Source organism: Equus quagga, chromosome 14, assembly GCF_021613505.1.
Source record: "Equus quagga isolate Etosha38 chromosome 14, UCLA_HA_Equagga_1.0, whole genome shotgun sequence".
Lineage (NCBI taxonomy): Eukaryota > Metazoa > Chordata > Mammalia > Perissodactyla > Equidae > Equus > Equus quagga.
The window spans coordinates 19,349,252-19,493,430 of NC_060280.1; the positions used below are offsets into that span (position 1 = coordinate 19,349,252).

General features: G+C 44.6%; 2 protein-coding genes and 2 long non-coding RNA genes across 12 annotated transcripts in view; 2 read left to right on the forward strand and 2 right to left on the reverse strand.

The window, feature by feature from the left end:
- The window catches only part of SBF2 (SET binding factor 2), a 463,187-nt gene extending 437,039 nt beyond the window's left edge, over window positions 1–26,148 (forward strand). For all 5 annotated transcript variants that reach the window (XM_046684984.1, XM_046684986.1, XM_046684988.1 and 2 more), the window contains 8 exons: window positions 12,452–12,578; window positions 14,927–15,054; window positions 16,213–16,446; window positions 17,511–17,615; window positions 19,255–19,448; window positions 20,122–20,209; window positions 23,276–23,407; window positions 24,422–26,148. In XM_046684984.1, coding sequence (XP_046540940.1) covers window positions 12,452–12,578; window positions 14,927–15,054; window positions 16,213–16,446; window positions 17,511–17,615; window positions 19,255–19,448; window positions 20,122–20,209; window positions 23,276–23,407; window positions 24,422–24,520 — 1,107 coding nt within the window. In that variant the 3' untranslated portion in view covers window positions 24,521–26,148. The remainder of the gene's footprint in view (window positions 1–12,451; window positions 12,579–14,926; window positions 15,055–16,212; window positions 16,447–17,510; window positions 17,616–19,254; window positions 19,449–20,121; window positions 20,210–23,275; window positions 23,408–24,421) is intronic.
- A 2,019-nt stretch (window positions 26,149–28,167) lies between these two features.
- LOC124251851 (uncharacterized) lies at window positions 28,168–39,992 on the reverse strand. Of its 5 annotated transcripts, XR_006891865.1 has the most exons (5): window positions 39,513–39,992; window positions 35,702–35,748; window positions 33,775–34,339; window positions 31,713–31,832; window positions 28,168–29,397 (listed from the first exon to the last, which is right to left on the reverse strand). It is a non-coding gene; the product is annotated as an uncharacterized LOC124251851 (long non-coding RNA). The 5 variants fall into 5 exon arrangements; XR_006891864.1 differs by having other exon boundaries at window positions 28,168–33,915; window positions 34,287–34,339; XR_006891863.1 differs by having other exon boundaries at window positions 28,168–29,387; window positions 31,713–34,339.
- A 6,729-nt stretch (window positions 39,993–46,721) lies between these two features.
- SWAP70 (switching B cell complex subunit SWAP70) lies at window positions 46,722–115,100 on the reverse strand. The gene is made up of 12 exons (XM_046686025.1): window positions 114,928–115,100; window positions 92,812–92,952; window positions 80,706–80,879; window positions 71,093–71,320; window positions 68,942–69,088; window positions 66,945–67,053; window positions 65,046–65,227; window positions 58,770–58,877; window positions 56,944–57,110; window positions 51,345–51,543; window positions 50,263–50,359; window positions 46,722–49,940 (listed from the first exon to the last, which is right to left on the reverse strand). Exons 1-12 carry the CDS (start codon window positions 115,024–115,026, stop codon window positions 49,834–49,836), a joined length of 1,758 nt encoding a protein of 585 aa, XP_046541981.1. The 5' UTR covers window positions 115,027–115,100; the 3' UTR covers window positions 46,722–49,833.
- Window positions 115,101–142,959: 27,859 nt separating this feature from the next.
- LOC124251801 (uncharacterized) overlaps window positions 142,960–144,179 on the forward strand; it is a 2,816-nt gene continuing 1,596 nt past the window's right edge. Inside the window, exons 1-2 of the long non-coding RNA XR_006891856.1 lie at window positions 142,960–143,267; window positions 144,140–144,179. The exon at window positions 144,140–144,179 is cut by the window's right edge and continues 119 nt beyond it. This is a non-coding gene — a long non-coding RNA (uncharacterized LOC124251801). The remainder of the gene's footprint in view (window positions 143,268–144,139) is intronic.

Consider the following 144,179-nt stretch of genomic DNA (forward strand, 5'->3'; position numbering starts at 1 on the left):
GTTAAGACAATTACATTATAAATGGGGGAGCATAAAGGGACGTGAGGGGAAACAAGATTTCCACACTTCATTGACACTGGTAAAATGTCAACACCAGTGGACTGTGATAAGATATATAACGTAATACCTAGAACACCCACAAAAAGCACTATATTACAGGAGACACTCAAAAACACTACAGATAAATCAAAAGGGAATTCTAAAAAAAGTTCAGGTAATCCACAGAAGGCAGGAAAAAGAAAAAGAGAAAAATAGAACAAACTGAAGACAAAAATTAAAATGACAGACTTATTGGGGCTGGCCCAGTGGTGTAGTGGTTAAGTTCATGTGCTCCGCTTCAGTGGCCCAGGGTTCATGGGTTCAGATCCCCAGCACACACCGCTCATCAAGCCATGCTGTAGCAGTGTCCCACATAGAAAATAGAGGAAGACTGGCACAGATGTCAGCTCGGGGACAATCTTCCTCAAGCAAAAGTAAATAAATAAATAAAATGACAGACTTAAGCCCCAACATATCAATAATTACACAAATAGAAATGGTCTAAATATATTATGACCTAACTGTATGCTGTTTATAAGAAGCTCACTTCAAATACAAAAGTATTGTTTATAGAACTTTCATATATAATAGCCAAAAACTAGAGGAGGGGAGGGGACAAAATGTCCTGCAATAGTGAATAGCTAAACAAACTGTGGTACATTTGCACGATGGAATAGTACTCAGCAATAAAAAGGAGCAATCTGTTGATACATGCAACAACTTGAATGGATCTCAAGAGCATTATGTTGAGTGAAAAAAAGGCAATCTCAAATGGTCACATACTATATGATTCCATTTATATAACATTCTCAAAATGACAAAATTAGAATAATTATTGCTTAGAGATAGTGGGGGGAAGGGAATGAGTGTGACTACAGAGTGGTAGCATGAAAAGCAAAGCACATGTCCATCAACTGGTGGACAGATGGACGAATTATGGTGTATCCATACAATGGAGTACTACTCAGCAAGCAAAACAAATGAAATATTAATATACACAACAACATGAACAAATCTTAAAATCATGATCAGTGAAAAAAGCTAGGTAAATCTCATCACAAGGAGAAATTGTTTTTTCTTTTTATTGTGTCTATATGAGATGATAGATGTAACAAAACCTATTGTAGTAATCATTTCATAGTATATAAATCAAACCATCATGCTGTACACCTTAAACTTATACAGTGATATATGTCAATTATTTCTCAATAAAACTGGGGGGGAAAGCCATATAAAAAAGTTACACACTATATGATTTTATTTATAGGAAATTCTACAAAAGGTGAAATCATAGTGACCCAAAACAACTCAGCGGTTACCTGGGACCAGTAGTCAGGAGGGGATCGACTGTGAAGGGGCGTGAGCGAACTTTTTAGGATGAGGGAACTGTTCTGAATCCTGATGGTGGTGATTACACAAATGTAAACAATGACCAAAACTACTCAACCCGTATGCCTAAAATAGGGACATTTTATTATATGTAAGTTGTATTTCAGTGAACCTGAAAAAAAAATTAATTAGTAAGTCCAACATCTCAGTAAACTCGAGTTCCAGAAAAAGAAAGCAGCAGCTGCCTAGTTTCTCCAGAGAAAACTTTGTCTCTCTGGTGCCCAGAGAGCACTCAGAAGCCTGGCTGCCTGCTTTCTGAAAGCAGGGCAGGAAACGGTCCAGGGAGATCCCAGTGAAGTTACAGATTTTTACTTTGTCCGTCTATTTTCAGTTTCAAGCCTCATCACTAACCCAGTTGTGCCTGGTGTTCCCAAGTCCAGAGCTTATCAAGTTTTGCTTTTTTCAGAAAATAAATCTCTAACCTCTTGTTTGCAAGAAGGTAATCACATGACTACCTGGGGTAGGAAAGGACCCTGGTGGTCTCATCTCTGCCTCCATAGGCTAACAACTGGTCCTCGTTTTTAGCCTCCTTTTCTCCCCAGTGTATGTTACTCAGCACTCGGGCCTCTGAGTCCTGAGGCTCTGCGGGTTTACCGGGCAGACTGTTACCTTCTCAAATCATTTTCATCCTGCGGGCATCCCAGTGTAGCTTCTCATCTTCTACCATTTACTGCTATTCTGCTTTCTAGTTTCTATCTTTCAAAAATTTACTGAATTTTCTTGGCCTGCTACTGTCTCCCCTCCCATTCTTCCTACCTCCTTTCGAGTTTTTCACCTTTTAAAAATTCCTTTCCTTTAATTGAGGTAGAATTGCAGCAGGCTGAGTTAGTATGGCTGAACTTGTCTTAAGTTAAATGCAGTATTAAATTTGTTAAATATCCATGTTCAACTTGCAAAATTCTGCATACCTAAACATTAGAGTCAGCAAAAGAGTCCACTCGTAATCAGTAAGAAATGGGAGGTTCTCATATAAGACTTACTGTCCTAGCAGGTGGGAACACCATTGTGTCCCAAGGATAATAATAATTACTTGGAATGTAATGCTTCTATCTTACTGTTGGAGGTGGGGTGCGGTGAGTGGGAGTCTGAGTAGTCTAGAATGTTGGAAAGGAGCCTGTATTCTGTGAGTACCTCGTAAGTGGTGTAAACAAAGAAATTTAACATAAAATAAAATGAAGTATAAATTACATTCTTGTTATCTTTAGAGTACATTACAACAGATGCTAAACTATGTAATGTTAGTTATATAAAGCAGCTTGGAGTGTATGTCTAATTTCTGGTAGCTGTTTTTATTTTAAATAAGGAGCTTAAAATTCAAATATTCTATATAAACCAATTAGTTCTGAAATTGAAAACAGAAGTTGACTCTTAATGAAAACTCAATTATTTGTAGGTGAATGCTTCACAAACTATAGAAAATAATGTTGTTTGGGGTCTAAAGACCCCTTTAGTATGATTTCAAATCTAGCTGTACCATATTAAAAATTTTTTAATTAAAATACAAATTTTTTAAAATTTGCCTGAACGCTCCTTTTTCTTACTACCCTCATGTATAATAACCTGAGTGCAGACAAGTCATGGCAAAGCGAGCATATGACCTTAATTGCAGTATTTAAAGGATGCTTGGCTATGATAGGTATCAGCTTTGGTGAAGCAAATTATTTTGTGCTGAAACGGGAATGTTTATTCATTCAAAAACAGAAGACTATAGTTAACAAATAGTGCTTCTGACTCTTGCTGGCTTAATTATAAGGTAGAGTTTCATCATCTCTTACATGCTGGTTTTAGGCATTAGAAAATGCCTTCTTTGAATACCTTTCAAGTGAACACGACTGCTGTACATGACTCTGACTCTTGCCAGACAGTTGGGATTAGTGCTGTCCTCAGTCTCTCGGGGCACGAAACAGAGCCAGGCCCAACAATATGAAAAAAGTAAGTGCAAAATTATGTGGCAGCAATCGAAACTTTCCCCAGGTGGGATGTGTTTGCTGCTTGTTAACCATTTCTAACATGCTGAATGCCAAGGGCAGTCCGTGGAAATATGCCTAGACTAGCCCGTTAGTGCTAATAGAGTTACAAAGAAAACAGATGAAGCACTGATCCTAAATTAGAACTGCCTCATCATATAAAAAGCCATTGTTTATGCCAGTATATCCAGGTGTCAGATGAATTATAAATGCTAGATCACTCTTTCATAATAGCAACATCTGGCAGATTTTTTGTTGCTTCTAAAAGAAATTGGCTTAGTTCAAATGATATCATTACAGGATGCTTCCTTTTCTTGAAATAGTTGAACCAAATTCAAAAGGAAAATACATCCAAAATACAACAATGAAGTTTACCTAAAATTTCTTTTTAAAATATAATGCTAAGGGGGAAAATACATATGATGTGAACGAAAACATAAAATACGAGAAAGCATCTCCTTTATTTCAGCAATAGAGTAAATCTGAGTGCATCTTAGAACTTTTTCATTATTTCCTAGTTTGAGAAAAACAAATAACAGTTATAACTTTGCTTTTGAAGTTTATTCAGATTGTAAATTGACTCACTCTGGTCTGGCTCCGTGATGCAATTCTCCTCTCAGTTACTGTCCGCCAGCACCGTGCTAGGTCCTATTCCAAAGTGAAAAGCTATTTGCCTTCTGAATATGTGAGCTCTCCCTGTGAGCACGTGTGCGAGGAGCTAAGCTGCCCTCACACAGGTTGGTCACTCTAAAATATATCCATTAATATTGGCAAAATAACAGCAGTCAATGGATTCATGGTATTTTGAAGAGTTTCTGCTATCTGCCTGCTTCCCATTCAACCGAAAACTGCCAAAATTGACATAATCCAAGCTGTTTTAAAATCTGAGTTTGCGTATCATTTACTAATTTTTTGATGTTTAACAAATTACTTAACCTCTGTGTGCTTCAGTCTCTTTATATCTTGGAAGGATCAAAAATTTCATATAGAATGATTGACACAGTAGAAGGTACACAATTAACATTTGTTAAATCTTAACCTGTGAAATAACAAAAACTAGTAGTATTAGCTACCTATTTTTCTAAGGATGTATCTATCCATACTCACAGTATTTCAAATGTTGATAACATTCTATGTAGGGTCTTTTGTAGCTTAATATTTGTAATTCTTGAGAGCAAAATCCAATTTTAACTTACTGTATTTTATTCCCAAAATGTTGATCTTTCCTGGGATTTGAGTCATAGCTTATTTTTATGGGCCCTTAAATTTTACAAAGTACTTAATGGAATGGGCAAAGCATAAGACCCTATAAATTCATGTTTCTCCAAATTCCGTTTCAAATTCTCTTCTTATAAATAAGTGAAATTGGCAGATTTCACTCCTTAATGGAAAACAAAACTAAAATGTCTCACACAACTTAGTCTTTTAAATCTGTATATTTGTAATCTTCATCAAAATAAATACAAAATTATTTTGAACAACAGAATCCTAAAACTGTATTCACCAGCATATTTGGGGAAATGCTCATTTAGAATTAATTTATAGGCTGAGATGCCTGTCATTTCCAATTCTACATAACGTAGCAAGGCTAAATTTATTTGAAGCAGATTTGTCTTTAGGCCAAAAATCTTGTGGCCAGAAATAAAGAAAACTAAAGAAATCAAAAGCTGTTCTTTGAAAAGATCAATAAAACTGATCAACCTCTAGCCAGACTGATCAAAGAAAGAAGACAGAAATGACTAAAACTAGAAATGGAAAAGATGACATCACTACAGATTCTACAGATGTTGAAAGGACCATAGGGAATATTATGAACAGTTTTGCACTAATAAAATCAATAATGTCGATGAAATGGACAAGCTCTTTGAAAGACACAGCCTACCCACTCACTCAAGGAGAAATACATAACTTGCATAGGCTTATGTCTATTAAGGAAATTGAAATTGTGGTTAAAATCTTTCCATGCTGAAAACTTCAGACCCAGGTGGCTTCACTGGCAAATTCTACCAAGTATTTAAGGAAGAAATAACAGCAATTCTACAAAAACTCTTCCAGGAAATTGAAGTAAAGGGAATACTTCCCAGCTCAGTCTCTGAGGCCAGCCTCACCCTGGTCTGAGGAAGACAGTAAAATAAAACTATAGACCAGAATCCCTGATGATCATAGATTCAAATTTTCTAAACAAAATTTTGTGAATCAAATCCAATAATATATTTAAAAGATAATATACCATGGTCAAGTGGGGTTTATCCAAGAATGCACAGTGTCACATTCAAAATCAAAGTAATTCACCATATGAAGAAACCAGAAAAGGAAAACCATATGGTCATCTCAATAGATGCAGAAAAAGCATTTGACAAAATATAATATCCATTCCTTGTAAAAATTCTCAGCAAACCAAGAATAGAAGGGAACTTCCTCAAACTATAGATAGTATCTATTTTTTTGAAAACCTACAGTGGGGCCAGCCTGGTGGTATAGTGGTTAAGTTCGCAGGCTCTGCTTCAGTGGCCTGGGGTTCTTGGGTTCTGATCCCAGGTGTAAACCTACACTCTGCTCATCAAGCCATGCTGTGGCGGTGTCCCACATACAAAATAGAGGGAGGTTAGCACAGACGTTCACTCAGAGCCAGTCTTCCTCAAGCAAAAAGAGGAAGATTGGCAATAGATGTTAGCTCAGGGCCAATCTTCCTCACAAAAAAAAAAACAAAAACCTACAGCTAACCTCATACTTAATAGTGAAAGACTGAATGCTTTCCCCGTAAGATCAGGAACAGACATGGATGTCTGCTTCCCCACTTCTATTCAATATTGTACTAAAGGTCCTAGCCATGCAATAAGGCAAGAAAATAGTAATAATAATAAAGACATCTACCTTAGAAAGGAGGAAGTAAAACTATCTTTATTCACAAACAACATGATTATCTATGGAATCTACAAAAAGAAAAGCTACTAGAATAAGTGAGTTTAGCAAGGCTGCAGAATACATGATCAAGATGCAAAAATCAATTGTATTTCCACGTACTAGCAATGAACCATTGGAAAACTGAAATTTAAAAATGATTACCATTTATAATAGCATCAAAAAACATGAAAGAAATCTAAGAAAATGTGTTAAAGACCTAGACACTGAAAACTACAAAAGATTACTGAGAGAAATTAAAGATAAATAAATCAAGTGATACCTCTCGTTCAGAGGTCAGGAGACTCAATATTTTTGAAATGTCAATCTCCCCAAATTGATCAAAAGATTCAGTGCAGTCACAATCAAACTACAGGAGGCTATTTTGTTTAAATTGGCAAGCTCATGCTAAAATCCACATGGAAATGCAAAGGATCTAGAATAATGAAAACAACTTTGAAAAAGAACAAAATTGGAGGAGTAGCACTATCTGATTTTATTATAAAGCTATAGTAGTCAAAACAGTGTGATAATTGTTGTAAAGATAAACAAATAGGTCAATGGAACAAAATAGAGAGTCCAGAAATAGTCCCACATATATATGACATATGGACAACTGATTTTCGACGAAGGTGCAAAAGCAATCCATAGAGAAAGGACAGTCTTTTCAACCAGTGGTATCAGACAAATGGATTTTCAGATGCAAATAAAGTTAACTTTGATCCATACCTAGCACTAATATAAAAATTAATTCAAAAGAGATCATAGGGGCCAGCCCGGTGGCGTAGTGGTTAAGTTTGTGCATTCCACTTCAGTGGCCCAGGGTTCATACGTTTGGATCCCAGGTTCAGACCTAGACCACTCATCAAGCCATGCTGTGGTGGTGACCTACATACTAAATAGAAGAAGATTGCCACAGCTGTTAGCTCAGTGCCAGTCTTCCTCAAGGGAAAAGAGGGGGATTGACAGCAGCTGTTAGCTCAGGGCCAATCTTTCCACCAAAAAAAAAAAAAAAAGAACAGGATCATAGACCTAAATCTATAAAACTTACAGAAGAAAACGTAGAAAGAAATCTTTATGACCTTGGGTTAGGCAAGGATATCTTAGATTCAAAACCAAAAGCATGATCCATAAAAGAACAAATTGATAAATTAGACTTTGTCAAAATTAGAAACTTCTGTTCTTCAAAAATCACTGTTAAGAAAATGAAAAGACAAATCTCAGTGGGAGAAAATATTTGCAAATCTTATATCTGCTAAAGGACTAACATCCAGAGTATATAAAGGATTCTCAAAACTCAATAATAAGAAAACAACCAACCCATTTTTCTATGGGCAAAACATTTGTGCTAACTTCACCAAAGATATACAGGTGGCAAATAAGCACATGAAAAGATACTTAACATCATTCACCATTAGGAAATGCAAATTAAAATCACAGTGAAATACCACTACATACTTACTTTAGTGGCTAAAATTTTTTAAACTGACTACCCCAAGTGTTGACAAGGATGTGGAAGAGCTGGAGCTCTCTAACACTGCTGGTGGGAATATAAAATTGTACCACTATTTGGGAAAACAGTTTGGCCATTTCTTAAAAAGTTAAACATACCTACCTACCATTTGATTCAGCATGCCATTCCTAGGCAGTTAACCAAGAGAAATGAAAGCTTATTCCCATACAAAGACTTTTACATAACTGTTCATAGCAGCTTTATGTATAATAACCAAAAATCCAGAAGCAAGCCAACATCTGTCTGCAGGTGAATGAATAAACAAATTGTAGTATATCCATACAATGGAATACTACTTAGCCATAAAAAGGAATTAACTACTCATAACCTGACAACATGGATGCTTCTCAAATAATTATGCCTAGTGAAAGAAAGCAGACAAAAAAGAGTACATATTTATGATTCCATTTACTATGTAAAGTTCATAAATACAAATTAATCTCAAATGACAAAAAGCAAATCAGTGGTGGAGGGGAGTGTGCAGGAAAAGGCAAAAGGGGCACAAGGAAACTTTGGGGAGTTTGGATGATATGTTCATTATCTTGGTTGTGGTGGTAGTTTCACGGGTGTATGGATATGTCAAAGCTTATCAAATTGTACGCTTTAAATATATGCAGTTTATTGTATGTTAATACCTCATTAAGTCCGTTAAAACAAAAAAATCAGTGACTAACAAACCTCTAAACTCTCACTCATTCCCCATATCGTAAGTCCTTAGAGGAAATCTCCATGGCCTGATTCCATTTCTTCTATTAAAACAACACTTAACAGACAAAGGAGGAAGCTTGTGGATTGTGCTTTTGGAGACCACTGTGTGGTACAGCACAAGGGTCTAGGTGTCCCAGTGACAGGGAGGAAAAGAAGCCAATTAATTGGACAAACTGAGTCCCTGGAGTATAGGACTAAATAAGGAAAGTATAATTTTTCATTTTTACTGGAAATCTAAGCACCAGTGAATACAATCAGACCTTCGTTTCTCATTGTGGTACAAAGACATTTCAGAAAATTCCTTGTGTTTCTTAATGCAGATTCCAAATGTGGTTATCTAGATATTAATCAGCCCAGCGTTCAGGTCAATCTGATTTTTTTTTTCCATTGAAGAAATTCTCACATGCTTGTTGCTTAATCTGTTGCTTAAGAGTAAAAAAAAAGAAAAAAAAACAAATTGCTCAGCATCTTCTCTTCTAATTCCAATAGACCTGATTAATTAACTCCAGTTTGAGGGGAGAATTTTTTTCAACCTCAAGCAGTTAGCAACTGCGTGCGCCACTGTGGCACACAGACCCACACATACACACCCTGGTGCCCGCAAGTGCTCGCACCTTGATGCTCTCTAAGCGCTGGTCCCAGTTCCAGCCGGGTGAGTGCCAGCAGACTTGGAGAAGTGTCTAACCTTTCTAACGTAATTGTAGAGTGCAGGGCTTGTGGTGAGGCCGTCTCTCAGGACAGTGGGCTGTGAAAGCGTTTTTCCACTTGTAGAGGAGCTTTGCTTCTAGTCCTAGCATATGATCTGCCTGAAATGCCTGTAAGTTCAACTTAAGGTCATGTTCATTATCATTTCCATTCCACTTTACTTCAGAAGTGGGTCTTCAAAATTATAATCCTAAACATATTAAATATCAGGATAATCAAGGAAAGATACCGATACGTATGAGGCAAGTGGTTCCTGTGGAGAACAGTCATTGAGAGAAATGTTTGTTATTCTGGGGCTTTGTTTAATAAAAGTTCTTAAAAGAATTTTTGGAACCTGTTGAGGACTGATTCAGTGGTAACGGGCCTGAACTCTCTTCCCCTGGAAACAGTGAGCCAGGGGCTGGCCTGGGGCTACCGAGGTTTAATCCGAGAGCTGCCGTTCCCGGAGCTCACCCTGCCTGAGCACAGTGCAGATTTCTCCTCCCTGAGACTCTCAGGCGGTAGGGAACCAGCTTCCATCTTCCTGGGCCTGTCTCCTTCTGGCCTACCACCCACAGTCTACGTCAGCCCCTCTCCGCCATGTGCACACTGGCCCCTTGGGGTGGCGCTAGTGATTCTGGACCAGGAACTCGGACTAGAGAGCTCACAGTTCTAAAAACCTGGAATATGCCACACTACCTAGCTAGCTCTTCAGAGCCATGTCACAGTTGTCCTATGGAAAACTCTCCTGTCCTGTGGAGACCTGATGCAAGCAGGAAGGGCAGTGGCTCAGGTCAGGGAAGCAGCACCACACTGTGCAAGCCCATTGCATAAGAGTCAAACCCTCTTAATACATCTTCCTAAAATCCATTTTATTTTGAATTACTTATGAGCTAAAATTTTAGTTCAGTTAAAAAGCCAGTAAGAAAATGTTGTATGGGGGAAAAAAAACCTTTAATCAGCACAGAAAACTAGGTTTCTAATTAGATGATAAACTTTGTTAAAATCAGTGATATTCAGATCATGACTTTAAATTCCCATTCATCTGTTGGGCAATCAACATATTACACACATGCCTGCTCACTTTGGCTGACCAACTGTGGGTCTGCATTGCCAAATTAAACATGGAGAGGAAAGCTGTCTGTTAGCCTGCCTGCAGTGTTGGTTTGAAACAGCTTTTAAGCAAGTACAATTATGATTGGAACTTATCTCAACCAAACAAAATTCTCTAACTGGTCATGAGAGATTGAGCAGTATAGAGGTGAGATTGCTAGGTGGATTGGAGGGTGTCACAAGGTCATCAGCCTGACTTCTGCCAACACAGATGGCTCCGAAGAGTCTGCATGCAGCTTCCTAAAGTATGCTGTGGCTCAGTGACCAGTCCAAGCTCTGCCTTGCTCCCTCCCTCCCGTATCACTCCCTCATCCTTATTTCTGTGTCCAGTGGCCTCACTGCCTAATTTACTGATGAAAAATTGAGGTTCAAAGGCATAAGCTCCTCCCCCTCCGCTTGGCAATTGAACGTATCTTTCTTTTTATCTACTCTTCTAGCCCTCCTCATTTCCAGCTGTTCCCTATTTCTGGGCCCTTAACCTTGTTCATTCTTGCTTTCCTAGGGCCTTATTCTCTTAGTTATCAGCTCTGTCTCCACAATTCGTTCTCTCCCTATTGGCTCCTTCTGCACATTGCTTTCAGACAGGCACACATTTCTTTTGTCCAGAAAACTCTTGCTGTCCTCTTAAACCACCACTTTCTTTTCTCATTCCTTTCACTGCCAAACTTCTCTAAGTACAGCTTTTCTTGTTGTATTACACACTATTACACCAAAAGTACCTGAAAAGCAAGAACTATAACGTATGTTGATTTATATCTGTCAAGTGCCCAGCACAGTATGAGATTGTGAATGAGGCACAGACCTTGGAGCCTAACAAGCCAGAGTTCAAATTTGGGCTCACTAGTGACTGCTGGATGACCTTGGGTAAATGGCTCAATCTTGCTCATCCTCAGCTTCCTCATTTGTAAAGTGAGGATAATAATGCCTATCTTCAGAGGATCTGAGTAGATATTTTTCCAAAGAAGACATACAAATGGCCAGTACGTACGTGAAAAGGTGCTCGATATCTTTGATCGTCAGGGAAATGCAAATCAACCACAATGAGATGTCACTTCATACCTGTTAGAATGGCTGTTACCAAAGTGACGAGAACCAACGAGTGTCGCCAAGGATGTGGAGAAAAGGGAATCTTTGGGCACTGTTGGTGGGAGTATAAATTGGCGGAGCCACTATGGAGGAGGTTCCTCAAAAAGTTAAAAATAGAACAGCCATATAATCTAGCAGTCCCATTTCTCAGTTTATATCAGAGAGAATGAAATGACTATCTCTAAAGAAATAGCTGTACTCTCATGTTCCTTGTAGCATTATTCACAATAGCCAAGATATGGAAACAATCTCAGTGTCCAGCGATGGATGCATGGATAAAGAAAATGTTATATGTATAAACAATAGAATATTATTCAGCCATGAGAAAAAAGGGAAATCCTGGCATTTGTGACAATATGGATAGACCTCAAGGGCATTATGTTAAGTGAAATGTCAGAGAAAGATATATACTATATGATCTTACTTATTTGTGGAATCTAAAGAAGCCAAACTCATAGAAACAGAGAGTAGAATGGTGGTTGCCGGGGGTTGGGGAGTGAGGGGAAGGAGGAGATGTTGATCAGGGATACAAACTTCCAGTTATAAGAAGACTAAGTTCTGGGCATCCAGTGTACAGGGTGGTGACTACAGTTAATAAAACTGTATTATATACTTGAAAGTTGCTAAGAGAGTAGATCTGAAATATGCTACCACAAAAAAATTATGTGACGTAATGGAGGTGTAACTAACCCTATGGTCATAATCATTTCACGATAGATACATGTATCAAATCATTATGTTTGTACACCTTAAACTTACACAATATTATGTCAGTTATAGCTCAATAAAGCTGGGAAAAAATAATACCTATCTTGCAATGTTGCCATGGAGATTAAATGAGATGATGTTTGTAAAAACCCCTAGCATGGTATCTGGTGCCTAGTGGGTGCTCAGGAAGGCTCATTCCCTTCCCACCTCCACCCATGGTAAGAATTCAATTGATTGAGTGACCAGATGGTCTCCTGCATATTTCAGGTCACCATTCGGTGGCATGGCATCCACTTTTTGTTCGGTTTGATTCTTACTCTTTTCTTTGCCTTGTGTGTTGCAGGTTCATAACCAGTATCCAACTGAGTTTGAATTCAATCTCTATTACTTGAAGTTCTTGGCTTTCCACTATGTATCTAATCGTTTTAAAACATTTCTTCTGGATTCAGACTATGAAAGATTAGAGCACGGTACGTGTTTGCATGCCCTTGTCCCATCTTTTTTGTTAATTTTGTGTGATTTTAATTAAAAGTTCTAATAATGTAATTACCCCCAAGTATGGCAAGGCCATTTTAGGGTTTTACCCTGAACTATGAAAGTAGAGTGGGTATGAACGAGCCCCAGATTCTGAGATTATGTGCTATGTTAACTTTGGCACTGCAAGTGGTCATCCTTGCAGCACTTCTGCTCACTATTTTAGTATCTTGTATCACTGTTCTAGGAGAACGGCTTTTCCATCCTGATACGCTCTGGTGGGAAAGGTTCCTGCCTTTGGAGGCAGTTTGAACAGCAGTTAAGGCCATAGGCTCTGGAGCAAACAGACGAGGGTTAAACCCCAGCGCTGCCAGTTCCCAGCTGAGCACTGTGGACGAGTGAGGCGCCTCTCGGAGCGTCCTCAGTCTCTTCATCTTTAAAACGAGGACAGCAATAGCACCCGCCCCTTTGGGCGTGCTGCTCACATTAGGAAGTATTTGGAAATTTCACAGCATGGTTGCTAGCACATAGTAAGCATTCAGTGAATTTTAGACATCACTATCATTATTGTAACTTTTAATAACAGTAATAGTTGTAAAGAGTAGATTCCAAAAGTCAGTCAGCCCCTGTGAAAACATTCCCTAAGAGAGTTTTATATTCTTCTTTTGTTGTTGTTTAGGGAGAGAGAAGGGAGGATACACATGACTATTCTTGTTAAGAAGTTAAGCTGATTTTTAAAAATCAGCTCTTTTCAGATTATTATATGGACCTGAATATTAGTGGCTGAAAATATCTACTGGTGTTCTCAGTTTAAAATATGAAATCGGAAAATACTGCTTTCTGGTGCATGCTATTAAAATTGTCTAGTATGATATTTCATACTTTCGGTAAGGGAGACAGCACTGGTGAGACTTCTTCCCATCCTGTTTATACTTCCAGATCTTTGTTGACTCATAAAATTGTCATTCCACACATCATAATCAGAAACCTTCATTTCTTAAGCCCCGTGTGTAGGGAAGGCATTAAGTAGAGCTGGTCACGTTGGGCACAGGCGTCACTTGGAGGACTTTTAAAATGACTAATATCTGGGGCCCATCCTCAGAGATTGATTTAATTGGTCTGAAGTAACACCTAGGCTTTGGGATGTTTGAAAGCCCTTGGTTTTCCTAATGTGTAGCCGAGGTTGAGAACTGGTACGCTGGACCTCTGCAGTTAAAACGTAGAGAAGAAAACATTATTTAGTCTTGGAGGGGCCCTCGTATTATAGGATTTTGTGAAGCCTTGGGCTTGAGACAGTTTTTTCTGATAAACTTGTAAAAGTCTTGTTGACTTTTGGCCGTGTCACTTCATTCAAAGCAAGACAGCACTGTTAAGAGAGGCACCCTTCCTGGCCTTTTAAAGAAGTGCCTCCTGCCTCACCTAAGCACATCCTCCTCTCTGTGAGTGGAAGTAGGCTCATGTGAGTAACAGACTGACTGTTTGAAAGGTGCAAAGATAGCGTGCGGAAATCCCTGAAGTGCCCCCACATTCCTCTCTTGTTTTAAGTCACCCAAGGATACAGACCGCACCCTTCTGCCATCCAGAGTCTCCATGACTGTCATTTGTGGTATATATAAACTACTAAACAAGAAAACACTTTAAATGGCTTCATAATAAACAGCCAGTGACTTAAAAAAGAAACATAAAATTATGTTTTTAGCTGAGTTTCATCAGATCAACACTAAGTCCTAACATTTTCTCTTGGAAAATGTGTAGAGTGTCTCCTGGCCTGGACCTCTGTGAATCTAGATACAGATGTTGGCTGGGGATTGGAAGAGTCGTGACGGACTAGCATGCTTGGGAAAAACGTATCAGATCTTTTCCTTCCATTTGGATTTGTTTCCATATAGCTCTGACATTCATTCCTATCTTTAGCTCTGCCTTTATTTTCTAAGGTTTCTGTACATACGTTCCTGTTTCTGAAGCCATAAGAAATATTCCACTTTTTGGGGGGCCGGCCCCGTGGCCAAGTGGTTAAGTTTGCATGCTCCTCTTCAGTGGCCCAGGGTTTCGCCAGTTCAGATCCTGGGTGCCAACATGGCACCACTCATCGGGCCACACTGAGATGGTGTACCACTTGCCACAACTAGAAGGACCCACAGTTAGAATGTATAACTATGTACTGGGGCGGGGGGGAAGGGGTTGGGGAGAAAAAAGAAAAAAAAAAAAGATTGGCAACAGTTGTTAGCTCAGGTGCCAGTCTTTAAAAAGAAAGAAATATTCCACTTTTCATCTGCTGTATGCATCATACTTTTAGGCAAACTGTTGATTTATTTGACTTTTGTTGAATTTTTTGGATTTACAGGAACTTTATTTGATGATAAAGGAGACAAGCATGCCAAAAAAGGGATTTGCATTTGGGAGTGTATTGATAGAATGCACAAGAGGAGTCCCATTTTCTTTAATTATTTGTATTCACCAGTGGAAATAGAGGTACAGTAATGAAGCATTTATATTTCATTCTCTGAATATTTTGTGGTAAAATTGTCCTTACTTTGGGTATGTATAAGCTATTTAAGCTTTTTATAAATATTTGACTAGGTTTCATACTAGAAGCTATTTAAAAGTTTGATACCCTATGGGTTTGGGTTATGATGGGTTAAGACTGTTCACCAAATTCTTGACCACAAAAGTTAGGACCTGGTCCCCAAAACCTAGAAAGGATAACTTCAAGAAAATCAAAGCAGGCCAACTTTCCCTAGGAGGAAAGAACAAACAAAACCTGAAACCTCAGCAGGTCATCTAAGCTGAAAAATCTAAAATACTTTAGGAAAGATTTCCCTAAGTCCATTTGTACGAAAGCCTTGGAAGAGCTCCATGGGAAGCGAGGATGTTTGGAGCCCAGCCCAAGAAGGGTAGCATCTCAGGGGCAGCCATGCTCTGCCACGTCTACATGGAATAGGCTGGGATGGAACAGACTGGTTTGATGAGCAGTTCCACCTGACTTAGGGGCGAGAAGGCCTCTGGCCTTTCTCCAGCTGCACCCTCCTCGTGAGGTGAGGAGTCCAGGAAACAAAGCTGACATGTTTGGCTGCCCTTCCTGCTTCTAACCCTTGCCCTGCTACCTCAGAGTTCCTTGCCAGGTTCAAGTTACTCACCAGACTTCTTCAAGTCTGTTTCCCAAGCCAGCGCCTGTATCCCTAGGTCCAAAGGGCGGCTAAGAGGTAACTGTTTGGAAAGAAGTGGACAGAGTTTAGCTGCGTGGACTGTGGTGTATACGCACAGTCCATAAAAGACCCTCCGAATGCAGGACAGAGCCAGGTGGGAGGAGCAGTGAGTTAGGCCAAGGGCTGGGAGCTGGCACTAGCTTGCCCAGTCCTGCTACTTTCTGGTGTAGAATCCAGGGGGTCCAAGAAATTCTCAGTTTGAGCCTGGCCTTCCAGGTCATTAGGAAGGTATATTTGCCCAGGTAGTAAGATAGAACGTGTTTAATAGTTCACCTTGATATATAGTGTTTAAACATTTAGCCATATGGTATTTGAACCTTCATTCATACTCTTGCCCCTGCAAATGTTAGGGGCTGGCTTGCCCATAAGCTTGGGGCACTCTGGGGTCAAGATGAAGCAACATTTCAGAATTTTCTTTAAACAGGCTCTGAAGCCCAGTGTAAATGTCTCCAGCCTCAAGAAGTGGGATTACTACATAGAGGAGACCCTTTCCACAGGGCCTTCATATGACTGGATGATGCTGAGCCCCAAGCACTTCTCCTCTGAGGACTCTGAACTGGCCGGAGGAGCTGGGCCCCGGAGCCAGAGGAAAACAGTGTGGCCGTGCTATGATGATGTCCGCTGTGCTCAGCCCGATGCTCTCACCAGCCTCTTCAGTGTAAGTGAGCCGTGTGCAGACACGCCCCGGGGGCACCGTGGCCCTGGAGGCACGTGAGGCCTCAGGAACCAGGCTAAGTTAACCAGTCACAAACTTCTGGACGTGGCTCTTCTTCCTCTGGGCTGGCATTATAGCTAGCACTCCAGGAGTATGAGGAAACCACATTTGCTCCCCAGCATCAGTGGGGAAGAGTCACAATAAAAATGAGTTTTCCAGCATTACAAGGAAGTAATCGAGCAAATGGAGCAATTTGCAGCTTCCCCGCTGTGCAGCTGCCCAGGCAGCCTGAGTCAGGCCTGGGTATGGCTTTCGTGGGTGCTTTACTTCCTCTGGTCAGAAGTGTGGGTAGCTGAGGCCCTGATGGGAGTACTGCCAACCATCTCCCATCAAGGAATATTCTGGAATGCAGCCATCCTGGCAGGAGCCACCCTGATGAGAGCAGCAGCCCTGCAGAAAGGGTTTGAGCCCTGATATGGGCCAAACAGTTCCTGAAGAGTCCTCCGTCTGGTTTTCTGACCAGGAGGAGTATGCTTCAGTGAGAACACTGTGCAGGGGCAGCCGCTCTCATCTCAGCTTCCCTGTCCGAAGGAATTGGGGCATTCCTTAGGCATTTCTTCGTTCATTCTTTCCACATCTGGTTTGAATCACAAGGTGAGGGGTTCCTCTGTCAAGGACGGACTTCTCCTCTAGCTCGGCTGTTAGGGTTTCGGCACCAGCCCAGTGCTCGACCTTTTGCTGTGGCCATCAGATTTCCTATGGGCCGGCCAAGGGTGAAGGTGTTTGGGATACATATTTCATCTTTCTGTGTAAGCCATTCTGTACAAAAAGCCCTGGTTACAGATCCCCATAAATCATCTTTGCCACAGTGCATCACACCAGCTGGCGCTCCCCCACTATTCCTGGCTTGGGAGACCGCCGAGGCCCCCTGGTTACCACTGTCTTCAGCTGTCCTGTGGCCATGCTTGTTCATCTGGGCCCCGTACAGAGGAGATGTGGCTCTGGGGCACATCCTGACTTCTATGAACTACTTGTCCGTCAGAAAACTCCTTTTAATTACTTTGCAGGAAATTGAAAGATTGGAGCATAAATTGAACCAAACCCCTGAGAAGTGGCAGCAGCTGTGGGAAAGGGTAACCGTGGACCTTAAAGAAGAGCCCAGAGCAGACCGTGTGAGTTGGCAAAGCCCTTTGAGGGCTCCTCTGAGCTTTTTGAGGGTGCTAGGTCTGCTGGGGCCCACTGCTCTAGGTAACCAGGGCGGTTTTATGGCCAAAGGAAAGGGTGGGAAGGGAGGGGTCATGCCCTGGGGGTCCAGGGCAGAAAGTTCCACAGAGCTAAATACTTCCTGAGTGTCTCACTTTACCACAGTGACATAATACTTATGTTTTAGGGCCCCGTATCCAGGGGAAATTACTAGGTTCTTTTCTGTCCCAATGCCTCTGTGGTTTCAGCTGATTTTCTACCACATGAGGGAGGAGGGGAATGCCAAGACCATGTTTGCTCCAGAAAAATAATCAGAGAAGATAAAATATTTTAAAATGACAAAATGTGCTGCTTTCTGTTGTTCACACTCCCTTTGCTGTTTCTGAATTAAGAAACATTTATAAAAATATTTTAAAACCAAATGCTGTTTTCTGCTTCTCACACCCCCTTTCTGTTTCTGACTTAAGAAACTTTTATCAAGCATGTAACATGTGCAAGAGATTGTGCTGAGCACCAAACGCATATTAGCATCCTATTTAACCCACAGTGAGGGAGTGGTGCCCCATCTCACACGTGTTCACACAGTACTTGGTACAGCTGTCAGTCAAACCCCCATCAGACTGGCTCCAAATGCAACAGAAGGGGAGTTAGAACAGGTGAGTGTTCTGAAGAGCACTTCAGAAAGAAGGAGAGGTCGGCAGGGTGAGATGTCACGGAGGGGTGAGGGACAATGGAGTGCAGAGGAAAGCCTCTGAATGGTCAGAAGGGATCCTCTGGGTGCTGTCTCTTGCCTTCAGATGGCAATTCAGGAGCTGTCGTCAGATAGACCACAGGTAGATAATGTCTTACTGCTTTCTTTCCTAGAAAAATAGAATAATTTCTTGATTTTTTTTCTGATTATGAAAGTGAGATATATTTATTCTTTTAAATAAGACAACACACAGAAAGTTATAAATACAAGAAAAAAATCAGCCAAAATTTATAACCTAGAAATAAACCACTATACTGTCAAACTTGTTTTATCATTCTTTTTTTTTCATTTTCCCCAAAAGCCCCCAGAACATAGTTGTATATTCTAGTTGTAGGTCTTTCTGGTTCTGCTATGTGTGACACTGTCTCAGCATGGCCTGATGAGTGGTGCCACATCCGTGCCTAGGATCCAAACCAGCAAACCAGTGGGCCACTGATGCAGAGCGCACAAACTTAACCACTCGGCCACAGGGCCGGCCCCGTTTTATCAGTCTAAACACATATATAAAAGGGGTTTACTACACATACTATTTTAAAACCTGATCTTTTATACTTACTATGTGGCATACATGTCCTTCCATTTGTCACTTTATATAAATCGGCAGCATCATTTTCAATGGCTATCTAGAAATCCATTGTACGGAAAGACCTTTTTTTAACCAGTCTCCTGATGAGAGACATTTTGGTTGTTTCCAGTTTTTTACTATTATAAACAATTCCAGGATAAACATCTTTGTATATATATTTTGCTGCTTGGTCTGGTTGTTTCCTTGAGCTCAATTTTCAGAAATGAAATTATCAGATAAGTTGCTTAAAGTCTTCGTAAAGATTTCCTAGCTCCTGTTCTGTCCTTTTCAGCCCCAGAGACACCCTTCGGGTTCCCCAGGAATCGTGTCTACCAACCTACCTTCCTATCAGAAGAGGTCTCTGCTGCACCTCCCAGACAGCAGCATGGGGGATGAGCAGAATGCCAGCGTCTCCCCATCCAATGGAGTGGACCGAAGAGCAGCCACGCTGTACAGCCAGTACACATCCAAGAATGACGAAAACAGGTTGACGTGCTGAGCCCTGTGGGGTGTGCTGAAAAGACTCTCCCCACCCTGCCTACGCGACACCAAAGGCCCTTTAATAAGCGAGGCTGTGCAGTGCAGCATTCTGTTAACTTAAAATGGATTTGCTTTAATTCTTTGTTTCTGTCTTAAATGCGTTAGACGGCTCTTTGGAGAGGAAAAAAAGAGGTTGTAGTTATTTGTGGTTGAGTCCTGATTGTTATTATCTCATGTCTGCCAGATCTTTTGAGGGAATAAGTGTTAGTCAGCACTTTTTCAGTGGCAGACATCAGAAATCCAGCTCATGCTAGCTCCTGCAAAAAGGAATTTACTCCCATGAACTGGGAAGGCCAGGGATGGGCCGGTTCCTCACACAGCGTCTTCAGGCTTCAGTCTGTGTGCCAGCTCTGCTTTCTCCTGTGGTTGCTTCTATCCCAGCATGGCACAAAAGATGGTGACTGAGAGCGCCAAACCTCACAAGTTTGGTAACTCCAGCAGAAAGAGGCAATCTTTCCCCGAGGGTCTGGGAGAAAAGTTCTGACGAGAACTCTGATTGGCTTTTTTTGGATCGTCTGGGGGAAATAGAGAGTTGACAAACAAAAACAACAGACATTCCCTTTACAGCACTTTTTAAATGAAAAATCAAAATTAAGTGTCTTGTCATCATTTCTTCTAGGTCCTTTGAGGGAACGCTTTACAAAAGAGGGGCTTTGCTGAAAGGATGGAAGCCCCGTTGGTTTGTTTTGGATGTAACAAAACATCAGGTAATACTGTCAAAGCCCAGAGAGATCACGTCTTTCTCGGCACGGCTCGGTCCCAGGCTGCTGCGTGACTCAGCAGGTCCATCCCCCTGGACAGACTGCTTTCCCAAGGCCCCTCATATGCTGCCGGGACGGGGCTCCTCCATGTCCCTGAGCAAGGGCAGTAGCTTTCTGAGGAAGTTCCAAGGTCGCTCTGCCTGTGTACAGCCAGAGGCAGTGACAGCTGAGCCCAGAGCATTAAGAATAATTTTGTTGTTAGTGCCATCGGGTCAATCCTGACTCCTAGCGACCTTGTGTAGAGCAGAGCGGAACCCTGCCTGGTCTTTTTGCGCCATCCTCTCACCTTCCAGCACTGTATCAGACAATGCTCTGCAGCTATTCACAGTGTTTTCATGGCCAATTTTTTCAGAAATGGGTGGCCAGGTCCTTCTTCCTAGTCCATCTAGCCTGGAAGCTCCACTGAAACCTGTCCACCATGGGTGGCCCTGCTGGTATTTGAAATACCAGTGGCATAGCTTTTGGCATCACGGCAACACAGTGTGCCGCAGTATGACAAGTGATAAACGGGTGTGTTGTTCCCTGGCCGGAAACAAACCCGGGCTGCAGCAGTGAGTGCTGAATCTTAACCACTAGGCCGCCAGGGCTGCTATTAAGAGCAACAGGACTCCGCTTTTTAATGCTCAACTCTCTCCTGCTGCCTGCTCGTAAAACTCAGGCCAGGGGAACACTTGAGGTTTGCAGCGTGCTGCATGCCACATGCACGTATAGAGCCTGTGCCTGTGAGCACCCCCCGGAATACAGGTTACCTTCATCCTTGCAGCATATAGCATCCATTCAAAACTGAGGGTGTTAATTTATTTGACAAACACTTATTGCACACCTTCTCTGTGCCCATCACTGTACTGGTTACTAAAGAAGGCCTCACTGTCCCTCAAAGACGGCAGCATCAGAGGAGGGAGAAGGCCTCGAAATAGGCAGAAGGGGCTGTGCCCTCCCAAACCTGGAATTGACAGTGGGCAAGGACTAGACTGGAGCTTGCTGAGCACGGCAGGGAACCTTTTGCCCATTGTTAGGTTCTTAGCTATTGCTGAAGCAGCTCCTGCAGTCCTCATTGCCATGGTCTTTGCCCCAGTGACCTCAGGGAGAGGGCTCCCTACCCAAACCCCAGCCCCTCTGCACCCTTCACTGATGAGAGGCCCATGGCCTCCCCTGTCCCGACTGCAGGCCTCTCTCTGTCTTGGAAGTGACAAGTCAGCCTTGAGGCAGAGGGTGCACATTTTGATTCTCAATGCATTCATCTCTAAAATGGAGTCTTGAGACAGGTGTGAACAGTTCCCTCTGTACAAGGCTCTGGTTGGGACTTGCATCTGGAAGACTCCTTCCAGGTGAAGACTTTCCCTCTGCTCAAGGGGTTTCATAAAGGTTTTGCAGAGTCTTTGTGGAAGAATATAGAGAACTTATTTTCCATCATGTAGTGGAATCCTTTTTCAGGGAGCTGTACTTTAAATAACAGTGTCTCTGAAATCGTGGAGCCAACACCCTGTAGAGAAGCTCCATTCACCACTAAATATAACGTAGGAGAATGTCATAATTGTTTTGTAATTTACAGCTACATCAACTTATACTTGCATTCTTGCCTATCTTTTGGATTTCTTTAACGCGAAAGGTATACAGTTGTTGCATTTAGCCCTACGTATACCATGTGTGAAGGGAGAGACAGAGAAAAGTCTGAGGCCACAATCGAAGTGACGGGGGCACCAGACACATTTCTGCTGCATAAATTGGAGAGTGAGACCCAGACCATGGATCAATAAGTCTTTTTCACCAGCAATCTTTGATTTTTTTAAAATATTTTTCTCATTCCGAAAGTAATACATGGTTGTTACACCAAATTCAAACATCTCATAAAGATAGAAAAGCCCCCTGTGCCCCAACTCCCAAAGACAGCTACTGTTAACAACATGCTATCTATTTCCTTAAGTAATTTTCATATATATAGATGGATAATGTGCATGTCTGTGTAGTTTGGGTTGCTGGGAGGGTTAAATGGATTATGTACAAAACAATCAGAACAGTCCTGGCACACAGGAACCACTCAATCAAATATTAAGCTATTTATTATGTTTTTTAAAAATCATTTTATATCTACATGCTATTTGGAAACTTACTTTTTTGAATAATATATCTTGAACATATTTTCCTACCACTTCATATAGGTCTTCCTTATCATTTTTGAAAAGCTGTATGTGTGGTAGTATTCTGCATTATTGATGTACTGTCATTTAATTAACCGCTACCCCATCAAAAGACAGATATGTCTTTTCAGTTTTTATCTGATGAAAACAGTGCTGAAACAAACATCTTTATCCGTGTACCTTTGCATGCTTGTGGGAGTGTTTCTGTAGGATAAATTTCCAGAGGTGGGAGGGTGTCTGAATAGGCATAAACATTCTAAATTTTAGTTGATATTGCCAAGTTGTTCTCCAGAAATGTGTAGCAAATTATATTCCCACTAACAGCGTTCAAGACTACCTAGTGCCTTACATTCAACCTGGATATTATCAGCCATTTTTAATATTCCTTAATCTAAGTGAAAAGTGAAATCTCATTGAGTTCATTTACTTTTCTTTGATCAATGAGGTCACTCATCTTTTCAGATGTTTTCAGTCATTTGCGTTTCTTCTGTGACTTACCTGTTGAGATCCTTTGACCATTTTTCTCCTAGGTTGTTTACCTTTTTCTTATCAATTTCTAGAAATTCTGTATATGTTCTAAACATCAACCTCTTTTCTGTGTTGCATGTATTTTTTACAGTTAGTTGACATTTAATTTTATTTTTTAACATGTAATACATTTCTTCATATTTCAAAAAATACATATCTTTTTCTTCCTTTCTCCTAGCCACCTCGTTCTCCTATCTAGAGACAACCAGTGTTTTTAATTCTTGCCCATTCTTCTAGGCATAGTTTAGCAAGATACAGAGGAAACTATTCAAACACAGTTTGAAAACCTGTGCCGTTTTCCCTTTCTGTGTCTCTTATGTCCCATCTGTATCCCTTTTGGTTCCAGCTGCGATACTATGACTCGGGCGAAGACACAAGCTGTAAAGGCCACATTGATCTGGCTGAAGTAGAAATGGTCATCCCTGCTGGCCCCAGCATGGGAGCCCCAAAGCACACAAGTGACAAGGCTTTCTTTGATGTAAGTTGATCTTGCATGTCTTTTCCTAGCTCTGTCTGCCCATGAATTCTTATAATCCATCCACCTCCAAGAAGTATAGGGCCTCAGAGCAATTGGTGGTGACTGCAGATGGGTCACAGATCCCCTGGCTCTGGAAATTGCTACAGAACTTGAACTCAGCACTCTTGATCCCCAATCCTGACCTCTCCCAGCTGTTCATATGTCTCAGAAAGGCTACACATTGCTTTACACAAAGGATTCCTTCAAAAGGTATCCAATCACTTATGGAAGCAGATGAACTCCTTGTTAAATATTGTTAGTTATTCACTCACCACCTACTGCCGAGAACAGATGCTGCCTCCTTTGCATCTAGTGGTGTGCATGCTTGACCATCCTCAGTCACACAGGATGACTGTCGGCCCTGACATCTTCAGCAGCCCTTAGGTGGGCTGTGGCGCATTTTATGGGCCACAGGATAGAGGGTTTATCTAGTCCCTGGAGCCAAGCAGGGCTTCATAAAGTGCAGAGGTCATACTCCAGGGTCCTGCTCAGGCCATGAGGCCCTTCCCCTGACTCTGGGTTTACAGCGTGGCCCCAACTGAAGACTAGAGAAAGGGATGGAGGGGAACACGAAAGCCAACTTCATCCTGGTGCAGATGAGTCTCAGGCTTCCCCAGGGAGCACAGGAAGCTTTCTCGGCACCTTTGCTGTGTTGGTACAGTACATGGGAGAGGCCAGAGGCTCCAGCCATTCCTGACCCTTCTTCGTAGTCAAGGAAGACCCTAGGAAGATGCAAAGTAAGGCTCTGCTCATGTGTCTCCTTTTTCTGCCAGTACCCTTCTGGCAGATGTTAATCTGCCATGGGGATGTTAATCATCCCCTGTGACTTTGGGGACCGGAAAAATAGTGTGACTCAAAAGGAGAAGTTCTGGGCAGTACTGAGAGGGAAGGTCCGCAGGATTGATTCGCACACTTGCCCAAACCCGTAAAACAGCCCAGCCCTTCATCTCTGGTTCTCTTCATTTGGTTTTGTAGCTCAAGACCAGCAAACGTGTATATAACTTCTGTGCCCAGGATGGACAGAGCGCCCAGCAGTGGATGGACAGGATCCAGAGCTGTATCTCTGATGCCTGATGCCCATGGTCAACCCAAGCAGAAGAGGGAGGAAGGACTCATGCTGCCAGATAGAAAAAGAGTGCATGAATCCTTGAGGCGCTGACAGCTTCCTGTTCAGTTCTGATGAGTCATCCTAGGGCCTGAGGTTCTCCGGGCCAGTTTCACCCAGTCCCCTCTTTCAGCAGTTGCTATGTCTGCTTAGCCTGAGTGGATGTCTCACACAGGTCTGGTCAAGAGCCCCAAGCATTCCCTGTATCTTGCACTAGATTGTTCTAACAGGGTCTTAATGGTTAGGGATCAGAAGAATGCTTCCTGAGCGAACCGTCCTCCATCCCAAGGCAAAATGGCTAGCACCTACGTGGGTCCTTCATGAAACCTAGATCCTTTTTGTTCTCCAAGGTCATAATTTCCTTGGAGAGCTTTCTGACAAGCAAAAATCAAAACCCTCCGAGATCATCTTACATTCTGCATAGAATAGGTTTCTCATCAGCAGCTCCTACTCTTGCTGCCTGACCTTGGAAATGCTTAGTTCTCCGGTGCTGCCAAAAGGTGCTTCCATAATCCCTGCTCAGCCTCTGGGCTTGACAGCAAGAACACTGGTGCTCAGTGGCAGGCAAAGGGGGAGCACACGGGGTTATCCTGGGAGAAGAAGACTGTCCAGGGAATGACACAGCAGTGACCAGGCCAACGCAGGAAAACACTGCTTCCAAAACACTGAATTCTCTAGGCCGAAAGTACCTGAGGATCCAGGATCTTGTGTTCCTATGTATTCTTCTGCTCCCTGACAGCTTCTCACATGAAATAACATGCAAAAAGCTGAATGCACTAACCCATGAAACAAACTCGCACTGAACTCCGAATGAAGTGAAGACGTTGGAAGACAGAAGCCAGCTGTTTGTGACCACACACCACCTGTGACTAGCGCTGTGCAGACCACGGTCACACTGTGGCGTGATCGGACGCCCAGACGACGTCTCTGCACATGAACAGTGAGAACTGTTTGTAGATTTTCTTTACTCTTAACCTTGTGTTTGCTCGGCTGAGGTCTGAGGAGTGCTGTCTGTTCACAGGCAGCGGGAGCAGCAGCTCTGGCTGGAGTCAGAGGTTCTGAAATGTTAATATGTTACATACCAAACTAATGTTTCAAAATATGTATATATGATTTCTAGATCCTTGTTTTTCAGATAGTCTGCTTATAATTTAATATAAAATTAACTAAACTGATTCAGTCATAAGATTTCAGTAATAAAATGGTTTCCTTTTTAAAAAATAAAAAGCCATTTTGTCTTTGTAGATTTAAAAGAAATCCGATTTTCAAATTTAAAATTACACACTAGGAAATAGAACTGTGTTAATATATAAGAAATTGGAGGAAATAAGAATGAAGGATTTTTCTATCATTTCCATTTTATAAATTGCCACCTGTGAAAATTGTTTTTGCACATTATTTGTATTTTTCTTTGTATATGAAATAATTTTTTGTACTTTGTAAAATACGGAGCCCATTGTACCTTCCTCTTTGAGACTGTACACAGTGCTGCTTTTGTAACTGGATTCTTTAACTTTCATAAAGGCGCTACATGCCTTACATTCACTAACCACCTTGGATTAAATTTACTTCTTAAGAAAAAGTGTCCCTCACTCACTGTGGAGTAAAGGTCCTTCTGGCTGCCTGGCGCTCGGGAGGCAGCATTCAGGATTCACACATGGGAGTAAAGGTTCAAGGGCAAAACGCAGTGTGCCCCGTTTGCCTTGGTTCTGTTAACGTCCTCACTGCCGTGTGCTCAGGAGACGCTGGACATGTTGGCCTGAGCTTCCAGGTCCTGGACACACTGCCGCGGGGCTGAGGCGAGAGACCTAAGGCCGCCCTGTGCCTCTCACGAGCTGTGTGAAACTGGTGAAGTCCTTTACCAATTCTGGATCACAGTCTTACCACCAATGATATGTGGCCATTTGTGAGAATTTTAGGCGGGAGAAATCAAACTCTGGTTGAGTAGTGGGTTTTTCTGCTTCAGGAAAGTGTTAAACAGCACAAATGAAGGATCAGTGATTTCAGCTCTGGACAACGCTTCCTCTGGTGGGAGCCCCTGGAGTTTACTTTGGAGACCTTGGCCGCATCTCGACTTGTTGCCAACAGTCTCATCTCAGGGCTGACCCTCTAAGCCTGCTGATATCCAGGAGCCCTCTCTGAGCAGGCACGAAGGGCCCCCAGGAACCACAGAGCCTCACGGTGAGGCGGTGACGTCTCCCTCCTTGAGCCTTCAGATTTCCTCTGTCTGGAGGGCTCGTGTGATCCAGGGAAGGGCCCTTGGGCCTTCATTGGTCCCAGGCCTCTCTTCTTAATGACTGGCCCTGGCACCTGCCATTCTGCCCCTGCTGTGTCTCTGAGAGTCAGTCAGGAGAGAAATAACTCGGCTTGGGGGCTGAGCACAGCTGCATTCAGTGTCAGAATCCGGATGCCCTTCCTCAGGTCTTAGCTGTGAGGGAGAGAAGGGCACTAGGTTCCAAGGAGGAAAGACTAGGGCCTGGCGCCCTGCAAGAGCCCTACCAGGGCCCCCCCTCCACTGTGGCTCCTGTGACAGAGCCTTTCTACATCTGGGCTCTTAGAAGACGCAGACCCAGGGGAGCACCTCAGTGCAGGCCCGCCTCCCCAAGCCCTTAGGCCAAGTGCTTTCTTCCCAACCCTAACCCTCCACCTGCCACCTCCATTCCAGAGCTAGAGCTGAACTGTTCATCGCATGGTGGGTTTGCTTCTCAGTGGAAATCGACATTTCTAGATATTTTGTCAGGAGTTCTTTTAATAGTTAAGTAATCCCATTCACTGCATAAAGCATTTTTGTAAGATCTCAAGCTGGTAACCAGGAAGTGCTCTCAGCAGTGGCAACCAGAGCTCTGAGTTAAGCAGAGAATAAAGCAGTGTTGATGAAGAGACGGGGCTTCGAGCAGCCTCGTCAGGTAGATAGAGAATGTGAGCCGCTTAGGAATCTTTTTTAAAAAGTAAAAATAGAGAAAGTTCTTTTTTTTTTTTTTTTTTTGGAAGATGAGCCTTGAGGTAACATCTCTGCCCATCTTCCTCTATTTTATATGTAGGATGCTACCACAGCATGGCTTGATGAGTGGTGTGTGGGTCCTCGCCCGGGATCCGAACCAGTGAACCCTGGCCGCCAAAGCGGAGTGCATGAAGTTAACCGCTATGCTGCCGGCTGGCCCCTGAAGTTCATTTTAATTACATATTTCATCTTATTTTTAATAATATATTTTATATAACCCAATACATCAAAATTATTATTTCAACATGAAATCAATACAAAAAATTATTAATGAAATATTTTATAATCTTTGTTCATACCGAGTTCTCAAAATCCAGGGTGTGTTTTACACTTACAGCACATCTCTGTTTGGACTAGTGTGTCATCTTTTTCCTGACACCACTTCTCATAGCAAATGCATGTCATTTTTCCACACCAATTCTCCAGCACCAACTGCGCATCCAACAATTTCATTCAATTCTGACGCGAACTCCCCAGAGTTAGTGCTGGCTCCACAGTTTAGGACTCCATCCCACAAGACTGCCCCCACTTTAGATGCCAGGTGCAAGTCCCAGGGGTCACCTATACTTACGACTGACCAGCTATAAATTGGGAGGTTCCCATAACCCCCTCCTCAGGTTCAATGATTAGAAGAGCTCACAGAACTCAAGAGAACACTTTACTTATGTTTATCAGTTTATTTTGAAGGTACAACTCCACAACAGCCACGTGGAAAAGAAGCGTAGGGCAGGCTATGGGAGAAGGGGTAGTGCAGACCTTCCATGCCCTCTCGGGGCCTCCACCCTCCCAGCGTCTCAATGTGGTCACCAAACGGGAGCTCTTTGAATCTTGTTCAAGAGTTTTTATAACTCATTCTGCAGCCCCCACCACCTCCCCTGAAGCTGCAAGTTCCCACCCTCTATGCACATGTTTGGTCTTTCCAATGACCAGCGCCCATCCTGAAGCTATCTAGGGCCCCACCGTGAGTCACTTCGTTCGCATAAACACAGGAGTGGTCAGAGGCACTCCTTGTGAATAACGAGAGACATGCCATCACCCAGGAAATTCTAAGGGTTTGAGGGACTCCAGGCCAGGAACCCAGGACAAAGACCAAGTGTTTTTCTATTACACCACAACTAGCCACATTTCCGGTGCTACCACACTAGACAATGCACATTTAGAGCAAGCAGCCTGCTCACAGAAGAGCCTACAGTGGGAAGAGCTGGCGGGTAAGACCCCTGGGTGCTGGCTCTATTCTAGTTCGCCATTTGACTTTGAACTAGTGCCTTAACTTTGCTGGGCTTTGACCTACAAAATGAAGGACCCAGATGGTTTTGTGATTCCAACTGTTTACCTTTGCAAAGACTCAGGTTCCAAACTGAGATTTAAAGGATTTAAAGACAAAATCATCTAAATCAGTGCTTCTCAAATTGTAATGGAAGGGAAGCAGGGGAGCCTGGGAGAGCCAGGAGACCATGGTGCGGGTGTGACCTTGTGAAAGAGAGAAGGAAGGAGAGGTGGGCGGAGGAGACTTAGACCGCAGTGCGGGGCTAACGAGGCTCGGCAAGGCAGGTGAGAAGTCCTCAAGCCATCGGCAATCTCCTGAGGACGGCCTGCCAGGATCCCCGCCACGCTCAGTCACTGGCAGGCAGCAGCTCGTGGGAAGTGCATTCTTAGTGCAAACTCAGTAATAGATTTCAGGATACAGCAGCTGGCGCGGGCGGCCACTTCCAATCCCTGCAGCCAGAGAACCGAGAGAAGTCTTCATGGTTGTCACAGTCCACCCTTGTGCCACACGGTGCTGCTTCTCCACCAGATACAGAGGGTAGCTCTTGCCTGTTTCCCTTGGGCTGTTCCTAAGGGAGACTCAGAAGAGAGAAAGGGAGATGGTAGAACTAACTACAACCCCCGTCGGTGTATTTAGTCTCATCCTCTCCCTCCCCTACCCTCCATCCTGAATCCTCCTCACGCTCAGCAACCTTGGCAGAGGTTGATGGCTCACCTGGTGGTGTGACCCCAGCCTTCATTCCGGGGAAGGGGGAAAGGGGACCTCAAGGCTTGGTAATCAAACCCTTCTCAGGTCAGGGTTGCTGCGCATGTCCTTTCATGATGACAGTGGGGATCATCTGGGAGTGCTCAGTGGATCACCTGGGCGCACACATTCCTTCCTGTCCCCATTATGGAGTAGCAGCCCTGAATCCTGCTGATCAGGGTCAAGTCCCCCGGCTGGTCCCTGGACATAAGGAATCCAAAGTGCCCTGGTGGCAGCCATAGTCTAGTCCAGTGGGACCCTCCAGTGTCCCTGGTCAAATGCTGTACTGGGTGGAATTCCATGCCTTCGGATCAGGCGTTCTGTAAGTCCCTGGACAGCGGTGCTGACTGAGGCTCTGTGGTCAGGAAAGGCAAACCCATAATAGATCTCTTTCCCAAAGAGGGTGAACCGCTGACGCTTCGGGATGGAAGGAGCCTGATGCAGTTGACTTGCCTTCAAGCGGTGAGTTGGGCTCCTTGAGACACAGTGCCACTGCAGGGGCTCAGCACTGGTCTCTTTTGCTGACAGGTTGGACATTCAGAGGCAGCAGTTCCTAGAGTGGCCTTGATACGTGGGAGTCCGTGCTGCTGGGCCCATGTTAGCCCCTCTGTGGCTTCTGCCTCTGCCACTGTGGCCATTCCACTCATATGCCCATCATGCCAGTTCCAGAGTAGCCAATGACAAGGACTGGCTTGTGTCAACTGTCCAAGACATTTTCTTTCCTTGCTTATTCACTGCTGCTTCTGTTTCGAGTGCTTTCTAATGGGCATTAGTGTGTGGTACTGCAACCCTCACGCTTCATGCTTTATCTCCTGCATCCATCCACATGCCTCTACCTCACACCTCCTTGTCCCCAATCTGCCAGTCCTTTTCCTTCCAGGCCCCTGAACAAATGGCCAGACCATTGGCCACTGCCCAAGAGGGTGTATATATTCTCACCACCTTGGGCCACTTTTTCTTGTGCAACAAGGTGGGTGAGCAAGCGCCCTGCTCACAGCTCTATCCAGGAAGAATATTTTCCTTTCCCTTACACCTGCCATGCAGCCACTGTCCATCTTCAGCTTGTACCCATGTGCCACGTTGACCCGTCCATAAACCAAGCTCAGGCTTTTTCCTCCTCTTTCAGTTGGTTGTACAGAACCCTCCATGTGGCCATAAGTACAAGCCAGGGAATGGGCTCTGGCTATGTCCTCATGCAGTTTACTCATGCCCTCTGCCTCAGTCTGGCTCAGTCCCAGAGGCAGCATTTCTGTCTTATGACGGACTGCTGTCAGCCCCATCTGACTTTATGACTTGATGCATCCAACAGAACCCAGCTCAGAGGGCAGTTTCAGATGTCCCACTTGGTGTGCCCTGGGCGAGTGTTCTGTCTCTACCAGAGCCTAGTAACATGCCAGAAACAGTTTCTCAAAAGGCATGCAGCCCTCTGTTGCCGATGGTGTGGCCTTGCCGTGGAATCCCAGGGTCCTGCTCTACACTTCTCCCACTGGGACTTGACATAAGCTCCAACTACACCATTTCCCTCTCCCACTATTGACTATTCCAGCACCAGAGAGTCTGCCAAACAGCATAACCCAAATGGCAGGACTGCTTGCACTGCAGCCTAAACCTTCAGCAGAGCCTCTTCCCGTCCTGGGGCCCACCTACAGCTGGCAGCCTTCCTTGTCACCCAGAATAATGGGTTGTCTCTAACCCCAAGAGGGTTACCAGGCATTGTGCTTTCTTGTGGTAAGAAATACAAAATGCAGCCATTTCGTTTACTTGGGAGGGGATATCCTGGCATCCCCCTGACCACTGAACCCCTTCAAAACTTCATTGAAGTGGTAGGTCTTTGAATCGTCATAGGTTTTATATGCCGCACTCTGGAGTGCGTGTGACTTCGCCGCGGCTTCCAGCATAGGGACACCTCTTGCTCATCCTGTCTAACCAGCATGGCGCAGCGATGCAATGGATCAGGGTGATGTTCTGTGGGATCACGGTCCTGATCTCTTGGGATTATATTAAGTCAGAGAGACAGTTAACATAGCCCCGAGGCAAAACTGTAAATGAATATTGTTGTCCATCCCATGTGAATGTGAACTGTTTCTGATCCTCTTTTCTAATTGGAATGGAAAAGACCACAGGCAATGAATTACTGCTGGCCACATACCTAAGGCCTCGTGAACCTGCTCCGGCAAGGACTCCACGTCAGGCACAGCAGCTGCCAGCAGGGCTCCCCCTTGGTTAAGCCGTGGCGGTCTACGGTCTTCCTCCAGAATCCGTCCAATTTCTGCAGAGGTCAGACTGGTGAGTTAAATGAAGAAATCAATGGTAGGGACCACACTCCTTCATCCTTAGTTGTTAGTCGTGGAATTAATTTCTACCACAGCCCCTAGGATGAGATGTTATTTTTGGTTTACTATCTCGGGCAGGGCGAGGAGAAGGGGCACGGCAGTTTCAGAAGTTTCTACTTGGCCTTCTTGGCTCTAATAGCTCCCACCCAGTAGACCAGGACTGAGGTAGGGGTTACTCCAACTGTCAAAGCATGTGAATGACACTCTCAGGGACAAGGGGCTTCTGGGTGGGTTCGTGGACCCAGCAGGCCCACTGCAATCCGGACTTTAGCCAGGACTCCACTTACTGCCTGACCACCATGGCCTGGCTCTGAAAAGAGGCCCACGATGATGCTTTGAGTCTCCAGGTGTTAACGTCAACTCAAACTCTGTGTCTACTAGTCCTCAAATGTCTTGTTATTCCCCTTTCTCTAGTGAACAATCACCCAAACAAATGGCCACAGGCCTTTGGAAGAATCCTGAAGGAATCATCATGATACATACTTGAGGTTTGGCAGGGTCCTATTCCTAGAGATCTGGCCACCTCTTCGGTCAGCGGGTTTCATATCTGAAAATTGGTTCAGGTCTGGGAACTGAGCAAGGGACGGTGACTTCCTATTGCCCCTGCCTTCTGCTCCTCCACTCCTGTCTGCTTTTCTGGCTGTAGATATTAAGCAGAGGCTTCTTGGCTGCCCCTCTGGTTTGCTCCTGGGGATACCCTGCTCCATTCGCCATCTCCACAGCTTTCTGTGGGTCAAGCCCCCTTGCCTGCCCCTCTGTCCTTGCCTGTCATTACTGGCCTTAGATAACAAATCCGTTCCAGCGTGTCCACTTTCCTCAGCTTTTTTAACTTCTTCTCTACCATCTGCCAGGAGAACTCAGGTATTTCCACTGCACTGAGTGTTAGCCACTACTTTTTCCAGACTTCTAAGAGCCACCCTAGCAGAGTCTGCCCCATCCCCTGGTATCCTCGCTAGGATATTAAATCTTGTGTCTCAAGAAAGTGCCCTCCAGCCGATGGATTCTTGTTAGCCAGTCTTACATTCCAGCCTCCTTAATCAGGCATTCGCAAAATCCAGTCCCAGGAGCATCCCTGGTTTGTTCCAGGATCCATGAGAGTTACCATCTTTCATGGTATAGTCTCTTTCCTCCCTTATCAGGCCCGGCATGTCTGCAGCCAGATTATTCTGGAATTCAACCCTAATGCTTGTCCCTGGCACCCAGGAGAGGCAGTGGGGCAGCCACTGAGAGGGCCCCTGCCGGGGCGAGGCCTCTTGGGAATCTTTCAGCACTGCAGAGGGGTAGCTCTTCTGCGGAAGGGCGGGCCACCTCTGCGAGCTCAGAGGGTCAGGGAGGCTGCGCGGCGGCTTCAGGGCATCCATCCAGATGTCTTTATCTCATGGGTCAGGGGTCCAGATTTTCCCCACCAGGGCCCGATCTTCTCATAACCGCCTTGGCTGAGCCTTCAGACTTATCTGGCGCTCTGCAACGCTAACGGTTTGTCTTCAGCCCGCCACTCAGCCGTATCTGCCCTCCACTGCCAGAGATAAGGGCCTCTTTGTAAGCCACCGCAGGGCTCTCGGCCTCCACGCCTACCCCTCCACTGCTCATTAGTGGCCCGCAGTCCTTCTTCCCTCTGCAGTAACCATTCAATTTTTTGAAGGCATCGTTGCCCCTCTATTTTTCAAATGCTTGAATTATCACACCTGCCAGCATTCCTCTCCTCCAGGAAATTTTCCCAGGTCCTCGCTGGTGAAATGTTTAGCATTTGAGCTGCTGCCTTGTTCTAAGGACTCTCTGGGGGCCTCCTATCAATCAGGACAACATCTTCCTCCCCATTGCCTCTGAGTGGGACAGCCCCAAATCCCCATCTTACCACTGTTTCCTCAGACTACTTACATTCGTTCTGGTCCTTGAAGAAGCAGACACCAAGACAGGACTCTATGTGCAAGAGATTTATGGGGGACACCTGTGAGGGAAGATGGGCGGGGAGCCAGGGGGAAGTTGGGAGGGACGTCAGACTGTGACATAGTTTGGACCCTGCGGAGGAGAGAGGGCAGGACAGAAGGTGGGGTGAAGAGTCTCAGGTTGTGGTTCAGATATAAGAAAGTAGCAAGCCCTTGGGGAATCCTTGTGCCAATTTGTCTGTCGGGGGGGGTCTTGCATCTCCAAGAGGGGACCTGCCGGAGTCAATGGCTGGAAGCAGCCTGAGGGCCTCAGTGCAAACAGCGATGGCCATGATCCAGGCACAGCAGCAGGGACCAGTCTGAAATCTGAGAGGCGCGTTTGCACGGCCACCACCAAAGGTCTGGGGGCTTATCTCTTTTGGAGTTCTGGACCCAAAGGAACAAAGACGTCAGCATTTTCTACCTCAGGTCAGTGTACACTGAAGCTTCTGGCTTGCCACTTACTAGCTTTGGGGCCTTGGGTGGTACTTAACTTCTCTGAGCCTCATCTTCTTCACCTATAAAATGAGAATAAAAATTGTGATGATGTGAAAGTACCCAGCACAAAATGGGTTCTCAATACATTGTTGGTTGAATGAAATTTATTCAACAAACATGTGATAAACACCTAGGCCAGGCTGGGCGCTGTTCTGCTCCCGAGGAGTCTCTGGGTAAGATGCAGCACAGACCCAGAGAGCTCGCAACCAAAAGAAGAGACAGACTATGGTGCACAGAATAACGTCCCCCACCCCAGCCTCCTGAAGATGTCCACGTCCTGATGCCCAGAATCTGTGAACATGCCGCCTGACGTGCAAAGGAGAATTAAGGCTGCTAATCAGCTGACCTCAAGAGGTTACCCTGGATGGCCCAGCGCCATCACAAGGGTTCTTAGAAGTGGAAGAGGGAGGCAGAAGCGAGTGTCGGAGGGATGCGATATGAGAAGGACTCGGCCAGCCGCTGCTGGCTTTGAAGATGGAAGAGGGTCATGAGCCAAGGATTGTGGGCTGCCTCTGGAAGCTGCGAAAGGCGAGAAAACAGATTCCCCTGGAGCCTCCAGAGATGAACACAGCCCTGCCAACGCCCGGCTTTAGCCCAGGGAGACCCCTTTTGGACTTCTGACCTCCAGAACTGTAAGACGATAAATTTGTGTTGTTTTAAGCCACTAAGTTTGTGGTAATTTTTTGCAACAGCAACAGGAAACTAATACAGCATCATCCAGATGAGTTACAGTGGTACGTGCAATGACAGAGGCATGCAGGGCATAGGAGCCCCGGGCAGGGACCGGATGCGGGATGGCGGAGGGAGAGGCGGGAGGGAGGCAGAGGGCAGAAGTGCCACGGGGGGTGTGAGCTCAGGGGGGCACTCACACGTGCACACACACAGTCCTGACACAGACGTCAGACAAGGGCAGACACCTGCACATGTACCCTAGCAACGCAGGCACATCCATGCAGACACTATCAGATACAGGCGCCCCATTGCCTGGATTCCTCCTCTTTTGGGTGCACTCTCTATCAGTATCCACATTTCCTGGAGCCACTGAGTTTAGCAGGTGGGGCTGGGGGTCCCTGCCGTGGCCCCATCACTTGATCCTCACCAGGGGGAGGCAGCTGGAACTCAGCTCTCTGCCCGGGACCTCAGTATGTGAGGTGCCAGGACGAGCCCTGACCATGGGCACGTTCCCCCGAAACCGCCAACAGTAGGATAGAACCGACTATGGTCTGGAAGGGCTGGTCACCCCAAACTACAGTGTGTCCCTCTTTCCATGCAGCTGTCTGTCCATCATTCATTCATTCAGCATACAGTTATTGATGCTTGCTGTGTGCTGATGCCCGTTCTGGCTGCTTTGGACCCCAAGTAAAATAAGCCATTATCCATACCTGCAAGGTGTAATCAGAACTGTGACAAGGCGAGGACAGCTGGCGGCCTGCAAGAAGGTGGGAGGAGATCCTAGTCAGAGAAGACTTCCCTGAGTTAAGGACATGTACACTGAGTCTTAGGACAAGAAGGAGCTAGCTGGGCAAAGGTGGAGTGGAGGAGGCCAAGGTTGTGACACAAGTTTAGAAAGATGTCCCTGGGAAAGAATGCACGGGGGCTGGAAGCAGGGAGGGCGGCCAGGGGCTGTTGTGGTTGTTCAGACAAGAAGGCAATGGAGCTGGATAGACGCGGAAGCTTCAGAGACATGCCCAAGGTGGTATCTGTAGGACTGGGGCCTAACTGGTGGGGTGGAAGGGAGGGGGGCAAGAGGGGGGGCAGTCAGGACTGTGGGCTTGATGCCTGGGACACCTGAAAATGGCCACAGCCTCAGAGTCCAGTGCTGGGGGTAGGGGAAGGTTGGCCAGCAGATCAGAGGCCCCTGCCCTGAGTCCATAAGCAGGCGCATGCTTCCCCGGGCGCGGGTGGGGAAAGGGCGTGGGCAGCACTTCCAGGCTCTGGGAGGGGTTGTCCCATAGCGTCACACAGGAGACCCCCTGCCCAAGTCACAGACCCACCGAACAACTTGATGGAGAGAAAGAAATCAAGTCCCTCCCCGCTTTGCAGCTGAGGAGTCCATGATTTGCAGAGGTTAAATGACCCGTCTGAGGTATCTGATGGAGCCTGGTTTGAACCCAGGTTTGTGGGACTGCGTCCTGGGCTTGCCCTCTCCAGGCATCATACTTCAACCAGGCCAGTCTTGGCACCAGAGAATGGAGAGTACAGGGGACCCCTGACCTCTGCCTCCCATCCAGCCCGGCCGGGGCACTTGGAGGGCCATTCCAGGCCAGGAGCACACCTCCATGGCGTCATCTTCTTGGGGCCTGGACCAGGACATAAAGTTCTCTCTGTAGGTGGAATGAGCTGGGACCTTCCAGGGAGAGGACGGAGCCCACAGCTGACTCAGCGCTCTCGCACTCTCCACATAGGCTACCCACCCCCGAGCTAGACCACCTGAGAAGCATGGACCCGGTCTGGAAGCGAGGGTTCCTGCCTCCCTTCCAAGAGGAGTGCAGGTCTATCCCGGCTTTTTCCCCACTGTCACACAGCTCAACAAAGCTAGGCCTTCCAGGAAACATAGGGCCGGCCAGAACAGAGAGCTCAGGGTTGAGAACCAGGACACTTGAGTGACCCCAGTGAGATCTGGTCCTATCTGAGCCTCTGTTTCCTCATCTGTGAAATGTGAGGTTGGGCTCATTTATCCCAAAGCTCCAGCAGCTTTGGTGGTTTTTTTCCGTCTGCTCCTCAGTCCCTGGACCCATCCCAGCCTAAGGGCTGGACAACAGATGCCTGGTCCCTGCAGAGAGCCCCCAGCTCTGGCCTCAGCAGATCCACCTCCTCGCTCCCCGCAAGTCCCCCGAGGTTCAGTGCAGCCCCAGCCAGAGGAATGTGAGCCATTCCCGGCATCTCCTCCCCTGTGGCCAACCCGGAGAGGGCCTGGGGCCTCCGGGCCATTCTGACAGGAAATTAACTGGGCCTGGCCTTCCCCACCACCAGCTGCTCTGCTGACCCTGACCCCGTGTTTTCTGAAACCTGATACTGCAAATTTCAGAGCGTCTTCTCCGTTGCGTTCCGAGGAGGCCTGGCTGAGCTCTAACGGTCCTCCAGCCTACATGGAAACAGGGCCGCCCGGGCGCCGGCCCCACTGTGACCCGAGGCAGGCCCCACCCTCTCCAGGAGAGTAGTCTCCCCATCTCTGAGCCGCGGGGCAGAACCCACATGCGGAGTGGCTGCCACATGGAAAATGGGTTGGAAAAACACAAGAGGGGATGTGGGGAGACCACTTAAGAGGCCATTGTGGTCCAGGGAAAAATGACCGTGGTTTGGGTCAGGATGGGACAGTGACGATGCGAAGAACTGTACTGAGTTCAAAGCTGTTGAGGAAGTGAGATGACAGAAACTGCTGCTAGTCTGGTCATGGAGGCCGAGGGGGAGAAGTGCGCAGGCCCCCGGGTCGCCAAGTTGCACAGCTGGACGGCCGGCGGGGCCCCTCACTGAGACGTGAGCACCGAGGCTGACCAGCGCTGGATTGTAAGCGTGGCCGTGGACATGTAGAGGCTGCCGTGCCTTTCAGGCGTCCTAGTGCACATTTGGAGGCACAGAGAGGGCCGAGCGAGGGATGCACATTTGGGGGGCAGAAAATAGAGCCGGTCATCCAAGCTGACACAGGGATGAAGTTGCCCAAGGTGAGAGTTGTGAGTCACAGGAGGAGAGAGCTGACCTGAGCCTCACGGTCACCATTGCTGACTGGCCGGTAGAGGATGGACCTGGTGGGAGCGGATGGAGGAGCAGCCAGAGATGTAGAAAGCCCTAGAAGAATGCTGTGTCATGCAAGAAGTGGAGAAGAGTGTTTCAAGAAGCCAGGAGTGTTCGTAAGCGCCGGCAGCTGCCAGAAATCTAGGAAGAGGACGGGGGTCTCAGGATGTAGTGTCCTGAGGGTCACTGGGGACTCTGCAGCCCGTTTGAGTGCAGTGAGCGGCCCAGAGGCCAGAGTGTGGTGGGTGGAGAGGACCTGAGAGGTGAGGAGACAGACGGCGTGTGCAAGCAGCTCTCCGGAGGAAGGTCACCGTGCCCGGGCGAGGGGCCGTGCAGCAGCTGCAGGGGCGTGGAGGCAAAGGGGCTTTCTGTTCTTTCGTTTTTAAGGCGAGAGGGTCTGAGCATGTTGACAGGGGCCCAAGGAGGAGCCTGTGGAGACAAGAGGCTAACAATACCTAAGAAAGCAGCGGTGACAAACAGAAAGACAGTTTCAAGCCCACGGGGGGACTTGCCAGGGCTGCTCCCATGTCAGGGGCTGAGCCAGAGGGTACGTGTGACCCACGACCTCCCCTCCAGTGGTGTTTCCACTGCCCATTGCCACACAGCTCTCTCCAGAGGCACAGGGAGCAGCCCCGAGAGTCCCCCCGGCCTGTTCTGGCCTGAGGGGGAAAACTTCTCTGGGATGCTGAGGTTAAGGAGGGTGAGAGCGGCTTCCAGCAGTTTCTGAGGTGCAGCGGGCACGAGGGGGCACAGAGGAAACCTGTCCATGCATTAACCGTAAATTCGCACATCCATCAATCTAGTCATCATCTAACCGTCCACTTCTCCATCCAGTTGAACCATCCAACTAGCTGCCAACCATCCATTTTAACATTCCGTCCAGCCACCCGTGCCCTTCTCTCTGATCCAGTCTGACCCGATGGCTCATTAGCCTAAATATTCCTTTATTCATATGACATATATACCTAGTGATCTAATTACTATTCTCACAACTCATTTATACTAGAAAGGAGTACTTGGAGCTCTAGGACCCATTGCACCCACCTCCTCTTTCTGAGGAAAATGGACACAAACATTGTTTTGTGCATAAAGCGTGAGGGTTGTATCACACATATCAAGGGAAATCAGTTCTACTTCTGGACAATTCTGATTAGACCACAGGCTGGTTCTTGGGATTCGTCAGCTGAGGCAACTACGTGTCTGTGTGTATAGCTGTGTGTGTATTATAGATAGATAGATATAGAAGCTTATGTGATAAATGTGTGTACACACACACACGCACGCGCACACACACATGTAACTTAGAACTTGAGTACTGGCCATGAAACCCTGCCCAGAAATGCCTCTGCATCAGATGTGGCAGACTTAGCCACTCAAGCATTCTCCTCCTGGAGAGTGTGAAGGGGAGGTGTTCCTGAGAAGGCAGGTCCGTTCCAGCCCCAGAGTCCAGCCCGAACTTACCAGCTGTTGCTCCATTAAGTTTCCCACTGACTGAAGTTCTCCCTTCAGCCTGCTGTCCGCCTCCGCCCTGAGGGAGTGGGGATCCAGAGGGAGGGCAGAGCTCAGGAGACGCCGGGACAGCTGGGCGCCCTGCAGCCTGGCACTGAGCCCTCGTCCCCTGCGATGAATGCAGAAGGTGGAGCGGGATGGCCATGCTGGAGCACGTGTCCCCCTCGTCCACAGCTGACGTGCGCGGGGCCACCTCTCTCAGGCAGAGCCTCGCAAAGCTGGTCGTGAGTGAGAACCGGGACTCTGCTGCCTCCGTGGAAGCCTTCGCTCAGCCCCGCCTCACTTGAATAGCAGCTTTGACCACATTCATCCCTCTGGCTCCGGGCGTTTCTTCACCCCGTGGTCTCCTGGTTTTCCTCCGTCTCCCCGGCCACTCCGTCTCAGTCTCCCCTGGTGCTTATTCTTCTCCCAAACCTCCGACACTGGAGCAGGCCCAGGGGGTCACTCCCGGAACCTCTCCTCTCCCTCCACCCTCTCCGTAATGATCATGGCTTTAAATGCCATCCAGCAGGCGGCAAGTCCCACACTGGAACTCAGCTTAAACCTCTTTCCTGAACCCCAGACTCAAGTACCCAACTGCCTCTTAAACTCGCCCCTTGAGCATCAGTGGGCACTGCCGTGTGAACACGACTGAAGTGAAATTCCTCTCCCCTTGCCCCCTCCGGCCAAAAAGGGAGCTTGCTTTTCTTCTTCAGAGGCCGGAACTCCATCTTTACAGTTGCCCTGGCCCAAGTCTTACTTGTCCTTGACACGATGTTCCTTTCTCTCACACCCATAGCCCATCCATCAGCAAATCCTGATAAGTCTACCTTCAAAATACATCCTAAACTGGGCCGCCTGTCACCACCTTCGCCACAGCCACCCCGGTCTATCTCCCACCTGATTTCTGCGGGAGCCTCCCAGCTGGTCTCCCAGCTTCCACCGTGGCCCCTTCAGTCTGTTCTCAACACAGCAGCCAGAGGGGCCTTTAGCAAATATAAGATCGTGTCACTTCCCCATTGAACATCCTCCAGGGTCTTCCTCCCTTTCTTAGAGTAAAAGTCTAAGTCCTTACAATGGCCTGTAAAACTCTGTGATCTGTCCCTTTGCTGCCCTTCTGACCTCATCTCCTACTCCAGGCCCTTGGTCACTCTGCACCAGCCACGCTGGCCTCACTCATGTTCCTCGAGCACGCCGAGGGGTCCCATCTCAGGGCCACCGCACTTGCCAGGCCCTCTTCCTAGAACATTCTTCCCCAAATATCTTCAGGGTTCATCCCTAGCTTTCTTCACGTCTCTACTCAAATGTGACCTGATCAGAGACGTTCTCCCTGAGCATCCTTCTCTAACAGCACCCCAGCCCTCTCCACGCCCTGCTCTATCGTTTCCACAGCACGTGTCACTGCCTCCCACACAGCCGCTTAGCGTCTTTCTCTCCCCAGAGAAAGCACCCTTCGTGAAGGCAGGAATGTTTTCTTCGCAGTCTGTTTTCCAGCACGTAGAAGCGCTGTCAAGGTACAGACAGACACAGAAAGTTTGATAGAAACTTGTGGAAGGAAGGAGCAAGAGTGGCTGAGAGGATGGCTGCTGAGCCTTGAGGAGAACCAAGCCAGGCGAGAGAGGAATGAGACCACACCCCAGAGCAGGCATGACAGACTGAGGTCCTCAAGACGTGAAGAGAAGGGCCACCATTGCTGACTGGCCAGTTCCGATCTTCCTGGGGCATGACGTCGGTGAGGCCTGCAAGGTTGCCTATTGTAGCCTCACAATCGTCCCCACCCCTTTCCCGATGACACGTGGGGTTTCGTTTCTTGCAACCAAAATAGCCTTGACTTGAACACTATCCTTCCACCCACCCACCCATCCACGTCTCCACCCCTACATCCAGCCCCAATCATCTAGACATCTAGTCATCCAGTCATCCGTCTACAAATCGGACAGTCCACTGGTCCCTTCATCCCTATGAGTATCCATCAGCCGGGAGTCCGCCCATCCACCCATCAGCGTGTAACCAAGCAACCACCCTTCCCTACATCAGCCTTTCAAAACGTGCATGGTAGAGCGGGGACGCATTAGGAAGGATCTTGAGCACCAGACTAAGGCAACCCAACTTTACTGCTGCACAGTGGGGAGCTCTGGGAGGATTTTGAACAGAAAAGTTACATAGTCCTGTGAGGTAATATCACAATATTGCAGACGATGAAGTAGAGCAGAAGCATAGTGGCTAGAGAAAGGGAGCTTCAAGGAGCAGACGGGAGCAGCCCAGGAGCAGGCGCGCCCAGAGGAGGGACCATCTAACAGGGCCTTGGTCTGGCCGCCACCAGGTAGACCCAGCACTGCGCCTGCCCCGGCTCTCAGGTGGGGCCGTGCCTCCTGCACACTCGGCCAGGCAAGTCCAGGACAGGGAGCTCCCAGGAGCCTCAACCCAGAGCCAGTCCTTTCTGCACCCATCTGCAGAGCCCCCTGTCCTACAGCTCAAGCCCCTGACCAGTGACATTTCCAGAGTACAACTCCCATCTCACAGCCCAGCCCTGGCTGCGGGATGCTGGGGGCCTCTTCTCTGCTAATTTTCTCCAACTCCTCAGAGGCTGGGCCTCAGGCCCAGTGAAGTCACGGTCTGGGAGGCAGCCCTGGCTCCCCGCCCGCCCACGGAGGCTATATTTGGAGCAAGACAACTCCCTGCAGACACAGACTTGGGGACCCACCCTGCAGTGCTGCCCCAACCCATGTTACCGAGTGTCCGAGCCATGTGGGCGTTGCTCACATTGTCACTTGTTTTATCATTCATTCATTCGTTCACTCATCGATTCATTGTGCAAACACTTGTGATCCCCTAGTAGGATGTCACAGGCACAACAGGATGTATGGCAGGCATGTGCATGCACGTGTTTATAGCTGGGTATCTGTGTCTCGATAGGGATGGGAGAGCACACTCTCGGTGCCCTCCCTCAGGGTTCCACGTGGCTGGTGACTCAGTCAGGTATACATGGCATCTGTGGTATCTGTGTGCATGTGGGTGCAGGTACATGCTCCCTGAGGAGGCAGCAGTGACTCAGCCCCGCCTGGCGTCTCTAAGTGCCTGTGTGGATGTGTCTGTGTGTGCAGGCACGAGCAGAGGCTCTTGCCCCAGGGGGTGTGGGAAGTGGTTGTGACTGACTCAGCCGCATATGGTGACTGGGTGCCCACAGGCCAGCTGTGACTTTACGACCTTGCTCACTTGCCAAGCCAAACAGCCAGTGCTGGGTGCAAGTATTCCATCACAGAGCGTGCAGGGAAGAAGTGAGCCAGAGGCCTCTGGGAAGCAGGAGAGACGTAGCAGTCTGGGCCCAGCTGCATTTGCCCCAGGGGTCCCTGCCGCCTCCATCTCCACCAATCTGGCCTGGCCTCGAGGCCCCGCCCCACACAGCCCCCTCCATCACACTCACTGGCCAGTCCCAGGGTCCACACATCAGGAAACAGGCCCGGAGGGGCAGAGCTGCCAGCCCAATCCCCTAAAACCCCTCTGCTTCAGCCATGACCGCACCTTTCTCCCACCTCCATGCCCGTTCCTGGCCTTCGCGAGGGCAATCCTGGCACCATGTCTGATCTCTGGGCCCCCGGACGCCCTGCCCGCCGGGTCCCTGCCCATGTGCTGCCGCTGTGCTCCTCGTCGTGTCTGTCCCGGGCGCCCCATATCCCTCCGGGCCTGTCTCCTCTCTTCTCGGCAGCTGTCTGCGCCGAGGCCTCCCAAGAACAGAGGTGCTGACAAGGGGGTGGGAGGACACTCGTGTCCTTTCTTGAGCCTTATCGGAAAAACCGAAGTTCCTGCTCAGGGCTCGGGCTGGAATTTCGCCCTGGATGACCTTGCTGTGTTTGCTGGGGCCTCGCAGGGGCAGCCGGGGTCGAACCAGTTAGGAAACAGGGCGGCCCGTTGGCTGCGCCTCCTCCCCTCAACCCCACTGTCCTCGCCACCAGCGGCTCCGCCAAGGCGCCCGAAGGGGCCGGGAGGGGAGGGCTGCCCCCTTGCCGGGCACTCAGGGAAACAGGCCGGCTGTGCGGGCCAGGGGAGGGTGGATCAGGCGACATGCCCCCAGGTGCCAGCAGGGCCCTCCTTAGGCCCCAAGGGGAAATCCTCAAGGGCGGAGGCAGAGCGGGAGTGGGGGTGGGGGGTGGGGGAGGGTGGGGGCCTTCTCCCAGCTGCTCCAGGCAGGCCCGCCCTGGCAGCCCGGGTCACATGCCGGGACTCCGGGAGACGCCCTGGAGTCAGGACACCTGGGGTTTGTCCCGGATCTGTCATTGCCTGTGTCCCCTCGGGCAATGACCTAACCCTCTGAGCCTCACTTTCCTCATCTGTAAAATAGGAAAACAGCGCCAACTTTCTGCGTCGTTGGCGGAAAGACGGGATCGCGGCCGGCTGGCTCGGGGCCTCCGGGTCCCCGCCGCCGCCTTCCGAGGAGCGAGGGGGCCGCGCGCGCGGGCAGCCCGCCCCGACCGGGCCTGGGCCCGGGACCCGCGGCGTTCGCCTGCCCCCTGGCGGCCCGGACGCGGGGTCGCTTCCCCCAGAGGCGCGAGCAGCGCAGGCTCGGGGCCTGGGCCGCCCGGGACCTGCCGCCGGCTCTGGGTGATGGGAACGGCCCCTGGGGCGGCGCGTGCCCCCTCTCTCAAACCCGCCCGCGGTGGGGGCCGCGCGGGCCGCGCACGGAAGCCCGGGAGCCGGGGTCGCAGCGAAGCGCCTTGTTCCCCTTGCCTTCCTGCTGCTTCTCCATTTTCCAAGCTGGGTGTGTATTATTTTGTGCTAAGAAACGAACTACAAACGCTATTTTTGAATCACAAGCAGTGGGAGCTCAGTGGCCCGATCGGCCTGTCCCTGGAGGGAATTCTGGAAGTTCTCGGCCTCCTAGCATCTCTACTTGCAGAAAGTCTTTCCTTCGCTCCGAGAAATGGAGCCTAGGACTTAGGGCTTTCGGTTGATAGTCCGTCCTTCGCATGTGCTGGGACTTTCTTTAAGAAAGGAAGGAAAGGTGTCCCTGGCCTCAGGATAGGGTGAGGTCAATGCCCCAAACGGGCGGGACTCTGGAGTTTCCCTATTGCCTCCTTCGCTCTGATCCAGCCCAGCGAGGACTGTATCCAGGATACACTGGAGGACAAGGACTTACTTCAGAAAGGGGCCATTAAAAAGCCAGCACTTACCAAGCAGCTACTAGGTGCCCCCAGCTGGCAATACAGCCAGGAGGAGGCGTCCTGGCCTTAAGGAGCCCTGGGTCTGCCTGTGGGAAAATCCTCAGAGCTGAAGCCCAGTGGGAAGGCTCACCCCGCCAGTGTTGGGAGGGAATCAGCAGGAGCATCAGAAGGGGCAGCGGGAGCCGCAGCTGCCCGGTGAGGCCCTGGGAGGTAGCATGAAAGGCCCTGGCCACCAAGTAGAAAAGCCGAATGCCATCAAGGAGGCCCCAGGATCCCTGAGGGGAAGGCAGAGGCTGGGGGTGCTCGGGGCTCTGCTGGGAGGCGGCAGTCACAGGCTCTGGAGCCCCACTTCACAGGCTGGCTGGGCCTGCAAAGGGCTGGTGTGACGGGAAGATGGAGCCCCAGCCCAGGACGGCTTTGCTTACTCAGCCATTCAAACATTTGCGGGGCACCTGCCATTGCAGGACACCGCGGAAGTGACACCCGCCTGTGGAAGTGCAATGAAAGCACCCCAGGTGTTTCTCAAACTTGCTGGCAGCCTTGCATGACCATCTGCCGGATATTCTCAGAACTTGCCAGTCCACCAGCAAAATCCCCATTACGTGGCCCGGCCGGGCAAAGATGGAAAGCCCCTCACCACATGACTTTCCAAAGAAAGTGCAACCAAGACAAAACATTGAGGGGGAAGTGTGTGTCTGCAATGTGGAGACACCTGAGCAGGTCCGGCATTCCCACACCACGGAGTGACAGGTGGACATAGTGGGCCTCCCAATGTGACGCCTCAGAAGGACACACTACCTGTGCAGTCGTCTCTCTGAGAAGGCAGAGGCCGAATCTGACTCCCCGAGGTGGCCCAGTGACGGAGAGCATGAGTGGAACCCAGCTCTGTGTTGCTCTGAAGTCCAGGCTCCTTTCCAACTCAGTACTTTTGAAGGCCAAACACTGACCACTTAGAAGCCCAGGTAGCCACTCCCAAAAGAGGCCATTCTCTGTGCCCTTCACCATCTTACAGCTAACTGTGCTGCGAGGAGCACAGGGCCTCCGGCCTCGGGGAGATCTTCCACCTCTAGGCCTGTCTTGGACAGCCTGTGTTCCTTGTAAACGAGTATTTCAGATGCACGTGCTCTCCAAATGGGAGCAGAGAGCGCTGGACAGTGATGCTGCTCGTGCTCCTCGAGTGGGAGGAGGTCGGCTGGGCCTGGGCTTCCGATGGGAGCGGAAGGACAGATGAGCGTGGAGGTGGCAGCAGTCCTGGCATCCCCAAAGCCAGCCTGTGGGTGGAAAGCGCATCTTCCCAGGGGAGCTGACCTGTCAGGAGGGGCAGAGACCCCGAGAGAGCAGAGGAGGGGAGACGTAGACAGTGGGGCCCGGGGAGGCCCGCTCTCGGAGACCCAGCGTGGGCTGCCTGGTCAAAGCAGAGAGTGGTGGCTGAAGGAAGAGGCAGCGTGACAGGGGACAGGAAACGAGAGATTCAGCTGGCGAGGAGGGGCAGGCTGCTGGGCTCGGGGGCTGAACAGAATGGGGGTTGCTAGACAAAGCTTCCCTCTGCCCACTCCTCACATCCCGCTGGCCCTCAGCTGGGCCCTGTGGACTGCTGGTGAGGAGGTGGTCACAAACGGGGGGAAGGCCTGCATTCCTGTGGGTGCACAACCCTAAGAGTCAGTGTGCTGCGTCTGTGTGGTGGGGACGGAAAAAGGACTCTGAATCTAGCCCTGCTTGGCATTTAGTGTCCACCACAGATTTACCCAGTACCCAGGGCCAAAGACCCAGCAACCTCAGAAAGGTCCATGGGAACTGAACATCAGACGAAGGGGTCAGGGCCCTCCCCTCCATGGAGGGGTGAAGCGTGGACACGCCGCTGGCTGGTGATGTGGAATAGAAACCCACTGAGATAATGTTTGCCATCAAAATGTATTTAAAGGACCCAAAAGGAGGCAGGTGGTAGGATGAACCGCATTCTAGAGGAGGGTCAGGAGTTCCAGTGTGGATTTGGCTCTTCCCCTTGCAGGTCCTTCTCTGCAAAGTGAGGGTGTTGGACCAGCTGACCCCTAGTGACTAGCCATTTCCAGCATTCCAGAGGTTCCACAGTTAACAAGCAGTAAACTGCACAAATCTTGCGTGTAAAGTTGATATCTTTTACTTATGTAACCACTGCCCATTTCCAGCATCCCCCAAGCTTCACTGGTGCCCTTTTCCAGTCAACAACCACCCCTCCCACAGCTAGGTAACCACAACTCTGACCAAAATCCACAGATGAGCTTTGCCTGTTCTGGAAATTAATATAAATGGAATCACACAGTATATTTTCTGTGTTTGGGCTCTTTGCTCACCATGTCTGTGAGATCCATCCGCATCGTTGCCTCTCTCAGTGACACGTTACTATAATTCAAGTGTAGCATCCTTTGTCTGAATATACCACAACTCACTGATCTGTTCTCCCAGGACAGGCGTTTGGGTGTTTCTGGTGGGGCGACCCTAAACGAAGCTGCCGTGACCTCCCTGTTGGTCTCCTGGTGTGGAAGCGCTGGCCCACAGGGCAGGCGTTGACTTCAGCTTCAGTCGATACTGCGGAATAGCTTCCCAAAGCTGAGGGATGACTTTCACAGCTCTCAAAATGAATATATAAAGAAAGAAGGAAGTAGAGGGGAAGACAGAAGAAAGAAAGAAACAGATATTCCTTAAACTATTGCCAAGGCTGAGTCTTTCGATCAATTTTCAGCACCCCGTGAACGGGTCAAAGCCAGCCAGCGCCTCTTCCACACTTCCATGTGGCCGGGGTCAACGTGACCCTCCCCGCACGAGGGCAGCTGGGCCTTGCTGTCCCCACCCTGAAGGTGCAATGGAGGCCTTGACAAGTGTGGCAGCAGCAGTGCTCCGCGAGGTCCCTGACCAGCAGGGCAGTAAATCTGAACACTCATTCCTCACCCGCTGCCAAACGGCTCTGACGGACCCTCCCTGGGTTTAGCCACTCCTGGGAGGACATCAAGGTCACGGCAGCCCGCACACTTCACTCCTCAGCAACGTGCGTCACAGAAAGATTTTCAAACACAGCCAAAGCAATTCCCATTGGATCTATATTCAAAAGGCACTGAGAGAGTTTCTGGAGCACAACGGCCCACAGGGCGCACCCAAGCCCTGCCTTCCGCGCTCTGCCTGCTCACGGAGCACACAGCCTCTCTGCCTTCCAGATGCGCCCACGTCACACCAGAGGTCAACTGCTGGGCCTCCTCAGAGGACAGCCTGCCTCCACAGCCTGCTCCTTCTGGACAACAGAACTTGCCTCCCCCTGAGCAAGCTTTCCCAACCTCGGCACTGCTGACATCTTAGGCCAGATAATTCTTCCTAATTATTGGGGGGCTGTCCTGTGACCTATAGGATGCTGGCAGCATCCCAGGCCTCTCCCCACTAGATGCCAGGAACACTCCCAGCCGTGAAAACCAAAAATGTCTCCAGACACTGCCAAATGTCCCATGGGGGGCAAAATCACCCCCGGTTAAGAATCACCGTAGCAGACAAAGAACCGTTTAAAAAAACACCCATCAGTGTAGTTCGCGCTCTAGACGGGAAAGATCAGCTTCCCACGCTACAATCCAGTCGGACTGAGTGGGCCTGCTTAGTCCACAATAGGCGTTTTAATCTTGGTGACCATGAAAAACCAAAACAAAAAACCACTCTGTTTACTCTGGTAAAACTGAAAGAAAAACCGAAAGGCATAAAAAGAAAATTCAGGAAAGCAGAGGTAAGAGGATCTGGAGGTAACAGCAACAATGAGGGAGCAATCATCTCTCTCAGTTCCCGTCTGTGAGCTGACACATCAGCCATGGTTTCCCACATTAGTGACTCAAACAGCAAACATGAAGCCATAGTTAACTTCGTGAAGCGCTGGTCTGGGGTCCAAACTCCAAACCAGTGTTCTCAGGAAGTGTCCTTAAACTCAAGTCCATCTCATTCCATGAAAACGTGCACACGTACCCACAACCTGACCCTACTGCTCTACCAAATCAGACAGCTGAAAATGCCTGCTTTTCTGGTATTTTTTATTTTCTAACTGAGTCCATTTTACTAAAAAAAAAAAAAAAATACAAAACATTTTTAATACATCTTAGAAAATTAGCAAAAATTTAAGAAAGTTCAGCTTATTACATTTTACAATATTTAGGTAAGAATGTTTGAAAATTATAAATATCTTGTTCCCTCTCAGCATAGCACATCACAAAAATACACTTTTAAAACTTTTCTCATGTATAATTCCTATAAATGATCATATCCCTATTTATTAAGGAAAAGGCCTGATTATGACAAACATTCACACTCTGAAATCTTCTGTACAGTAACTACAAAAGGAAAACCACGGGGCCTGCCACACTTTGACAGCTGAAACCATTTTAAATATTAGAAGGAATTCAGTTAACGTCAAAATGTCATTCCAAACGGGGCTGACTGAGTTCACCTCTGGGCTGCCTTTGATTCACAAGGCTCTATCTTAGCCAAAGCATTGTTAAAGGGATTTCTGCCTCCCAGACAGCGCTGGGGCCGGGGTAGAAGTCAGTGCGAGCGTGAATTAAACAGAAGCCTCCTGCACACCGCCCACGCGGACTACAACAGCTCAGTCGAGGCCACGTCCCCACGCAGCCAGCGCCTTCTCCATCGGAGCAGCAGGGGTCAGAGGCCTCCTGCGTCAGTTGGCATGTGCTGGCACACCGACAGGCCAATCTAGTTTAGAAACATGTACTCGGAGAAGGAACCGTGCTGCCAAGGAAAGGACGGGCCCATGCACAGCGGTTCTGATGAGCGGGGATCCTGCGTGCACCCCCCAACCGTGCAGACCCCGGGCCGCTGCGCTGTGCGCTGCCTCCTTCCCACGAGAGTCTGAGAGAGCTAAAGGGAATTTTCAAAAGCTGAGTTTTCAAAGAAAGAGTAAAGAGCTTGACAATGTTGCCTTTTTTTCCTTTTCGGGGCAGCCCTCATTTGCAGAAGATCAGCAAGAAGGCCTCCTTAGGTACTGACACGCTAGGAGGGCGGAAGGCAGAAGAGGAGAAGCAGCTGAGCCAGGTCCTTCCGTCTGGGGCAGAAAGAAAGCCTTCCCGCCACACTTGGGCCGACAGCACCAGCGCGGCCTCTGTGCCGGCGCCCGCTCACTCCGTGGTCTTCTTCCCCTTCCAGCTCTTCTCTCTCTCTTCTAGTTCGGCCTGGGTGAAAGCCGCGGGGCCCCAGTTAGTGATCAGGTGAGGTTTTTTGGAACCTAAGAGATAAACATACTTTAAATGGAGGAAGTATTATATTCTTCAACTAACATCATTTTTCTGCAGACAAAATAGTAACTTTTCTACTTAATTTCTTCTCTGAGGGACATCCAGAAATGTCATACCAGCCAAAACAACTAGAAGATGTATACAGTGGAGATTCTCATCTATCAGAGGGCAAGTTATTCAAGAGAAATTTACCCTAAACAGCTTGGTTTCTGTATATTTGGGCTAGAGAAGTTTCTTAGTCCAACTGAAATAGACAATTAAAACAGAAAAATAAATTGGACAAATATACGATTACTTTAAAGAGTGTGTTACCTGGTTCTATCAATCGAATTAATCCTTCATGCTGGGCCACTTTGTCCTTCCAGCTCTTGGTCTTATTAGTTGCCATCTCCAGCTTCTTTTTAACTCCCTGGAAGGAAAGAAGATCGTAGATTATGCGAACACACAAGTGTGAGAGTCAAACAGCAATGGCTGGGCACTCACTACGTTTGCAGATTCTCTCATGAAACCCTCACTGCCACTCTGAGAAGCAGACTATTACTACTCCCATTTTACAGATGTGGAAACTAAGATTCAGAGCGCTTAAGTAACCTGCCCAAGGTCACACAGAGGACCTAATTCACCCTAAATGTAGACGAACATAAAATCCTCGTGTGTCAGTTATGGTTTACTGCCTCTTGGCTCCAAATCCACTCTTCCTTCCTATCCTGGGGTGACACTAGCTGACACCATGGTGACCAGCTGGCACCATTTCCGCTTTGGCAGTAGAGGGCGCTGAAGGGACACGGGAGGAGGAAGGGGCTTTGCTTCCAGGCTCCACTGCGCTCCTCTCGGCGGCTCCTGTGGCACACGGGACACCCAGGGTGCTCACCCCAGGGAGTGTCAGTGGCTCCTCCCTGCAGGCAGCTTCCGCCAGTGCCCCAGGGGCCGCCTTCCCAGTGAGTTCCGCTGGCGCAGCACCTCCACGAGCTCTTCTGCCGCCTGGTGGCCCAGGCCATGCCCTCTCAAAGGATCTGGATCAGAGCACCGGGCTTGAGGGGCAAGGAACAGGGGGACCCAATTCCAGATGCGTTCCTTCCCTGGGCGCCCTGCCTCGGTCCCACCGCCAGAGGCTGCTTCCCGCACCTGCTGCTCCCACATTCTCAGGGTTTTCCGACCGCTCCGTAGGTGATCCTGCTCCAGTTATTAACTGTTTAGATTAAACTTCCCCTGTTCCGATGACTGTGGTTCCGTCTCCTGACCGGACCCTGACAGACCCCTCACCGCCTACAAAGACTTCTTTCTCCTTACCTAGTAAGCAGAACTCTCACCGCAGCTTCTTACGCTGAGCAGATACTCTTATTGAAAAATGCTTGTTTTCAAAGTCTACACGCGCCGAGGAGCCGCCTACTTACCTCATACTGCTCGAGTGCCTGCTTGCGCTCGAGCTCAAGCCGCCGCAGCTGCTCCATGGCCTCCTGGAGGGCCTGCTCTTTCATCGCGCGCTGGTCCTCCAGCGCCTGCTTCTCCGCCTCGGTCGTCTGGATGGCCTGCTGCTGCTCCAGGTGCCACTTCTCCAGCTCAGCCCTCTTGGAAGACTCCTCCTCCAGCAACCTGCAACGCGGAGAGTCCGGATCACACGTGCCCGGTCACACCCCCGGCCCGGCAGGTGACAGGGCATTTGAGGGCAGGAGAGAACATGGAGGTCACCTCATCCACCTCTCACTGCCCAAGGAGGGAACCGGCAGCCAGAAAGGCCAATATTCCCAAAGTCGGCAGGTGACCCAGGGTCCTGCTCTGAGCTCTGTTTCACTCTTTTTTGAAAAAAAAATGAACTGCATTTCAGGAGGGCTTAATGTGCCATGAACAGGGCCAAGAGCTAAGTGTATTTCCTCGATCCTCACAAGAGACTTAAGTTCTGTTATTACTCACATTTCAGAGATGAAGAAAGTGAGGCAGACGCTTAGTGCCCTGTCCTGGGTCACTCACCTGGCAGGTGGCAGGGCCAAGTGTGCCTGGTTGCTACAACATTAAGACATTTTTCATCTAGTAAAAGCCTATCACCAAGGAAAAAGCTGATAATTAAACTAATGAAGGTGAGGGAAAAAGGCGCCAATGAAAGGCAGACAAATAACAGAGAGTTTACCGAGCAGTTACTACGCGCCAGCACCTTCCCTCCTCCATGGCCGGCCCCCACAGTCCTACCAGGCGCCGTCACCCCTGCGTTCCAGTCGAAGCCACAGCACTCATGCTGCAGGCAGCCCTGGACTTCAACCCAGGTCTGTGTGACTCCAAAGTGTTACCTTTCAATAACAGGCTATCTATCCGGGGACATCCAGCTGCGCAGCTATGTAAATAAATAAACTAACACACAGCCCCGTCCTGTACCCAAAGTGTAAACAATGTCGTTAGACGCCAGCCCAGGACACATTTCCAGGGGCTGGACCATCAGGACTATGCAATGAGCCACACAGCAGGCCAGTTATGTAACTACGTAAACTACCTAAGAGGGTATGCTCTTCTAGAACCAACAACAAAGGAAGAAAAGTAACTGACTATACAGCCCTTATCCGACCACCCCCAACGCCCCACCCATATCACGGCGAGAAGACTCTCTCCAACACCCTGCGAGGTAGTTTTCCAACTCTGCTCAAATGCTCTGTGTGATGGGCCACTCACCACCGCACAAATCGGGCCAGTTAATATATGGGCAGCCTCGATCCTTAGAAAGTTCTTCCTGAACTAAGACGAGCTCTTCCATCCACTCTCTCTAGTTCCACAAAGGACCAAACTGCTCTATCTTAGCCGTCTCCTGGAGTGTGCTGTCCACAACTGAACACAACACTGTAAATGTGGTCTGACCACTGCAGAGTTTATTCACTCACTCAATATGTATATATTATGCACCTTCTATGTGCTTTTCTAGGCACTGGAGAGAACAACAGTAAACAAGACTGGGAGGGCCACTGTGTCTTCATCCTACTGGTGGCAGTATGGAGGGGGGAATGGATATTTGCAGGTGTTTGGGCTGCCCAGCATCCAAAGCCCCTTCATGTGCCCAGGGAATCTGCCACAGTAGGCATCTTCATGGAAAGCAGGGCCCATCTCCCATTCTAGAAGCCAAAGGCTAGACATCTGCCCTCCTGCCCCTTGGCAGCCAGGCTACAGCGGAAGCCTGAGCTGGGCTTTTGCCAAGGAGATGCCCCTCCTGGAACTTTGAAACAACTGACACAAAGGAGCAGAGACAGTGGAGAATTTATCTTGCTAGTGACAGCAACGTCCAGCATCGAGTGACGGCAGGAGCAATGGTGACTACTGACCCACAGTGCCAATGCTGGCACCAGCGGCAGCCTCACTGGACTCATGCCGTGGCCTGGTCTCGGCTGTGGTTTGGGCTGCTCAGCCTCCCACGGTTGGTGCCTGTGTTCTAGGCATGCCGCCTGCTTTTCTGTGGAACTGGTGAACTACTCAAGAACTTTCTAAGAATTTCTTTCACTGCTTGAACCCAAGTTGACTTCTGTGGTTTCTAAACAAGACCCCTGACCAAAGAGTTTAACCTCGCTTTGCCTCAGTTTCCTCATTTATAAAAAAGGAAAAGGAGGGGCCGGCCCCATGGCCAAGTGGTTGAGTTCGCACGCTCTGCTTCGGCGGCCCAGGGTTTCGCCGGTTTGGACCCTGGGCGCGGACATGGCACCACTCATCGGGCCATGCTGAGGCGGCGTCCCACATGCCACAACTAGAAGGACCCACAACTAAAATATACAACTGTGTACTGGGGGGATCTGGGGAGAAGAAGAAGGGGCAAAAAAAAAAAAAGAGTGGCAACCGATGTTAGCTCAGGTGCCACGCTTTTAAAAAAAAGGCAACGGAACTACACCCCTCATCAAAGGTTTGCGATGCATTAAATGTGATAATGCAGGTAAGACACTTAGAACAATACCAACCATGAGAAAGTGCTGAATAAACAGCAGCTCTTATTATTAGCGAGGGACTATCACCTCATTTGCTCTGGACGCTTCACATTCATTCAGGCTGCCTGAGAGTATTTGACGTTTTTGGCAATCAAATCACAAGGAACTAAAACCCTGAAGCTTTTCAAATGAACCGCTATTAAGCCTCGTGGATCCTGTACTTGTTCTGTTGATATTTTAAACTCTCATCTTGGTCTAAAGTCATCATCCCAGCCGGTCAGTAACTTTTATGAAGGCTTATTTTGACAACCTACACATTATATATCTTCCTTACTTGCAAATGATACAAAGGAACTGAAACTAACACACTCTGAGTGACTACCACACGCCAGACATCACAACAAGCACTCTGCATGCGTTATCTCGTGTAATCTTCACAACAACCCGACAAGACTGGTGACTGAAGAAACTGAAGGCTCAGGGGAGTGAAATAACTTCTAAAATTCCACAGCTAGAAAACATCAGAGCTGGGGATCAAACACAGACCCCACTCCAGAGCTCAGTCCCTGACTGCCCTCAGATACCTGGAAAGTATTATCAGGTGGAAGAGACTGCTGTTCCACCGGCCCCAATGAGTAGAACTTGGACCCATTCATTCATTCAACAATTATCCCTCGGGCACTTACCACGTGCCAGGCACTGCACCAGTTGCTGAGAATACAGACATGACTAAGGGACGCTCCCAGGCCCTAAGATCCAAAAATCCAGTGGGTGGAAGCTATAAATGGGACAGATTATGGCTCAGCCTCAAGAATTTTCCAATAATTGAGTTGTCCAAATGTTAAATGAACAGTTTTCTTCTGAGTTCCCATTCAGAAGAGGCTAGACAACCTTCAGATTATACATCAAAAAAAACAAACTTCAATCTTAAAGAAAAAAAAATTGTAAGACCCAGATGGCTCACGGCAAAGTTCTTGTATTTAAACAATGGACTAGAACAAGTATCTCTGGGGAAACTTAAGACAGTGACAGAGAAAGACCACCCATTGGAAGAACAATGAGATGCCAGAGTCCAAGCAGGACTTGCTGTGGCTTAAAGACAGGAAGGGAGGGTAACGAACCAGCCCTTCGCACACCTGCGGCCTGAGACTGTGCCATCTCATTAGTGCCCGACTTCAATGTTTCTATCCCAATTCCACGGTGACTTTCCTTGATTTTCTACCCAAAAAGGGCTTCTCTGAGGAGCAGGAAGCAAGGAGAAAGTCCCTTTGCCAGTTGGACAAAAGGCCTCCCTCCCTCAGCCTTGTACGACTTCAGGAAAGAGATGGACTTGCCTCACTCAAAAATGACCACTAGAGGGGGCAAATTTGTCCATTTCAAGTTCCAAAAACTAAGTGAAAAGAAAAATAATTTAGAAGAGTGCAATAATTATATTCATAAAGTAGCCTTTGCACACCAAGGAAAAGTTCACTTTTTGCAGTAATTTCAGCTATTGGAGCAGAGCTGTACGTCGTGGTATGCAGCAGCAAAACCATTTTGCTATTTACTTAAATCGGAGTGTACAAAGTAATTCGCCAGAGCTTTTTAAATTAATACTCATGCCTGGCTCCCACCCACAGATGTTCTGATTCAGTAAATGTGGGACAGGCCCTACATGTGTATTTTTTAAAGGCTTTGCAGGTGATTCTGATATTGACCACCGGTTAAAAACTACAAGTTGAATTACCAAAAATTGTCTCTTATTCAAGACATCACTCATTCTATAAACACAAAATAACTAACACTTTCATAAACTTCTAGAGTTACCTGGTTCCCTGTGTGCTCTAATCTCTGCCCTGTCATAACCAACCTCTCTCGAAACTACAGAGAAGTAATACGCCACAGCTCATCTGAATTCTCTGGACAAGGGCAACCTATAAACTCTGGACACGCTACAAATTATACAGAGGCTCAGAAAGCACCCAGTGTCCCTGAGAACGCCTCTCTTCGGAAGTCATGTGGGACTCCGACCTTCGCGTGCGGGGGATCTTGTGCTAACGTCACTGCCCAGTGGCAGCTGCATGGCAGCTCCAAGAATCCGCTTAACACCCGCAGCACAGCGAACACATACCGTGGGACCTAAAAATGCCAAGCAACGTGCTAAGCATTTAACTTTCTATTTAAAATATCATTTTTCCTTAATGGAATCAAAATTTTCAAAACCTAATTATTGATTTTTGAAGTCATTTTTAGCAAAGTACACAACAAAGACCTCGTTCTTCCTTTCTTCCTACCCAAAGATTAAACGGCATCTTCCGCTGCTCCACACGTGGAACAGCAGCCGTGGAAAATCCACCCAGCTCATCTCACACCTGCTCCCAAAACCGGGGTCATGAAACCTGCGGCACATCTACACTGCAGAGCCACTGCAACTGGGGAAACATTCCCAGCATGGCATCCCTGATGGCCGCTCAAAGAAAGCAGCGGGGCAACAAGTTAGGAACGGACGCAGGGGAGCTCCGAGGTTCTCTTTGGTGTCTTCATTCTACCGCATCCTCCCTGCTGCTACAAAGGCCAAAAATGGAGAGTTCTCATGTGAGAACACGACCATCATCAACAGTAAACCCAACCTTAAAAGCTCTAAGGAAAAAAACCTAGGTTTCAAGAACTTCTAAAACTAAGATTTCAAGTAACGTAATGTAAGGAATATCACCAATCCTGAATGACCAAATGGAAACGGCTTATTTCCTCCTTATCCCCCAAAAGTGCTGTAACTCTGGCCTGAAGCACGCCTATCTCCATACCAGGGGTCCTCTCTCGTCTGGAACATGTCAAACAAGCCAGGTTCCCAGCAGAGCTGATCCTGGGTCCACGGACATTCGAGAATACGACGAAGGGCACCCCGTCAAACACACCCAGCAGACTGCTCGACAGCAGATACAGCCCAGGAAGCCAGGGTCCCAGGGCCCTAGACTGAGGGAAAGAACGCAGCCAGCCAAGCCTCCAGGGTCCCTCTCATCTGGCAGAGACCCTCCTCCCTCTCCACCGGGTGTGAGGCATTCCTAGAAGCCGATTTAGCCCCAGCAAAGTACATAAAGGTACAGTGTACAAACTGATCTGCCACCTGGCCTGAAGCTTCCGCACGGTCTCTTCATCTTGCCGGGCCTGTCTCTCGTCCTCGAGGGCCTCCTGCAGCTTTAGGTACATGTCTTCCAGCTCCCGTACTCGCTGCAAATACTGTTCCAGTTCCGAGGACTTTTGGGCAACCTGTTCTTCCATCTGCTGTCTGATCTGATGGTAGAAAGGGGTCATGTGTAAACACAGGGAGACTTTGCGCTTGGGGAAGGCCTCCCACTCCGCCCCCATCCTGCAGGGTTGCCACAGCCCGCCACAGTCCACCGCTGCAGCCCGCCAGGGTGGCCAGGGCCCCGCCCTCCAGTCTGAACCAAGGACAGAGGGATCGAGAGCACCACACCCAATACCAACACCAAGACACGCCCACCGAGTCCAGGGCACAAACTACAACCCCAGGGCCGTTTTCCTGCCCTGGTATAATTTCCATCCCTTCTACTCCACATCTGAAGACTCCAGGCAAGAAAAAAAAAATGATTCCCTGTATAATTTCTCTTTCAATTCTTGTCTATCTTAAAGACACAAGCTCTTTACCAACACAGTCTTCTCTAAAAGGAATGAACGTCTTACCAGTCAGAAGAGCCAAGGGTTAAAATAACGGGAAAAAGAAAGAGCAACGTGCAGCACCTCCCCCTGCACTCGGGTGGCTGCCTGATCCCTCCCATCGCCCTCCCTGGGGCACCTCCAGCCCTGGAGTAACCGAGTAGCACAAACATATGGTTTCTCCCCTCTGGGTTAAAGACATATGGTTTCTCCCCTCTGGGTTAAAGAGTTTTGAACCTCTGCCCTAAAAACTAAAAGACAAGGACATCCTAAATGTAACAACACACATTAGCCTATGTGTCTGTGGTTTCTAAAATATTTTCACTCATATTAGCTCACTTCATCTCGTAAGAGTCATGAGAGATCATATGATAAACCCCCTGATTTGAAGAAGAGAAAACTCATGCTCAGTTAGAAGGCGCAGAGAGGGGCCAGCTCCATGGCACAGTGGTTAAGTTATGCGCTCTCCACTGCGGCAGCTTGGGTTCATGGGTTCAGATCCCAGGTGTAGACCCACACCACTCGTCATCCATGCTGTGGCAGTGACCCACATATAAAGTGGAGGAAGACTGGCACAGATGTCAGCTCAGGGCTAATCTTCCTCCACGAAACAAAACAAAAAAAACACAAAGGAGAAGAAAGGAAGCAAACCCAGACCCCTTGACCCGTGTTCCAATTAACCAGCCAACTGTCTAAAACCACCTAGCTCTTGAGTCTCTTGGGGATGGGAACCTCTCAGATGAGTCAGAGCTGCCAAGACAGACGAGAACTCACATGTTCTCAAGATTTCAGAACCCCCACTTTGCTCATTACAGAGGAGAAATGTCATGAAACCTATGCTTAGTTTTTCCATAGCTATTTATTTTCCAAGCCAGGACTCTCTGAGAAGGAAAAGGGACGCTATAAATAATTACACCAGGATAGCAGGGACTGTCCCAGGCGAACCAGGAGATACAGTCACCTTAACCACAGTCCTTAGCACCCAGTCCATAAATTCCTGCTTCAGGGTCTTGAAAGCAAGGTTTACGTCTTTTACCTCTATATCTTTCACATGGTGCCCAGAACATAGAAGGTGCTCGATAAACCAATAACGGATGAATGCACGAACACATGACTTCCCCAATAACTCCCCTGTAGCTTTCCCATTGCAAGTCAGTGGCAGAGCCAAGCTGACAAGATGGCCTCACTCCAGCCTCCCAGGCCTTCGTCCCTCCCCTGACCCCGGCTGGTGCCGTGAGCGAACGCTGCAGCATTCCCCAGCCGCATGGGACTCACAAGCTTCTCTCGCTCCAGCTCGGTGTTGAACCTGGCCTGTAATTCCACTTGAGTCTGAAGGCGTTTCTTTTCTTCTTCTGCTGCCCGAGATGCTGCTTCTTCCAGTTTCTACCCAATCGAAAAGCCATCCACAGAAAAGCAGGAAACGTTCCAGTGAAAGCGCATTTGGAGAGAGAAATGGTCACACTTAGACATATGGGAGAAGTCAAACATTCTTAATGTTCAGTAAAGACAGAATGAAAACTTCTAGATCCACTGGAATTCCATTCCAACGACCTTCCCAATCAACACACAAATTAGGTAAACGAATGACTACAGATAACTCTGAACAACGTTTTGCAGAGAAAATTTTAGAATAGTTATTGAGGTAAAATCGTTCACGAGGTTCAAGATCTATTTCTTGAGCTCTTCCTGTACAGTTTCGTCATCTCATACATTATTCCTTAAGATTTTTACCAGAGCTCAGCTTCCAGAAGGATGGCATAAGGAACTCCATGGACTCTTTCCCCAGTGAAAAAACAATTAAAAACAAAAATAAAACTAGGAGTTATCCCAAGGGCATGCAGCAAATGGAGAAAATTCATCCAAGAAAATCAACAATCTCAGTTCTAACAGCGGGAGTCCACTGCATCTGAGCCACAGCGTGGCCCCTCCTCTTCCCCCACAATGCCAGTGAGCAGGAAGCTCTGCTCCACGGCCATGATACCAAGAACACGGACAGGGCTCTCTCTCTCCTCAGCTCACAGTTTAGGGTACAATATCTCCCCAGGAGGGGCAGGCCGCCAGTATTTCTCACCCTCATCCATGTTGCAGAAACCCTACTCCAGACAAGAGTGGCTAAGAGATCTGGGGCTCTCTTCCTCCACCAGCCTCCACTCACAGGGCGCAAGTTCTACCTCAGGTGTGACAGGCTGAGAATACTGAGCATCATCAGCCTTGTCCCCACTCATCTGTAGGGCAGAGGTTCCGCACTGGGAGAAACACGCTGAGGAGACCAGAGGTTACCACCTCCACCGTGACAGGCTCGTCGAGATGGGATATCACTCCAAGAGAAGCAGCCCACTGTCTCCAATGCCAGCTCCAGAGCACTGGCACAGCTGTTTGCCCAGGAGAAAGGCAGGCTCTGAAGCTCTCCTCAAAAGAAGTGACTTTATTTAGAACACAGTGTGAAAAAGTTCAAGCCTGCAGATGCTACTGAAAACAATGGAGATGTTGGTGGTAAGGAATTAAGAGGAGGCTCGGGGCCGGCCCGGTGGCGCAGCAGTTAAGTTCGCACCTTCGGCTTCGGCGGTCCGGGGTTTGCCGGTTCGGATCCCAGGTGCGGACACGGCACCACTTGGCACGCCATGCTGTGGTAGGCGTCCCACATACAAAGTAAAGGAAGATGGGCACGGATGTTAGCTCAGGGCCAGTCTTCCTCAGCAAAAAGAGGAGGATTGGCAGCAGTTAGCTCAGGGCTAATATTCCTCAAAAAAAAAAAAAAACAAGAGGAGGCTCGTAGCTCCATGAGACCAACAAACTAAACCACAGACCAGCTAGAAGTCTGACAGAGACCCAGGGCAAGACAGCAAAGAAGAGCCCTCATGTCACAGGAACGAGTCTCAAAGACTCTACGCGGGTCTGAATGATAGTAATATCAGACCATCAGGCAATTTAGGCCCCATGGCATTGCTGAAAACAACAGAATAATCAGCTGGAGATCAGTGAGATCTAACAGCTGGATGATGACACCACTAGAAGCAGGCAGCTTAACAGAGAAATCAGGAAAGAGACACTCGAAGGAGCCCTGCTACCATCACGGTGATCCTGGCGACCCCAGTGACCGTGCACATGCCTACGGCTGTGCCTCTGAGCAGGACGGTCAGCGGCTTCCCACCCTGAGGAAAAAGGACCTCACTGACATAGTCCAGCCAAGTCACTGGACAAATAAACGAGCAAACAGCAGCCCTTGGGTGAGAAGAAGAATCCATACCCAGAGTGCTACTATATATTATCTAAAACGTCCAGTTTTCAACATAAAATTATAAGAAGAGAGGAAAGAGGAAAGTGTGACTCATACATAGGGAAAAAAGCGGGCAACAGAAACTGCCCTTGAAAAGGGGCCCGGCTGGTGGATTTAACACACACGTCAAAGAAGTTCTATGTTCAAAGAACTAAAGGAAACTACACTTAAGGGATAGTAGAAGGTATGGGGATCCCACCAAAGAGAGAATATCAATAAAAATAAATTATAAATAGAACCAAATGGAAATCCTGGAGTTGAAAAGTCCAATAACTGAAATGAAAAATTCACTAGAGGTTCTCACCCATATATCTGGGCTGCAAGATGATCTATCAAAGATAAATTGATAGAAAGGCACTCTGAAGAAGAGAGAGAAAGGAATAAAGAAAAATGAACAGAGCCTCAGGGGGATGTGGGACACCATCAAGTGCACCAACATTCACCTAATGAGAGTTCCAGAAGGAAAGAAAAGAGAGAGAGGAGTAGAAAATTATTTGAAGAAATAATGGCTGAAAACTTTCCCAATTTGACGGAAAACATTAATCTACACATCCAGGATGCTCAACAAACTCTAGGACAAAGACAGAGATCCACACCCACATGCATCCTCGTAAAACTGTGGAAAGACCAGAAAAACATAGAAAGAAAACCTGCACACATTTGAAAAACTTACAACACTTTCAACTCCTCCTCTATACTTCTCAAAAGGCGAAACAGGAATAAGACAGTGAAGGCTGAGATTCAAAGTTCCTGGTATCAGATCTGCTATGCTGCGTCTGCTGCTCACCTATGCCCTATGAAACCATCTCCCGATACACCCCCTTCCTGAGATGATCACAGCAGCTACCACTGACTGAACGCTTGCCATACGTAAACCCTTTACGTGCATTATCTAATTTTTATATGAAATCTGATTTGAAAGCAACAAGAGCAAAATGACTCATCAAACACCAACTCCAGTAAGACTGACGCTGACTTCTCATCAGAAACATGTGACTAGCTCTGGTCAAAGTATTGTAAATAGAAGTGAAGTGTGACATTTCTGGGCTGGCATACTTAAATGCCAAACCCTAGAACGCTTTTTCCTATGGTGCAGTGAATAGAAAAATTTGAAATGGTGGCTATTCCATCAGCTTAGATTTCATAGTTATAGATGTATATATATACTCTCTGATCCCGCAATTCCACTTCTGAGAATTTATTCTACAGATACATTAGAACATGTATTAACACCGTCACAAAATAAGTCTCTGTAGCACTGTCAATTAAAACAACCCAAATGTTCATCAATAGGGACTGGTTAAGTAAGTAATGATACCGGCATATAACAGAATATTACATAGCCATTAAAAAGAATGAGGAAGCTCTCTTTATAGTGACATAGAAAGATCTCAAAAAATATATAGGGGACTGGCCCAGTGGTTAAGTTCGCTCCGCTTTGGTGGCCCAGGGTTTCACCAGTTGGGATCCTGGGTGCAGACACGGCACCGCTCATCAAGCCATGCTGAGGCAGCAGCCCACGTGCCACAACTACAAGGTTCCCATAACTAAAAATACACAACTATGTACCAGGGGGCTTTGGGGAGAAAAAGGAAAAGTAAAATCTTAAAAAAATATATATATATATCACATATAAAGTGAAATAAACTAGATGCAGAACTGTTAAGGTTGGATACATACTTTTATGTTTAAAAAATGGGAAAATAATGTATATTCATATTTTATTGTATATATATATTAAGTAAATCTAGAAGGATACAGAAGAAATGAAAAATAATGGTTATCTTAGGCAAGCGGTGGGAACTAGGTAGAGGGAAGAAAGAAGTGGAAGAAAATCTTTTCACTGAATCCCTTTTATCTTTTAAATTTTTGAACCACACGATTGTAATAACTATTCAAATGACTCTATTTTTTTAAAAGAAACACAAGTGGAAGTAAAAATTATTTGGGGGGGAAAGATGAACAGGTGGAGCACAGAGGGTTTTTAGGGCAGAGAAACTCCTCTGAATGATACTGTGATGGCAGAGACATGTAATTAGACATTTGTCCAAACCCCCAGAACGTACAACACCAAGACTTGGGGTGATTAGGATGTGTCAGTGTAGATTTCATCAACTCTAATAGATGCACCACTCTGGCGGGGGACGCTGATAATGGGTGAGGCTGCGCATGTGTTGGGGAAAGAGGCAAACAGGAAATCTCTGTACCGTCCTCTTAATAATTTCATTGTGAACCTAAAACTGCTCTAAGAAAATAAAGTCATTTTTTTTAAACTTATCTGGGTAAACCCTTTAACGAAACCTATTAATTTACAAAAACTACCATGATTTCTTATTCCCTCTTCTGAATTACATAAGGCCTATCAAATTTTACAAAACCCACAAGTAAGTAACCTAATTCCAGGTGATTACAATATTCATTTAAGCAGTATTTTTCCACAAATGTTTCAGTGAAAAATTGGAGAATTTTACTTCTTGATAAGAAAAAGAAAATTCAAGATTATTAAGGGATCTGTAATAATTTTCCAACACTTATCCATCAAATCCCAAATCAGTAACTGAAATAATTCTATAAAACTCAGCAGTGGGAAAGCTGCCTACGTTGGTCTAGGCCCTGCCCACTCAGGCACACATTCACATAACACAGAGCAGGGCATCTACATGCTCCTGCGATCCAGAGTTTAAAAGAGGGGACACCAGATGGATGAATCGCAAAGGCATGACACTAAGTGAAAGAACCCAGTCTCGAAAACACACACTGTACGAGTCCACTTACAGGACAATTTGGAAAAGGCAAAAATACAGGACCAGATCAGTGGTCTCCAGGGGGTGGGGTGAGGGGAGAGTCTGAGTAGAAGGAGCAGTGTGAGGGAATTCTTTGGGGCATTGGAATTGTTCTGTATTCTGTATGGGGTGGTTACAAGGATCCAGGCACATGTAAAAACTCATAAAACTATATACATAAACCACAAATCTTACTGTCTGTAAATTTCTAAAAATTAAAAAGAAAGAAAAAGGATATAGGAGCTTTAAAATATGAGCAGTATCGTATCTTAACCTGGGTAGTAGTTTCAGGGGTGTTCACTTTATGATTATTTGTATACATATATTTCATACTCTCCTCTGTATGTACGACCTATTCCATAACTTTTAAAAATTACAAAAGAAGGACACAAAGCCAAGATGCCCATCCCACTCTCATAAAACTCACTTGTGCTATGTGCACAGTGGATGGAGGAACCAGCACTCACACACTGCAGGTGCTCTTCCTGGCCTATTAAGGGAGTTTTTAAAGAAAGTGTGTTACAGCCAAAAGAGGCAAGATGCAAGAGTGACTCGGGAGAAAGAGCAGCAAGACCTGAGAAGCTGCTTTTAGGACGTAGGTGTGCTGGATACGAACAATTGTTTCTAAGATTGTATGCCTACATGGTTCCTAAGATTATAGAAGCATCAAAATTTCTTTAATTGTGAATCTACTCAGAGGACGTCAGCACAGAGAGTGACATTTCCACAAGCTGCAAAGGGAGAACCCCACCAGGAATGTGGGGCCTTTACTATGAGCAACCCCCATATCCCAGGGCAAAGGTGCTACACAGGACACAAAAGGGTCTTTGAGCTTGTGGTTAACAGGTGTTCACTGACTGAAGGCAGAGAGGCTCAACCCAAGGGAGTCCCAAATCAAGACCATGCTCACACACTGAGGACTCACCACCACCCCCAGAACCGTGACACAACTGAGGAACAAAGCTTCTCAGGGAACGTCGACTCTCCTGGACAGCCTATGGGACCTGACCTTCTAGCCATCGGATGGAAAGAGAAACTAGCTCAGACTGCATCTTTGACTCCAGATGGTAAGTAAACCCCACACTTCTACACTAAGGCTCTTCCACAGTACTCACGAGTGGAAATGGGAGGTAAGGGGGAAAAAGCAAAAAAGCAGCAGACCCTGCCCAGGTCACCACAAGTGACCCTGACCAGGGAAACAAAATTTCTTATCTTTCTCTAACAAAATTCAACTATGTTCATTGTTCTTACAAATATGCTTTTCTGGTCAATGAACTGTCCTTGCTGCCCTGAGACCCTCATACTTTCAGGGCTGGGAAAAGCAGGATGTCTCACTCAGCGGTCTAGATACACTCCTTGAGAACACAGTTCACCAAAAAATCTCCCTAAAATTACAGTAACCTGGTCTTGGTAAAACCAGAGCTCAGAAGTCAGCACTGTGGCCCCTGCGATGACATGGAGAGCCCTCCCCGGGCCAGCGCCCGCTCCCACCTTCCTCACGGCCTCCAGCTCCTGCTGCTTGTTTTCGTTGGCAGCCTGGAGCTCCTTCATCTGTCGCTCCAGCTCCTCCTGCTCAGCCAGCAGCTTCTTCCGGAGTTCTTTCCGACGCTGGCGGGCTTCTTTGTGTGGTGGGGGGCTGCCCAACTTCAACAGATGGATAGTAGAATGAATGGCTATAAAAGGTGTAGGAGAAAAAAATGGGAAATATCCTTGATTCTTTGTAAGCCTAATACACAAATGGCACAGTGCAGAGAAAACCAGAGAGAGGCCCAGAGTCGCTTCTGATTTCGCCACTGAGCAGCAGTGTGAACAGGACCAAGTCACATCAGTTCTTGCAGCATCAGTTTCCTCACCTCTAAAATGAGAGCAATGATCTCTAAAATCCCTTCCAGCTCCAAAATTCCATAACTGCTTATCTATCTGCTTAAACAGATACTTGATTCAAGAATACTGCACACGTTTGAAAAACTTACAACGCTTTCAACTCCTTCTCTACACTTCTCAAAAGGCAAAATAGGAATAAGACACAGTGAAGGCTGAGATTCCAAGTTCCTGGTACCAGATCTGCTGTGCTGCGTCTGCCGCTCACCTATGCCCTATGAGACCATCTCCCGATACGCCCCCTTCCTGAGATGATCACAGCAGCTACCATTGACTGAACGCCTCCCATACGTAAACGCTTCACGTGCATTATCTAATTTTTATATGAAATCTGATTTCGTTCCTGATTGTTTAAACTATATAAATTTAACTTTTTGAATAGCTAATACTTTCTTACTGTTCAAATCCAAAAGCACGAAAGGACACAGAGAAAGGCTTCCTCCTACTCCTATCCCCAAGTACTGGGTTCCCCTCTCCACCAGCAAATCACGCTAACGCTGGTGCATCTTTCCTGAGAAATGTTAAGCATATATAACTAAACGTGTATACACATCCTCCATCTTCTTCTGACACAAATGGTGGCGTAACACACTCCTCCGAGCCTTGGTGTTTTCACTTAGTTTATCTTGGGAGCTTCCCTTATCAGTACATAAAGCTCTGTAACAGTACTCCATCGTGTAGCTGCACCATAATTTATCCAACTATTTCCCAATTAACGGAGACTTAGGTTGTTTGCAATCTATCACAAACATTTCTGCAATGACGTGTCATTTTAAAAATAAGCAAGTGTATCTTCATTATCTAATTCTTAGCCCTCGCAACAACTCTCAGAAGCAGGTACTATTATCCTCCCCATTCACAAAAGAGGAAACAGCTACCGAATTCCTAACTCAACCAAGTGACTCAGGAAAGAGGATTCAAACCTTAGGGGTGCTTGCCTCAAACTCTTAAACCACACCAAAAATGACCACGGTTTTCAATAGAATATAATTTTACCCATGTCCAAAAATACCACATTCAAAATCCCCTTTCATGACTAAAAAAAATCTCATATAGTGTTTCATTATTTACTAATTTTAGAATAATACTTTAGCTTAAAAGTTATTAAATCAAAAGTTTGTGTTCTTGAGATAATATGTGGAAATAACAGATCTTGACAATTATTCAAATTATTCAAAAGGTATTGCATTCTTCCTCTTCTATTTTATATGTTACTAAAAACTTAAGATGGCCACTTCATCATCCCTACAAGGGGAAATTCCACACGCTTTAAATAATAAGTGCAAAATAAAGCCTAAAATGTCCAGTTTATAATTTTCCCACAAGCTCATTATGCAAAAGAAATTGATGAATAATTTGGGAATTCTTCTTAATTTTTCTTTCAGCTACTACGTTACATGCAGAAATAACTACACAATGAAGAAACGCCTTAGTATCTTTAATGAGATACAAAAATAAAGAGTCAGAGCTCTCAACCTGTACCATGACAAATAATAAAAATTACCCTACCCTGAATCCACTCCTGTTTCTTCTTCTTATCTGAAGCACTGATTTCAAAGGTCTTATCAAAACATTTTACGAGAAAAAGGCATTTCTTTCCATCTTTGTCAGGCAGGGACTAAAACAGAAAGCAAAATTAGTTCTTTAAAATTGTATTTTTCAGTATTTAAATTAAATTCAATCAATTATTTATACAAATCTGGCTGAAACTCAACATCAATGAAAAGTATTTATAAATGCATACTGCTGTTTTATTCCTACATTAGTTATGGTAACAACGAGCCCCGAGCAGCACACTCCATCTGGACTGGGAGAACCATCAACGCCTGATGGGGATGCCATGCTTTGGCCTTTCCTGAGCACAGTGACTCTGGCACCAGAGCACATCCCTCACAGGAACGCTGCAAGGTACATCCATGGAACTGGTACGAGAGGTACTGACTCCTACCGGCTATGAGGTTTCTAAGCCAGGGTGATTCCCACACCTGCCTGATGCAGCTCTCCGATCCTTGCACCTGCAGTGTTGTTGTTGGAAAGCTGTGGTTCCCATCTTACATCCTTTTAAGTAGACTGGTATGGCCTAGTGTAATCTTGTGAGTCACCAGGTTTAGTTTAGTTGAATCTAAGAATCTAAGAAGATCCCTTAGTGGGTGTTGCACACCCTAAGGCATTAATATATCCATACCACTTGATCCATCAAAATACATGATCATTTAAGAGTGAGATCTTAGGTATTTTAAATGTTCTTCAACAAATACAGATAGGGTGATAGTTCAGATACAAATTAAAACCTCCGAAGTTTGGGGCTGGCCCCACGGCCAAGTCGTTAAGTTCGCATGCTCCACTTCAGTGGCCCAGGGCTCGCTGGTTCAGATCCTGGGCACAGACCTAGCACAGCTCATCAGGTCATGCTGAGGCGGTGTCCCACATAAAAGAACTAGAAGGACCTATAACTAGGATATACAACTATGTACTTGGGGGCTTCGGGAGAAAAAAAAAGAGGAAGATTGGCCACAGATGTTAGCTCAGGGCCAATCTTCAAAAAGAAAAAAAAAAAATTTATGTTCTGAGCCAGCCCTGATGATGGCTTGTTAAAGTCTGGCACACACTCTGCTTCGGTGGCCTGGGTTCGGTTCCTGGGCACAGGATCACACCACTCATCTGTCAGTAGCCATGCTGTGGCAGCAGCTCACATATGAGAGCTAGAAGGACTTAACAAATAGACAACTGTACAGGAGCTTTGGGAAGGGAAAGGAAAAAAAGGAGGAAGATTAGCAAGAGATGTTAGCTCAGGGCAAATCTTTCCCAGCAAAATAAAATTTAAGTTCTTGAGGACTTCATTTCTTTTTTTTCCCCCTTCTCCTCAAAGCTCCCCCAGTACACAGTTTTATATTTTAGTTGTGGGTCCTTCTAGCTGTGGCATGTGGGGTGCTGCCTCAGCATGGCTTGATGAGCAGTGCTAGGTCTGTGCCCAGGATCCAAACCTGTGAAATCCTGGCCACACGAACTTAACCACTTGGCCACAGGGCCAGCCCCTAGGACTTCACTTCTTTACAGAATTAACAGCTGTGAATAAAGTATCCTGAGAGTCACCCAACATATTCAAAGGTAAATGCTTTCGTCTTATTTAGTTCTATCTATTGCACTCAAAATGGTCCAGATTTTCTGGTATATTCATGATTGCAAACACTGTCCTAGTGAATTTTTTTCGCTTTATTTTCTTCTGTATGACTCCATTTTATTCAATAAATGCATCCTTAAATGTACAAATAAATAAGATTTATTCCTATACTTTGTTCATGAGTATAAGATAAAAAGTAAATTCACATTAGAAAAAAATCTCTTCAGGTATTTATAATTTTTAGTTCAGAAACTATGGCAACGGTATGCCCATATTATTTTGGAAATGTAAATTTAAGATTCTTTTAAGGCTCTAAAGTCTAGAAGGAAGGTAAGCTACTTGCACAGCAGGGGGCAGCACCAGAAGGAGGGAACAGCAGACTTACCTCCACACAGCAGTTTTCATCTAAGAAAATGTCTCCTTTCTTATCTTTCAGATCCTCGCCCACATAATAAGAAATTATGTTCGGTTTTAGTACAAACCAGCGTTCAGTCCAGTTTTTCCGTTTATGGCCTTTTTTCATCATGTAACCCTATGAAAGATTAAATCTGATATAAATGCCTGTCCTTTTATTTACAAGAGCTGAGATCTCTTCCATGACATTCTAGCCTACTCCATTAACTGATATACAGTCCTGAACACACGAATATCAATGGCTCTCGCCCTTTTGGGTCATGAACCCTCTGCCGATCTCGGAAGGCCAGGGGCACTATATGCACTCAAATTCATGCAACCACATACAGAGAAAAGCTTACACAGAATTTCACAACTCAGAGACGACCCCCTGCCCCCAAACTCTATACAGCCAGCAGACACAGAACTCCTGCTGTTAACAGCACTGTGGTCTTTTAAAATTCCTTACCTTTTAGAGATACCTATTGAAATATTTATAGACAAAATGAAATGTCTGAGATTTGTTTCAAGATAACACAGGAGAGGCAAACGCAGGAGGGGTAGCATTAACCGTGTGTTGGTGGTTACTGGGGCTGGGTGGTGGTATATGGAAGTTCATTATACTACTCTGTCTGTTCTGTTAAAAAAAAAAAAAAACCCTAACAATGATTCTCAGTAAATTAAAACCTCAGTCAATGAAAACGCTAAAAGATGTCAACTTGGCCAAGTACAGCTTCTCAACCAATCACCTACTGGCATCAACCTACCTTTCTACCTAACCTCTCAGTATTCTGGAGGATGAACTCTGCTCCAGATGAGCAAAAAAAGAACTGGACCAGTACTTAGGATACTGGCTTCTAAGTGCAGCGTCTATGCTCACACTGACCAGCCCTGTACTTCCTTCACATATCTCAGCCTCAAAGCTATGTAATTCAAATTTGTACTTCAGCAAAATTACACATTATAGGCCAAAGCCTTTGAGGGCTGTTTGAGAACAGCTGAGATTTTAAATATTAAATGTACAGGTGCTGATAGCCTATGGTAGAATATACATTATCATTAAATATATGATATTAACTCAGTTGTATGTATCCTTTGATTATTACACTAAGTTCTAATCTTATTACTTATTCAGTTTCCTAATACTTGGCCATTTAAGCAAAAGCCATCTCACACTGCAATCCATCTGCCGTCCTATATCCTGCCATCCTGATGGGCCTCGAAGTCTTCTTCAGACAGAGATCATGTCTCATACCTCTTTGCAGCACCAAAAACCTACACAAATTAAGCCTCAATGAATGTTTACTGATTGGCACCATCAGGAAAAAAGAGCAAAGACAACAATATCATTACTGAGCAAAGAAAGGACCAAAATAAGAAAATCCCAAATCACAGTTATGAATAATATAATAACGTAAGAAATTTTAAAAACCCACTAAAAAATATATAAATTCTATTTAACAAGCATTAAGCTTCCCATATGTATATCAGATACTATCTAGGTGCTGAGAAAACAAACATCATAAAAAAGATAAATGCAATTTTGCTATATAAAGATATCTTTTTCCAAAAGTAAGGTATTCTTCTCCTTTTGAAAAAAAAATATATAACAATCATGTACATAGATTCATGTATAGAATCATATATAGCAGTAAGTTTAATAATAAGAACGGAATAAAAAAGAAAATAAAATTTACAGAAATCCCACAATCCAGGAGCAATCACTTTAACATTTTGGTAAGCATCCTGCCAGACAGCTCTATACGCACATTACATGAAAGGGATTACAAGATACCTGCTGTTGAACAAGCTTTTTCTCTGAATAACACGCCATAGGGATCTTTCAAATCAATGAGTATGGATGTACACATCAAAGTACTTTAAAAATAGTTTGGAAATGTAATCATTTAAACAGTTCTTTTAAAATAGTCACTTCTCAATGCTTAACTGTACTTCAAAACGGCACCAATAATTCTTTAAAATGAAAGCCTAATACAAGTCTGGGAAAATACAAAACTTTATTCCCGATCTAAATCAGTGTAAAAGTATGCATGACTTAGACTTATCTTTGTGATGAAAATTTGTTTTACTTCAAATACATCAAATTCTAAAGGCGAGGAGAAATACGTTATAGGACTCTTACCTGTTTCAACACATCTAATATGAGCTCGTTAAAGACTTCATTAATTGCCATAGACACTGTCTGCCGATCCATGCCTTTGCTAAATTGGCCATTTCCAATAAGCTCAATCAGTTCCCAGGCGGAAAGGCCATCTTTACTGTCATCAAAGTTGACTTTATAATGTTCAAATTGTTCTTGCTGCCAACCTCCTCCCATAGCTTCTGTAAGTTTCTTAAGCAGGTATTCAATCTATATGAAGAAATAAAAAGTTATTTCCTAGTGAAAATATAACCTTTTAACTTAGGTATGTATCTGTGTTATTTACATTGATACAGTCAATTTAAGAAATTTAAGAACTCTTTTACAGTTCCAAAAGTGTATCTTCAAAGATCATACTATCAGAGAGAAAGGTATGAATAAATGCCACTGGTTCTCTATTATCTAGAATAAGTAAAGGAATCAAAAACTGATAACCCTCTAATAGTATAGTATACTTGTATACAGAACTAAAGTGAATTACACGCATACGCTACCATACACACACTAATTAATGTGATCTGATTACTCTCTTGGATAAATATTTCAATATACCAGAATATTAATCTTAATGAACTAATACACAAGCACAAACTTAAACAAGCATCTCAAAGTAGTATGTACAAGTTACTCCCCAATTTACATATTTTCCATGTAAGCCAATTACTTGAAATTCATGCTGCTTCTTCCTATTAGAACAGACAATGCTATAAATAATGGCTGAATTCCTAGCCTGGGCTGGAAGAGCTTATTAAATCTTGAAACACACACCTTCGTGTAGAAAATACTGCTACTGAAATAACAGCAGTTAAACAAAATAGTGAGGCAGTAATGCTGAATGAGAAATTAGTCTCTCTTATACTCTGGAAAGCCTGGGTACCCTACGGGGCTCTCAAATTCAACATGTCCAAAATGAAAGAATCGTTTCTTCCTGCCAAATGGCTTCCCCTTCGGTTATTGGTTTCCGATGGGAGCAACACTATTCACCCATGCCAGGATCCTTGTTCCCCAAGCTCTTACATCAAATCAGTGACATGAAAATTCTACTCTTTTTACTTCCCTAGGTCAGTGTTTTTCAAAATGTAGGTTATAATCCAATATGAAATCAACTAGTAGTAACAAGCATTTTCTTATGAAAAATATTTGAGTTCCTCCACAATAAAGACAAATATTGTTTTGTGACAAGTTCTTCTTTGTATATGCATGTGTCTTTGCATGCTGGGTTGTGAAATAAAACGTTTATCTTCCTATGGGCTGCAGTCAAAACAGAATGAAAAACTTTGCCCAAGACAGTTCTCACATCCGTTCCCTCCTATCAACCTGCCTTTGTTCAGGCGTCCCAGTTGGTACCCTGGCCTCTAGCATTGCCCCTTATCTATATTCTGCCAGAGAGATTTTTCTAAAACAAAACCAGAGCCTGTGACCCCCCCCATCTTTAAAGCCTGCCCTGGCTCCCTACCACTTTAAAGATAAAGGCTGAGCTCTGTGCGTCCCCACCTGCTGTCTCTAATGGTATGTGTTCAAGTCCCACACTGTCTAGGATATTACTACTCAAAGTGAGGTATGTGGATCAGCCAGCAGCACCACCACCTAGAAACCTATTAGAAATGAAGAATTTCAGATCCCCACCAAAGACGCAAAAAATCAAAATCTGCCGCTTAACAAGAAGCCCAGGTACTTCCACATGTACATTAAAGCTCAAGAAGCACTGCTCTTGCAAACCTGCTCTGACCAACCCTAACCCAGCCCAGGTGTTCTTATCATACTGCATAAAATTCTCTCTTTACACATTTGCTTCCCCATCATTTTCTGAATTCCTTATAGGAGGAACCATGTCTCACTCATCTTTCAATCTCCAGAACTCTGCATGGTACCCAGAATGCAGCAGCAATTAATGTTTGCTAAACTGAAATAAATTAAGCTAAGTCTCAATCTTCTCATCTATGAAATGAGCATAATAACACTCACCATATATAACTACTGTGGGGATTAAAGGAAGCTAACACAATATTCTGCACCACGCCTGGCCCAGCAGGTACTCCATCAATGTTACTTCCCTTCTGCAGTGAGTGGAATATTACTCAACCATTTAAAATTACATTTAATAAAGCATTTATGAAATACCATAATGGGAAGAAGAATGCAAAATTAAATTTACTTATGATTTCCACTGCACAAAGATTATGTAAATATTTTGACAAATACTAGAGGAAAACATACAAATAGGAAGTCTAATTGTTACAGGTAGAATTGTGAAATTTTTTCCTTCTCTTCTTTGCACTTCCATTAATTTGGTTATAATGCTGTTTGTGAAATAACACGTTTTAACAGAAAAGGAATGCCAATAATAGGAAAAACGTTTGCAAAGAAATGTACATTCACAAAATATCACAAAGTCAAAAAATATCAAGAGTTCTACAGATTTAATTTGATGAGATATTGTAAGCCCCTCTAACATGGAGATTATCTTACCCCCTAAATGTAGCACATGGTAGGTGGTCAACAAATGTTTACTTGTTGGAGAAAAACACACTTAGGTCTTTCCTTTCTCTTGTTGGAGATATATCATCTACTGTAAAGTTTATCAGATATTATTTTCTTGGCTCTTAAATAGAAGTAACAGGGATAGTCAGTGGAAAAGAGAAAAAGAGGAAGAGTGAGAAAGGGAAGACAGAAGGAGAGAATTGGACAGAAAAGAGAAGAGGGGGAAAAAGATGAAAGGCAAGAAGAGGTTGAAGAGAGAAAGAAAAAGAAAGTCAAAGAGGACATGACGATAAATAATTGCCCGGGTCGACTGGCTGAGAGGCCCTGACATGTACGGAAGTTCCACCTCCCTAAGGCAGCAGCAGAGGGGCCCTTGCTGCCTGGTCACAACTTGGGGCAGAGGCAGCAGCGGCACAGCTGGAAGCTTTAGGAGTGAGGCCACTGTAAGCCTGTGCATGTGACCACATCTATGTACACGATGACAAAAAGTGGCACGACAAGATGGTGCACTCGACTGAACATTTGTACTACAAGTCAGGAAACAGCCCCAGCTCTTCGTGCCACTGTGAGGGCACCCAAGCCCCTCAGGCTCCGAGCTTCAGTTCCTCCTGGCTATCAGACGACCTTTTATGACATTAGTAACAGAAAGTGCTTGTTAGGAGCAAACTCAACTCTCTTAGGAGCAGCCTCCCAGGTTCATTCCGAACCTTTCTTCAGGTGCCCTCCCAACTCTCCTGAGTTTGACACCAGCACGCAGCATCTGCTCCTCAAGCTCAGTGACCTTGCCAGACAACTAATCTAAATGCATTTCCTGCTGACTTTCAACACAGCCACATACTTATCATAACCAAACAACTTAAAGATCTCTTAATTCATTACACCGGGCCAAGGAGAGACAAATATTACCATTCTCATCTATTCAATTACACTCAGTAACAGGTCACGTGCTGCCGTGTTGGTCTCCAGTGGCCCACTTCAATTCTAAGAGCTCATTCAGTTTCAGGAAGCAGCTTACTTCCTCCTTCCAAGCAAGTTTTACCAAAAATAACAAAGAATAAACTTTCAAGCTGCATGTGATTTTTGAGGTCTTTGGCTCCAAAATTTATTTTGTTAAAAGTTCTTGATCCTGGTCATCATTTAAAACGGCCTGTATTGGCTTAACAACAGTTCAGGTTTTATTTCACTAAGAGTGTCTTGAAACTATTTCAGGTTTGATATTTAATTGCATCAAGGCAGTTCTTCCAAATAGGCCCACAACAGACACATCCTGTTTTGTTCTTGGCTCTGTAGGAAATGAATACTAATGTAAAAACTATCCTTTACAGACACACATTTCCAGGAATACCATTTGACAAAAATTACAGAACTATTTCAAATGGGGACATACTATTTCTTGATTTTCGTGTGGTCAGTCATTTAAATATACTTATTCAATATTCTTGACACTACTTTCTGGGTAATGGGAAACGCAGTCAAAAGCCAACTTCTTTATATCAGTTATGTTATTTACATAACTACCACTGTTATTTATATCTTATATGGTATTAATCAAAGCTAGAGAATAAAATCTTACTTAAAAACATTCTGGACTTAAACAAAATGCAAATGATCATTACGGTAAGTGGATTATTAGAAACATAAAAATTACTTTAAATTTATAAAGCCTAAAAACTATTGGTAAGATTACAAATTAAACTCATGTATATACTCATGACAAACTAACATACTATTCTTCAAATTTTATTCTTTAAATATACCTGTTGTCACATTAAATTTTATTAAAATCTGTAAATCTAAAACTAGCTCAAGACAGCTTTTTTAAAATGCTGTTAAAGTATTCAGGAAGGAAGCAAAATCTAACAGAGAACGGCCACCTTAAAAAACATTGTGACTCAAGTGTTTTCCACAAAATAGCTCGACCTGAGTCTGCAGCGCTTGGTCAAAGACCAGGAGACGCGCTAAGAGCTCAATAAATACAAGGCCACACTGTAAACCTCAGGAGGCGGGTTCAGCAGCCAGGCAAGCCAACTCCACACAAACCTGCCCCGGTGACCCCTTCTTTCCCCACACAAGTCCTCCTAGCCACAGAGGAATAATCTGTAAAACCAACTCTAACTCTACTTCTAACCAGAAGAAATGCTGATGGAGTTACGGACGTCAAAACAGGGAGTAAGTCCAAACAATCACATGACCAGGTTGCTGCCTGGCTATTCTATCAAGTCAAAGAGAGGCTGTTCCTTTCTCAAATTAGATTAACTTGTTTTGGAAGAGGACGAAGACATTCCTGTCAGCCTGCAAAGATGAAGGTAAGCATGCCACGAGTCTTGGCTGAGCTCTGGGGGGCAGAAAGTATACAGTCGAGGCACACATCAAAGCACACGTGGGTCCCAGTTTTTTGGGTCACCTGGAGCAGACATTCTGTGAGTTTCTTAGGCAGAGCAGTTAGGAAGCTGATGCTGAAACGGGCTCCCTTCACAGCCTGTGGCTCAGTGATAATTTAAAGCCGATGCCAAATCCTCCACATTAGGCAAGTGCCTCCTCGAGGAATAAGGTAAGTCTCCTTACTAATTTCTAATTCTGAAATCAGGACAAGGCCACTTTCAAGTCCACCGTGAATATTTTAGTGATGAAGAACCAAAACCGCACAGGTAAGAGACCCTCCCACTTCCACTTCCAAAGAAACATAAATAAATTTGGAACACTGAGCGTAACTGTAAAATGTCTTAAAAGACGATATTGGAGATTTTATTAGCATAATTCTTCCAAGTAGCAGCTAGGTTTTTAAAATACCAATGATGTATCTTTTTCTACGCCTATCAATATTCCATTCCCTTCTACATGCCTTTGTATTAAGCTAGACAATCTTCATGGACAAAAATTCCATAGCATGTTTCATTTTTTATTTCCCCTTGAATATACACGCACATCATTCTGGTGATTAAGTACTAACAAACGATTCCCACCACTAAAGTGAAACTGCCTTCTCCTTGATTACCAACAGCCACCTAACTGTTAAATCCAAAGACAACTTCTCACTCATCACCAGTTTTTTTATTTTTTAGTTTTTTTTAAAGGAAGATTGGCCCTGAGCTAACATCTGTTGTGTTGCCAATTCCCCTCTTCTTTTTTTTCCCCTCCCCAATGCCGCAGTACCTAGTTGTATATTCTAGTTGTAGGTCCTTCTAGTTCTGCTCTGTGGGACGCCACCTCAGCATGGCCTGATGAGTGGTGCTAGGTCCACGCCCAGGATCCGACCCAGCAGAGCACGCCAAGTTAACCACTCAGTCACGGGGCTAGCCCCTCACTCGTCACTGTTTAATTCTACTGTAGCACTGAATGCCAGACACTACTTTGCTAGAACTTTGTCTTTCTTTGGCACTCATGACTCAACTCTCTCCCAGCTCTCCTCCTATCTCACAGACTGTTCAATTCAACTTCCTTTACCAAATATACTTTCTCCTCCTGCTAGAGATGGTCCCAAGGTTCTGTCCACAGCCTCACTTCTCCCACTACAGTCTCCTTCTGCCTGATCTAACCTAGTTCCACGGCTTCCTTATCTCTGTCTCTAGCCCTGGCCTCTCACAAGCTCTAGATAGGTACTTCAGTTGAATACAGGGCTGCTCCACAAGGATGTTCCATCTAAAATGCCAAATGTACATCATCATACACTGTATCCCTAATTTGTCCATCATCCTGTCATTCACTCATTCATACACACACAGACACACCCATTTAGTGAGCACTTATCATAGGGCCAGACACTATGCTAAATCCTTCACATATATCAACTATTTTAATCCTTACAAGAGTCCAGTGAAGAAAGCTGTTATCCCCAAAAGATGGGGACCCAAACAGAGAGATTAATTTGTTCAAGGCCACATAGCTACAAAGTGGTGGAGTGAGGATTCAAACCAGGCAGTCTGATTTCAAAGACCATACTTTAAACAACTACACTATATAACCTGCCCAGGCCTGACAGTTGGCTATATTTCCGCCCAGCCAGGCAGTATGAGCTTGCTCCTGTGACCTCCACATCCGTCCCATCTGGCCTTCTTTTCCATACTCGGTGGCACTACTGTACTTCAGTCCTCAATGCCACTTACCTCAACTTTCCATCTCCCATCTTTCCATGTTTCATCTATTTACCTGCCACTCTCTTGCTCAAAAATTATCAATGGCTCATGGCTCCCCACTGCCTACAGGATAAAGTCAAAACTCTTTCCAGCCTTATCTACCACCACTCTTCTTCACGGCCATCATGTTCCAGGTAGAAGGGTAAGTGTCATTCTTTTAGATTGCCCAGCATCTAACCCCTTTATGTCTGGGGAATTCCCTACCTCCCAATGTAGAAGGTAAAAACGTAAATGTACCCTTTCCAAGCCTCCTGTGCAGCTAGCTTATGGCACCTGACCATACCAATTTGATGCACCATCCTCTGACTGTGAATGTGACTGTGAAGTGGGGTCTATAAAGAACGCTCCCTCATAGTAGGAACAGTCGCAGGAAGACTTGAGTTCCTAGGCGGCACCCAGCGGGCAGGGCTGGAGGAGTTCCATGGTACAGGTGAAACACATACCCTCTGGTTGCAGCAGTATTTTTTTTGTGGTTCCTCACTGGAGTGACCAGTATGGTTCCGGGCTGCATAGTGTCCACACATGGTTTTTCAGCCATCATGGTGATTCTGTGAGGTACCCAATATCCTTTTTGGCCTAAATCAACCAGTCCAGCTGTTTCCAAGTAAGCATCCTGACTGGCAATTCAGTCAAGCTGGATACCACACTCATCTCAGAACATGCCCTTTGCTTTCCTGCCTCACGTAACCTTGCCCACTGTTTCTTCCATCCACAATTCTTCTCCCTGCCTTCTCCTTTAGTCAAAATTCTTCCCATCTTTTAAGGCCCAGCAGAAGTGCTACTTGCCCTATAAACATAATAGTTAACACTTTAAGAGCACTTTCTAAGGGCCAGGCATTCCTCTCATTTAATCTTCACAAGAACAGCAGGCGTTGATACTAGCATTAGCCCTATTTTACAGCTGAGGAACCTGTAGCAAAAACAAATTCAGTAAATTGTCCAAGGTCACGCAGCTAGTGAACAGTGATGGAGGCAGAATTCAAATCTAGGAGATCTGACCCCGGACCCCTGCTCTTGAGCAGAGAACAGAAAATTATGGCCCACAGGTCAAACCAGCCCAGCGGCTAAACCTGGCTCACAGCATGTTTTTATACACACAGGATCTAAGAATGGTTTTTCCATATTTAAGTTGTTGGAGGAAAAAAAATCAAAAGAATAATATTTCATGACCCATGAAAAATATAAAATTCAAATTTCAACATCCATTTTATTGAAGCACAGCAACATACTGTCTGCGGCTGCTTTCATGCTGTAACAGCAGAGTCGAGTAGCTGCGACAGAGACAGAAGGACCCAAAAAGCCCACAAAGCCTCAAATATTTACTGTCTGGCCCTTTACTGAAGAAGTCTGAGGCCCTGCTTCCAACCAGCATTGCCTCTCTTGACAAGCCTTCCCCGATTCCTTACTTCCCGAAGCTGGTGCAAATCTTCCCCTTTGCTGGATCTGCACAGCATCTGCGCCTCTATTCTAACAGGCAGTCTATTTTGCTGTGAATTACACTTGTCTTGTTTTTTCCTCCAGCAGACTGTAAATTCCTTGAAGGCAGGAAGTAATCTTTTTCGCTTTGTATTCCTCTTGGTGCCTTGCTTACTGTTGGCAGTCAATAAATGCATGCTGATTTTAAATAAAACATTGCAATGAACTCTTGGATTTTCCCAACATGAGTCATAGAAATCATAGACTAGACTCCATATTGACAGGGTGGGTAATCATGGGCACCCTCGACCACTACTGGTAGGTGTATAAACTGGTACAGACTTTCTGAAGGGCAATTCTGCCTCTTCATCTAATACTTTGAAAGTGTAAATTTCTTAGAACTCAGAATTCCACTGCTGGAAATTTATCCTAAGGAAATATGCAGACTAGTATGCAAAAATGTATGCAAAATAGCAGTCTTAGGCATTAACACATTTACTGAGTACGTATTACATGCCAGGCACTGAGTTAAGTCCTTTAAATGAAGAACCTTACAACTCTTAGAGTAAACATTATTATGAGCCCTATTTAATAGATGAGGAAATTAAAACTCAAGAGGTTAAACAATTTATCCCTTAAATAAAGGTTAAGGGATTTCAGATGACTGTTTTTTAAGGGGAGGACTACAGCTGATTTTAATTTTGCATATTAGTAGTCTTTTCTAAATTTACTACTGTAATAAGCAGGTATTACATGTATAATTCTTTTTAAAAGATTTTATTATTTTCCTTTTTCTCCCCAAAGCCCCCCAGTACATAGTTGTATATTCTCCATTGTGGGTCCTTCTAGTTGTGGCATGTGGGATGCTGCCTCAGCGTGGTTTGATGAGTGGTGCCATGTCTGCGCCCAGGATTCGAACCAATGAAACACTGGGCCGCCTGCAGCAGAGCGCGCGAACTTAACCACTCGGCCACGGGGCCAGCCCCTACACGTATAATTTATGAGTGCAGTAAGATATCATAGAAACCTTACTCCTGTATTTTTTTTCCTTTGGAAGGTCAGGGAAAATAACCCAGAACAAAACAAGTAAATGTCCTTTTTCATTTACTTTGGAAAGTATGACAAAAAGTCACCATCCTGGACTTTGAAACAAGAATACTACTTTCTCACATAAAACAGCCTTGAAACAACATTCTGGATCCTACGTGTTTCCCATACAGCATCACTCAGCCAGTCCTTACGGTTTGCCAATATGCAAGGAGACAGAAAATGATGTTGTGACTGGTACGGAATAAAGACTCCTCGGACATGAGGATGCAGTCATCTATAATTACAGCAATTTAGAGAGGAAGCGCCCCACCCTGGCTGCAGATCTCCAGGGTACTGCATGATCCCAAAGCCCTAAGCTTTAGACTTGCTTTGAATTCAAGCTGTTTTCCCTCTGATGTGAAAACAGCAGTCCTGGATCTCCTCCTGCGTCTACAGTGCATTCACACAAACACTTCCAAGCTAATCTATTAAATGCTAAGATGGCCATGGAAAAGCTTCCCAGAGCCACACCTTACCTCTTCTGGCACAATAATTAACGGATACTTGTCCTCAGATAAAAAGTTGAAAATAACCCATACTTTAAAGGCATCTTCTTCTGTAATGAGCAGGGGACTCTTTGTGAGGTTTTTTTTGACACAGAGGGTCCAACACATCCTGTTGAATTCAATCTTGTCAAAGTTGTCTTGGACCTAAAAAAAGGAATGAGGAAAAGTTCCAGTGAACCAGTCCAAAATAAGCAGTATATAAGCCAAGTAAAACAGAAAGACGAAGCCTACTACAGGCTTCCATTTTAATCAATCCAATTAACCAATAACCATTTTCTAAATATTTGCTTAGGTACCACACTTTCAAAGGCTCAATTAAGAATGTTATATTTAGCTTGACGCTGAAGCAACATCTGTCCATATCACTCACTTGGCACATAAAATACTGACCTGCCGAAAGGTTATTTTTTCATGTGTACACATTACCTTCTAAATAGACTACCGATCCTGATACAGAGGAGTGGAGAATGTGAATTACTCAATAGGAGCCACACACAGATAGCTCATCTTTACCTATATAGTCCAAGAAGATAGTTTCTTTAGGGAAAAACTGTTTAACTGAAATTCTAAAAAGACAGACCTGCCATTCAGTCATTCAATCATGCATAACATTCCCTCAGCATCTACTATGAGCCAAGTACTATGCTACACATTAAGGATATAAAGATGAAGAACTTGGTCTCTGCTTTTAGAACATTCATAGTTTATTTCGGAAAACAGATACAAATAGACAAATTTTAACTTAACAAAGTGTATAATTCAATAGTTTTTCATTCGTTCAACAGACAAAACTTAGCAATTATTATTTCTAAGGGACAATGCAAAGATATTTACTATAATACTAGCTCATTCTCCAAGGAATGTCAATGACAATTACAATATAGTGTGATAAGGACCACAACAGAGATAAGCAGAGGGTTCTGTGGGAACACTGAGGCGATAAATCAATCCTAAGAATTAGGGGTAGATTTTCAGAAAGAACCACATGACAACAGAGCTGAGTCCCAAAGGACCATCAAGAGTCAAACAGTATAAGAATGGGGAAAAGGGTATTCCAGGTAGAACAGAATGTGGAAAAGCCCAGAGGTGGAGACAACTAACGATGATCAATTTGGAAGAACCGTGGGACATTTAATGTGAATGGGACACTTAGTGCTATGCACCGAGGCTTTTCACAAGGGCAAATAACAGAAACTACCTTGGGTTCCTTTAAATGGAAAAGGAATTTACTGGAAAAACAATGAGTAACCTTAAAGATCCAACACAAGGGCTGGAAAATTTAGGCTCTGAAAGCAAGCCATTACCAAGCTAGACTAGGCAGTCAGAACTGTAGCTGAAACTATTCATGTTCTTTTTTTTTTTTTTTTTGAGGAAGATTAGCCCTGAGCTAACTACTGCCAATCCTCCACTTTTTGCTGAGGAAGACTGGCCCTGAGGTAACATCCATGCCCATCTTCCTCTACTTTATACGTGGGACGCCTACCACAGCATGGCTTTTGCCAAGTGGTGGCATGTCCTCGTCCGAGATCAGAACCAGCGAGCCCCCGGCCTCCGAGAAGCAGAACGTGCGAACTTAACCGCTGCGCCACCAGGCTGGCGCCTTCTTTGAATGCAGTGATGGAGAGACCACTGCCAATGTAACCTAAGGCTGTCACTGCTGCCACTGACCCAGACCTTGATCCTCTGTGTCACTCAGTGCACAAAGTCCCATTAGCTTCGCCTGGGTCACATTCCTATGCTCTAGTTGCCAGAGAGCAAGGAAAATGAGCGTCTGAACTTTTCACTATCTGAGATGTGAGGTAGGTCCTGTCCCACACCAAGGCGCTGTGGACATTTCCCAAACATAAGAAAAGAGTTCAGATAGTGGACAAATATCCACTGCATGGGGCACCGTGAAAGATGAGGCTAGAGAGGGAGGTGAAGACCAGATCATGAAGAGGCTTAAATTCATGTTAAGGAGTCAGGATTTATCTGTACTGCAAGAGTGAAAGGGAGCAATACACACAACCTGCACTTCAAAAGCCACATTCTGGGACAACACAGAAGATGTACTGGAGGAGGCAGAGGGGTGGACGACAACATGACCAAAGCACTTCCACGCAGAGAGAAAGAGCGTGGTGTGTACTGTAAGGAAGAAGTCACTAGCCGGCTGCAGGGAGAAGTTTCTCTCGATCCCTAAGTTTCTCAGAATTCGTGGTGGGCAAGCCAGTTCCCCAGAAGCAGGAAGATCTCCTTTGCGCTCTGCCTTCAGCACCCTGTGTCCATCTGGCACCATCTCCCATGGCCCCATCGTACGCAATGGGTCCCATGAAGGGAAAGCAGTAGCTACTACTGCACTTTCTCTTTTCCCTTTTCTTTTCTTTAACACCTTTTACTGAGAATTTAGTATATGCTTGGCATTTTATACGCAGCTTCTCACTTAAACTTCATACTAGCCCCATAAGGTTAAATATTGTGCCTATTTTACCAATCAAGAAACAGAGGTTCAGAAAAATCGAGTACTTTTTCCAAGTTCACATGGCTAGTTAATATCAAAACCAGAGTTTAAATGAAAGCTCAAATGCTGTCTCCTTCCACTACGCCAAAGTGCTTGCAGAACTCAGTAGATGGAGGACATCTGTGTGATGGAAGACATCTCTACAGGACTGGTTTCAAAGGCCACAACCATCAACTCTACCTACCTGCACCCACAAAAAACACTACGTGGAAGATACGCCACACAGACGAAATGACATGTGCACGAAAGTACACGGCTTTGCCCTGAGGAACAAGAAGTGATTCTGTGTGGATTATGTGGTGAATCATAGGGTTCCTCAGGGGGAGCGGTAAGATTTACGGCTGGAAGAACGAACACAGACCAAATCACAAAGAGATTTATAATTTTAAGAAATATCTGTAAGAAACCCCCAAACAAAGAGTTTTAGAGCTGAGAACGAGCAGGTCATCTTCAGCCCAGAAAAGATGCTATTTGAGGTGGGCTTTGAAGTACAATGAAGAGTACAAGGAAAAGCGCTCCAAAGGACAGGAAGGGAAACGGCACGAGCAAAGGCACAGCAGAGCACGTCAACCATGTTTGGGGAAGCGCCACAGGATGAAGGGGACAAAAACAAGGGAGAAGGAAAGACAAAGTTTTCACCTACGGGCACCTTCAGCCTGAAGTTCTGGTAAGACATCTGGATGGAGGTGTCCAAAGATAATCAAAGAAATGGACCTGTAACCTAAGAGGAGAGGCAGATTTGTGAATCAACCGCGTGCCGAGGATGACTGAAGCTGTGATGGTCGATGAGATCACTGAGAGAGAACATAAAGCGAGAAAAGAGACAGGATCAAAAACAGAACCTGAGGGATACATTTACAAAGCAAGACAAGGAAGAGGAATTATGATGACTGAAAGAGCAATCAAAGTGGTAAGAGAACCGCAGAGACACAAAAACTGAGTGAGGAAGCATTTAAGAAGGCTTGATCATGGGGGCCGGCCCTGTGGCCAAGTGGTTAAGTTCGCATGCTCCGCTACAGTGGCCCAGGGTTTCGCCGGTTCGGATCCTGGGCAAGGACATGGCACCACTCATCAGGCCACGTTCAGGCGGCGTCCCATGTGCCACAACCAGAAGGGCCCACAACTAAAATATACAACTATGTACTGGGGGGATTTGGGGAGAAAAAGCAGAAAGAAAAAAATAGATTGGCAACGGTTGTTAGCGCAGGTGCCAATCTTAAAAAAAAAAAGGCTTGATCAAGTGTCAAATGCTGCAGAGAGATTAAGGAGGAGTGGTTTCAGAAAAGACCACTGGTTTTGCAATTCAGTGGTCACTAGTTACCCTCAAGACAGCCAAGAAGTCTGGGTAAAAGTCAGACTGCAATGGGATCAGAAACCAAGCAAATTTTCCCTAAACAGTCTTCCCAGGAAATAAGTAGTGGCTTTTTGATCCAAGTTCACTGCATCTTATGTAATTTTAATAAGTTGTCTGTTTGGTTCATTCCTTCTCTAACATCTAATTCTTTAGATTTCCATTAGATTAGATTCTAAAGAATCTAATTCTTTAGATTTCTTTTCTGCTTCAAAGGTAAAAGCATATTAAATGATAGCATTTACACCTTTAAAAAAAGTACAAATCAGATCACTATGAAAAGCCCATAGCTAACACATCATACTCAACAGTGAAAAACTGAAAGCCTTTGCTCTAAGATCAGGAACAAGGCAAGGACGCCCACTCTCACCACTTCTATTCAATATGGTACTACGAGTCCTAGCCAGAGCAGTTATGCAAGAAAAAGAAATAAAAAGCATCCAGATTGAAAAGGAAGAAGTAAAATTATCTCTGTTTGCAGATGACATGCTCTTTCTTATATGTAGAAAACTCTAAAGATTCCACAAAGAACTGTTGGAACTAATAAACAATTCAGCATAGTTGCAGGACACAAAATCGGCACTCAAAGATCAGTTGTGTTTCTATACATTAACAGTGAACAATCTGAAAAGGAAACTAAGAAAACCATCCCATTTACAACAGCATCAAAAAGAATAAAACATTAGGGCCAGCCCAGTGGCATAGTGGTTAACTTCGCATACTCCGCTTCAGCTGCCTGCGGCTCATAGGTTCAGATCCTGGAGACGGAGCTAGCACTGCTGATCAAGCCACACTGTGGCAGCATCCCACATAAAACAGAGGAACGTTGGCACAGATGTTCACTCAGGGACAATCTTCCTCCAGCAAAAAGACGGAGACTGACAACAGATGTAAGCTCAGGGCCAATCTTCCTCAAAAAAATACATAAAATAAAAAATAAAATAGAATACTCAGGAACAAACTTAACCACGCAGGCAAAAGACTTCCACACTGAAAACTACAAAAGATTACTCAAAGAAATTAAAGATGACACAAATGGAAAGAGATCCATGTTGATGAACTGGAACACTTAACATTGTGAAAATGTCCATACTACCCAAAGCAATTTACAGATTCAGTGAAATCCCTATTAAAATCCCAATGGCTTTTTTTTTTGCCATCATCAGAAAAAAAGCAGAAAACATCATCCTAAAACTCATACGGAATGTCAAAGGACCATGAACAGCCAAACAATCTCGAGAAGAACAAAGCTGGAGTACACTTCCTGATTCCAAAACATTACAAAGCTACGGGAGTCTAAACAGTATGGTACTGGCAAAAGACAGACAGACAGATCAATAAAACAGAATAGAGAGCCCGGAAATACACCCTCACATATTTGGTCAAATGATCTTTAACAAGGATGCCAAGACTACACAATGAGGAAAGGATAGTCTCTTCAATAAAGGGTGTTAGGAAAACTGAATGTCTACATGAAAAAGAAGGAAGATGGACCCTTATCTTACATCATATACAAAACTAACTCAAAATAGAGTAAAGATCTAAATGTACGACCTGAACCTATAAAACTCCTAGAAGAAAACAGAAGAGCTTCATGACATTGTAATGGACAAAGATTTCTTGGATATGACACTAAAAGAACAGGCAACAAAAGCAAAATTAGACAAATGCAACTACATCAAACTTAGAAACTTCTGCACCCAAAGGAAAACATCAATAGAGTTGGACCACAGTGAACGAGTCCTTGCTATCACAGAACTTACACTCTAGAGGGGGAATCAGATATCAGACAATACAGCAATAACACAACCACCTATATGATGAAAACTGTGGTTAAGTGCTACAAAGGAAAAGCACAGGATGCTGTGAGAACACACTACAGGAGAGCTGGTTTACTCTGGAAGGGTGTGGTGCTACCTAGAGAAACCTCCCTGAGGAAGTGACAATCAATCTGAGACCTAAAGGATGAACAAGAATTAGCTGCATGTTATGGATTGAAGGGAACCTTACAGCAGAGGAAGCAGTAGGTCTGAAGGCTCTGTGGCAGGAAGCATCTTGGTAATTGGAGGAACAGAGAGAAGGCCAACACAGTGGCACTGAAGTGACAAGAAGAGGAGACGAGGAAGAGGAGGCCGGAGAGGATGGCAGAGGCCAAATCGAACATGGCCCTATACGCCATGATAAGGATGTTGGACTTTACCTAAAAACAACAGCAAGCCACTGAAGGGTATGGGTTCAATATTTAATGCTTACTAGAGTAAATCTGTAAACTGAGATGATCTCTAGGTCCATTCTAACTACAAAAGGTCCAGAAATCTATGATTCCATACTCCATCTTATACAAATTGTGCTCCAAAATCACAGTTTATATCACACCTATTAAATCGACAGTCTCATATCTTTTGGAAAACTAATTACGGCTTCCAGTGGTTTCAAGGTGTCCAAACAGAAGATAGTTTCCTAGAAAGAAATGTGCAGGGGCTGGCCCCGTAGCCGAGTGGTTAAGTTCGCGCGCTCCGCTGCAGGCAGCGCAGTGTTTTGTCAGTTCGAATCCTGGGCACAGACATGGCACTGCTCATCGGGCCACGCTGAGGCGGCGTCCCCCATGCCACAACTAGAAGCACCCACAACGAAAAATATACAACTACGTACTGGGGGGCTTTGGGGAGAAAAAGGAAAAAAATAAAATCTTTAAAAAAAAAAAAAGAAATGTGCAGAGTTGTTCTTATTTCTAACATCTATTTGCTTTTCACCAAACTCCATACATATGAACAACAAGATAGCTATACTATTTATAGAGCTCAACTCTGACCCAGAGTACTAGAAGTATTTACAAAACTGAACTCACATGTTCTCTAAACTAGAATTTTCATCCAAACTAGCTCAAGACTAAAGTTCGTGTGGCAGAGACAGTTCTCAGAAGACAGGGAAAGTGGCCAATTGTAGGCTTTAGAAATTGTCAGAATTTGCTTTCTCAGAAAGCATTCACACTCCGATCAATAATCCTACTTCAAATAATCTAATCTATCCTAAAAGAGAATCAGATCAGATAAACATTTACCTAGGATAATCACTATTCTTTATAAGAGTGGAAAAAAAAATAAAAGTCCACCAAAAAGTGAATGGTTATAAAGTTATAGGACAAGACCTTATACAGTCATTGGATAGCACTTAGCAGCTGGGTGACCTGAGGAAGCAATTTAGCCCAAGGCCCAGTCTCTTCATCTTTAAAATGATGGTAATGATGGTACGTAATCCACAGAGTTGATAGAAAGACATACTTAGAATACTGGTTTAAAACATTTAGCATAGTGCCTGATACACAGTAGACTAAATAAATGTTAGCATTTTTATCTTTATACTCATGTTTTCAAAAAAATTATAATGACATGGGAAAGGCAATATTAATGTCAAGTGTTCAGTATGATCCCAACTTGAAAAATAATATATACAAAACATATTTTAAAAAATAAAGACATAAAAAATAAAGCAAACAGATCAAAATGTTAACAGTGACTGCCTCTAGATGGTAAGGTTATGGGTGATATATATTGTCTTAATAAATTCCTTCTTTCTCTAAATTTCCAATAATAGCCTGTATTACCTTTAAAATTAAAAAAAAACTTTAAAAACAATACTTTGTATCAACCATCAGGGAGACGCAAATCAAAACCTAGTAAGATACCATACTTCACACCCACTAGGATGGCTATAACCAAAACAACAGAAAATACCAAGAGTTGGTAAGGATATGAAGAAACTGAAACACTCATACATTGCCAGCAGGAAAGTAAAATGCACAGCTGCTTTGGAAAACAGTTTGGCAGTTTCTCAAAAGGTTAAACATAGAGTTGCCATATGACCCAGCAATTCCTAGGTATATACCGAGAGGTGAAAACATACATCCAGACAAAAACTTGAACGTGAATGCTCATAGCAAATTCATAATAACCAAAAAGTAGAATCAATTCAAACACCCATCACCTGATGAATATGCAAACAAAATGTGGTACGTCCTTAATGGAATATTATTCAGCCATAAAAAAGAATGAAGTGCTGCTACACGCTACAATGTGGACGAACCTTGAAAACATTACGCTAAGTGAAAGAAGGCAGACAAAAAAGCCCTCATATTACATGATTCCACTCATATTATGAGGCCAGGATAAGCAAATCCATAGACACAAAAAACAGATTAGTGGTTGCCTAGGGCTGTGGAGGAGGAGAGAGGGAGTGCCAACTGGGTACAGTTTTTTTGAGGAAAGATGATGAAAATATTCTAAAATTGATTGTGGTGATGGTTGCACAAAAAAGTGACTATACTAAAAACTGCTGAATTGTACACTTTAAACAGTTAAATTGTATGGTATGTGAATTATACCTCAATAAACTTGTTATTTGAAAAACCAATATTTCTTTAAACTACATCACTCGTAGATTTATACTGCTGGCCAGTGTTCAATGGCATAACATCATCCACAGTTCTCAGCAGGGAATCTTTTTATTCACTCAGAAGTTTTCTAGTCCCGTATAACTTCACAAACATGATGAAAATATAGAGTCCAACTTGACCATTGTGCCAAATTAATACCGTATAATTTTCAAGCAACAATGAAAGAAAAAATAACACACTAAAGGATAATAAGAGGGGCCGGCCCCATGGCTGAGTGGTTAAGTTCGAGCGCTCCACATCGGTGGTCCAGGGTTTCGCCAGTTCGGATCCTGGGCGTGGACATGGCACCATTCATCAAGCTATGCTGAGGCGGCGTCCCACATGCCACAGCTAGAAGGACCCACAACTAAAAATACACAACTATGTACTGGGGGGCTTTGGGAGAAAAAAGGAAAAATAAAAATAAATAAAATAAATAAAATCTTTAAAACACCTGAGGGAAAACTGACCAAAATGAGCACTAAGAAACACCAGATACTAATTAAGAGAAAAGGAACATCTTAAAACACCTCAGAAAGAACCTAAGAGAACTAAACGAGGTTGAGATAAATTCGAGATTATCAGAATGCCCTCACCACTCCACCCCTGCCCCCATGTATCCAATAAGTGGAAAAACAGAACAATTTTAGAAGGGAGCAATTAATCCCTTCATTGTACAGTCGGAAGCAGACTGATGTAGAAGTTAAATGACTTAGGTGCAAAATCATCTACCCCTTACCAGTCAGGCAGCCTCACGCTCTGTTTCCTCCTGAGTTAAAGAGGGTAAGAACTCCAGAGATGCACTGCAGGATTAACGTGAAGATCAGATGAGACTCGTGTGTGCGTGTGTGTGTGTGTCTGTGTGCGTAAGTATATCATGCAAATGGTTAATCATTATTTCATATTTTCTTTGCATAACTAATGACAATCTCTAAGTTTTATGTTAACATTCTTCGGCCACTATTGGCAATTTTTTTCCAACTAAGTTTCAAAACAAGGCACTAATCTCCGCTCAATTTAAACCCACACCACGGAAACCTCGGCTGCTTTATTCGGATTGAAGAACTGGCAGAATTCCACTCCAGGTGGCGGAGCAATAGTAAACAAGGCCTCACTGTTTCATCACACCCTCACGCTCTGTGAATAAGTTTTTCTCCAAATTTAGCAGCTCATTTTGGATTTTTTAAATAGTGCTACATTTTCTCCCTTGGTTACAATACTTTAAAATACCTAAATACTACAACAAAGAACACTTTAAAACCTAAATTCAAGATGTTTAAACAAAGTTACTCCAAGGAGAACAAAATACAGTATTAGGGTACAGCATTCAAGATATTAAACTAGGTTTCTCTATCCACTGGCCCAGCCCACACAAATTCCAGCAGTGAAAAACAAAGCAATTTCCAGATTTCTAAGAATTTTCTAGTATGTTCTATATTTTAATAACAGACATAATTCTGCTTATTGTCTTTAATTTTTAAAATTAAACACAGGCACAGAGTAGGTCATCATCTATTTGCTGAATATGACATAATTACCTATAATACAACTATAGAACATAAATGAACCTGATCAATGAACAGACAGCAACCAAAACAGCTCCAGAAAACAGTACAGCACCGTCCCGTAAAGTTCTGAGACCTCACACATCACTTTCTGTACAATTTGATTAAATCACTTTATTGAGATATAATTCACATACCATAAAACTCAGGGTTTAAAGTGTACAATGCAGAAGTTTTTAGTACACTCACAAGGTTTTGCGACCGCCATCACTATTTAACTCTAGAACATTTTCATCGCCCCCAAAAAGAAATCCTAAATCCATTAGTCATCACTCACCACTCCCATTTCCCCTCAGCCTCTGGCAACACTAAACATGTGTTTGCCTATTCTGGATATTTTATACACGTATGGAATCAGACAGGACGTGGCTTTTGTGAGTTTGATTAAATCTTACATTTCATTACGGTGTGGTTTCTCTCTCTTTTTTAATTTAACTATGATCAAGGTGATGTTATCATCTCTGCAGGGGGAATACTTAAGAAACATCTATAACACATATACATATAAGACACACACAAATGAAGAGCAGAAAATTGTACTGTGAGACTGCTTTGGAATAACAGATATAGCTATAAAGAAAACAACATAAATGAAGACACTAATTTTGACAATCTTCACCACAAAATTTCTGAAAAATATGTGATTTTTAAAAAGAATCCTGACCAACATTTCAGCATTTTCCAAACTACTAATTTAAATTATCATAAATTGTAAATACTGTACTTTGCTAATATAAAAAGACACTAAACTATAAAAAGAATTTATAACTATAAATAGCAATAAAAATCCAAAAAGTCATAGAAAAAAATATGTAATAGTTGTGGTATTTAGGTGATGGGAAAATGAGCAGGCATCCCACATATAAAATAGAGGAAGATGGCCACAGATGTTAGCTCAGAGCTAATCTTCCTCAGCAAAAACAGGATTGGTGGTAGATGTTAGCTCAGGGCTAATCTTCTTCACCAAAAAAAAAAAACTTACATGCTTGGTGTTATAAATAGGCAAAAGCAGGAATTCCCAACTCTTCATGTGAATATATGATTACTTTTATATCTAAACCAAATGTACATTATATGGAAAGATGACACTAATATGTTATTCAGTTAAAAAAATAAGCTGAAGAACTATATGTATAGCATGATCCTATTCATATACAAACAAAACACTATGTTGTGTAGGTGTGTGTATGCATGTATATTAAAAAAGGTCTGCAAAGATATTGACCAAACTGTTAATAGTGGTGTTACTCCTAGAGAGTCAGATTAGAAAGTGTAAAGGAACACTCACTTTTTATGTCATATATTTCTATACTGATTGCCTATTTAATAACAAGCATGTGCTACCTTTTGTAATTTTTTAATCACCATTTTGTGTGTGTGAGAGGAAGACTGGCCCTGAGCTAACATCTGTGCCAATCTTCCTCTACTTTGTATGTGGGATGCCACCACAGCTTGGCTTGATGAGTGGTATGTAGGTCTGTGCCCAGGATCCAAACCTGCGAGCCAGAAGCAGAGTGTACTAATAACTTAACCACTACACCACTAGGCTGGCCACTAATCACCAATTTTTTAATTACTTAAATGTACCATCAGTTGAGATTATTTTCTTCTAAAAAGAAATAAAAGTACATTAAATTCAATACTTTCATGTGTCAATTTTTAATTTTCCAAAACAAGAGAGAAACTGAACACGGTAGTAAACGCCAATACATTATATTTGGCTTCCTAACACATAATAGGGTTTTGCAGCATCTCTACTCATATCAGAGCCCAGAGGAGGCATCCGAGTGGTACTCTGAAGAATCTAGGATGAAAATTTTGCTATATAATACCTATTTAGTAAAGATAATTAACATCTTTTTTTTGTATTCACATTTTACCCCATCATACCCATGGTTTAACGACTGTTGCCAGTACAGGTGGAACCAGAATTTGAAAAGGAAAGAAAAAGCACCCTGAGAGAAGACAGGTAGAGATTAATACAAAAAACAGTTCTTAATTTCAAAAAGATGAGCCAAGTTGGAAAAATATCACACCAAGTTTTAGCAGACAGTGGGAAGAGGGAGACGTAGGGGGCATCGCCAGTCTCTCATCCTTTCTTTCCTTTCTGATTCCTCTCCCGGTGCTTCTCGCCTGAACTCCTCAGTGAACTCACCAACAAGGGGCTCCGGGGCCCAGCTGACAGGCACAAATCAAACAATGCTGTGAGCAGTAAGAGGTTAGAATCATACCTTCTCCAAAATGAACTTGTTTAAATACGGCATGTAGCCCTGGTTGGAGACGGGCCCCTCATCGTCATCCCTGAAGTGCTCTTCAAGGGCAACGGGGTCATGTGGAACCTTCAGCACTGTGCACAGATTATGGGAAAGGACCTAAGAGAGAAAGAGAGTAGTTAACAGGTAGCCACTAAGCAGCACACTGTCTGAACAAACTGGCTCCTCCCTGCCCCGGGGAGAGAAAGATGCAGAATAAACCAACACAGGCGGGGTGAGCACTGCTCAGCTGCCAGCTCCCTCCTTGTTACCCTAGAGTGTCTCTCATTCCCTCCCCAGTTTTGGGTCACTTCAAACAAGTTCTCTTACATGCCTACAATGAGCCAGGCTCCATGCAAGGCCTGTTGACTAATATTCCTTGTAGTCTTTTATTAATTGGCCCACATTGGAAAGAAAAACGCGGTAAAGAGCAAAAGAATGTGTTCAAAATTAAACTTCTCCCAAAGCAGAGCTGTGTCAGTCAATTAGAGCTGCTGGAGAAAGAAGCTGATACACGGCAGCCGCAGCCAGGGCTTCTGGACAAGGTGGCTGACCTGAACAGTCACAGCATCTCTGGGCTTCAGTGTTCTCCTTTGCTCAATAGGAAGGGCCAAGTTAACACACAAATATACCAAATATTAATTTCCAATGTTTAAGTGTCCAAACATCTCTAAAATTCTATGATGCTAGGCTAAGTTTTCAGAATGAGTATAAAAGAGTATAAATATAAAAAAAGAAAGAAATCAAGGGCCTAGTTTAGAAATATAAGAAAAATCGAAAGCAAAAATATCTCAGGAGTCACCACAATGGTTGAAAATATTTTGTAGAAAATTTGCATTCCCTACAGTCATGTGTCACATGATGACGTTTCGGTCAAAGACAGACCGCATGTATTATCAACGGCGGTCCCATAAGACTAGTACGATATAGCCAGGTGTGTAGTACGCTACACGGTCTAGGTTTGCGTAAGTACACGCTATGATGTCCGCACAGTGACGAAATCACCTAACAAGGCATTTCTCAGAACTTATCCCGTCGTTAAGTGATGTACAACTGCATAAAGGGTTAGTGGTCCTGGCGATTACCCAAGTGCACACTTTAACACTCAGGTAGTTGAATTAGCAGTTTGGGCTGTCTCAGTACTAATCTTATTTTACATTAAATGAAGATTTAAAAATAAAACTTAAACCCCTTCCATTTCATTTGTGCATTCTAATCAGGTCAAATTACACAGGTAAGGCTGTACCTGCCTTAACAGAGAATCTTACTAGATGTTAAATTCCAGGTGAAAATATTCTCTATTTTTCTCAGCCCTACCCATTTAATCATTTAAAGGGCCACATTCATCTCAATGAAGACTTTTAATTCCATTAAGCAAGTAACTTTTTTCTGCATACACATATTTTAGTTAGAATATTTTTAAGATTAAAAAAATTTTCTCTATAAAAACAACATTTGCATATCTTCTTTCTACATTTGTTTTGTTTCTCAAAGCTTCATTTATGTGGAGATCCTTTTCTACATGCTCTACTGGTTTTAAGGAAGTAAGTAAAGTAAAGGAAGTAAATTAACAAATGGTTATAAATGAAGTAATGCAGACTTTTATCAGCCCCTACAAAGCAGGCTGTGTTACTCAAGCAAACCCTCTATCTGCCAGCAGGAGAGCACACGAACAGAGCACGGCGGAGCTGTTACTGAAGAATCTTGCACCACAGTCAGCAAAATCCTAACTAGAGCTCTCCTTTCTCTACTAATCTGCCAAAATCTATATAGCGTCTACCCCCAAAGAGGTTTGTTAAGATCAACATCAAGAAGGTAAATAAAGCGCTTAAAAACTGTACCTACATACTACCGAAACAAAAGTTTTAGAGAAATAAAGAGCATATTTCTCAGATACGGCTCAAAGGTCATTCAAATTTTAAAATCAACTGGGACTTTACTGAAGCAAAAATTCCCAACCACTGGTTAAACTACGGCACATCCATAAAACGTTGAGAACAATGAGGAAGCTCAGTGTGTAGTGATATGCAAAGATCTCCAAGATAAATTAAGAGAAAAAGCAATGTACCTAAGACTACGTATAGTGTGCCATCTTTTAAGTAAACAAAAAAGGAAGGAAAAACAAGGACCTCTAGGAAGATATATAAGAAACTAATAACAAGAGGGGAAAGACTAGTTTGACGGTATACTAGGGGTAGACGACGACTTGTCACTGCGGCCTCCCCTTTCTATTCAGTTTTGAAAAAAAATTTACCTATTCAAAAATGTACTACCTATTTAAAAAATTAAATATCTATTTTTAAAAGTGGCCAGCCCAAGATCACACAATTAAACTTATTTATCTTCAAAGTCTATACTTCTACATTAACCTACTCCCTAGAAATGAGGTCTAAAAGGAAGACATAGTCCACAGCAAGGTACCATGATTAACGGATGAGTGCGGCGGAAGGGCCATAAATGAGTTCCAGCAGGAGAAATAGTGAGTGACACGACTTCACAGAGGAAGGGAAATGTAAGCCAGGCCTTAAAATAAGGAGAGTGTGTGGAGAGGAAAAGGGCAACTGGAAGGCTTTCCAGACAGGGCCCTAACATGAAAAAAGTGGTGGATTAATGTAAAGTCCTCAGGATACAAAAAGGAGACACTAATCTCTCCCATACCCACCCCTTTTTCTGCCTTTGGGTTTCATAAATCCTCCAACTAAAGTCCTAGCAGGGGTCTTGAATGCCATATTGTCATCCTTCTCATATTACAGACGGTGAGTACTGGCTCAAAGAGATTAAATTTGTCTGGACTAAAGTTACTAAGCAGAACTGAGACTAGAACTCAGGTTTTTAGACTAGAACCTGGTCATCACTCTCTAGTAACAAGGAACATTATGTTTTTAGATCTCTGAAGTCAACAACAATGCTCTTTGTATGTTAGGTGCTTAGTTCAATTCAGTGATCCCACTGCAGATTTAGATTTGAACTCTAGACTTCAGCCTTGGACAATTAAACAGGACTTCTGTTAAATACAGGGATAGCTGAATTCAGTGCTAATTGTTTTAACCACTTTTATTTAGTTAAGCCAACTGTGAGGGAGCAGCACATTAGGGTAACAAGGACCCTAGAGGAGGAAACCTGCACCCCAGCTCTCCTCATGTGGTCTGTTCCTGTTTAGTGGTTTGCCATTTGCCCTTTTTCAATACTGTAATATTTTGCTACTTACTCGCTTAGTCTCAGCATCCTCGCTGCAAAATAAGGAGCTGGACTCGTCTCTAAAAACAATTTTTTTTAAAGCCCAATCCTTAACTGTTAACCCAAACTCATTTCATGAATTCAGCAAAAAGAACTATAATTTAGATCAGAAATTCAGCTTTTCCCATTGTTAGTAAGAGCTAGAATAGGAAAGTCTTCTTCAAACAAAATAACAACAAACCAAATAACAGATAACTGAAAAAGTTTTGTTACTAAAAGAGAAAAAGATTTTGTGCTATCTTTAAAACTTATTAAAAATTTTTATCAGCCATTTTTTTTTCCTGAGGAAGATTAGCCCTGAGCTAACATCGGTACCAATCTTCCTCCACTTTATATGTGGGTCACTGCCACAGCAGGGCTGACGGGTAGTATAGATCCTTGCCTGGGATCTGAACCCACAAACCCAGGCCGCCAAAGCAGAGCACGCTGAACCTTAACCACTATGCCATGGGGCCAGCCCCTCAGTAATTTTTTTTGAACTCTAGACAGTATGTCAATATTTTCAAATAAAAAATAAAATATATAAAGAAACCAAAATGTTGAAAGCCAGACTGTAAACCAGTAAGAAGAAATTAAAACTCCATAAGCTTATACAGCAGTTCATGCTTTTCAGAGTAGACTCACATCATCCATTAGCTGGTTTTAGTCTCGTCACTGGGACAGTAGATATAACCGCCTTTTACAGATGAAGAGGCTGATTCAGAGATTAGGAGATGTGCCCGAAATCACAGAATTTTATGTGTAGTAAAACTGGGACTAGAACCCAAGTCTCATGCTTTGCCACACTGTGCCACCTTCCCTCTCCTTCTAGAAAAACAGAGAGCCCTGCCTATACAAAAGTGACTGTGGCCACGCGTTCATGCACATGGCTAGGGTGCAGTGAACTGGTGCTCCCCCAGCCACACCCAATAAGCTCTCCAGGACCCAACAAAAGGGCTGGCGCTTGTTAGCAGAGCCAAGTTAAACCCAGTGGCAAAGAAATACACATGCCTAGAAATCCGGGACCATTCTCGCTCTGGGAGCCCCCCGTCATAGCACCCGCCTTTGGGTGAAACAGTTCCAAGAAGCACTAGCTTCCTCTCCAGATGAGGAAGCTGGAAAGCAGATCAGGACAAAAACAATCTGGAGGAAAGAGGACTACAAGTTCTCGATTTGTAAAATGACTCCCCCTGAATCGCTCTAATAAGAGCGTCTGTAAATTTCTTGAAAAAGTTGAATTTATCCCACTTCAAATGCCTTGCTCCTCCAAAGGCCATTCTTTTAGCGCCTACACGATTGCTAAGCAACCTTGCTCTCATTTCCAATTTGAAGAATAAACTATTGTTACTACAATAAAAGATCCATATCCATGCCAGAAACTCATCTCTCCAGTTCCTTCATAGCTGTCAGTTATTGCCTCTGCATGGCCTCCACTGACAAGAGATGACTAATTAACTGCATGAGCCCTGCTCGCGTGGTCTGTTTCTGGTTCAGTGGTTTGCCATTTACCCCTTTTAAGCATTTTGCTCCAACTATCATGAAAATGAAATCAAGAACATGAACGACTCAACAGTGTTTTAACGCTCGTGAGTGCATAATGTTCACTCCTCCCTCCCAAAGATGTAGAGATTATAAAGGTTCTCTGAAATATGCCCCCCCAGTCAGTTTCCCTTTACAGGATGTGCGTAATGGGCAAAGTTCAACAGTGAAAAAAAGGGGGGGGGTGCGGATCTCTATTCCAACAAGCTTATCTGAACCAACACAATTACAGAATTATAACTCATAATGGGCAATCTTTTTTTAAAACACGAAAATTCCTGTCTGATTTATAAAATTTCAAGCTAATGGCAAAGTATCAGAAAACCCTTCCTAACAATGAACCAGAATGACCAATTTCCTACCACTGCTATGCCTTGCCTTAAGAGCATTGTCTAATGAAGTCCTTCCCTTTACCACATAGAGTCATTTTCCCTTTCCTGACAATATCTTTTCGCCCTGCTTATTTTACTTGCTTTCTCTCAAATTATCTTTACTGTGTTCAGCTTCAAAAATCTCAAAGTTTTCATCTTTTATTTGATGCCTCTTTTGATAAATAAATTTTCCAGGTTATAGTAAAAAAAAAAAAACAAACTCAAAGTCTTTGCTGACAATGCCCTCTCTCTCCATCCCTGAATGCAATCAATCACCATCCTAGACACTTTCACCAAATTAATCTTCAAGTCCTGCTTACGTCACATTATCCCCTCGTCCAAAAATCATAAAAGCCTACGGGAGTAAAAGCCAAGTAAGTATCTGAGCTCTGGATTGAAGTCACTCCACAAGGAAGCCCCACGTTACCTTTCTAGCCTTATTTTTTCCTACCCCTCTGCACCAACTGCACACATGCAAACCAGTTTACTCCCTGTTCCCCAAACCAACCCTGTGCTACCCCCCGCCCCCTCCAGGCCTTTGCTCCAACCACTCCTACTTCCATTTCTACCCAGCACAAATGCCTCCTCTTTCCGAAGCCTCCACCACCCAAAATCAAGCTGGTCTTTCCCACTCCACGCTTCCCAAACACTCTGTATTTCCTATTTTATGCTAGCATACATGATTTTTCTCTCTTGTACGCTTGTAAATTCTGAAAGGACGGACCACATCTTACCCATTCTTGCGTTCCTGGCCACAGCACCTTGCAAGCAACAGCACCTAGCATGCTGCCTAGAATGCAGAAAGCTTTCTATAAATGCTGAATGGATTCTGTTAACAGTAAAACCATAATACTTTAATGGTGACAACAATCTGAGGAAATATCCTACTCCTATCTCCTTATTTCATAGATAAATAGCCTGGGGCCTGAGCCTTGGCCTAAGTCACACACTGATTAGTGACAAGGCAGGGACGAGAAGCCAAGTCTCCTAACGGTCTGTCTCACAATGATGCCCTGTGCTGGAAACATTCCCTTCTGCCTAGTCACATCCTTCAAGACCAGGTCATTCGTCATAAACTCTAGGAAACCTTCACTGCTCCCCCTCCCCCACTGAACTCCTATTCGGCATTTAGTTGCATTCTGTTTCAAAGACTAGTGGTCTATCGAATACCTAACTGCAGCTCAGGAAGGGAGGAAACCCCGCCTAAGATTTTTCTTCCGTGTCCTTCACAGTGACTGGCAGGCCTAAGGGAGGACTCAGCAGGAGTGTAACACTTACGGACAGACTGAGGCAGGATATGTACCTCAAACATACCATCTGTGGTATGTTGTTCATAAAATATATGCCACCAAACCACAGCCCACGCCACTGGATTATTCTAAGTGAGCCACCTTTAATAAGTTATGTTGGATAATTCATTAACTTAGCCTCTTCAGAAACCATACAGAAAACAGTGGTAAATTTGAGAACATAAGAAATTTTTAATTCCTCTTTAACAAGAAACAGCACAAAAGCAAAAAAGCATAAAAGCATTCAAGCAAAAATGGCTAATAGTTTCAATATTCAAATCACTCTTAGAAATTATTAAGTGAAAGACAAACACCTAATAGAAAAACGGACAACGGGACATGATTAGAAAACTCACAAAAGAAACTAATGACGAATAAATATAGGAAAAGATGCTTAACCTCACTAGTAATCAAAATAATGAAAATTAAAAGAGCTATTACTTTCTGCCTGAGTAACAATACCTGGTGTTTAAGCAGATATAGGGGAGTAATGATTGCCAGCACCCACAGAGCACCCACAGAGGCATAGAGCAGATTTTCTCCATCTCAGCACTACTGACATTTCAGGCTAGATAATTCTTTGTTTAGGGAGAAGGGGAGGCGTCCTACACATTGTAGGATATTTAGCAGCGTGCCTGGCTGAAAACATCAAAACACCTCACATATCTGTGAATAGGAAAGTGCTTAAATAAAGCATGATGCATCAACACAGTGAACAGTTCATAGTTATAAGGATGGTGTCTAGTGTCTGTATCTATATGCATCACTATGGAAAGATGATACTAACACAATGCTTAAGAACATAGGTTACAAAAGCATATGAAATACTATCCCATTTATATAAAAGGATATATATGTATGTGTGCATGCATGTGTGTGCACGCAGGGGGAACCAGAGAAGGAGAGGGAGGGGAAGGGAGGGGGCCAGGTAGACGGAGGGAGAGAAAAGATATTCACTAAAAAGTAAACTGCATCTCCTTTGGTGGTGGAACTTCAGAACTTTTATCTTTGCCTCTGTACTTTAATATGTCGTCTGAATATTCTAATACTATCTTTATAATCAGAAAAAGTGAAACTTTTATATTTAAGGAAAATTTTAAAATTAAATATATTTGGGGGTTCCAGCCAGAGGGCATCAATAAAATTAGAAAATCCGAAGAGATCATTGTCGGACTATACAGTTGATGAAATTAACTCCTTTGAGTCAGCCATAAAGAACTATGCTTTGCCACGCCTCTCGAAGAAGCCATGCTACGGGTAGTGAAGTCTCCTGATCTGGGACAGCCTCCTCAAGATTCCAGCCTCCCAGTGGAATACAGCACAAACAAATTTCTTTCAGAAGATAAATCATTTGTAAGAAGATTTAACTCCAGTTAGCTTCTGTGTCTCTCTGTCCCACTACTCTGAATTTCCTTAAAGAGAGGGTCTATATTTTATCCATCTGTGCAATACCAAAACCTAGTAAAGTGCCTGATGAGAGAACTGTTCAACAAATCCTTGCTAACTGAGTCTCATTAAGAATTTTCATTTTCTTTTTTCCTTTTTTTTAGTTTAGTTTGCTTCTCCATCATCTTTATCTAGATCTGAGTCTTTTAATTTATTTTATTTATACTACCATGTTTCCAGAAAGAATTTTTGTTAAACTGGAATCCCCAATTCAGATCAGTTTCAGAGTAAAAAACAATGCCTCTATTAGTTATTAATACCACCAGATCTAGCATGCATAACTCATCTGGCCTGAGATCTAGCAAAGCAGTCTAGTTCCTCAAAATTCAAGATTTCTGAGGAAAGGATTCACTAAGAATTAACAAGTGTTGTGAGAGAGAACTCTGAAGTAGAAGAAAGAGAAATCAGGTAGCTCAATTTAGAACACTCTTCTCCAAGAGAAGACCTGAAGCCACAGGACACACTCAAGGTGATGATAAAGATCACAAATCTGAGGTTTACCTCTGCAGCCCCATCTTCTGACCATCCGATCCCTATATGGTCCCTACAACATGGCTGCTATCCCCATCAATCTTGTGAAATTGCTTTTTCAAAAGGATTCTGTGGCAGACACAGAAATGCACCGCTCAGATCCCTCCTCAAGAAAGGAAGTGCTGCCCAGCTACAAGAACCGTGGTTAGCAGAGAGCCTCCAGCTCTCACTACCTTCAGGGTAAACCTCAGCCAATGACTGAGCAAGGTGGTAACAGCCAAGACCACATTCTTCTCAAGCCAGTTCCCAGCCAATACATAAGCAAGGTGATAGCATCATTTCTCCCCAACACGGGAGTCATCCAACAGGCCATCTCGGCTCCAGACCTCCCGATTTTCTCAAGTCCGTACCATGGTTTCACAGCTCCTCTTCCCAACCCTGCTTCCTCTCTTTTTTTCCCCCCCATAAGTGTTTCTCCCCAATAACCCTTTGCACCCTCAAGTCTGTCTCGACATCTGCTTCCTGGAGAACCCAACTGGGACAGACACTTCTGAACAAGTCACTTTCCCAAGTCTCTGGCAATGGCACTCTGGATCATGCCCTCCTTTGAGACTTTTTGGTCCCATGACATAATATTTTCTAAGTTCTTCTCCTTCGTCTACAAAGGCGCTTTCATGGGCTCACCTCCCTCACCCCTCATTCTCCCAATCTGGACATTTCCCAAAGCCCAATTTTCAGCCCTAAATTCTTGTTTCTCCTTATTCTCTTCTTAAAAAGTGTTTTTATTCTGACAACTTCAAGTCACTTCTATTCTAATGACCCTCAATCTCTTTCTGGTCTTGACCTCTCAACTGAGCCCTGGTTTATAACACTAAAAAATACTAGAGATTTCTACACTGTATTTACCTCACATACAACAGGAGCCGAAAGAGAACTCATCACCTTTACCCCCAAAACATGTTTCCCACCATTCTGACTTTGGCACCAGCACTTCCTCAACATAAACTATGGAATCTCCTCTTCTTGCACCTTTTACTTACAGTCTGTCCCATTTCCAGATCTAATTCAGCCCTCCCACCCCCCTACCCGAGGCCAACTCCTTTCTCCACTGAGTGAGCTGCTCTACCCACTTGAGGCTAAGCAGAGAATGTGAGGCTGGGGAAACAAGGGCTCCCTGCCCTCAGCAGCAGGTCCTGTTCTTCCTTCCGAGGCCCGAACAGAGAGGTGCTGCACAGCAACTACTCACCAGGATATGACCGTGGTAAACACATCAAGTTAAATTAGAAAGCTAAACCTCAAAGATCTCGTCTGTTACTCTACATTTTACAAATAAAGAAACAAGCCCAGCAAGAAGTGATTTCCCATAGCCACACAAACAACAGAGCAGAGACAGGTCTCCCAACTCCGAAACCAGTGCTCTCCCTCCTGACAACTCTTCCTGTTCCTCCAAGGGACTGACTTTCCAAATCTTTCATCATAGATGTTCTTATAGAGGGTTGCACACATCCTTAAGGTCGGTAACAAATGGCTCTTCCTCTAGGACGCATTCTCTGGCCTAACTCCTCCAATCCTCCCCGCAGGTTAGGGAGGTTTCCTTCCTCTGCGTTCCCCAGCACCATGTACTTCCTGTGTCTCACTACATTTGAGTCGCCAGTTTGCTGGTCTGTATCACTCACCAGACTTTAAGCTCTATAAGGGCAGGGAACATATCTGTTTTGATTCCCACTACTACTATCCTGGTCCAGTGCTTACCAACTTACTCATCAACTTTCATAGCAGCCCCCTAAATGGTCTCCCCATCTCCAGCCCCTCACCTCTAATCATCACATCCACATCATCAGAATAATCTCAAAACTATAACTTCATCTTACATCTACCCAAAAACTTTTAATGACTTCTCCTCTTTACAGGATCAGTTCTGAACTATTCACTCTAACACAGACTGTCAGCCAACACGTACATATTAACCATCTATTCTATTCTATGCAAGAACGAAAACACCTAAAATATAACCCCATCTCCCTTTAAATCTTTTGTTTTGTTTTGTTTTGTTTTGTTTTGTTTTTCCGAGGAGGATTAGCCCTGAGCTAACTGCTGCCAGTCTTCCTCTTCTTGCTGAGGAAGACTGGCCCTGAGGTAACATCCATGCCCATGTTCCTCCACTTTATATGTGGGACGCCCACCACAGCATGGCATGCCAAGCGGTGCCATGTCCACACCTGGGATCCGAACCAGCGAACCCCGGGCCGCCAAGAAGCGGAACGTGTGAACTTAACCGCTGCGCCACCGGGCCGGCCCCTCCCTTTAAATCTTAATCTTCCGCTATGTCTCAAAGCTAACATTCTACTCCACTCAGAGTATTTCCTCACTGCTCACAATTACTCCAAGTTTGAGCTCTTGCTCTTATCTACAACGCCACCACCAAACCTGCCATCTTTCTGTGACTATACTGGACAAGATTTGTCCCATTCCCTTCAGAAACAGTTGACGTTCTATCTCCTCCATGAAACTTTCCTTGTCTACAACTGTCTGCATCTTTTTCTCTACTTCCTTTGAACTTCTACAGCAGCCCTGTCCAATAGAAATATAGTGCGAACTACATATGGAATTCAAAATTTTCATAGCCACAGTTTTAAAAAGTAAAAGCAAACAGGTGAAATTAATTTTAATACATCCAAAATATTGTAACATGTAATCAATATTTTTAAGTTATTAAATAGATATCTTACATTCTTTTTTTGCACTAAGTTTCTGAAATCCAGTGTATATTTTACATTTACAGCACATCTCAATTCAGACTAGCCATTTTTCAATGCTCAACAGCCAATGTGGCTAATGGCTAAGGTAGTGGACAGCATGGCCTAGACCACTCATTTTCCATGCTCTCTAGAACTTTCTTTTTTTCTGCCAATCCTCCTCTTTTTTCCAAGGAAGCCTGGCCCTGAGCTAACATCCATGCCCATCTTCCTCCATTCTCTACGTGGGACGCCTACCACAGCATGGCTTTTTGCCAAGCGGTGCCTTGTCCACACCAGGATCCAAACCAGCGAACCCCAGGCCGCCGAAGCAGAACGTGCGCACTTAACCGCTGTGCCACCGGGCTGGCCCCTCTCTAGAACTTTCTTATATGTTTTCTTGTTGAGGTCATTTCACATATTATCTTCTTTACTAAACCACACATTCCTCAAGGTAAGGGACAATGTTGTATATTTTTTTCTTCCCCTGAATCCCTAAGAAAAGGTGCTCAGTACACAGAAACCTTCAAATTCATATGTTTTGTAGATTAATTTTCTTCAACATGAGTGTTTGGTAGGAAATAGGTGGCTAGTAAATGTTTCTGTTGTCACACATAAAGGTTGTGAATTCCATCTACTCAAACATGCAAGCTGTTAAATGTCTTATTATTCCCATGTAACAGATAATCTTAAAATATAAGCAGCAAAGCAAACTCTACAGAGTCACCCAGGTAGAAACCCTCAGAATCCCAATTCAGTCTGATTGGTGTCCCACTACCTTACAGCATTTTCTCAAGTCAACACTGAAGAAAGTCAGTGAGAGTCGAGTCAGCTGCCCAGCAGCTCCTGCTCTCAGCTCCAGGGTAAGAGCCATGTGGCTGAGACATCCCTCCCCTAAAAACCGACAGAACTGATGGGGATGTGCTGCCTGGCAAGGCAGATGGTGCTCCATCCTCCCAGAGCGGCCCATCCAGGGAATACACCACTTTCAACGTTGTGCATTCGACCACAACAACTTTCATCCTACCTGGTGTCACTTCTGGTTGGTACACCATGCCCACATATACCACCCTTCTGGCCCAAATCAAACATAGCTGTAAAGCTAATTATTCCTAAAGAAGCCAAAGGTATAGAAGGCACAGAAAAGACCTAAGAGGAATAAACTAGTTTTTCCAATATTGCAGAAATCTCTCCCTAATCAAAAGATCTTCTTATATGAAATTCAACTATATGCAGATTTACTCTCAAATACTTTCTATAACTAATTAATTAGTTCCAAGAACTGTAGTTGCAAGTAGACACAAATTTTAAGTAAAAAAGAAGGAACCTGAAGACAGAATGAGAAGAAGGAAATAAAGCAGAAAAACAGATTTATGAAATGAAACCTTGGGGAAGAAAAAGGAAGCTGAGGCAAAGTGATAACTTCAGCTTATGCTGAAGGAAGAGTACAGGGACACACATAACCGGGACTGAGGAGGCAAGTCAGAGTACCCCACCCCCACCCCCAAGTTCCAACGTGCTAATTATCACTCAGAGGACTACAATAACCCTCCTGCTGGGCGAGAACGAGGACTCCCTACTCTGTGATGGCAAACTGAGTAAGTGCGAAAAGGTCACCCAGGCCTCGTCCATCTCCAGCTTCCAGCTACCGTGTACCTCTGGGACTGTGGTGAGACCCCAGGGGAAACACGAAGCAGCGCTCAGGAAGGGTAAGAGCTCTGAGTCATAAGATTAGAAATGCCCTGGCTATTAAGATGGAGGGCCAGACGCACAAGAAAGCACCTCACAGTTTACATATTATCTTCCATAAAGCAAAGGCTTACACGGATTTCAAAAAAAAAACCCAAAATTTCCAAGTTATCTCACTGAAAACTTTCTAGCAAATAAGGAATAGAGAAAGGAAGCGACCAGGAATACATCATCACCATTTTAAGATTTTAAAACGTCTCTCAGATCCTCTTTATTTAGAGAGCTGTCTTTACTGTTTTATTTTGGTCAAGTATAACAAACATGTACAAAGACTTTCATAGGTTCACTCACGACTCCGATTCCCTAACCTCATTTTTAAAATTAGATTTTTAGTTCCTCAACAGAAACAACTTTCACCACAGGGCTTAAGAGAAACATAACTCTCAGGATTTGAGAGGGAATCCTATGCATGGCCAAGTTCACCAGAATGGACTATATCTTTTACATTCCATCTCACACAAGAAAAGCCCTTTGCTACAACCTGCTCCTTTTATATTTTCAACCGACCACTGGCCTGGCTCAGTTACTTTCCTAACTGGCAAAGTTAAAAATATGTGAGGCTAAATGCCTACATGGGAACAGAACACAAGATCATCCACAAGATACATAAACCAACTGCAAGGCAAAGAATAAAAACATTTAGATGAAAAATCCATCACTGAGGAAAGAATATGGATTCAAACTATCCATGCTGCTCCTCGAATAACGTTTTTCCTTTACATCTCCCTAGAGTTGTAAGCTCTTCTACTTCAAAAGGGCACAACTCAAAACAAAACAAAAACCTGGGTTTCTAAAGATAAAAATAAAAATGCAGAGCCAATAAGCTTATTTCAAGACATTTCCTGCACTGACATGTAATTGAGGCTGCAGCCATAATTGAAAAGTAAAGTTATAATAGAGGTTGCAAAAATATCTCTAGATTTTGCTATATTTTAAGAGGAAAACACTTACTATAACAATAAGAGTATTAATTTTAAGGTACATTTTGATCTCAGGAAAGAAGAAACTAGTAACAATGGTTACTTCCAGGGCAGGACTAGTGTGGGCCAGGGGCTGGAGAAAACTCACTTTTCACTTTTATAAATGCCCTTTTGAACTTTATGAATTTTATACCATGTGTGTATATGAACTATTATTCAAAAGGGTTTTTTTTAATTGAGGTATAATTGACATATAACATTATGTTAGTTTCAGGTGTACAATATAATGATTCTGTATTTGTATATATTGCAAAATGATCACCACAGTGAGTCTAGTTAACATCCATCACCACACAGAGTTACAGAAAAAGGTTTCTTTTTAATGTACATTTGTTTAAGTAACAGCCTTCGTTTTTTTATCTTCTTGGAACTGCACTTATTTTTAAGCAACATTTGAGATTTAGCATCTTCAGCAAGACCACTGAAATTCTAAATAATTTCAAGATAATTTTTAAACATCAGTGGAGAAGAAAATAATTATTACCTCCACTTCCAATAATATGCCCTATACCTATTCTAATATGACTTCTGCAAAGTCACATAACTATGAAAGATGACATGAGTGGAGCCACATTAAAATAGAGCCAAGCAGCCACTTCAGAGGAATTGCCTTGCAGGTCTTGTTTTCTTTGTCTTCCAAACAGGACCAAACCTCCAACATTCCAAGAAGTCAGTGAGGACAAGAATATCCTGTTTGTAAAAACCGATGAAATTGGAATTTGCTGATGACTGATTCGCTAATCAATCAATGAAGTACCAGTCTAGCTTTCTGCCTAATGACTGAATCTGAGGCCATCTATGAAGCACAAAGCTAGCCTCGCCTCATCTAGCACCAATGAACTCTTCTTTCTTACAATTTACCTCATCTTCCTGCCTTTTTCCCATTAGAACCCTGAGGCCCTCTCCTGTAATGGGGACACTATTTGGGTTTCTACCTGGACCTGTGTTCCCCAAACTGCAATTCTCTGATCCCAAATAAACACTTTGCCTCTTAAACTGGTTTCTGTTTTTGTAGGTTGATGTAATCTAAAAGTTACAATGTCTGTTTCAGATGGCATATTAATAAGGTTTCCTAAAATATGGAATCCATTGACAAATGTCCCTCATTTAGGGGTTGGCCTGGTGGTGTAGTGGTTAGGTTCACACACACTCCTTTGGGAGTCCAGCGTTCGCGGGTTCGGATCCCAGGTGCAGACCTACACACCACTCATCAAGCCATACTGTGGTGCCTCCCATATACAAAAGACAGAGGAAGACTGGCACAGATGTTAGCTCAGGGACAATATTCCTCAAGCAAAAAGAGGAAGATTGGCAACAGGTGTTAGCTAAGGGCCAATCTTCTTCACCTAAAAAAAAAAAAAGATCCCTTATTTAAAAAAAAATCCAGACAAAAGAAAGGCACAAAAACCAAAACAAGGAAAAATTTAGTGAAAAAAAATTTCTAACATTTCCTTCAATGATATTTACTCAGCTACCTACATGTATGTAGCACCTTCCTAAAAAGAAATGTTTCAGGGCCAGCCCCACGACCGAGTGGTTAAGTTCGCGCACTCTGCTTTGGCAGCCCAGGGTTTTGCCAGTTCAGATCCCAGGTGCAGAGACAGCACTGCTCATCAAGCCATGCTGAGGCAGCGTCCCACATAGCATGACCAGAAGGACCTACAACTAGAATATACAACTATGTACTGGGGGACTTTGGGAGAAGTGGAAAAAATTTTAAGATTGACAACAGATGGTAGCTCAGGTGCCAATCTCTAAAAAAAAACCAAAGAAAGAAATGTTTCCATCAATCTCTCTCAGTAGGTTTTAAGCTCCCATCAGTAATCACAGAGTATACCAAAACTGTATTCAAAACGAATAATAAAGTCTTTAACTATATAGTTTGCTCTAAGGAAACACTATTCACGAATATAAGTTTAAAAGCAAGTAGAGAATGGGTTTCTGAGGATTTCTTTTCCCATCATTGGCCCACTCCTGTCTACTTCAGCAGCTGAAAAGTAGATCTCTACACAATTAAAAAATGCTTAACTTGGGGCTGGCCCAGTGGCATAGTGATTAAGTGCACACACTCCACTTCAGCGGCCTGGGGTTCACAGGTTTGGATCCCAGATGCAGACTTACACACTGCTCACCAAGCCATGCTGTGGCAGTGTCCCATATACAAAATAGAGGAAGACTGGCAACAGATGTTAGCTCAAGGCCAATCTTCCTCACCAAAAGAAAAAAAAAGCTTAACTTAAAACAATCACTTAGTTTAGTGTCCCCCTGTATTCCAGCATGGAAAATAAAGTAACACCAGACTAACACGACTATAAAATAACGAGCTGCCTTCTAACAATCCAATTGCAAATTGAGCTGATGACTTCTATGGGGGTGCACAGGCTGGGTGTGGGGATGAAGACTTGTACAGCTGCAACTCAGGTGGGGAGCCAGAAAGGCCACAACTGGAGACAAAGAGACACAGGGCCCCTGCACAGGGTGCACAGACTGCCAGAAAAAAGCCCAAGGAGATCACAGGGCATGGAGGAGGAAGACAAAGCATGGAGGTAAGGAAAGTGAGGCAGAAGTGCTTCCCCTTTTGGGGGGCGGGGGGAGGGCATTACTCTAATGAAGAATGAAGAAGATATTGACCTGCAATGACCTCTTGCCTAGTTGCTTTAACAAGTAAACACCACTGTGACTGGACGACAACCCAGTATCTGCTTCTACAGCACCTTATGTGAGTCACAAGTGGTTTTTAAATTCTGTATTCTGTATTTTTATTTTATTGATAAGTTTAATGGAAGTCTACGTTTGGAACAACAAAATATGTTAATTTTTTCTTTGGATTTCAAGTTTCAGAATCTATTTAGTAACTTTTGTTTTACTCAAAAATATGCTATTAGTTAATCCCAAAAATTAAGTTAAAAACATAAGCTTTTCTTTATTAACCTGGGGGCCCTCAAGGCCAATATTTACTAATTATAGCAGTGACTCAAAAACATTTATCTAAATGAGTACTATACTGTAGTCTCCTTAAAAGTAGAAAGTAATTTATTCCCAAGATGATGCCAATACTCCAAAGTTTTCGCAACTTCTCTTTAGAGAAGAAATATGTAGTTTCTGAGCTACGGCAGTGAAGGATCAATACGACTACTTTACCATCTCCAAAATATATGTATATAACAATAATCATCAATTAACTCTCAAAGATAAGAGGGCATGTCTTCCTTGAAAATCTCTTCTGGCTCAGCTCCAACATTGCCCTACATGGTTCTCATCTCTGATTTCTGGTCCTCTGGCTTCTGTTCCTCCTTTCACCATCCACTCCAGCCATTCCCCCAGCCCATCGATGAATCTCTTCTCTCCTTCTTCCAAACTTCAACTGTCAGATCCTGTACCGACAGCACCACACGTTCTAAGGACGTCATCTCCCGCTAAATAACTATCCATCAAGGACCTCAAAAACAAAAAAAATCAACAAACAAAACTCTACATGTTCAAAACTATCATTTCTTCTCTAAAGAGTTTCTTCTCATAACTTTCCTTTCTACTAAAAACCACTATGGTCCATCGGTCATTCATAGTCGAAATCTGAGACATTTCTGACTGTGTCCATTTCTCCTTACACCTAATCATGGGTCCAGGCCCATGGACGGCAAGGTTACTTCACCGATGATCCCCCACTTGTCCATCCTCACCACCGCTAGCCCCCATTACCTCTCATCGTGGGCTACTGAAATGGTTTCCTAATTCCAATGTACTCACTCCCCTCCACTCCACTGTACTCCACTCCAACCCAGTACATATGTCCCTGCCCAAGTGACTTCCCAAAGCGCAATTCTGATCACGGCCCGTCACCCCTCAGGAAACTCGGAGGCCCTAGAGCATCCACCTAACTAGCCTGGCACTCAAAACCTTCCATGCCTTAACCCCAATCGATTTCTACAGCTTTATCACCAGCAATAACTGTCTTTTATTTTTTTTACTTTGCTCATGTATTCTGAGTTGTAAAGCATAAATATATTTAAAAGGATAATTTTTTTCAGTTGTACATCATTATATTTCAATTTCTGTGTAGACTACCTCATGTTCACCACCCAAAGACTAATTACCATCCGTCACTGTACAAATGTGCCCTATCACCCCTGTGGCCCTCTTCCCTCCTCACTTCCCCTCTGGTAACCACCAATCTAACCAATAACCAATAAGTCTCTCTTATCCATACACACAAACACACAGAGTGTCTATACTCCAATCTAAATTAAGTTACAGAGAAGTCCCCATAAATGCTTGATTAACTCCTGTCTCCTGCAACAGTTCACAGGGATCCCTTAGAGCTAATTACAATCAATAAATATCTACTGAATGAATGAATGAATGAAATGGACTTAATCCTTCCCCATTTCTACATAAGCAGATCCTAGCTTCCTTCAGAGTTCATTTCAAAAAGCTTCTTTCATGACGTTATCCCACCAGTAAAAGTAACTGCCTGACGCTCTAAAATCTCATGGCCCCTTATTTTCTGTCACACTCAGTATCTTCTACCCAGTAATATTTCTGTATTTCTTATCTCTACCACCAGACTTTACATTTTTTAAGAATAGAGTAATTATCTGAGTAATATAACCTAGAGAAAGAGAGTGCCTTCTATAATGGTTGCTTATCTTCTTAATTTGCCCACAAAAATTTAAACTCTCTGAAAGCAAAGATTCCTATTTGGTTTTTTTTTTTTTTTTTTTTTGAGAAAGACTGGCCCTGAGCTAACATCCATGCCCATCTTCCTCTACTTTGTATGTGGGACGCCTACCACAGCATGGCATGCCAAGCAGTGCCATGTCCGCACCCGGGATCCGAACCGGCAAACCCCAGGCCGCCAAAGCAGAACATGTGCACTTAACCACTGCGCCACTGGGCAGGCCCCTCGTGGTTGTTTCTTTTTCCTCCACCTTTACCACCATATCACCCTTAGATTTGGACACAGTATCTAACATATGAAGTGTCCAGTATATAGTCAGTGAATGTATCCATTCACTGTGTCAAATGTGGTGAAGGTAATTCAAAAAGACAAGTGTCAAAAATATTTTAGAATGCCCATATAGTTTTCCAAAACAATAAATTTTAACCCTTATTTTGGATATGTAATTTTTAGTCTGCTATTTAATAAATCAATTATATGATATTTCCTCTGAGGAGATATTAACTCTTAAGAGCCTAAAAACACTAATCTTCTGGGGGCCAGCCCCATGGTCGAGTGGTTGAGTTCACACGCTCTGCTTCAGTGGCCCAGGGTTTCGCCAGTTCAGATCCTGGGCACGGACATGACACCGTTCATCAAGCCACGCTGAGGTGGCGTCCCACATAGCAGAATTAGAAGAACCTACAACTAGAATATACAATTATGTACTAGGGGGCTTAGGGGAGAAGAAGAAGAAAAAAAAATAATACTAACCTTTTTATGAAATTAGCATGGTACCTTCCACAGAGTAGACACAAAGGTTATTGTATGAGCAAATGAATGAATGAACAAATTAAGGAAAAAACCCTACTCCTAGTCAATGGATCACTGAACATCAAACTTCAGAGTCAAAACACCAAAAAGGATAGACTTTAATAAACGTTTTTTAATATTTTCAATTCCAGAAACACTGGCAAGATGAACAGAACTGAATCAATCCCAAACTCTCAGTTAAACAGACAAAATACAACTGGACAGCAGCACTGTCAACATCTTGTGGGTGAAAGCTAGGAACTGGGATTTACTATTTCCTGCCACATCTGCAGCGAAGAATCCTCTGGACACTTTCTCTACAAGCAGCCACAAAGACGATTTTGAATGAAGTGCAACAAAAGTAATAGAAAACAGGTCATTTATGCCATCAATTGGAAGAGAAAAAAGGAAGAAACACTAGCTCAAAAGTACTGAAAATCTTGGTTCTGGATTTAGCTACTACTTACAATTGTGACTTTGGGTAAGTTACCTAACATCTCAGAAGTTCCATCTACCTTTTCTATAAAATTAAGGGGTAATCTGAGACTATCTGGGGAAAACTATTCTTCTCTTAAGATCTTTAAAATAAAAATGATAGCTGAAAGCAAAAAATTTTAACATAGTCTGATGGGGTTTTTAATGTATGTAGATTAACAAATATGACAAATACAACAAAAAGCAGGGAGGTTAAAGGGACCCATACGGTTATAAGGTTTCTAGATTCCTCTTAAAGTGGTAAAATATTAATTCTAAGTAGACTGTGAAAAATTCGGTATGTATATTACAATGCCTAGAGCAATCATTAAAAAAAACTATACAAAGAAATATAGTCAAAAACTCAGTCTTAAAATGGAATACTAAAATATATTCAAATAATCTAAAAGAAGGAAAGAAAAGAGAAACAGAGGAACAAAAAACAGAAACCAGGGGCCGGCCCCAGTGGCTGAGTGGTTGGGTTCGCACACTCCGCTTCAGCGGCCCAGGGGTATCCTGGGCACGGACATGGCACTGCTCATCAACCCATGCTGGGGTGGCGTGCCACAACTGGAAGGACCCACAACTAAAGGTACACAACTATGTACCGGGGGGCTTTGGAGAGAAAAAGGAAAAATTTTAAAAATCTTTTCAAAAAAAAAACCAAACCAAATAATAAAACCATATCAATAATTTACATTAAATGTAAATGGTCTAAACACACCAACTAAAAGACAGGTTGTTAGAATGGATTAAAATTCAAGACCCAACTAAATGCTATCTATAAGAAATCCACTTTAAATATAGCAGCATAGCTAACTTAAAAGTCAGTGAAAAAGAAAATGCAGCTCTATTCATAATCACCAAAACCCAGAAATAATACAAATGTTGTTCAAGGGTGCCTGGATTAACTATGGTACATCTATACAATGGAACATGACTTAGCAATAAAAAGAATTATTGACACACACAACACGGATGAATCTCTAACGCATTATGCTCACTAAAAGCAGCCAGTGTCAAAATGTTACATACTCTATGACTCCACTTATATGACATTGTGGAAAAGATGACTACAGCAATTAAGAACACATCATTGGTTGCCAACAGTTGGGGGTGAGGAGGCAGCAAGAGGGAGCTTTTTGGGATGATGGAACTGTGATTTTGGTAGTAATTATACAAATCTACATATGTTAGAACTCACAGAACTGTGCTGTAATTTTACTCTATGTTAAATTAAAAACTAAAGTAAAATAAAGATTAAGTGGATGATCTCTGCAGACCCTTCCGGACTATGATTTTATGAATGATAAAAAAAAGAGGAGGGCAAAAGGAAGGCAGAGGGAAATGCTAATCCTACTAGCATAAAAGCCACTACTCATAAGAACCTCCCTTGATTACTGCCCAAAATATACAAAGCAAATCCAATCTTCAAAACTTCATTCCCAGAAGAGGCTAAGAAAATCAGACATTCAGATCCAAAATGTGTATATCTGAAAATGCCTGTGAATGGCTCTTCTTGTCTGTTTCCATATTTTACACTTTCAAGAAGCTGCCAACTTCTCCTGGCCAAGTGCCACTTTCCCTCCTTGGGGTTACCCGCTGTAGAAGCATTCCTTTATTTCTACTTCACACTCTCACTTAGTGGTGGGGTCTTTGGCAGTCACAACAAAGACTCTGCAAAAGCCGTCGCTTTTGCAAGGTGCCAGAAAGACCAGGGCTCCTCACCGGAAACTAAGGTCCTTGCGGGACACAGCACACTCTTGATTAGTTCCAGACCTGAGGACCCTTGGTGGGGAGGTCGTCTGCACAAGTCAGAAAGCGTTCCCCACCGCCAAAGGCCCCCAGAGGAGGAGGCGGCTGGAGGCCGGCTCTGGGGCACTTCTCCCTTTTCTGGGCGGCCCGGGAGGGAGCCTAGGAGCAGCTGGCCGGCTGGAGGACTGCCCCGGTGCAGGGCGTGCGCTGCAGAAGGTTCTGCCCAGTAACCTTGGGCAAGTCCCTTCCTCTCCTGAGTAAGGGGGAAACTCTGAGGAGGTTGTCTGACAGTCTCCCCCTGCCCTCTCCGAGTCCGAAACTCTCCGGGCCCCCCGCGCCAACAGGGAGCCCGGCGCGCCCCTTGCAGACGCACCCCCGTCCTGCCCCGCTCACCGGGAGCCCCGAGGGGACGCAGGCACCGGCCAGAGGGCACGGCCCGAAGGCAAGAGGGAGGCAGCAAACGCCAAATCCCAGTCTCTGCCGCCTCCGCCCCACGCAGGCCGCCCGGCCGCATTCCACCCGCCCCGCCCTGCGGTCACCGCCGGCCGGTCCGCTTCCACCCAGGAGAGTGGAGCGCGCGCCGGGGCAGGGGGCGCCCACCTTGAGCTGGGACTTGGAGACCTTGCCGCTGTGGTCGAGGTCGAGCGCGGTGAAGGCGTGCCAGATGGCCTTGAGCAGCTGGTCCTTCAAGCCCCCCATGACCGCGGCCCGGCTGCCCCGCCTGCCCTGCCGGCCCCTCGGCGCGTCTGACGCCCCTCCGCCTCGGCCGCCGCCGCCTCCCGCCGCGCCGTCACCTGACCGCGGCAGGCCCCGCCCCCGCCAGGCCCCGCCCAGCACCGCCCGCCAGGCCCCGCCCATCGGCGCCCGCCCGCCCGCCCCGAGCGGCGCGCTCTGGTCCAGGGGAGCGCGATGGGTGGGTGGCTCTGCCCACCCCTGCCCGTGGGCGTGCCCGTCCTTCTGGCCTAGCGAGAGTCGTGAACGCCACCCCGCATCCCCCTAGTGTTCCCCAGACGAGCTCGAGCCATTGTCGGTGCTCGCGTGCACACTAACCAAGAGTCCCCGTCCCGAGGAAAAATATGAGACTTGGGGTGAGCAGCCTGCCCGGCTCCAACAGGAGCCCCCCAGCGAAAAAGGGAGCCCTGGTCCTGCCTCGGGGCCGGAGTCACTGTCTGAAGAGACCAGAGAAGACCCCGAAAAGTCCCAGGGCAGGGGCTCAAATGCCGGCGCAGTCCCTAGTGGGAGAGGATGTGAGGGGGCGGGGAGGCAGGGGGGTCTCCGAGGGAAGTTGGCGCATTCATTTCGCAAACGTTTCTTGATGCCTACTGTGTAGTGGGCTCTGGGGGCGCAGAGACGAGGTTTAAGGTGGGTTTAGAAGTCAGAGGGTTGAGGCAACCTTTTCTTCCTACCCCTCAGCTGTTGAGGGTCAGTTTACAATTTAGGAAGGGTTTGACCCAGATTATGCTGCTGTTCCTGGTGTTCCTGTGCTTGCATAACAGATTTGGGACGACCCCAACGAATCGCTCCACCCATCTTACTTAATCCGGATTAGTGGACCACGGAAAAGAATTTATCCAAGCCTGGAAGAGCTCCTCCTCGTTGCAAATGTTCCATCAATATTCGTAACAAGAGCAATAGTCACTTGAGCTCTTTGTGCTCAACAAATTGAGCTCGCTTCAAATTCTCCGTGTATAAAATGAGCATCTTTGCGCCAGATGTTCTGGAAAGGTTCTTCTAGTGCTCACATCCGAGAATAATAGCTATTGCTGGCTGACTCCGACCTGATTAAGTCACCAGGCACAGTGCCTCGCCTCTCCAGGCCAAGACCAAATCTGGACAATACGGAGAAAAACAAATACCAAGAGTTTTCGAAAGAAGATGGTTCTCAGATAAGGTTTGGTTTTGTTTTCCTCTTTTATGTTCCTAAATGCACACATGTGTATCTTATAAAATAGGAAAAGGGCATTACAAGGAAGGGGGATATGGAAAGAGCAGAAAAGAAAGGAGCTGCTTCAATGAGCCTGAAGCCAAAGGGAACTTGATGGGGCAGAGGAAAGGACAGCCCAGCTGAAGGGAAGGGGCAGAAGTGAAAGGACTGTCGGTTCCTTGCTGCCAGGGCCCTAGAGGCCCCACCCTCTTCACCATTTGTCAGGACTTTGCTTGCCCTCCCAGAATGCACTTTCTATCATTTATCTTCCCCGACTCCAGCCCCAGTCCACCGGTCTGCAAAAACAATTGATTTAACCCCTAACTTCTTCCTACCAACTCAGCTTTTCCTGGGTAGTGACAAAAAAGAAACCCTCCTAATTCTCAAGGTTCAGCTTAACCCTAGATGACACTCCTCCTTCTCTCTCAGTATCTGGAAGCACCAAACAGATATTTCAAAGTTTTTTAAAATCACATGACCAGGACATTCTGAACTTCCAAAGTCCCACTTCTTCCACAATCCCCATTCTCATAATCCAAATTTTAAAGCAGAATGATGTCATGGAAAGAGCTGTGCTTTGGAACCTAATAGATTATATTAGTTATCTATCTCTGTGTAACCAATTAACCCAAAATTTAGCAGCTTAAAACAATAATAAACATTATCTCATATTTTCTATGGGTCCAGAATTTGGAAGCCACTTAGCTGTATAGTTCTGGTTTGAGGTCTCTTGGGAGATCTCAGTCCGAATATGGGGCTGTAGTCATCGGAAGGCTAGGCTGGTGCTGCAGAATCTACCTCCCAGATAATTGGACCACATGGCCTAGTTCACAAAGAGCCTCAGTTCCTCCCTGTGTAGGTTTGCCCACAGGTTTCTTGAGTGTCCTTACAGCATGCCAGCTGGCTTTTCCCAGAGTAAGTGATGCAAGAAAGAGAAAGGTAGAAGCTGCAATTTCTTTTATGATCCAGCTTCAAAAATCACTCACCATCATTTCTGCGATGTTCTACTGATTACCCAAGTCAGTCCTAGTTAACGTGGGAGGGAAACTACAAAACAGCATGAATACCAGCAGGCAAGAATTGCTAGGGGCCATCTTGGAAGCTGGCCACCACACAGATGTGGGGCAAAATCCAGGCTCTACCATTTGCTCACCTATGCGTACATATGAGGCTTCATTTCCTCGTATGTAAAATGGGAATGCTAAGGTTTATCTTGAAAAACTACTTTGAGGCTTAACTGAGAAACTAATGTAGATGAGACACAGCATCATGGTATCTGGCAACTATTGATGTTTAGCTCATTTGGTGTCAATTTATATTGTCAATTTAGCTGAGCTGGAATTTAGTTCCCCAAATTTCTCTTCCTAGTCTGGTTCCAGGATAGGATTAGCCACAAGAGAAATTTACAGAAGATTTAGAAGAAGCAAGTGAAGCCGGCCTTGTGATCCGAAGGTTGATGCAGGGTGCCAGGTGCCAGCTGCAGACGGTAAACTTGTTACGGACCTGCTGGTGCAGAGCAGTGGCAGGGCCCCAGCTCTTCCAGCTCCCATCACGTCTCCTAGTTGAGCTTCTCCAAGCCCTGGGGCAAGGCACATATGTAGTTCCATGTTAAGGGCGTCAGCTTCTTCTGCAGACCACCTGCATTATCAATGTGAGGGAGAGCTAGAAGTTCCATTTGTCTCCATGGGTTCTAGTTAGTCCTTGTGGATTCCAGTTTATCCTCACTCTCCCTCAATCTATTCCAACTTTTCTTCTTGAATACTAGTCCTGATAACCTATCAAATTCAGGCCCCTTACCAGATTCAGAGGCAACACCCTTCCGCAGACTTCTTCACCAGCTCTCTTTGTGATCCCTGGTTAATGACTTTTCTCTGATCCTCCAGCCATCTCCTTCCAGACCTTTTCTTTCTTAGCTTCTCCTGCAATTGTATTGTATATAATCCCTATCTTAAATCCTGTATTCCACAGTGTTGCTGCTTCCCTGAGCAGCCCCTAACTGATACTCACATTGGTGACCTTAGATACTGCTAACAAAAAATACGTGCTATTGGCTTTGGACAGGGGGTGGACAGAAGCTAAAATGGCTTCAAGTGAAGGCTTGAAAGGACAGGGAGGGAGTTGTTATTGAAAGTTATTGTTATGAGTTGAATTGTGTCCCCCCAAAAGTCGTATGTTTAAGTCCTAACCCCCAGCACCTCAGAATATGATCCTATTTGGAAAGAGAGTCTTTACAGAGGTAATCCAGTTAAAATGAGGTCATTAAGTTGGGCCCTAATCCAGTATGACTGGTCTCCTTATAAAAGGGGAAATCTGGACATAAAACATGTACACAGGGAGAATGACACATGAACATGAAGGCAGAGATCAAGGTGATGGGTCTACAAACCAGTGAACACCAAAGGTTGCCAGCAAACCGTTAGGAGCTAAGAGAGAGGCGTGGAACAGACTCTTCCTCACATTCTTAAAGGAAACCAACCCTACTGAACCTTGATCTTGGACTTCTAGCCTCCAGAATTGTAAGACAATGAATTTCTCTTGTTTAAGCCACCTGGTTTGTGGTAGCCCATTATGGCAGCCCTAGCAAATTAATACAGTTGGATAAAAGGTGGACAGTGTTATATAGTGGCAGAAAGCTTCGCACTGAGGTAATATAGTGTTCTCAGTGATTCTTAGCCCAGGGAAGAGAAGGGATGGTCTTTAGGAGATTTTAGGATGTGGCTTTTGTCTAATAGAGTGGACCTAAATATGATTAACAGAAAACCCACAATGTTGTTAAGAGAATTGTATTGGTAGAAGCACTACCAAACTGGACTAAAAAGAACAGAGATAGTTTGAAATGAAAAGAGGCCTTGGGACACCCAACTTTATAGGAACAGGAAGTAGGCTGAAGAAGAAACTCATTTGCAAACACAGGGTATTTCTTATGGAAAGGGAAGAATGACTAAGTGCAGAGTGGAGAGCCCAGAGGGAAGAGCTGAGAAGCACAGAGAAACACTCCCATGGAGCAGGACTGCACCTTAGTCAAGAAACTAAAAACATGTACCTGGATGGATTTCAGAATTGCGATGGACCAGTGACTGCTATGTGCCTCTCATTCCTCTTCTCCCCACTTTTTAAAATGGGAGTGTTATTGTAGTTATTCTGTTAACAGAATAAAAAAGAGTTAACAGATCAGGCCTGACTGCTTGTTCTTAGAAAAGTCTGCTTATAAGATTGGCCTTTGGCCTGCAACTGGGAACATAGATTTCAGGAAGGTTCCCACTGTTAACTGATAAGAGTGGCTCTCTATGCCTAAATTGTTTGTATAAACAATATGGTTTATGTTGAAACCTGTCTTCCCCTAGGAGTCTGCCATTTGGATACATTCCAGGCAGAGGCTGCCTACATGACTAGACTTCTATAAGAATCCTGGGCCTTAAGTCTCTGATGAGTTTCCCTGGTTGGCAATATTTTACATGTTTTTTCTTTTTTAAAGATTTTATTTTTTCCTTTTTCTCCCCAAAGCCCCCCAGTACATAGTTGTATATTCTTCGTTGTGGGTCCTTCTAGTTGTAGCATGTGGGACGCTGCCTCAGCGTGGCTTGATGAGCAGTGCCATGTCCGTGCCCAGGATTCGAACCAACGAAACACTGGGCCGCCTGCAGCGGAGCGCACAGACCCAACCACTCGGCCATGGGGCCAGCCCCTTACAATGTTTTTTCACTACTCATTTCTGGGGGACTTAAGCACATCTTGTGTGACTCCACTGAGAGAGGGCTCTAGAAGCTTCACCTGGTTCTCCAGACATTGTCCTCATGTGCCTTTTCCCTGTGCTGACTTTGCTCTGCAATAAATCTTAGGCATGAGTCTGACTATACGCTGAGTCCCATGAGCCTCCATAGTGAATCATCAAACTGGGGGGTGGTCTTGGGGACCCCTAACACAAGAAGGGAAGGGACAAATAATTTGTCTCTTTAATTCATAGTTCTTCAGATGAAGAAGAGTTGCAATCAAGGAGCCTTATCCACCTGAATCTGATTTTGATGAGATCTTGATATTCAAGCCAAGTCCATGAAAGATACCTGAATTGTGGTGGCTAGAATGGGATGAGGACTGTAGTGGATAGTCTCCAAGATGGCTGTCACAAACTCTGTCCCTCCCTATAGATCCATCCGCTTCTTCATATCAAGAGGTGAAGTCTAATTCCCCTACTCTTGGATACGAGCTAGACTTAGTGACTTGTTTGGCCAATAGAATGTGGGAGAAGTGATATGCTGGGACTTCTAAGACCAGGTCATAAAAGTTTTACAACTTTCATCTGGATTTCTTGGAATTCTCACTCTTGGAAACTTGTTGCCATGCTGTGAGAAACCAAAGCCATATGGAAAGGCCACATGGAGAGAGAACAATGCTGGCCAGACCCCAGCTGTTTCAACCATCCCAGCCCAGACATCAGAAATGTGAGTGAAGGAGCCATCTTGGACATTCTAATCCCAGTAGACACTACATGGGGAAGAACTGAAACCCCAGACGTATGACTCCAGTCAAGCTGTCCCTGCCATTTCCAGCCATTTGAGCCAACCCAGCTGAGGCCCCAGACATTGGGAAGCAAAACCAAACCATACCCCCATGGCCTGCCCAAACTTCCCACCTACTGAATCATGAGCATAATAAAATGGCTATTGTTTTATGCCACTAAGTTTTGGTGGTTTGTTATGCAGCAGTAGATAACAGAACAGCAGTAACAAGGTATTGTTCCCAAGATAATGTTTCCTTCCCTTGCCCACCAAAGAAGATTCTGCTTAGCCTACTCTGGCTCTTTCCCTCCCTTGCCTTCCAAGGAGAGTCCTGCCTTCCCAGATCAGTTCTTGAGCTGTTTTTTGTAATTAGGAAGAAAGGAAGAGAGAAAGAAGACCACACGGAGAGGTGTTTAGGGAAGGGGCAGTTGGTGAGAAAAAGGGAAAAGTAGTGAAGCCAGGTACCTGAGAGTTAGTGTAGATATTCAATAAGAACATGATTGCCTTGAAAAGTTTATCTTGTCAATTTGCTGTTTGGGAGGTGACTCGGGAGTCATGAGGGTTTGTGAGCTTGTTTTGCAGAAGAAAGAATGCCTTTGGGAGATTGCGATCACTAGATGGCCGGCCCCCAGGTGCCACTGACACTCAGAAGTCAGAAGGCCCAGGGGCTTATCAGGAGTGACCACTTTGTTTCTCCAAAGCTCCTCCTGCCAAGCCCCTTAGCTCTATTAAACCCCCTGCTTTCTGCTCTTGTGAAGGTGGATTTGAAAGAACCCAGGCTCCCATCTTCTCGTTCTGGCCAATTCAAATAAACCTTTCTCCATCTCCAAGCTCCGATGTCTCAGTGTTTGGCTTACTGAGCATCAGGCACACAAATTTGAGATTAGGAGGTTTGGTATCAGCAGCTGTAGTATGTGAAGGCAGTGGATGGGAAGGGGGATTCTAAGAGGTCTCATAGGAGACTGCATAGCTCCATCATGTTTGAAAGGTACAGATAAAAGACTTGAAATCTTTTAAAATTGGCTTTGGCTGGATGGACTGTGTTCTTTGATTCAGGACTAGCTTAGTCGTGGCTAACTCTCATGGCTTCCTAAGTGTTACCATTAAATGGCATTCCCTACCCTTGGACTGTGTTCCAGACCATCCTTTCTGTTTCTGCTAAGTGCTACAAAGGAAAAGTACGGGCTGATGTGAGAGTGTATACAGGGAGCGTACTGCTCCGTTGGGAACAGGGAAGGCTGCAAATGAGGAGTGACAACGTGTCTGAGTCCTGAAGGATGAATTGAAGTTAACTGGGCAAAAAGCGGGGAAAGAACCTTCCAGACAGAAATAGCAGCCTTAACAAAGCATGATTTAGTCCAGAAACACAAGCGAAAGCCAGCGTGGCTGGATTGTAGAAAACAATGGCGAGAGTGCAGAGATGAGAGGAGAAACTGGAGAGGTCAACATCTGAGGCCTAATATGCCAGGAGCACCAGGCTGTCAGCTCTGTGGAGCTCTTATCATCCCCAAAGGTCTGAAGTACTCTGTAATCAGTGGGCACAATCTGGCACTGAGAAGCAGAAATGCTGAACAACTGTGCCTGAAGTTGGCAGACGTGGGAGTCGTGTCAGCCCCTCGCCACTCAGCAGCTGATAGCATCTTCATTGCTGCCATTACCCCACAGCTTTCCTGGGGGTGAGAGGAAGCTTCTGCTTCCATGGGAAGTTTCATAAGCCAGTTCTGAGGCTTAAGCAGAGCCTCAGGGAGTCAGGCCTGCCCCACATCCTCAGAGCCAGGTGAAATTGCAGTCTCCACAACTCGTGAAAATAACAGCCCTCTCTGGCTCACAGGGTTGGTTATTGTGAGGAACAAATAAGGTAACAGCTGGGCATAATCGCTAAAGCCCATCTAAGTGGGAGGGGCAATAGTGCCGAACAGGAAGGAGGAGAATATAATAATAGAGTTCTGACGCCAACAAGGACAAAAGCCTCTGAGGCCTTAGGGTTGGGTGGTTTGCTCAAGGTGCACCAGCAGCAAAATCTGATCTTTTAATTATAAGAACTATGTGACAAGGCTAACTCTGAAAACTTTTTTTGTGGGGCTAGCCCCGTGGCGCAGCAAAGTTCACACGTTCCACTTCCGCGGCCAGGGATTCGCCGGTTCGGATCCAGGAGGCAGACACGGCACCGCTTGGCAAGCCATGCTGTGGTAGGCGTCCCACATATAAAGTAGAGGAGGATGGGCACGGATGTTAGGGCCAGTCTTCCTCAGCAAAAGGAGGAGGAGTGGCAGCAGATGTTAGCTCAGGGTTAATCTTCCTCAAAAAAAAAAGAAAGAAGGAAAAGCTTTTTTTTCCTTCTCCCTCAAGCCCCGCCCAGTACATAGTTATATAGTCTAGTTGTAGGTCCTTCTGGGTCTGCTATGTGGAACGCCACTTCAGCATGGCCTGATGAGCAGTGCCAGGTCTGTGCCCAGGATCTGAATCGGCGAAACCCTGGGCTGCTGAGGCAGAGTGTGTGAACTTAACCACTCGGCCACGGGGCCGGCCTGTGAAAGCTCTCTCACATCACTAGCTGGAATTTAGGCTGAATGAGCCCAGTGTTCCAGGGGAAAATCTCGATTTAATAATCCTTCACTGAGACCAAGGCCACATCTACTGCCGCACTGAATGAATGCATGAACATCCATGTCAGCCTGGCCCACTGAGGTTAGGAATGAGGGTAGGCTTCTCAGAGGTGGGGACTGAGTCTCGAGAGTTAGTAAAAGTTCACAGACAGCTGTGGAGAGAAGGAAGGACATTCCAGAAAGAGGTAGCTGAAGTATGGAAGCCAAAAAAAATAGCATATGGGAGATGAAGGAGGAGGAATGTGGCATGGTGTTCTGGCTATGTACCATTGTGATTTATAGTAAGAATTATATATTTCATCTTCATCCCATTCTTGCACATAGTGCCCTAACACCCGTGGAATTTCCTAAGTGCGGGGAGAAATCAAGGTGTCTTTTGTTATGCAAATAAGTTGACATTTGGAAAGTACCTAAAGGTGGGGGCTGGTTGCCAGAGGAACCAACCTTGTGATTAGAGGGTTGGAACCTTCAGTCCCACCTGCTGACCTCTGGGGAGGGGAGAAGGGCTGGAGATTGAGTCCAATCACCAATGGCCAATGATTTAATCAATCATGCCTGTGTATTGGAGTCTCCATAAAAACCCAAAGGATGGGGTCTGGAGAGCTTCTGGGTCAGAGAACCAGAAAGCATCCATGTACCAGGCCCCAAACTGCATGGGAACAGAAGCCTCAGAGTTCAGGACCTCACCCTATGTATCGCTTCATCTGGCTGTCCATTCCTTTAATCTTTTGTAATAAACCGGTAATCTAGTAATTAAACTGGTTTCCTGAGTTCTGTGAGCCACTCTAGCCCATCAATTGAACCTAAGGAAGGGGTCGAATGAACCTCTGATTTCTAGTCAGTCCATCAGAAGCACAGGAACAACCTGGACTTGCAACTGGCATCTGACGTGGGGGCAGTGTTGTGGGACTGAGCCCTTAACCTGTGGAACCTGATGCTATCTCAGAGAAGACAGTGTCAGAATTGACACTGGCTGGTGTTGGAGAATTACTTGGTATAGGGAAAAAACCCACGCATCAGAACTGGTGTCAGAATCATAGGCTAAGATACCCTGGTCTCTGCAGTCAGCAAGGTGATCCAAGAGAGGGTTTTTTTTCAGGAGAAACTGAATCCAAAATCCAGGCAGACCCTCCAAATGAGCGGTGAAGTCTGAAAGGACTAGACAGAGAGGAGAGGAATCTGGTATAAAAACAGTGGTGCAGAAATCAGGGAGATCAACCAAAGCCAAGGGTGGGAGGCAGAGCCTGAAGAAGAGTGATGATTCGTACATGGTTCCCGTGGTCAAAGGCAAGAGTGTGACCTGAGGGCTTCTGGGTAATGTCCAGCCCAAGTGTGACATACAAGTAGATGAGTGGACGAGATCAGCTAGAGAGAAGAGAAAGTAAGATGAGACAAGAGTTTAGGGCAGGGGGCTGGCCCCGTGGCCGAGTGGTTAAGTTCGCGTGCTCCGCTGCAGGCGGCCCAGTGTTTCGTTGGTTCGAATCCTGGGCACAGACATGGCACTGCTCATCAAACCACGCTGAGGCAGCGTCCCACATGCCACAACTAGAAGGACCCACAACAAAGAATATACAACTATGTACTGGGGGGCTTGGGGAGAAAAAGGAAAAAAATAAAATCTTTAAAAAAAAAGAGTTTAGGGCAGAATCCTGGCCAACACCAAAATTTGAGTGCCTTAAAGATGAGTGCATGAAAGTGCAGCCAGAGAGGTGCAAAGTCTCCCCGGCCTCTGGCACCCCTCTCAGCCCCACTTTCCCTTCACAGTGCCCCTCGTTCCTGAGTTAATTCTTGATCCTTCCTCTCCACTCTCTCCAGCAAAACTCCCTTTGTGAGTGTAGGAAAGCAATCTAAGTTAAAGCAATCCACATTTAGGTCTGAATGATCAGTGCTTCTCTACCTTCAGCCAATCCTTGAGTGAAAACCTGTGAGTGTAAATTAATCTCTAATGGGTGAAATTTCAGCCTACTTGACCTGGGAATGGTAAAGAAAGCTTCAATTGTGGGTGCTCTGGGCATTGACTTCAGCTTGGGGGAGGGAAGCAGAGGAGAGAGTTGGAAGCAGCCAGGAAGCCTCTCTGAAGTCCTAATTCAGTGACACTCGTGTGGTTCCCTCTTTCCCACCACCTTTTTCTAACGGGGGACATGCATGGTTTGAATCTGCTGGAAACCTCTAACTGACAGCCACATGTACACAGAGATTCTGGGAGCTAGGACAAGCCAAACACTGGTGTCCTAGGTCCAGTTCAACTTCAAGATGACTATCCTTCCTTCTGCCCCTTTATTGACTCTCAGCAAGGACAGAACAACTCCGGCCTCAAACTCCACACAGGAAACTGATGGAGAGAGTAGTATAGAAGAGGTCATCTCTTTCCCTCCATCTTTTCCCTCTGGGAGCGGTATCAAATGTCTTTTCTTCTAGTATAGCTATGGAAAGTAGGATGGCGGTTCCTCAAAAAATCAGAAATAGAATGACTTATGGTCCAGCAATCTCACTCTAGGTATATATCCAAAAGAAATTAAGTCAGTATCTTAAAGAGATATCTGGCCTTCCATGTTCATTGCAGCATTATTCACAGCAGCCAAGACATGGAAGCAACCTAAATGTCCATCAGCAGATGAATAGATAAAGAAAATCTAGTGTATATATACATGTATACATATGTATGCATCACATATACATATATATACATATACAATGGAATATTATTCAGCCTTTAGAAAGAAGAAAATCTTGACATTTGCGACAACGTGGAGGACATTATGCTACGTGAAATAAGCCAGACACAGAAAGACAAATACTGCCCGATCTCACTTATATGTGGAATCTAATATAGTCCAAATTCACAGAAGCAGAGAGCACAATGGTGGTTGCCAGGAGTTGGTGGGGAAGGGGGAATAGGGAGACATTGGTCAAGAGTACAAAATTTCAGTTTTGCAAGATGAGTAAGTGCTGGAGATCTAATGTGCAGCTATAGTTAATGATACTATTTTGTATACTTGAAATTGCTGAGAGGGTAGATCTTAAGTGTTCTCACCACCAAACAAACAAAAAAAAACCAATGGTAACCATGTGAAGTAATAGGTATGTTAATTAGCTTAATTGTGGCAATTATTTTATAATGTATACATATACCAAAACATTGTCATACACCTTAAATAATATACAATTTTTGCCAGTTATACCTCAGTAAAGATGGGGAGAAAATCATCAGTATAAGAAAAACATTTTTTTCTTCCATTCTTCACTTTCTTCCTTTCTTCTTCCATGCTTTCTTTCCTTTCCTTCTTCCTTTCCTCCTTCCACAAATAAGTATTGAGCACATTCTCTGTACCAGGTATTGTGCCAGGCACTGGGGATCCAACCATGAACGTGCAGTTGGCCCTTCCCCTCATGGACTTAGAGCTGGGTGGAGGTTCTCTCCTTTGTGCTGATGACTTAAGGCGGCCATGCCATGTGGGTGCTGCTGAGTTACTATTCCAGAATGTTCATCAGGCCCTCAGAGTAGCTTCCTACTCCTTCCCATATTGCCAATCTTTCCCCATCTCACCCATCACCTAACCTTTAATATATTAGTAGAGTCATCCAAAGGTTTTACCTCCCAGGAAACAAAGGATTGCATTTGCAGAGTCAGCTTGCTTTCTTCCATAACACTGGATTAAAGCACCATCTTGTAACACCTTATCAGACCTGGTTATTATGTGACCATCAGGTTAATCGTTTTTTCCTGTTCTTGGTACAATTCCTGCTTTTTGCATAATTCTTTGGCTTTTTCACAGTTCCCCGTATACACTCTTCCTTCATTACACCTGAGAGAAATATGCTTATACTTTACGCACAAAATATATTTCACAGAAGAAACAAAGCTGCCAAAAATATTGGCACCTACTTTGAAAATTAATACGAATTTAAATATATTTTATTATGTTTATCCTCCTTTTGTAATATAATTATCTTTTTATATACTTCTTTGAAACTTTCCACTTTGACTCATGGACTTTTTACAAATATTATAATTAACTGTAATCATTATTCTTTTTTGAAGCTCAAAAGAACCACAACATGGCCAGTGAGAACCCTGTTATGTTGACTTCATTGTCCAATCAGCAGCATTTTCAATATTTTGGGAAGCATCCTTTTCTTGGGCATTATAGGCCGCTCCTAATTTTTCCCTGCTCGAAGACACGGAATTAGCCGTGCTTCAAAAAGCCTTGGCTTCTTTTTAAGGTTCATAGTAGAATCCAAAATCTGGATGTTGAGCATGCAAGTCACTTTGGTAGTGAGTAAGATCGTTTCCAGCCAGCCTGGTGGTCTAGTGCTTAAGATTTAGCGCTGCTGTGCTCAGGGTCGCTAGCAGTCGGAATCGACACTACGCACGAACGACAACAAAGGGTTGTTTCCAGGTGACAATGTTTTTCTTTTTAAGCCCATCACTTTGCATTAAAACTTTCCATTTTTATCCAACTCTAAATTATTTTTGTTCTAAAATAAAAATATACTTCCTTGATATACCCTATACTTCCTTAATTTTTAACCTTTCACCAAATCTATGATGGTAACCTCTTCTCTTTTATAATCTTCATTTGAATCATCTGTCCCCATTCAGAAGTCTCTCCATTGAGTCTCTTCAAATTTGTTTGCATTCTTTTTTTGGTCCAAAATAAATTTAGTGCTCAACTGTAAGAAGGATTTTCAGTTAGCTGTTAACATCGATACGTTGGCTATTTATAATATTTATAATAGCCTGTGTTCTGCCTCAATTTTAATCTTTTTTTGGAAGACTCTAGGTAAAAATATGAAATGAATGAACAGTTTAGCATTGTATTCAAATGAAACTTGATAACAAAGCAAATCTGATACAAGTTTAATGAGTTGTGGTAATAAGATAATTAAGCATGGGGCCAGCCCCGTAGCACAGCGGTTAAGTGCGCACGTTCTGCTTGAGCAGCCTGGGGTTTGCCCGTTGGAATCCCGGGTGTGGACCTGGCACCACTTGGCAAGCCATGCTGTGGTAGGCATCCCACATATAAAGTAGAGGAAGATGGGCATGGATGTTAGCTCAGGGCCAATCTTCCTCAGCAAAAAGAGGAGGATGACAGCAGATGTTAGCTCAGGGCTAATCTTGCTCAAAAAAAAAAAAAAAAAGATAATTAAGCATGTACGGAAAAAGTTTGCAGAAATGATGGCAATTATACCCCTGAAGATAGTATGTCAAAGGTTAGATGATGGGAGAGATGGGGAAAGATTGGAAATGGGGAAGGAGCAGGAAGCTTCTCTGGGGGCCCAATAAACATTCTGGAATAGTAACTCAGCAGAACCCACATGGCATGGCCTCCCCAGGTTATCAGCAGAAAGGGGAGGACCTCCACCCAGCTCTAAGTCCATGAGGGGAAGGGCCAACTGCACGTTCATGGTTGGATCCCCAGTGCCTGGCACAACACCTGATACGGAGAAGATGTTCAATACTCACTGTGGAAGGAGGAAGAAAGGAAGGGAGTGGATGCCCAATATATAAGGTGTGTTTATATTTCCAATCATTCCAAACAACTGGGTCAATGTATAGCAAAGGCAATACAACCAACTATATAATACTAACTAAGCAAAACTTTAAAAGTACGTAATTTCAGGAAATCCCCTTTGAAAGATATAAGCATGACAAGTGCCACTGATGGAGCAAATAAAGTTTAATGATTAAAAAGGGCCCAGTTCCACATAGTGTGTGATTCCATTTGTACGAAATGTCCAGTGCAGGCAAATTCATAGAGACAGAAAGTAGGTTGGTGGTTGCCTAGGGCTTGGAGGGGGCGGGAAATGGAGAGTGATTCCTAATGGATTTCCTATTGGAGTGACAAAAATGTTCTAAAATTGATTGTGGTGATGGTGGCACAACTCTGTCAATAGACTAAAAACCTTTGAATTGTGTACTTCAAATGGTGAATGGTACGGTATATGAATTTTATCTCAATAAAGCTACTGTGAAAGAGGAGGGCAGCCTGACCCGTGCCAGCTCAGGTGCAGAAGTTGCCACCAAACTCCCTGCTCCAGCTGGGAATCAATTATAAATAACCTCAACCTACATAAATAACCTATGACCTGGACCAGTTGGAGATAGTCTAGTACAATTACTGTAAATCCAAAAAATTATCAAAATAAATATTACTTATTAGAGTAATTTCATTATAGAGGTAATGAAAAAGAAATTAAATTCACAATTTTAATGCTTTAAAATTAGATTTAAATGTGGTTATAGCCTTTGTGATTATTTTATTTTTGTGTTTCTGTCTGCTATTTGGTGTTAGGATGTTAGAAATGTTCAAGGAATCAGTGTTATTGGATTGATGACTATAATTTCGTTTGTTTAAGGGAATTTAATTAAGTTATGTAGAGATCAATATGACGGACTCCCCAACACTCATTCCACCCTGGGATAATTAGTAAAAGCCAACTGGCAGGCCCATTCTCCTTGCAAGTGATTGGTTGAGGAATGAACATGTGACACAACTCTGGCCAATGAGATGTGAGTAAAAGTTCACTGTGGGGCTTCTGGGAGAGGTTTCTACAGTCCCCAAAAAGAGAAATAAGAGTCCCACTTCCTCCTCTGAACTGTTGTGTCTGGATCTGATAATGTCACTGCAGCAGCCACATTGCTGCAAGCATAAAGTTGCTGCCAATACACGGAGAAGGGCAGAACCAACACCACCACAACGCAGTGGAGCTGGAGCCGGGGGTACCGTGCCCGCAGCCCACCCCACCTCACGGCTTCATGTTATGTGAGATAACATATTTCCTCCTCGGTTAAGCCATTTTCAGTCAGGGCTTTCTGTTATTTTCACCCAAAAGAAATATAATTTGTAGTCAGGACTTAAACGTAAAAATGTAGTTTAAGAAATTTTAATTTTCTAAGTTTTATTAGATAAATAAATTTGAGAAATTGAGCATCAGTTATACTGGAGGTCGCAGAGAGTGTTCCTCTATACACACAGAAGCCGCTGGACTTCAAAGAACCCAGAAACGGTGCAGAGAGGCAAATTTCAAAGACAGATTCCTCCCCTTCATCCTCATATGAGAACCTACTGGTCACATGACACATGTCTTCAACTGTGGCATTAAATATAAACTCAGGGAAGACATATCCAAAGGAATCACAAACACTGATTCCTGCTGGTATCATTGCTGGTGGAGGAAGAGAGGTTAGAGAGCCCAAAGGAACAGAACGCTAGCAGCTGTGCTCTCTGCCAGTGACAAAAGGGGACTTCACAGGCCAAGAGTCCCCAGCTCAAACGCCTTCAGGGCCCAGGCAGTTTCCATACATGAATGGAACTGAGTGGGAGAGAGAGAGTAGGAAACGGTGGTCCCATCTCCAGCGAGCATCTCCGCTCAGCCCCACATGATGTTACCGCAGCGTCAGTGTTGCCAGCTCTTCCCTTTTTCAAGACAAGCCAGAAACTTGGGTCATGTGAAGCTTTAGATTAGGGCAACCAATTCAACTTAAAGAAATAAAAGCAGGGGCCGCCCGGTGGCGCAGCGGTTAAGAACGCACCTTCCGCTTTGGCAGCCCGGGTTCGCCGGCCCGGATCCCGGGTGCGGACATGGCACTGCTAGACAAGCCATGCTGTGGTAGGCGTCCCACATGTCAAGTAGAAGAAGATGGGCATGAATGTTAGCTGAGGGGCAGTCTTCCTCAGCAAAAAGAGGAGGATTGGCAGCAGTTAGCTCAGGGTTAATATTCCTCAACAAAAAATAAAATAAAAGCAAAACAGTGTGGAGCCAAACAGAACACATCCACAGGCTGTGTGCGGTCCACCGGCTGCCAGTTTGCAATCTCGGCCCATAGGCTTAAAGCAAGTCCACAGAGTGGGCATATGTGAGAGTCGAGATGTCTGCCCTGTGCCGCCAGGCAGCTCAAACCTTTCCCTCTCACAGGACCTTCTGAGACACTTAGATTCTGGACCACACAGCTAAAAAGGTGTGATTCATAGTAACAGTCTTGCAAGAAGGATTAGCTGCAAAATGCGTCTGCGTAGTTGAATGAAATGATCTGTTGCACGGGGCTGGTTACTGTCATCCGTTTCAATGTCAAAGACTGACACACAATTTTCATTTCAATCCTTGCCACGGCCAAGCTGCATATCAGTGATTAGCCACCAATGTGATCAGTTCTCCTGAACTCCTTTGCTGTGTTCCCAGGCTTTATAAATTAGCATCAGTCATTCACTTGCAACTGAAAAAAATAAGAGAGGGAAAGACACTGAGACCACTATTCCAAATGAGACGAGTCTCAAGAGAGTCTTGTCACAGCTCTCTGGAGCGTCCCAGCATAGCTCAGGGGTCACACTACAAATACTCCCTGGTTTCTTGAAGATAAGAGTAAACTTAAGGCCCATGAATGCCTGTGACTCATAGAAAAATCTGCTCATTTTCATGGGTCTATTTGTGTGTTATTTAAAAAGAGTGTGATATGACACATTGTAGCAGGAGGAACTGAGGTTAGATATTAAGAACAATTTCCTCACAAACAGATTGTGAAACATGAGAGCAGGTTACAAATGAGGAAGTGGAGGCGCCATCTTTGCAGGACTTTTCCGATAGCATTTGCCTGATGCTGTTGGTCAGATGCTATCACTGTGAGGTGGGAGGGTGGCGTTTGTGTGATGTGTCTACTCCAGCCTGCTCTTCACTCTTAAGCAGAGCTGCCATTTACAAAGGGTCAACCTGCTCACTGTGCTAGGTCCTTTATCTTATCAAATCCTCATAGAAACCCAATAGGATAAATTATGCCCATTTTACAGATGAGGAAACTGAGCCTCAGAGAGTTGAATAACTTGCTCAACTTCACCCTGTTATTAAATGGCAGAGCTGGGATTAGAACCCACCTTTGTGTGACTTCTGAGTCCAGGCCCTTTCTATAAGGCCGTGCTGCTGCAGGTCCCTGGGCAGAGCACCTGTGACTACCTGTAGGAAACGCAAGGACAGCATGACCCAAAAAAGTTGTGAGAGCAATGCTGAGGCCCGAAGAGGAAGCCAGAGTCGGGAAGAGAGATAAGATGCCAACTAGGCAAGAGATAGAGACCTGAAGGGGAGGCAAGGTCAGAACCTGGAAGTCAAGGGATATCCTTCCAGAAATGAGTCTGCACTGACTTGGGCAGTCCAGGAAGTGAAGATAGTGAACAGGGAGTTTCTTACCAGCAGCAGTCAGCTTGTGCTGCTGAGCCTGCCAAGCACCAGGCTGGGAGCTGCTGACCCGCCCAGCTCAGATTTTCCTTTGGTGACTCCTGATCTGCTAACAATGCCCCTGGAGATTCTCATTCCTACGCCCTCCCTCCCCCCACCAGCAATTGTCTGAGGTACTGGAGCTGAAACACTGTTTCCAACAATGACTGTGCAACTTAGTGGAGCGCTTGTGTGCCTGTTCAGAATACCTGTAATCATGTAACTTTCCTTCCCTGAAAAGGTGTCCCTGTTGTTTCTGCCCTGCTGGGGGCGGAGGTTCCTGGAATAGCATCATTGCCACAACATAATAGAAGGCAGGTTGAAAACTAGTGAGTCTGCACAGCCCGATGGACTACAGGTATCTTAAGCCTCATAGCCTTTTCTACTTAACACTTGTGGCTGAAGAGTGAGTGTCTCTGTTGCAAATCAGCCAAAAAGCAGCTTCAGGACAGCTCTGGAGCAGGGCTACCTGCAGGCCATTTCAAGAGGTGATCTGAGTCCTGTATTCCCTCTTTTAAGCGCTCGGTTTCCCAAACTCCAGTTGGTCCCAGCAGCTCCAGACTCTGTTCAGATAGGAAATCTGAGGAAATGAACACAACCGCAGAGAGAGGGGAGAACAGACACCGGGCCGAGCTTCCAGCTTTTCGACTAGAACTCATATGCAGTTCTTTCAATTAAACTCAAAACTTCCTGGAAGCTCAGGCCTCGAGGATCAAGAGCGAACCCCACACCTGTCAGTGCCTTTGGGAGGTTCTTTCATTCAGTCTGTGCCTTCCTGAAGCCCCCTTCTCTGTAACAAGGACAGGGAGAGAAAAACAAAGCAGATGGTGAATAAACAAACGGATCAGAAGGACTTTTCTTTTCTCTGTCTGGTCTTCGCCTGGCCAGGTCAATAAATCAATGCAAGGGCACCTCTTCCTGAAATGATCTTGCCCCGCCCTCCACCATGAAAAACGCCAGAGCCGACTGATCTGTGACCCCAGGGAAAGGTTAAAGTTCTCCACAATCTTCTGAGAGTTTGGCCCAGGGATTCACAGAATTCTGGGAACGCTTTGGATTTTAGGTTCATTCCCTTATTCCACAATAATTTATTGGATATGTCCTATTATCTAGGTGCTCAGTCAGAAGTGGTGGAGCGCTCCAGAGACGACTAGAGCAAAGTCCCTAATCTCTAGCTGCTCGGGGCGTGGTAGGGGAGATAAAGCATGAACCAGACGACTGTAGAGAGAAGGAAGAAAGTGCTAAGTGTCACGAGAGAAACATAACCGAACAGTCATCATCATTTATAGTCGAACAGGACTTTCTGAAGTCAGTTTCCTTATATTTTTTCATTTGGTCCTCAGCACACTTGGGGTGGACATCTGCAGTTTTTCTTGCCCAGCATCCTCTCAGTTCGCATCCCACACGCTGCAGTCAGGGCTCCACCCCAGGGTCTAAGGTAGGACAAGTCTCCTGGGCTCCAGCCAATCCAAGCATCAAATTCTCCTGGCCATAGTGACCACCTCAGGGACAGGAACATGACCCAATGAGAGCAACAGGAATTTAGTTGGGCCTTTTTTTTTTCTTTTCCATTCTTAAAATGTATTTATTTGAAAATAAACTTGTGGGAAAGTTGCACGGATGGTAAACAACTCTTTATCCAGACTTACCTATTAATATTTTGGCCTATTTTCTCTCTCTCTTCTCTGTGATTGGGACTTCTGAGAAAGAGGTCATCAAGCATGTCTGCTGGAGTTGAAGCAGAGAGACTGTACATTCTGGGTTTGCTGCCGGCCATCTTGCCGCTCTTTGAACCTGAGCCCGAAGGTGACAGAGCAAAAGGCAGAACTGAGAGAAGAGACAGAGTCCTTATGATATCATCTTAGTTTTGACGTCACCCACACCTGAAGCTATCTCTGCCCCTAGCCTTTTCATCTATATAAGTCAATAAATTCCCTTTTGTTCGAGGCCAACTTTTGTTAGTTTTTCTGTCACTCAAAACTAAAAGAGTCATGAAAAAGGCTTGAACTCTATGAGGTATTTCCATCTCTGTTTTATATAAGAAAAATTAAAGCTTGGATAGGTCAAAAGAGACAGTTCAGGAGTGGCAGAGCCAGGTCCTGAGCCCACACGTCCTGACAGCAATTTGCAGGTTCAGTCCTTCGCACCACAGTGGCAGAAATCCAGGGGAAGCACAGGTACCATCAGGCTGGGAGAGTAGCCAGGCTGCAAAGGAGCATGAGGGGAGCTGGACTTTGGAAGACAGGTTGGATTTGGCTTGCAGTGATGGCGAAAGTATTATGGGCAAAAGGGAGCAGCATATGCAAGTTCATGGATCTGAGAAACTCAGGGGGACATGGACAATAGTAAGTATTTTCATTCTCAAAAGCATTGGGTGTATAACAGAAGAACAGGAAATAGTTAGCAACATATTTAGGATCAGAATATTTGGGGAACTGGAAATTTATCTTGAAGCTCAGAAATTCCCAAACCTCACTGTATTAAAGATTGGTTTCAAGTGACCAAAACTCAATTTTGGCTAGCTTAGTTGTCCTAGATCTTGGGGATAGGTTTATTGACCCAAGACAGAGGACTCAAAAGAACCTAGCGAGGAGAAAGTGTCCAATTCTTGGCTTTGAGTTCTAAAATAGTATCTGAAAGCAGGACAAGCTGATGGAATGGAAGCAGGACTCACCTCTCACACAAAAAGAGAGAAATGCTGGATAATTTTTTCATAAGACATATCTGAGATTGAAAGCAAGAAAGGGAAATTTCCAGGTGTCAGAAATCAAAAGGGAAGCCAAAGCTAGCATGGTGAGTAGAATCTGAAGCTAAAACAGGATAGAGAATAGAGATTAGGATGGGATTTTAATGTTGATATAGCAACAGAAGGAGTCCTTGAGCCCTGACAAGACCTGGAGTTGGAACAAAGGTCCTATCTGCTCCCCACAGGAGGATAGAAAAACTGTGTTTACCAGCCTGGGGAAGAAGCAGGAAAACTTGCCGTTGGCATGGGCCACAGGGAGAAAGAGAATCATTTAGATAAATTGGAACCCCAAGTCTGTTTCTGCACCAGTGTGGGACCTGAGTTCACATTATCCACCAGGTGCAGGCCACAAGATATGGAGCAAAATACAAATAAATTCAGAGCTGGCCCAGTGGCATAGTGGTTAAGTTCACACACTCTGCTTCAGCAGCCCAGGGTTCACGGGTTCGGATCCTGGGCAGGGACCTAGCACCGCTCATCAAGCCATGCTGTGGCGGCTCCTCATATACAAAGTAAAGGAAGATTGGCACAGATGTTAGCTCCAGGACCATCTTCCTCAAGCAAAAAGAGGAAGATTGGCATCAGATGTTAGCTCAGGGCTGATCTTCCTCACCAAAAAATAAATAAGTTTATACCTAGACAGCGTGATAAAATTGGAGAACATCAATTATAAGAAACAAAAATCTGGGGCTGGCCCTGTGGCCGAGTGGTTAAGTTCGCGTGCTCCGCTGCAGGCGGCCCAGTGTTTCATTGGTTCGAATCCTGGGCGCGGACATGGCACTGCTCATCAAACCACGCTGAGGCAGCGTTCCACATGCCACAACCACAAGGAACCACAACGAAGAATATACAACTATGTACCGGGGGACTTTGGGGAGAAAAAGGAAAAAACTAAAATCTTAAAAAAAATAAAAGAAAAGAAACAAAAATCTTAAAAGCAACCTATGGAAAAATACCGACTACCTACAAAAGACTGACAAACTATAGCAAGCTACTTGTTGGCTACAATAAATGCCAGAAGACAAAGGAATATCTTACAATTGCTGATCTATTGAGCTGCAAAGGGCAATGAGAATGAGAATCAGGACAGTGCTGGTAACCAAGCAAAGAAAAGAACTGGGCAGTAATGGAGTATTATTTACAATAGCCAAGATGTGGAAACAACCCAAGAGTCCATCGATGGAGGACTGGACAAAGAAAATGTGATATATCATGGAAAATTATTCAGCCATAAAAAAAGGGGAAAACTGCCATTTGCGACAACTTGGATGGACCTTGAGGAAATTATGCTAAGTGACATAAGTCAGACAGAGAAAGACAAATACTGTATAAATACTGTATGATATCACCTATATGTGGGATCTAAAAAGAAAAACCAAACTCATAGATACAGAGAACAGATTGGTGGTTGTCAGAGGTGGGAGGGGGTAGCGGATGGGTGAAGTGGGTGAAGGGTCCAAAGGTACAAACTTCCGGTTATAAGATAAATAAGTCCTGGGCATGTAATGTATCATAGCATGGTGACTATAGTTAACAATACTGTATTGTATATTTGAAAGCTGCTAAGAGAGTAGATCTTAAAAGTTCTTATCACAGGAAAAAACATTGTAAATATGGGTGGTGATGGATGTTAAGGAAAGCTATTGTGCTAATCACTTTGCAATATATACATAGAACAACTCATTATGTTGTATACCTAAAACTAACACAATGTTTTATGTCAACTATATCTCAAAAAAAAAAAAGAAGAACTAGGCAGTCCTTTATGTCAAAAGCTACTAGGTGGTCAAGTACGATTAGGACAGAGAGACGTCCATTAGATTTGGCAACCTAGAGCTCACCCGTGAATTTGACTAAGTGGTTTCAGTAGAGGGGTGAGGGAGAGAAAGCAGGTGTGAGGAGGCTGAAGTCAACAAGGAAGTAAATTTGTATCTCCAAAACCCCTTGGCTTCAAACACATACCATGACATTTAAAATATGATAATGATTTTTTTAAAAAAGACATAGCTAGACTCGCATATCCCCATGAACCAGAGATGGCATAGAAACACAGTAAGATGAGTGGGCTGAAGTCTCAGGCTTATGGGCTCTAAGTCTGGCAGTTGGACACTGGCAGCTGGGTGAGAGTTCAGCTCCTGTGAGGGTAAAGCGCTCCCCACAATGTGGGGAGCTGAAGGTCACATTTTGAAACCAGAGGCTGACGTGGGCCCCACTGCTTGTTTAAAGAAAAGCTGAAGAAAATAGCTGTCAATCTGCAGACTCTGGCTTCGTTAGAGCCCAGGGAGGTGAGAAACAAAGAGAACACCTGGCTACCAGGAATTGTTAAGCTGTCTGCTGGCCCCATGGCTAGACCCACCATATCCCGAATATCCAGGGGTAGAGAATCATGATCCAAAGCCCTGGCTCTGGGTTGAGGCCCAGTGGGCCAGATGGAGGCATCCCGGGAAGAGGTGAAGGGAAAGTAAGAAAGAGAAAGAAATCAAACAAAAATAAATACTTTCTCACTCAAAAAGAGCTTTTGAACCATAATTCCAAAATATATGAAAGAACCTACTGGTGAGAAAGATAGTCTTTGAAATTAACAATCAGATCAGAAATTTTGTCAAATTTCTTCTGGAAATTCATAAAAGTGTATAAAAAGACTTTAAAATAGTTTGTTGAAATGTTCAGAGATGAGTGCACACCTTCCATTTCAAAAGGAAATTTTTAAGCTAAAATGAAATAATGTGAACAATAACCAATTGGAAATCTTTGAAAGGAAAAACATCCTAGTTGAAATCTAAAAGGCCATAAATGAGAGAAACTCTAGATTGAATACAGTCAAAGAGTAGATTAGGGAATTGGGAGAGAAAGCTGAGGAACTCATTCAAAATACAGCACAAGATAAAAAGAAACAGCAGTTAAAAATATGGAGAACAGATGAAAAGGGTTAAATATTTTAAATGTTTAAAATAGGAGTTCTAGAGAAAGAGAATTGAAAGCAATGGTAGAAAAAGCAATATTTTAAGAGAAAATTACTGAGTTTTTTTCTAGAATTGAAGAAAATCCTCAGGACTGAAAGAAATTTATACTCAGCCAAATTATTATTCCAGAGAGTATGTGGGGGGGGGGGGATTTCCACATGTAAAAAGTAAGAAATTCCTGCCCTGCACAGGCCCTTACTAAATGAACTACTACTGGATTTTTATTCTAACATGTATGTTTGTTCACACTAATATCTCTGAAATCATGACGTGTATTACAATCAATTGGCAACTTTTATTTTTAGTTTTGTTTTCCCTTAAAAAAGGGTCTAGTTTTTTGGTTTCTTTTTTTGAGGAACATTAGCCCTGAGCTAACTGCTGCCAATCCTCCTCTTTTTGCTGAGGAAGACTGGCCCTGAGCTAACATCCGTGCCCATCTTCCTCTACTTTATATGTGGGACACCTGCCACAGCATGGCTTGCCAAACAGTGCCGTGTCCACACCCAGGATCCAAACCGGGAACCCCGGGCCGCCAAAGCAGAACATGCACAGTTAACTGCTGTGCCACCGGGCGGGTCCCTGGATTTTTATTTGCTTAGTTTTCTGTGTACTTATCTTAATGTATCTTCAAACTTTCCACCAGCTGTGTAAATATTCTCTCAAGTGTATTTGCTCTCATCAGGTAACTGTTGAGTCCATCTCCTTGAAGAAGTCCGCCCTGCAGCCTTCCTCCGACTCGCTCCAGTACGAACTGGTCCCTCTAAGCCTGCGGCATCATCGTCATCTTGAATCCTCGATTCACCATCATTCTGGGGATTTCCTCCGCCGCTATCTTGTGATGAAGACGCCGTCGCCTGGTTCCTATTCTTCCTCTCTCCTGGTGTATCCCCTTGTTTTAGTGAAGCAAATTCTCCTCTTGTGTCCTAAGAGTGCACTGGAAGTAACATTTTTTTGAAACTTTGCATGTCTGAAAATATTTTTTTCTACCCTCACTTGATAGCTTGGTAGGGTTGGAATTCTAAGTTGAAAATTATTTTTTCCTCTGTATTTTGAAGGCATTTTTCCATTGCCTCCTAGCTTTCCGTGAGAAAGCTGAGAATTCAGATGCGTCCTGATCTTTGAGCCTTTGTAGAAAACTGTTCTTTTTCTCTGAAATGTTTTAGGAACACTCCTTGTCCTGTTCTGGAATTTCTCCATGGAGTACCAATGTTCATTCACTCTGCTAGACTTCTGCTGGGCTCTTTCATGCTTTATGATGGGGCCTTCATTCCAGCTCCAAGTCTCATCAAGGCAAAAGCCTCGTCTCCTGTTGCCATATCAACATTAAAATCCCATCCTGTCCCAGCTTCAGATTCTGCTCACCATACTTGCTTTGGGGTCCTTTTTGGTTTCTGGCACCTGGGAATCTCCCTTTCTTGCTTTCAGGCTGCATTTGTGATATCATCCTGTCTCATGGCTTTAAATACCATCTACACACTGACAACTTGCAAATTCTATATCCACACCAGACCTCTCCAAACCTGCATAGTCAACTGTCCCTTGACATCTCCACTTGTATGTCCAATAGAAATCTCAAACTTAAAATTCCAAACCGGAACTCCAGATAGTCCCCCTAAACCTGCTCCTCCCTCTGTCTTCCGCTTCTCGGTAAATGGCATTCTTCCAGGTGCTCAGCTGAAAACCTCAGAGTTACCCTTGACTCTTCTCTGTCCCACCCCCGCATACAATGCCATCAGCAAATCCTCTCAACTCTACCTTGAACACATATCCAGAAACCAGTGAATTCTCACCATTTCCATTGCTAACACCTGTGCCCAAACCACCGCCTCAATTATTGAAATAGCTTTCAATTCGGTAGTGTCGGACTGTCACTCTGGTGCCCGTAGGGAACTATAAGCTCCTGTATTCATGTCCTCAAGGGGTCCCTCTCCTCAAATCTGGGCTGCCCTGAACCCTACTTTAAAGAAGAGAACATGACAGAATTGACGCTTGCCAGCGATGAGCCTAAGCCTTTACAAGGCCTGGCAGCTTCCATTTGTGCACTTTTGGAAGCCCTGAGCTGCCATATAAGAAGGCTGGCTACTCTGCTGGAGAGGCCACAACAGAGGGAGAGGCTATGAGACCACCTGGAGGTGAACGGAGAAATCCAGCCAACAATAAGAACCAAGCTGTTAGACATATGACCCCGGGGTAGCTGTGGCAGCCAGCCCCCAGCTGCTTGTGAACACATGTGAGTGAAGAAGCCACATGGGGCGTTCCAGGCGCAGCAGAAATTGCTAGCTCTGCTGCGCCTTGTCCGAATTCCTGACCCACGGAACCATGAGTAACAGTAAACGTTAGGTGTTTAAGCCTCTAAGTCAGGGGGTAGTTTATTTTGCCACAATATCTAATCTAAACTCCAGTGTCTGCTTCCTCCTTCAGCGGTCGCTTCAGGCTATTCTCCACACAACCACCAAGGGATCTTTTGAAATGTAGGAGAGATCATATCACTCCTCTGCTCAGAATCCTCCAATGCTTCTCCTCTCACTCAGAGTAAAACCAGATATTTACAATGGCCTATAAGGTCCCAGGAGGTGGCCAACTGAGGCCGTGGGCCTAATCCTTGTACTGCGAGAGGAAAGAAGACTTTTACACTTTTTCTTTCTTTCTTTTTTTAAAGATTGGCCCTGAGCTAACATCTGTTGCCAATCTTCTTTTTCTTCTTCTTCTTCTTCTCTCCAAAGTCCCCCAGTACATAGTTGTATATTCTAGTTGTAAGTGCCTCTGGCTGTGCTATGTGAGACCCCACCTCAGCATGGCTTGACGAGCGGTGCCGTGTCTGCAACCGGGATCCGACCCGTGAAACCCCAGGCCAGCGAAATCGGAGCGAGTGAACTTAACCACTTGGCCATGGGGCCGGCCCCAAGGCTTTTACACTTCAAGAGGGTTGTTTAAAAATAAAAAAGAAGAGGAACAATATGCAACAGATACCATATGTGGCTTGCAAAGCTTGAAATATTTACTATCCGGCACCCTATAGAAAAAGTTTGTCAACCTCTGCCATACACAGTCTGGCCGCCTGATGACACTGGGTTCATCTCGTACCCTTGCTCGGTACCCTTGTTCGTTCCTCTTGCTCACCTAGCTCCAGGCGGACTGGCCTCCTTATCGTTCTTTGCAGTTTCTTGCAGTTGCTCTAACCAGCCAGGCAGGCTCTTGCCCTGAGGTCTTTGCTCCTGCTATTTTCTCTGCCTGGAATGTGCTTCCTCCAGGTATCTGCCCAGTTAACTCTTTCTCCTCCCTCAGGCCTTTACTCCAATGCACCTTCTCAGTGGGGCCTTATCTGACCAATGTATTTAAAATTACAATCCCCCTGCATCCACTCCCTAACTCTCTCTGCTTTATTTTTCTTTATATCACGCATCACTATCTAATATATATTTTTTACCTTTTGTTGTCATTGTTCATTTTCTACATTCTCCCACGAGAACGTAAACTCCATGTGGACAGAAACCTTTGTCTGCTTTCTTCACTGACACATTCTCAGTGCCTAGAGCTGTTCCTGGTGCATTGTGGGTGTTCAATACGGATTTCTTGAATGGCCTTATGAGTCATGAAACCCACCACATCCCTCTGTTTTCTATGCAGCACTTGTCACTAGCTGTAAATGCCATAATTAGGCATTTATCTAACTCCATGAGAGTGGGGACCACAGAACAATGCTCAACAAATAAAAGTATCCAGTGTAATGCTTATTCATTAAATAAATACACTTCCCACACATCTTTTAAAATAGTGAATGGGAAGTGAGGAGGTAGATACAAGGTAAGTCAACAACTTCTTTTCTTTTTTTAAAGATTTTGTTTTTCCTTTTTCTCCCTAAAGCCCCACAGTATATAGTTGTATATTTTCAGTTGTCGGGGCCTGCCTAGTGGCGCAGCAGTTAAGTTCCGCACATTTTGCTTCGGCGGCCTGGTGTTCACCAGTTCGGATCCCGGGTGCGGACGTGGTACCACTTGGCAAGCCATGCTGTGGCAGGCATCCCACATATAAAGTAGAGGAAGATGGGCATGGATGTTAGCTCAGGGCCAGTCTTCCTCAGCAAAAAGAGGATGATTGGCAGCAGATGTTAGCTCAGGGCTGATTTTCCTAAAAAAAAAAAAAAGAAGAATATATTTTCAGTTGTGGGTCCTTCTAGTTTCAACATGTGGGATGCTGCCTCAGCATGGCCTGATGAGCAGTGCCGTCTCCGCACCCAGGATCCAAACCAGCAAAACCCTGGGCCACTGAAGCGGAGCGTGGAACTTAACCACTCAGCCACGGTGCCAGCCCTCAACAACTTCTTCAAGATTCTTGCTCTGAATGAAAGTGGAGAGAGAGGACGGTGGCCCGAAGAGGATATAAAGTCAAGAGAGGGTTAAAAATGGAGATATGAGGAATAACCCAGATTGACACATACATTAATAGCATAGGAAAAAGAAGGGGATGAAAGAAGCAGAGTTCTTGGAGAGGTGAGAGTAACGGGATGCAGAGCAGAGGAGGAGAGGTTCGCTGGTGATGGGCAGAGATCTATCCTTCTGCTGAACAGGAGGAAAGAGCAGCCTCCAGCAGAGTTGGAGCCTCGTTAGGGGGAAGATGAGGGAGTTGCCTTCTCATGGCTTCTAGTTCCTCACTAAAGTCTGGGAGGGGAGGATATCTGCTAAAGCCAAGGGGCAGGCAGGATCTTGGAGGTCTGAGAAGAGAGGACAGATAGAGTGTGGAGAAGGACGGAGAGCTGACCAGGGAAATGTGAAAGGATAGCCAGGTAGTTATTGAGGGCCCATCCCCCGACTTGAGGTCTGTAATCACGAATTTAAACAAAAGCAGTCAGCCCAGTCAGTAATTTCTCATAAGCAGCATCCGGATGCTTGGTTGCAGGTGCAGAGAAGACAGCGTTGAGCTCAGTCTGGGCGCTTGTAGCAAAGCAGTGGTTCTCCAGGTGTGGTCTCCAGGGCTGCAGCACCAGAATCATTGAAAACGGTAAGAAATGCAAATTCTCAGGCCTCACCTCAGAGTTCCTGAATCAGAAACTCTACAGGTAGGGCCCGCGATCTGTGTTTTCACAAGCTCTTCAGATGACTCTGATGCTCGGCCCAGTCAAGTTGGAGCAGCACTGCAATAAAGGGAAAGAAGAACAAGAGAGTTGAGGACACTCATGAGAGGATAATTAAAACGGCAGACTGGAGAGTCTAAATTGGAAAAGAAGGAAAGTGAGGGCATGAGGGGGCTGATCAATAGTGACAAAGTGGTGGAGTCAATGTCTTTGAATATAATAAAGTCACCTGTAGTATGGTGTATTCATTTTCTATGCTGCCATAGCGAATTACCACAAGCTAAGTAGCTAAAGACGACACCCACGGATTATGCGCAGTCCAGAAGTCCAGGAACAGCGTGGCTCACGTGGGGCCTCTGTTCAGAGTCTCATAAAGGCTGAAATCCACGTCTCGGTGGGACCACATTCCTTTCAGGAGTTTCAAGGGATGGGTCTCCCTCCAAGCTCATTCAGGCTGGGGACAGAATTCAGTCACTCGAGGTTGCAGGGCTCAGGACCCATTTCCTTGCTGGCTGCCAGCCAGGAGCCTCTATAGCTTCTTAAAACTGCCGCACTCCTTGTCACATTGTCTCCTCCATCTTCCAACCAGCGATGGCACGCGGAGTCCTCCTTACACTTCCAATCTCTCTGACTTCCCTTCCGCCACATCTCTTCTGCTTTACTCTTTTGTTGCATCTCTCTGACTCCAGCCAGAGAAAGTCCTCTGCTTTTAAGGGCTCCTGTGATCAGACTGAGCCCACCTAGGTAATCCAGGATCATCTACCTATTTAAAGTTTGCAACCTTTTTATATCTGCAAAGTCCATTTTGCCACGTGAGAGGACATATCCACGGGTTCCTG

Excerpts from the sequence above, each read along its gene's own strand:
- SWAP70 (XM_046686025.1), bottom strand. The coding sequence starts at position 115,026 with ATGGGGGGCTTGAAGGACCAGCTGCTCAAGGCCATCTGGCACGCCTTC. Across the intron at positions 67,054-68,941 it reads ATGAAAACTGCTGTGTGGAG|TCCCTGCCTGACAAAGATGG; the intron begins GTAAGTCTGCTG and ends TTTCTGTTTTAG. Across the intron at positions 49,941-50,262 it reads AATTCGATTGATAGAACCAG|GTTCCAAAAAACCTCACCTG; the intron begins GTAACACACTCT and ends TTTATCTCTTAG.